Consider the following 144,179-nt stretch of genomic DNA (forward strand, 5'->3'; position numbering starts at 1 on the left):
GGTTCTTGCTGCTTTACTTTGCATGCTGAGTATTTTGTGAGTGTTTGCCAGCAAGACTTAACATCTTAGTGCCAGCATACTGCCTTACTTCCAGGAATAGGAAACCCTCCAAAAGGTAAGTGCACATTTAAGTCTTGAGCGGCATTGTCATATAACATGTTGTTCTGTCTTCATTTGCTTTGCTGTTTTGGTTCTGTTTTTAAAATACAGCAAAATGATTTGTCAGCTTAAGATCTAAATGCTGTAGATTGAAATCTCTTCACAGGATAATCAACTTCAGGAACATCTGAATGCTCAAAATAAAAACCTTGCAAAAATTCTGAATTATTATATCAAGTAGTTTTGTTTGGGCTGCAGGCTTCCCAGTCCTAGCTGTGAGACACAGAGGTTCTCAAACTCCTTAGAAGGTAGCCAGTACCTTATTACAGGAATTTGTTATTGGGATTGCTACCTATCTCTGCACAAATCTCCTTTGCTCTTTTTCATGATTGCCTTGCAGTCTTTGGCAACTACAGCAACTGCTTCTTTGGAAAGTTAATAGTTGGAAAGTATTTAATTTATCTTTAGCTGTCTTTTAATGCAATTTAGCAGCTGGAAGCAAAGAGGAGAGCCAGCATCATGAGACCAACCAGCTCTCCCCAGACCACCAGCAAGTGCTCCGTGGACCACCTGTGGTCCACAGAATACAGTTTGAGAACCTCTGTTATGGTATGTTCTCCGACAGAATTTACCCATAATACTGGAGAGTGAACATGTAGAAATTCATACAAATGATACTGCTTAAGCATTCATAATACATGAAACAGCAAAGCCATCTGAGGCTTTTTCTTACATGCAGCTACTAGAATAACTCTGAACTAATTTATTCCCTTCATATCCCTAATATCAAGTCTGTCTACACAAGGAAGCAGTCTGGAAGTGTTTCCTCCTAAACTGTTTTGGGAAGCAGAGGGAGCCCATTAATAACTGCTGTGAAAACAGCCACCCAAGAATCCTGTTCAATATTATGGCTGAACATGAAGTTGCTTGCCTAGCAATAGCTTCCCTGTGTAGACAAGCACTGATTCATAAGACATAACAGGGAGAACTGGGTATGGTGAACATAGCAGTTCTTCTGTGCTGCCATATGCATTCTCTTATGTACAGTGAAGGAGCTAGCAAACACTTGATGATACAAGCTGCTTTCAGCTCCTAAGCATCTTGACTGTAAGCACTGGAACCTACTGCTTTCCTTTTTCTTTAAAGGCAAGCTCCTATTAAGGGATTGACTCCTGCTTATAGCTGATTTAGGCCAGCACCTAGTCTTTAAGGAAACAAAGACTTGAACATTACCATAGAAATCTTGACAGCTTCCTTTATTCTCCAATAAATTGGAAGGAAAGATGGTGAGAAAACAACTTTTGCTTTGCACTCTGAGGTTCAAGGACACCTGCAGGCTGGTGGCAGGTGAGCTCTTGACTGTCACAGAACTGGAAGGTAACCTGGGCTTAAATGATAAGAAGTACACTTTGGAGTAGTCCACTTTGTGGAGGAGCATGGTTAGTAGCTCCACACTTAAGACTTGAACCTCAATACTATCCCCAGCACTTTCTGTAGCATTTTGAACAGACTGCTAGCTAGAGGGGCAGCAAGCATCACAGTGAAGGTCATGTTTTTGCTGGGAAACAGTAGCCTTTCAGATGAGAGATCAGACATGGGTATTTGGAAGGCCTCTTAGAATGCCAGCTTTGGTCTCCTTGTCTAGTCCAGTACTTGATGTCTGACTTTTCGTGTCATTAATAGTTGCATATACTGTAACTGTTTGTTCATCATCTTATTCTAAATTAAACTTGCTGTTCTTTCCAACTAGGAGTTGGTAAAGCGTTAAAGAAGATAAACAGGCTCATAGTCTCAAAAAAGAATAAAGACATTGTTACAATTGCTAATGCAGTGTTTGCAAAGAATGGCTTTAAAATGGAAGTGCCTTTTGTTACAAGGAACAAAGAGGTGTTTCAGTGCAGTGTCAACAGTGTGGACTTTGAGGACCCAAGTGCAGCATGTGATTCCATCAACCAATGGGTGAAAAATGAAACAAGGGGTGAGTATTGGTGAGTGCATTTTGTTCATGGCAGGATGGTGTCTGAGACCTATCAGATTTGGATGGAAATACTAGGAAAGAGAGGGGAGGTAGAAAAAGCTCTGCCTTGGAACTGAAAACTGTCTTTATGCTGGTATTAGTGTGATGTTCTAGAGCTCATGGGCCAAGAATCTGCAGTCTCACAGCCACAGCAGATGTACCTGTCTGGTGGACTTAAGGGATGTGTATAGTCTGTATGCCCATCTGCCTGTGGGATCGGGGAGCTTCTACTGTTCTCTGCCATTATATGACTATTGAGAAATCCAAGCTCAATTATCTTGGAGCTATGCATTCTCAAACATAAAAGATGCTTTCCAGAAACTCAACGTTTGACTCAGTAAATCAGACTGTTGGAAAGCTGTAGAGCAGTTCATCTTTTGTTCTTACTGGCCTAAACTCTTGCAAGGTATGACCATGTTCTTGGGAATCATGTTTAGTGGAGGATCTTTAGCCCTGCCTTGACAAAACTCCTCATGGTTCATGCCTCTTGGCATCTTGTTGTTAAGCTTACATGTGCTAAAGGCAGAAATCATGTATTGCAACATATTCATAGTCTAGGCAAACTACATGCTTGGTGTACCTTGGTTAAAACCAGCGCCTCCTGGATGTGAGGAATGTGGTAATGTTGGATGTGGTATTTGTGAAATATGGCTGTCAAATTCTTTCTTAACCATGTCAACCAGTTTTGCATAGCAATGTTGCTAGCAGTATGTGAATGGGAATGTGCTTCAGCTAAAACTGTTACCACTGTAACATAGTCTTAGATCTGTTCACATGCTTGAAAGGGTAAGGCCCTGTTAGTCATAGTGACAGTCTATCAACTAGCAAGATAGGTTGGCTAATTATCCCAAAGGTTTACTTTATGACAAAGAATACTGTTGGCTTTATGACCCTCAGGTGTATTTCCCCATGCAGAGTTGGCACACTCACAGATCAAGAGGCCTAAAGTAATACGTGCTTCAGGTTCTTAATGAACAGTTGAACAGTGTTATGACAGCAAATACTCAGGCTTCCTTCATTTCTTTATAGGTATGATCGATCAGGTTGTAGCTCCAGATGATATTGATGGCAGTTTGACCAGACTGGTTCTAGTAAACGCTGTGTATTTCAAAGGCTTATGGAAATCACGATTTCGACCTGAAAATACAAAGAAACGTCCATTTTATGGAGCTGATGGGAAGACCTACCAAGTTCCTATGCTGTCGCAACTATCTATTTTCCGCTGTGGTGAGCTCAGTAACTACCACTATTTGTAAAATTTGCTTTCTTTTCCTTGAAACTGAAACTAGAGTTTGCTGTATGTGTGGTGGTTAATAGTATTGCTTAATCTAGTTTATGTAGGAGGCTCTGGATTACAGAAGTATCTCATGCAGCTGAGGTATGAATGAGCTTGCTGTACAAGGTATTTAACAGTTGCTTAAGGTTCAGTACTCTGTCAAAGTGCTTGCCTTATCCTGTTTCCGTCAGAAAGGAAAACCTGAAGTACCCAAACTGAGAACTTTGCATGTTGCTTAAGCTTTGCAGTAAGGAGAAATCCTTATTTTTATAAGAACTGAGAATGAAGGAAAACTGCCAACAAAACCAGAACCCTGAGGTTTATCTGGTGATGGGCTGTGTATGAAAGAATAGAATCAATCTGTCTGGCATAGAATCAATCTATATTTTACTGTATAATAAAGAAATGGGACTTGCACAGTCCCCAGTCCTGTGGGACCTAGAGGAGCACAGAGTTAGTGTGTTGGCTATATCTCATCAAGGTGTGAAGCTGCTCCTCAAATTCAAATCGAGTCACAAGTGAAAAGAAGTTCAGCAGGTTCAGCCAGACTTTCATCAAAGACTCTCAGAGCTGACATAGGCAGCTTTGTGACTGGCAGTGTACTTCAGAGCTTCAGTGTTGCAGCCCTATGGGGATTTTATCAAAGTGAGATTGAAGCTCTTGATTAAAAACTTCTGGTTTGTCCTTCCAAGAACAGAGCAGTGCTGCCTGGAACTCTCTTCCATGTCTGTTAAATACAGTCTGAGAAAATAGGCCTGAGAATACAGTTTACTAAAAATCAAAAAACCAAGACCCACTATGCTTATAAATGTCTAGTTTTAGTGTCAGTAGTGCTCAACTAATATCAGTATTTGTGTTAAACAGCTGTAACTTTGTCCCAAATCCATGTATTTAGAGCAGGTGTGATGTAATACTTTCGGGTAACTGCTGAAAGTGTGAGTTGGGTGAGGTAGGGAAGTGCATTCTACTTATCTCTGGAGTTTGAAAGAAGTTCATAACTAAAGATGAGCTTTAGCAAGGCAGTCTTAAAGGCTTTTGATTCTGATGCTGGTGGAAAAAATCCCTTATGTTGGTTTATGTTAAGCTAGAAAATCTATTTAAGCTAGAAAGGTGCAAGAGAAATACCCAATCAAAAATGAGTCCTAACTTGGCAGTATCTCTGGATATCTGAACACAGGACTTCTGTCTTATCTATGCTTGCAAATGGATCTTTAGAAATTTAAATTTCTTAAGCATCTTAAATTCTATCAGTTGACTGTGAATAAGAACTCCCCTTCTGTTTTGATATGCCTCAGTAGTCATGATAGCAGCACATAGTAGGCAAGGAAAGTCGTACCTCACTGTTGCATAGTTTACCTTTTTGTCACTGTCCTGTAGATGACTTAGCCACTGTTTCGATCTGTAGGCCCCAGTCTGAGAGCCACTGTCAGGCCCTCAGGAAATAATCAGACTGCCAAGCTTGACACAATTCCTGCAAAATGAGTGCAGTATTGTCAGTTTTCTGGCAATATGAGCTCAGTCAAAGCAGGTTACATGGCCCTGGCAATGAGATTAAATTTCTAATGAAGATGTCAATTTTCAGCTTGGGCTGACAAGTGCAAACTTATATGAAGAAATGGGAAAGATAATAAGGTCTTATTGCTATCCAAAAACTTTCCCAGAAACCTGTGTGTAGTTAAACTGGCAAGTTGTCACTTGAAACTCCTATAAAAAGAAACTTTTGCTTCCCAGTCACATGCCAAAAATTTGACTGTAACCAAAGGGAACTTGGAAGAAGAGGGCTCCTCAAAGACAGTCTTACTGGCACTTGCTGTAACTCAGAGGCATTGCTACCTCACTCCTTCTCATCTAATTGGCCTTCTGCACGACCTCAAAGCGGCTGCTCTCCACTACCTTGAAGGACTTAAACATGCTTCCTAAAGAATCATAGAATAGTTAGGGTTGGAAAGGACCTTAAGATCATCTAGTTCCAACCCCCCTGCCATGGGCAGGGACACCCCACACTAAACCATGTCGCCCAAGGCCTCATCCAACCTGGCCTTGAACACCGCCAAGGATGGAGCATTCACAGCCTCCCTGGGCAACCCATTCCAGTGCCTCACCACCCTCACAGTAAAGAATTTCTTCCTTATATCCAATCTAAACTTCCTCTGTTTAAGTTTGAACCCGTTACCCCTTGTCCTGTCACTACAGTCCCTGATGAAGAGTCCATCCCCAGCATCCTTGTAGGCCCCCTTCAGATACTGGAAGACTGCTCTGAGGTCTCCACGCAGCCTTCTCTTCTCCAGGCTGAACAGCCCCAACTTTCTCAGCCTGTCTCCATACGGAAGGTGCTCCAGTCCCCTGATCATCCTCGTGGCCCTCCTCTGGACTTGTTCCAACAGTTCCATGTCCTTTTTATGTTGAGGACACCAGAACTGCACACAATATTCTAGATATCCTTATAAGAGATCCTTATTAAGCAAGAATATGAAGTAAATGCAACAGACTACTTCAAACAGAATCTCCTCCAATAACTCTTGGAGGACAAAGTTTGGAAACATAGTCTGCTGGGTTTTACTGTTTTTTGTTTCTCAGTGCTCAGTTGGTTCTGGTACAGCTAAAATCCAACTGATTCACAGACCTGCTTATTTCTAGCATGACTGGCTTGACATTTTGGGCTGATGAGGTTTGTCTGGCAAACAGTATGCCTATCAAACTCAAGTGAGTATTTGCTTCATGGTGTCATCCTGGGTTTTTTTGTCAAACTAGCATCTGTACAGAGCCCATGACCCCTTTTGAAGGACTGTCTAGCAGGAAAGCAGGCAGTCAGTGACTTTTTAGTCAGTTTCAAGATGCGGGCAAAACTTTCCAACAGACTCTCATAGCAGTAGGTGTCTAAAGTAAAGTAGAGATTTAAGGCTGGAAGAATTATGGCTTATTAGCTTTCCTTAATTTTTCAGGCACTACAAGTACTCCGAATGAGCTGTGGTACAATATCATTGAACTGCCGTATCATGGTGAAATGATAAGCATGTTGATTGCCTTGCCTACTGAAAGTACAACACCACTCTCTGCTATCATTCCCCACATCAGCACCAAAACAATAGGAAGCTGGATGACAACCATGGTAGCAAAAAGAGTGCAGGTTATTTTACCTAAGTGAGTACTCATATGATCCCTTTCTTCTTCATGAAGTGTTTTGGGGGTCATATATACATATATCTCTTCTGGTACAGGAGAAACAGTCTTTAAGACAACTTTCCTACATAATACTGATGCATTCTTTTTTGCTTGTTCCAACTAGATTTACAGCAGTAGCAGAAACAGACTTAAAGGACCCTCTGAAAGCACTTGGTATTACAGATATGTTTGACCAGTCAAAGGCAAACTTTGCAAAAATAACAAGTAAGTTTGGGTTGGTTGGGTTTTTTTGGGTGGTGGTGGGTGGGTTTCTTGTTTTGTTTGATGGGGTTTTTTTATCCATGGTGGTCCTTATTTATAGTTTCTGGCACTGAATAAGGGTCTGTTTTAACAATGCAGTTGTCTGGTTTGGATAAATGTTATCAGGACATTGGAGCAAGTTCTGTTTTGTAGCCAGCCAAGCATGGCTGCTTGCTCCTATTGAATGCTGCAATGGGTCTTTTCCCCTTGTCCTGCATTACAACAGTAAATCATGTTGGTCAGCTTCTTAAGATTTGGTATTACAACCTGAGGGTCTCAAGGACTGTCTAAAGTCTATGGCAGGACTTCTAACAATGCCATACCTTAGACTGTAACAAATATTTCAACTGCAGTATTTAGCTTTTCCCTGAATTTCAATGACTTGAGCTGTAGGAAAGCCCAGGGACTACATTCCTAGTTTAAGGGACTGGACCAACCTAGAGCTGTAAATGAAGTGTAGACATTTTTGAACTCATGACTCTTAAAATGTCATTTTATTTATGTTCTCTGCTCCCATTAAATTCCAAATTTAGCTTTTATAGAGAGATCTAACAGAAAAGCCTGCTTTGTGCTGATGTAATTTGAAAACAAAATCCTGTTTCATTGAAAGCAAGGTGTCTGAGTGCCTTTTTTTTCTTGTCCTGACACTGATATAAATGGGAGTGTAACTTAAATTCAGATAGCATATTTTTTTCAGTCACTTGCTTAATTAAAACTAAAAATGCAAGTGAACACTTCTAACTTAAACCATGATCTAAGAAAACCTAGTAAATGGGTTAGATTATTCCTTATTATTTGTAATTGCTTAGTAACTGTATCCAAAGATATTACCAGTACTGTTCTTTATTGCATCTTTGCAATTTCAGCAGGATTATAGCAGCTTTTATTATTCTGAGCTATGCCAGCATAGCTGATAGCTAGAAGTTACTTCAGGACTCTTACGGTTGGTTTTACTGAAAGTGCTGTTCTCCTTGGGATTTTCAGGAACAGAAGGTCTTCATGTATCTAATGTTCTGCAAAAGACAAAAATTGAAGTTAGTGAAGATGGAACCAAAGCTTCTGCAGCAACAAGTAAGCATCTGTATTGTTAGCTGTCAGACTCGAGGAAAACTGTATGAGAAGGCTATACCACTAAGCAAAGATAGCCCACTTTGAGACCACTGCAGGAATGTGCTCTGTCATCAGATCAGTTGATGTGTTTTATGTAATTTCTCAGAAAAATCCCAATTTGCCAGTATTGTTCAGACCACTGGTATCCTCCAAGAAATACAAACAGGCTTACTTCTAGAGAAGTGTCTCCTAATAGCTAATGCTTTGGCCACCAGTGTAATGTTCTGGTAATCCAGATGCTGAAGAGGACCAAGCTACTACACCCTTTGGGTGACAACCCAAGACTTCCAGCTTTCTGTGGGTCTTGTGATGTGTCTTTTTAGAATGGTTCCTGTGAGAATACCATGTGACCCCTGGTGGTTTACATGTCCATGTTGGTAGGTTTTAGGCATTTATCTTTACCTGTACAAGCTTATAGTATGCACTAGGAAACTTCAATTTGATAGAGTATATAATGTGTTATGGTACTTGCTTTGTCTAACTTTAAATCTTATCTTCCTTTCAAGCTGCGATTTTAATAGCCAGGTCATCCCCTCCCTGGTTCATAGTAGACAGGCCGTTTGTATTTTTCATCCGGCATAACCCTACAGGTAAGCACTATTTGTATGTACTATTTTGCTTAGAAGTTGAATATCAGCATGCAATAGAGACAAAAGACGTCTGAAGCTATTGAATTACTATTGCTTTAAAAAGCCCTACAAATGTATTTTTATGCCTTTAATATTAGATTATTTAGAATACAACTCAGAGTTGTCCCAGTTAGTTTGAATAACCCACCTACTTCTTGCAGTGATATTTGGATGATATGTGTGCAAGTTAGTAGGGAACAAGATGCAGCTGCCAGCAGCAGGGGAAGAGCAGGCTCCTGGCAGCAATCCTCATCCCAAGGCTCCACAGAGCATCAACAGAACTGTGTCTCTAGAAATACAAGCTGGTCACTTATCCAAACATATGCTTCCCTGGGCTCACAGTCTTGAGGGAGGCTAGACAAGACTGTGATGAGATGGGTTAGCTGTGCTCTGTGGGCTTTATGCTTTCATGGAAAAGTTTGTGTCTACAGACTGTGGTAATCCTTGTTTTCATTTCATCCCTCAGGTACAATCTTGTTTATGGGACAAATAAACAAACCTTGAATGTGAAGACTTTCTTCAAGAAGTAAACATTCATGTGACACACCCGTGTTCTGTTAAATATTTTGTACACTACTCTTTGACTTCACTCAAGAGCTAGTTTTAACCACTGACTAGGTTTTGAAACAGGAGTCGACGTAGTTGTGGCTTTGTGGGGGAAAAATACAGATTGAAAACTGCAGTATCTCTTCAAAATGTCTAAAAGATTCTCTAAACTACTGAATGGTTACCTATGCTAACAAACTTTTGAGCTTTTTCTGTATCTACTAAGAATTTTATGTATGGCTTTTGTGAGAGGATTTTAACAAAGAATGATAAACATTTCTATTAATGTTGGTTTCTTCTTGTGTGTGGAAAAGGTCTAATTTTGTAGATACTGCCTATCAAGATTACTTCTGGTTCTTGAGTGTCTTGGTACCTGGATATTCTTGGTAGAAATAGATTAAAAGTTCTAGCAATTTTTATATAGTGCATGTATCACTGAGAGTTTTAAAACTAATGTGGTGTTCAGTACACATCGCATTGTCCTGTCTTATTGTAATGTAAACTTGTCATTGCTAGTATACACTTTCTATTGGATTTAAATTTTATATTTGTTTTTTGTACAAAGGAAAAATAAAACTGCATTATGAACTGTCAATGTTGTGGATCATGGGTGTGCTGCTGGGCATTTAGGTCCAGAGCCCTGTGAAGTACTTGTTTGAGACTTTCTTCTAAAGAAGATGAAAGAAAGATGGGTTTGAGACTCTGTGTGTGTGTGTGTGTGTTGGGGCTGTGTGTGTGTGTGTTTGGGGGCTTGATTATTTTGTGGTATTTTTACTGCCTGGTGCTTATTGACTTCAGCAGAAAAGGTATTCTGCTGTGGGTGAGTTATCCATAGGTTCAGTATCTCAAGAGTAAGCCTTATTTGCTACGCCCAAGTTACTGCTAAAACTGCTGTGTGAGGAATCTCAGTACACTTCTGGGGTGTTTCTTCCTGCTTGCTGTATGTAAGTTGCATGCACATTTGCATGTCCTCAGCCCCTCATAGGACTCTCCTGAGTGCAAAACCCTTCAAAAGATAAGCAGTAAATCCCTTTGGCTTATCACAGATGATTCTCTGTTTGCAAGCATGTTGTATTGCTCCTGTGACAGCAGAGGGATGTGGATGGGGAAGGTAAATCTTTGCTAATAGCTGCTCTCTTAAGGGCACATTGACAGTGAGAGGAGGCTGGCTGATGTGGTCTGTGGTCCTGCTCTGTTTAGCAGACTTAGCCCTGCTGTAAATAGGTGACTACTGCATAAGCTGGAGGATGAATGAGCATTGAGCCTCCTCATCAGGTAAGAATGCAGGATGAAATGAAAATGCTTCCAGCAGAAAACATCTGATCTGTCATGGATGGCCAGTCATAACCCAGTACAAAACCCAAGATGCTATCTCACAATGTATTGCCACAGATAATACATGGATACTAACTTGGTAGGGGGAGGGGAGTAACAAAACAGCTCTACAGGAAGAATGTCTGGCTCTAACTGCTGGCCTTTCTTCCTGTTTCAGCTGATTACTGTTAACATCGAGAAGAATAAATCTGTCTAGCTGTCTTTTACGGGATGTATTAGCTGCCTGCCACCAAATCCTCATAAGCTGAGAGGGAAATGCTCCTGCTGCATGCTTTCCTGTGGAGCTGCATAAACAGGGCTAGGTCTTCTGCTCTGTGGAGAGGTGGATGGAGAAACCAGCATGATCTCTTCCTGTCTTGAAGAGAAATTGAGCAATGTTGGGGGGCAGGGGACCACAGAAAAATCCCCACACCTTTATGTATGTGACTGATGGTGCTGAGCAGGAAAGCACACCACCACAGATGCTGGTGCTGAGCAGGAATGCCTTGCTGGCTAGCCTCACCTAGCTAGGCTTGCCTTCAATTTGTTGCATCTCACAGAGGGAAAGAGTAAAAGGAATAACAGTATTGTCACTGAGTTTTGTACAATTACAGTGAAACTTCTGTTGGTTTCTCTTGTATCTAGCTTAGGTATGGTTTCTCCTGCAAAAATAGAGGAATGTTGCCTCACAGAAACTATATAGCTAGGACCTGAGCTGGACTTCAGAAGGCATAATGCATGTGAGAAGTGACTACTGAGGTGCAAGTTGCTTTCTTAGGGCTCTAGAGCAGCGTGGGATTGTATTTCAGAGAAACAGCATTGCTATTTTTATGTAAAAATGAACTTCAATATGAGAATTAATTTTCCAGTTGCTTCTACTTGATGGTTGTGGTAAGAATTCAAATATTAAGGGCTTGGCGTTCAAACTGAGCTCCCGAAGGGCTTGCACACAGCAGCAGTGTGTGCTCTGTGCAGTAAGCTGGCTTGGGATTAGAGTTAGGCAAGAAAAAAAACAATGACATAAGTTTTCAGACTGTCCTTTGCACAGTCTCTCTGTAAATAATTTGCAAAATAAGATGATTGTTTAGAGCACCGAGCAAAGAGTAACTGTGGCTGTTTCCTTTTCCCATCCAGGCCAAAGCTGGACAACGAAGAGCATGGCTTGGCAAATGTGAACAGGCTTATTCAGCCTGACTGGGGCTAGGACTAACTGCCCAAGCTGAGCTGTGAGCAGACTGATGGGGAATGTCACACGTAGCAGCTACTTCAAGGTTCTGCAGGACATGGGTGAAATATGTCACCACTCAGGAAAAGCTTTACAGCTCTGACATTCTTATGCAGTATTTTTCTCTTTTTCCAGTGCTGGGGAAGAAGAAGCTTAACAAAAGCAGATTTGAAGTAAAATGCTGATGGCTTGCTTATAAACTATGTAAAGGAGGTCAGCATGAAGGGAAGTGAAATAAGAGCCTGGGAAGGAGAGGGTTAGGTTAGCCGCTAAAATCTTCCTTTTTAGTAATGCTGTAAAAACACTGTCTGTGTTCTTCAGCCTGGGAGTTGATTCATATCAAATTTCCAGTCCTGCTTAACGGAGTAACTAGAGTTCAGTGTGATAGTAGTAGGTCTGTGCTTACTTTAGTCTTATTAACCCTTACGGTAGCAGTCTGTTAGCTGCTTTTGAAAGGCTTTGGGGAATCTGCCTGAAATCTGCAAAAGTTGTCTGGTTTGGGGTTTTCATTTTTTTTTGTTGTCTCTAGGAGTATCAAGCCTAAGGTGAATGCTCATGCTGCTTGGTTCTGCTTTGATCTATTCCTTCTTTACTCCCAGCTGCTTTGCAGTTCAACTTTTGTCTTCATGGAAAAGCCAATGTGGTTTCGGGCCTCTGAGCAATGTGACACAGACAGCCCTGCATGCTGCTTGAGGGCAGGAGGAGGGCTGGGGAGGAATTGTCCTCAAGGAGGAACAGAAATAGTGACGCTGAATGTGTGAAGCTTGTAACTTAATGATGGATTGATAATTTCAAGCAGGAACATAACTGCGCAGAACTGCAGCTCAAATGATCTCATTCTCTATCTGCTGTTGCTGGCTCCTTTCTGTAGGTATACCTCTGCTCCTCCATCTTATAAGTGGAGGTAACGCATCCTTTTGTATGCTTTTCTGAGGTGGAAAGCCCAGGGAGACTGTTAACTCTGAAGTAATATGAGACTGAAACCCTGGGCAGGGAATGATTATGGAAAATGCCTGTGGTTACAATTGCTTTAGCCTAGAGACTAAGCAGGGAGGCAGATCTTGGTAAAACTCACCCTATGTTTCCTGAGCCAGATTTGTAATGAAGTGGCTATTCACAGAGTAATTAACAGCAAAAATAGCAGGCTATTAATCTGGTAAACTGTGTCTCAACTTTGTTTTCGTAACTTCAGAGAGCTCTAAAAAGGCTGCTTTTCTGTCACAACTTCCACGTTTCATCAACACTTTGTAGTTTAAAAATGTTGTTTGCTGGACAGAATGGGGATAGTAGGGAGGGGACAGATCCTCAGCCTTTGTGAACGGATAACTGCTTTCATCCCTTGGCATCTCACTGAATTCCCTGCTGGCAGCTCTCTCCTGACAGCAGCCTCTCCTTTAAAAACATGACTGCATTGCCTCCCAGCAGCAGAGTGGGTTAATAAAGATGAAAAAGAGAAAGAAATTCAAATACCTCTTTGTAAGCAACGTTCTGAAGACTCCCTTGTGCTTCAAAGAGAAAGCCCTTTAGCTTAGCCCCATCAATTTCAGTTGCATGTATTAGTAATGCTACTACTACGTGTAGTGGTTGAAACCTGTCTAACACTAATGATTCCCATTATTACTGTGGTGCCAGGAGGCTGTGATAGTTTCATGTGCTGGATGTGACCCCCAGGAGGAGACAAGCCCCTACCTAAGTCAGTAGGGGAACATGAAGGTAGAAGCTGCAGAGGGTGATGCAGGAGGCTGATGCTGGCTTCAGACTGCAGCTGTCCTTGCTCTGTTTGCTAGGCTTGCTGCTGTGGCAAAGTAGGCACCGTTCACTTACCAGGTAACAATTTTCTGTGAGCTCTTGACTAACAATGCTTTGTGTGCTGCAAGGACATGAAGTCCTGTTGAGTGGATGCTGCTAACTCACAGTAACAAAGCCATCTCAGTGCTGCTCAGCTTTCAGTGCTCTCTGTCCTTTAGTGCATCCTGAAATTGACAGGGAAGCAATTTTTGCTTTCAAAGCTGTGGTGAGAATAACTTCTAGTCAGGAAGACTGGACTCTGTCTGGCTTGCATGTAATATGTGTGTATTAACATGTTGCTGACATTTCCATTCCAATGTACCTCCAACACGTTATTAGCCCTGAGCTTTTCCTGGACTAAGCCTATGGCACCTCTCTTGAGCACTGGATCTGCGCTCCTAATGCACCAAGTTCCCTGTAATTAAGTGAACCAGCTCCTGAAAGGTGTTTGTGGAATAGGGGGAGTGAATCAGATGCTTTTTCCTTTGGGGCAGTGAGCACCTGGAGCCTGTGGCTATCAGTTAATTATAATGGCTGTGAGCCACCCTGCCCTAGACCAAAGGGCTGGACATGTCTCCGTGGTTCACAGGCAGCATTTGTTTCACTTCCAGACTAATTTGTGCTGGCTGATTTGGGATCTGAACAGATGGTTGAGTGGGGAAGGCAGTGCTATATCTTTTGCTGTATCTCACCAACCTGGGCTCTTCTACCTTCTTGAAATGGTTGAGGTGAGGACACTGGACTTGTTCAACGTGGCTGATAGATTCATGCCCATGGGAAACACTGACCCATGGCCATTCTTGCAAAATGCCCCTTTCTTTGCCTGGCTGCTGTCCTCAGCAAGCATCATGAGGCTTCTGGTGGAGCAGGGGCAGCACATGTCCCTTTGGGAAAAGGTGCCACCCTCAATGCTCTTCTTTGTACTTAATATATATATATATGTATGTATGTATAAAATTGAAAGGATGGGATTTAGATAGCTTTGTTCTGGTTTATTTCTTGTGTTGGAGCTCTTAAAGGATGTCCTCTAAGAACAAGGGTCACGTACAGGGTGAAATACTGCTTTGCTGGCATCTCCACGTGGCAGTATTTCAGAAGGAGCTTCCATGTTTCCTGTCACTGTGTCTTATCAGGACTTCTGCAGAGTGACAGGAGTGGCCATCACTGTGGTCCTGAGTCACTTGGATCTGCAGCTCACACATATCTCGCCTTTTTGATAACAGGCTCTTTACTTAACCCACAGCAGCGGAGCCTGAGCAGCACCTCTGAGTTTCCCTGCAGAGCCTGCCTGCAGGAGGGGGAGGCGATGCTCTGAGCTGTTCCTGCAGCTCCCACTCTTCCCAGGCAAAGTGGCTGCTTTCCCAGCTATTTTGGGAGGGCCTCTTCCTCCTCCAGGGGTTCACCATCCCAAGGCAAAGAGCTTGAGCAAGAAGTCCTGCAGCAGGGTGTCAATGGCCAGGATTCTCCTCAAAAGCCTTTGCCTTCTTGCTGTCCCTGTTCCTGCACACTGAAACGCTGGGCAGCAGTGCCCTTCCCAGTGGCCCTTGTTGATATCTTGGCGCCCATGTTGGTCTCTGGTGTGATGGGGCATGTGGAGGAGAGGGGCAGTCAATTTTGGGGAGTTCGTTTACATTTCCATCTTGTTTTCAGGGATGCCTGATAGCTGACACTGTGCTAATTATGCGTGGTTTAAAGAGGAAGGCTGTGGAGCAGTAACCTGGCTGATGGCTCTTAACCTGTTAAAATGGGCTGCAAGGTAAAGTCCTCTCCTCTTCCCCACAACAGAGGCCAGTATGAAGGGTATGCTGGACAAGGTGTGTATCTGCTGAAGGCAAAGATGATGAAATGTGCTGCGTCTTTTTCCTCTGGAGGGGCAGAAGCAGCAGGAGAAGCAAGGGCCATCACTGGTAAAGAGCAATAGAAATGTGGTCTTCTCAGAGCATGACTTTAATTAACAAAAGAATAGCTTGTGCTGGATTTCTGCTGTAGAAGAGCAGACGTGATCCAGGTGTTGTGAACACAAATGGGAATCTTGCCACTTCAGTGCAAGGTGCCATGTGGCTATGGTCTTATTTACTTGGAACAATATGCCTTAGAGCTAGACTGATCATTGTGCCATGTCTATGGCATGAGTGATTAGTTGGGAGCACGGGTGGCGGGGGGGGGAGGGAGGGAATGCGAGTACTGTGTTTTGTGAGTGTACAAGAGGCAATAGGAGGCAAGCTGGAGAAAGGGGGGAGGAGGAGGAAGGGTTTAGCAAGGAGCATCCAGATTGTGATTCTGGAGGTGGAAAACAAGGCGTTTTCATAACCCTTGTTCCTACAGAGGAGCTCAGAAAGAGATAGAAGAGCTGGTAGAAGGATATGATATACCTCTGAGCCAGAATGCATTTCCACCATAAGCCCAAGTCAAGGCCAGCAGGATGACGAGTACCAGATGATGAGGCTGAAGGGAATATTTTACATGAGAAGAAAGGAAGGTTTAGAAAAAGAAGGCTACAAAAAAGCTCTTAACTACTAGTCATCAAATAAAGTCTTCAGATAGCTGCTGTTGAAAAGACTTCTGTGTGGATGTGCTGCATGTTCATACAGAGTCCCTGCTGTGAAGTCTCTGTACCGGGAGAGTGCTGCCTTCCCCTCTCTTCTTCAGGCGGAGAGCCAGAATCTCATTTCTGACAATTTGCGTGAGTTAAGCAGCTCAGTTTTATAAATCAGAGCAGTAGGCATGTATGAATCTGAGGGGGAGAAAAATCCAAACAAGCATTAGGCAACAAGGTGCCTTTTGGTGGCTGCTTGGATTAGGAGAGAATTATTAGTTCTGATCATAAGTATGTCAACTGGGCTGAGCACTGTGTTGCCCGGAAGCCTGGGGAAACCTTGCACAGCAAACGTGGTCCAGGCCTGAAACACTGTGCTTGAAGAATTTTTAGATTCAGCTGTGCCATCTATCTCACCTACATAGTTACTGCCTGTTGTCCGTACTGGGCCGATTTGTTGGACCAGACCCGGAGTAACAGTCATGTCCCTGGTGACTGAGCCTGGGTGACTGCCACACAGCGGGTCCCCCCTTGCCAATGGGGTTCAGGCCAGATTCTCACAGCGTCGTAGACCAGCCCGTTACCTAATAAACTGTTAGGCTTACCCGTGGAGCTTCTGGTAAAGGTGGCGCAAGGAGCTGGTAAATGATTGTAGGCGCTCCTGGTGCTCGTGTGCAGGCAGCATCCCCGGGTGCAGCGGGACGGACGAGCAGCTCTGCTGTCTGCTGGACCTCAGCTCTGGAGCAGGTAGAGCAGTAAAGCACTGAGAGAAACCCTAAAGCTCCCTCTAGCGTGCAGCAAGTGTAAGGGCTGTAGATCTGCAGACGAGAGCCTCGAAAAGGGATTGATGTTTAACCCCGCTAGATTCAAAGGGGATTCAGGCACCCGCATCCCACTGAGGCTCGGGGCTGGGCTCTGGGGGTAGCTCTGCGTAGAGATACTGTTTTTGGGAAGAGCTGTTTCCTTCATGCCTCCTCCTCTGACCTTTCCCTCTGAAACCCTGTGTGAACACTTGGACAACCCTGGAAGAAGGGAACATAGTCCCTTGTTACAGAGACTGTTATCTTGACACTTCACATATAGCTGCGCCTCTTCAGAACCATGGGAGATGCGAGGTAGTGCAGGGCTGGACTGACTTGCTGCTTGTTTTGATAGTGTGGTGGTGCAAACAGGGTGATGGGAAAAAAATGGGTTGAGGAAGGAAAAGAAATACAGAGAAAAAGCAGGTTATAAATTTAGGAACTGGATTAAAAGAGTGACCACCAGAGAAAGAAAAGCACTATGATACTGGCATGAGGAGAGATTGGGAAACAGGGAAAAGCTGAAAGCAAAGTGCATTTAACCACAAGTATTTTAAAAACTTCAAGCTGGACCCGTCCATCCTGAGTCTGTTTCATTTGGTATTTAGCAAGAAGATGGGAAACCCAGTAAGACAGATGAGATTCCTCTTTTTGGGCTAGTAAGGGGGAGATAATTGCTGTCTGCTTCCGCATCCAGGAGTCTAAGGAAGCCTCATTCAGCCTCCCTTGCTGCAGGCATGTGGCATGGTCTGTAATGGCTCATCAGATGATAGGATCCTCACCACTGGGTCAGGAAGGTTTGTCCTCACCTCTTCTTGTACCTCATCTCTTTGGGTATGGTCCTGTCTGGGATGTCTTGAGCATAAATAGCTTTGGATTTTCATGCAAGCTCATATGTGTTGGCTATATCCAGACACACCGCTGTTCAAATATTTATGTATTTGCTAGACCTGGGATCAGAAACTATATCCCTGCTCCTGGAGGAGGGTCCTGACCAATTCGAGTAACCTTTCCACCAGCCCCAGGCCCTTCCTGACAAGCAGAAGCTTTGGATCAGGACTGGACTCGAGGGTGTGAGCACCACCGCTGCCATTGTCACAGCGCTAGCACAGAGGGGAGGGATTTTGCTGTTGATTAACCAACTATGTGGACAATATTTGCATGCACTGGACACTAAGACGATAGCCAGCTGCCTAACAACTTAAACAGTGAAGGCTTACAGCTGCTTCTAGTTTAAAAGACATAAAGAAATGAGCTAATATACTTCCTGTGACTACACGTCCTTCCTCAGTCCATATCCCTCTGTTAATTAGTCCAGGGAGAATACCCTTTTCTTTGTGGCCTTATTGAGACTCCAGGTCACGCTGGGCAGTGAGATGGCTCCTTGGGTTCTAGAGTGGTGGCAATAACTGTATTTAACAGCAGTGTGGTTTGTGTACGGCACAGCACAGCCAGCCCCATGGATCAAGCCGTAGGAACAGTGTTAGAGCCCACGGCCACCTTCTCCTGCTTAGGAAGCCACAGCCCCACAGTGATCCAGTTTCCCCGCTCTTCTACGACATACGGCAGGTGGCTCTTCTACTACAGTGAATACGGCTGCCGCCGGCCCGCCCCGCGCCGGAGATGGCGTCAGCGCGCGGCTGTGCTGCGCCGCTATACGGGGCACCTCGGTGCGGCGGGCGGCGACGCTACACGCAACGTTACGGCGGCCGGCGGGCTTTCCCCGCGCCGTCAGCTGATGGGCGCCGGGCCGGTCCCGCGGCAACATGGCGGCAGAGATCCACTCGCGGCCGCAGAGCAGCCGGCCCGTCCTCCTCAGCAAGGTCGAGGGGCACCAGGACGTGGTGAGCGCTGCGCTCCTCATCCCCAAGGAGGACGGGGTTATCACGGCCAGCGAGGACAGGTGAGTGGGGGCCTCGGTCCGGCCTGCCGGAGCGCCTCACGGGGCAGTGAGGGCCCGATCCCCCGTGGGGGTCCGAGGGGGATAGGCCGGGGCGCTGGTGGCGGGACGGGCCGGCAGGGCGGGCGCGGTCCGGTCCTCTTCTCTCTCTCGGTGGTATCCACTCCGTACTAGGCTGGGGCCCCGATCCCGCAGCTCCGGAGCCGGGACGCAGCGGCGGTGCGGTCCCAGCGGGAGGCGGCAGCCGACGGGAGCCGGCTGAGCTGGGGAAGCGCAGTATTGGGTACGGGGTGAAATTCACTTTGTAGGCTCTAACTTTGTCAGGAGGCATGCAGCCATGACTCTATGCCTGGAGCCGTAAGGAAGTAACCGAGGCGGCAGTTCAAGGGAGGAAAATATCGTCAGCCGGCTTCCCGCTCTCGGAGGGAGTCTGCGGGCGGGAGCAGGGCTGGGAGCGTTCCCCTGCGGGTAGGAAAAAGCCGTCGTACTTCTCTTCCAGCCCTGCTAAGTAGATGGAAAAGTGCAATTCGTTTGTGTGTGTGAAAGGGGTCTGCAGTGGTAATGAGTAGAACCAAAAGTGTGGGGATATGTTTTCCTCTGCCTTCAGCTGTGGTGGCTGAGTCACTTGAAGGCCAGTTTGGAGCTCCCCAAGCTGCTTCGAAACAAGCCCATTCTGATGTCTCAGCCTGAAGGTCTCAAGCCTGGCTGAAACAGTTGAGAGAGTGAGTTGGCATATCTGAGGGGAGAGGTGGTGATGAGCTGCTGAGGACAGTGGTTTCTGGAAAGGAAGGGAAAAGGTGTTCGGGTTGTAATCCCCAATCTTGATACTGTCTCATACGGTATGTGAAACATCTGTCACGAAAGCTGGTAATGCTATTAAGCAGTTATTCAGATGAAATGAAAGTGGAAATGGGGAAGCAAGTAGCACAGGATTGTTGGCTAGGAGAGAAATGAGGGGTGTGCAGTGTAGTGAGAGGCTGGAATTTCTGCCATGCTATGTGGAAAGTGACTTTTAAATACGAAGAGCGGTAGGAGATTCTTCTTTAGAGCTCCTCTGCTACAACTGTGGCAGGGTTTGAAAGGAGTATGCAGTGGCTGGTGCTGATTATCAGCACTTCTGAGAAATCAGAACGCTCTAGTCTAGTCTAGCCTCGCTTTCTGTGGAGAGGTGGTAAGAATGTGTTTTTCACTTGCATGCTAAGGATTGTTTTCAGGTGCCAGTTGAGCTTTTTAGAAAGCAGGCAGTAAAAGTAGTTGAATTTGGAAGAGGAAGACTTAATAATTAGTTCTTTAAAGTGGCTAACTGGATCCCACTCCCTTTTTTATTTCCCCTGAAGATTAGCACACTTAATGCTTAGATGAGCTATTGGTTATCGGGACAGGAATAAAAGCTCATTACTGAAGTCTAAAAGTCTGAAGTGTAAATGCTGTAAGTTTGGAGTAACTGAAGGCACAGATTTCCTTCTGTTGTTTAAAAGTTATTTGAAAATATTTTTCTGAGGCACTTGGAGTCAGGCTCCTATTCCTCAAAAATATTTTTTTCAGCCATCACATTGGGTGCTTATCTTAATAGGCCATTAAAGAAGTGCTCTGAAGCGTGTTAATATTAGTGTTACAGTTGTACTTTCCCAGGCTTCCAGAATGATGGAGCTCTGGGTTCTGGAAGCATTCAGCATCTTGACCCTTTGAGCAGTAATACATACTGCTCCTTGTTGAACCATGGCAGTAATTGTACCTTGCTTACAGCAAGCATTTACACTTGGATGTGTTAGCAGTGTTTTCTGGCTTTGATTGAAAGGTGGACTTGGTTAGTCTCTTGCCTTCCTGTGGAAATTACTTTCTGTAGTACATGTTGGATAACAGGTTTTGAATGAGACTGAGCAGCTTCCTTTTCATTCTTCTCTTGCATGAGATTGTCCTGCTTAGTCATGTGCAGGATGAAGTTGGCTTTTTGGGTGCAAGTGTGGATTGAATCTTAACCTTGTTTTGATGTGCTTCCTGGAGGAGAGAAGAGGAAATAGCAGTTTTTAGGAGTGGGTATCTGAGTTAAACAGAATTTCATGGTACAGGTTTGCAGAGGCTTGCCTGTAGCAGACAATGTCAGCCTTCAGACTTAAAGGTCTAATGCTGAAGGTTAGCAGCCTGCATGCTTAGACTGTGTTGATAAGAGCCAGGGATGCAGCTGCATCATTATCTGGGCAAGTCAGATACAGACTTGTGCAAGGAGGGCAGAAGCCATTACCCACGTTTGGTGTGTATAAATTTCTAAGAGAAGATTTAGACTCAAGGCTAAATTCGTGTAGGCTGCCTTACTGTGGGAGTTTACTTAGACCTTTAAGCTTTCAGAAACCATTGCACTGTATTACCTCTAATATGGGATACCTCCTACAGTACATCAAAGCTTACTCACATGTACTTCACCTACAGTTTAGCATGTTATCAAGCTTACTGCTCTTCTGTTTGTTTACTATAAACAGGGTGTAGGTGTTAATACTGCATAAATGCTGATGCTGCTAGCAGCAAGCATAGATAGTACAGAGTTGAAGATGTGAAAGTACTGCTGTGTACAGTAAGAGAGTAGGGCAAAAGCATGTTCAATTGCATCTTAATACAGCTAAGGCTGTCAAGTATTGCATAATAGCCAGTCAGAGGAATGTGTTTACAAGTTAAGTAGTGAAGAAAATACTGGTGCACAAACACTTCCCAGCAGTGTTGTAGATTATCCTCTTGTTAGAGGAGTCATAGTTCTTTCTAGTTTAAATTGTATTTTCTAGAATGAAAAGTAACAGTTTTTTGGTGGTGGTGGTGGTGGTTTTGCTTGTTTTCTGTTTGGTTAGTTGGGGTTTTTTTGAGGATACAAAAGATGCCATTGTAGATTTGCTTATGCAAATAAAAACCTAGCTCTTCTTTTTAAAGTTTTGAAACCAAAAAAGGTAGCAAGAATATACTTGCAGGAGTTAAACTGCTAGTTTTCCAAATCTGATTTTTGGCAGGATACTTGCCATCAGTAAAGCTTTCTCAGAACTTACCCAGAAAGGGTAATTCACTCTCTGTCCCTCTGAGTATCTTGTCTGACCCAGGCTCCCAAACAATGTTTGGAATTCTTGCAGTGTGTACCTCAGCGTGGGCAGAGGCTCAGGTACCAGCTGTGAGTTGGATCTGTCTGCTCAAGGCTGGCTTGTGTTTTCTCAGAGCTGATACAGGCCAGTATGGGCTGCACAGATCTGTGATACCGCCAAATCTCTAGACTTGGTCTTATCATCCTTTTTCTCAGCAAACAAATACCTAAGGCAAGATTGGTGTTTCCTAGCTGTAGTTGGAGATACTGAGGGATTATAAACTAGTGTATAAGACCCTAAATGCAAGGTGAAGGTATTGTATATGCTGCAGGTTAACGGGATCTCTAGAGTCACTAGTACATCTACATGCTGGTGTTTGGTGACCATTAGCAGCTGCTATTGCATTGGAACTACTGCTTAAGTTATGGTGTTAAGTTTGTTTGGGTTTTTTCTGTTATGGAACTTAAATATTGGTCAAAACTAATGTTTTTGTGAGCAGAAATTAAATAAAAACTGTGAGTCCTTGAGATTGCATTGCATTGTGATTAAACCAGATTCCTAGCGCTGTTTTGGGAACATGGTCAATAGCAATGTAAGTACTTCTGGTTTATTTTGACTACCAGAAAAATGCAGTCTTCTGTTTTCTTGCTAGGAAAACAGTTGTGATTCCTTTCAGGTAGGAAAGCGATGGTTAATGGTTTGAAGGTGTTGGGAAGATGCAGTTCTTGGAGCAGGGCTAGTGTAGCTGTGCAGTACTTGCAACAGTGCTTGGTTGTAACAAGTCCGGATTTGCCTGCTAACCTTTCATCACTTCTTTCTCCCTGACATACGTGCATTTGGATTTTAGAGGGCAGCCTATGTGGCACAAGCACAAATGTTGGAACGCTAAAGGATTTTCTCAGTTCTCAAACCTCAGATTTTATCACCAGCACTGTTGGGTGCTTCCTCTGTACAAGAAACAGCTATTGAGAACAATGGGAATCTTTAGGAATTGCTAAGGCCACACTTATTGCTTAAAGATGTCTTTTTGTGCCTTTCTTTATATTACTTATAAAAAAACCCAAACAACTAAAAAAACCCCTTTGAATTACTCTTTGATAAACACACATGCTTTCCAGCTGTTTCAATACTCAAATGCTGGGGAAATTTGGAGGTCTTTTTCAATCTTGTTTTACTTCCTTCTGCCACTCTCAGATATCTGAGTCTACTGTAATTTTAAAAGTATGTTTCTATCTCTGGGTGCTCCTTAAGGAGTTTCGGCATTTTCACATCCTTACTGAGACTGCTGTCAAACCAACCTGTGTTTTTCCAGGCCCTTAATAGGAAAAGCTTAAGGAAAGGTAAGTGTGGTAGCCAGCTCTTCTCAGCTACTGAGCACAGGCCTCTTTGTTAAATAAAGTTTTGAGAGGAGTGCTGGAGTTTCTAGGATTGATGTATTAGTTCTCATAATAAAAACCAAAAATAATGGTAGATGGAGTCTGTGGAAGCAGTATTACTGGAGGACTTTTCTAGTCCTTGGGCCTAGAACTGGTACAAATTAATTTGTCATAACAAAAGGAGATACACCACAACTGATCTCTGAGAGAGAATTGAGAAGTGGTATTTTGGCACAGGTTATTTGCTGACTACTGTAAAAACAATCTCTTACAATTTTGCGCAGTCAGAGCTTTGTATAATTAGATATAAAGCTGTCTTGACAGCTTATCTTTGCAAACATGAGGCTGGTGAAGTCTAAATCTTGCTTAAACCAGAATAAGAAGCTTTCAGAAGTCAGTTTTGCTAACTCTTGCAGCTATTTGCTTAGGCTCTCAACTTCAGTGGGGGGCTGTGTTACTGATGATCAGTGCACAAATTATACTCCCAGGAAATAACTTGCTTAGAAAAACCAAATCCTTGCTTCCTTTATGTTAATTCCTAGTTTACTATAATCGGCCAGAATACTGAGAGGAGACAAAGTCTACCTCATGAAAATCAGCAATGCTGATTTTTAAAATTTAAAATCACTATGATAACACCTAGTCTTTTTATATAAAAAATAATTGCATGATTTTAGCTAGAAGTGAAAGAGTTGAGTTAGTAAGTTTGGAAACTATCTGAGATGTTCTGAAGAGTTTGGATACGATGGAGCTGATTTAAAAAGCGGATTAAAAAGCCATTAAAGTGCATAGGTGCTAAACCATGTCACTGTCATTTGCGTCGTAAAAATGTCTTCGAAGCATTGTTTTTTCTCATGTGCTCATGTTACCAAGATAATAGCAACTGCTCTCCTGAAGTGTTAACTTTCTGACAATGGGGCAGGGTCCAGATTACTGTAAAAAGGAAGTGATAGCTTTTAAGAGACTGTCTTAATGCAAAATATCTAATGGACTGGAGTGATGTGCATTTGCCACTGAACTGGTGAAACAGTGGCTTGATTCAAAAATTGAAAATCATTGTTTTGAGGCAGTGTGTACTCAGCTGTATTGTTTTCAACTTTTAGAAAAGTAAAGTAGTACATTAAGGGTGGCCATTGTTTGCTTTGTTTTTTAATGGTCTTTTAAAGAAAAGCCCTTAAATAGATTACAAAATTAGAATGCTACCTTTATATATTCAACCTCAAAAGTGCTAGTCCTGGTGCAGGATACCAGTTCCTTCCTGTGCTCTTTTTGTTAAACTCTTACTGGCAATCCCATATGATGTTTGGCAAATCTATCCCCTGGTTGGGTTGGTTCCTTTTTTTAGCCAAAAGTAAATAGAACAACTCATCTCAATGAACTCTTGGCAGTGTTTCCAGGTACACATATTTACAGATCATTTAGGTTTCCATTTAGGAATGAGGAAGTTGGATTTAAACAGTATCAAGAAGGCAAACAATAGTCTGGAGAGGAAATTTCAAGTAGACTTAAAATAACCTTAATACTGTATACATGTGTGCTCTTAACTTCTTGATGTAGATTCCCTTCAGATGTGCCTATTGTAGGAATGTTTTTAATTGACAATAACCTTCCACTTCCTTGCTGACTCTCTTATATCCCTCCTCCAAGGATTAGACAGTCGCGAGAGTGGTATAATGCTGATGAATGTTCTCAAAGCCGTTTTTCCTTTCTTTCCAAGTCTGATTCTAGAAAACTACAAACCTAAAACAATTTTATAAAGAACACTGGCATGCTTGTCATATCATTGCCAATTTCTTTCAGTTCCCATGTGACTGGCTAATCAATCCTGTTCATATTTAGGCCAGAGGAGCAGTGCAGCATAACGGTGCTGCTAATGTTGCTTGTCCTTCACATTCATATATGAGAGAGTAGAGGCATGTCTAAGAGGAAATAACACTGAACTAGATATGATGTCCCCTATGGATCCATAAGTCAATATTTGGGGCTGGAGATGTCAGTAATGTGCTGGTCTGGAGGATGAGGTGCTTCTCTATTAATATTCACTCTCTGGCTTGCTGAAGGATGAGTTGCACAGAGAAGCTGTAAAAATTCAAAAGTTCAGACTTCCATAATAGAATTATTTCCCTTTTTTTTTTTTTTTTTTAAACATATCAAACACTTCATCTGCTATAAAACAAGTTGTGATTTCTTCTGCGAAAGCTGGAAAGTTCCTTCAAATTGAATGTGGCTTAAGTCAGCCAGCGCTAAGGAGAAGGAATTAAAGGGATACAATATGTAACAGTTTCTGTGGTGAGATGAAATAGTATTTCCATTCCATACTTACTAAAAGTCCGTATATAAATAGTTTTGGAGAAGACTCTTCAGAATCCAAAGGTGGCTATTCTTAGTACTATTATTCTTGTTATGTTAAAGTACTATAGGAGTACTGTTATTCTGTTATATTGTTCTTCTAACTATTATGTTTGAGTTGCCCAAAAGCTGAGAGGATTTGAGCTGATATGTAAGTAAACTGGTTAACTGTTTCAGATGCAAGGATGATGCACTTAGTTAAAACTGTCTTTTCCCTGCTCTTTCCCAACAGAACAATACGAGTATGGCTGAAGAGAGACAGTGGACAATACTGGCCCAGTATCTATCACACCATGTCATGTAAGTACAATGCTGAAGATGGTAAGTGGTGGCCAAGTATGGCATGGGTTTTGTACCTGTGCTGTGTGGGGGAATACCTCCTTCCCATTTCTCCAAGTGTTGGATTTACTCAATGATCTTGAAATTGGGAACTTTGCTGCAACTCTGGTTCAGACTTTAGTTTGAAACTAGCTGCATAGGGGATGAGATCTAAAGCAGCATTCTGTCAGAACCGGATCCTTCACCACATGAGTCACTGTGTGGATCTGCAGCTGTAGATGTCTCAAATGCCGGCAAATAGCGTTTCTGCTGAATAAGTGACCTTTTCAAATGACTAACTTTAAAGTTCAGGCATAAGAATATTCTGTGCTTTCCAAGGCTGAAAGAACCAATCTTCTTTCTTCCCCCTCCCCCCCCATTTAGATTATTAAGAAAACAACGCTGAGCAGCAGCTTCAGTGTTGAGTAAATCTTGAATGTGTGCTTTTTTGGTTTTGGAACAATAGTCAGCCTGGGTGCTTTGCTGTAACTTCTTTAATGTTGAGTTGCTACCTGGACACATACCACATATAAAAAGAAGGAATACAATGGCAAAACAAAATGTCATAATACAAAAGATAGTCTTTGGAATGACAATTCCTGGAGTAATTTCTGTACAAATGTTCAATGAAACCCAAAGAATTGGACTTCATGCTGTTCTGTGCCGCCTTAGCTGCAGGCTCAGTAGCCTACCATCTAGGTTAAAAATATGATGTGTAATCTTTCTTTTTTTTTTTTTTTTTTTTTTCCAGTGGTTGGTCTCAATTACAGCAGTTGCTCCATTTATTAGTTTTCTAAATAAACTATTCAGATTGTATATATAAACCTACAAAGGTTTATGCAAAACAATGTGTGCCTGTAGGTAGTTCCAAGGGATGGACTTGTCTTTATGCAGTATGGCCACTGTAATATTCCAGACTGTGCTGTCTATCTTTAAATTTCTACAAACACCTTCAGGGCCACATTTTCTGAGGGTCCTGGGAGAAGAAGGTAATGGTTTAGAACACTGTATCTTTCTCATCCTTGTAATTTGCAAGTTAAATGAAGACATTCTTCAGTGAAATTTTTGTGCAAAATTTCATTAGGACTCTTTATTGTATTTTTGTTGTCATTGCTTTTCACATCTATTTTAGCTCTTAATTTCAAAAAGGGAAGTAGGTCTTTAGAGGCTTTCTGCTAAAAAAGATTGTGTGTAATCTCAAAAACATAAGCCTCCTTAAAGTTGCAGATGTTGAGACATGATTCCATATGAAGTTGACATGCAATTACCTATTTGTCTCTAGCACTTTATCTCTCTCTAGTGATACAGTCCTCAAATGTAAAGAACAGATTATTGTTGTATACAGTTTAGGGATCCTCTTGAGATAATTTTAGTGAGCTCAAGTTCTTAAGTGTAACCAGCTGCACATGCTGTGGTTGCTAAGCTTTCAGCCTGTGTAAAATTTCTCTTACTCGGTTGCATCCTGGGGCAGGAAATCATGTTTGTGTATGCTTCCTAGTGATATATCTGAGTTACTGTAATAGTGTTCCTTCCCTCAGCTTCACTATCTTACCAAGGGACGCTATGTATGTAGACTAATTTCAATCAAGCTACTTAATTTTAATCAGCTTTTGTCTTGAGTGAAAAAAAAGTCATAAGTCGTGTATCCTAATGCCTCTGTTTCAATAGCTGTTATGTCTGCCTTTTTTGACAGCACCATGTTCAGCCATGGCTTACCATCATGACAGCAGAAGAATATTTGTAGGCCAGGATAATGGGGCTATCATGGTAAGTTGCTGTGACTTTTCTTCAGTATGTAGATTAGAATTGCTTAGATTGTCTGTGAGCACCAAGTGTTGCTGGCAGCTGATAATTCTTTTTCTTTCCTTTGTTTTTGGAATGCAGCTACAACTAAATGGCTGAACTTCTTGACAGTTCACCTGAGATGTACATGGGAGGACTGCAGATTAGCATGGGTTCTTCTGGCTAGATATGAGCTAGCTACCCTCAAGAAGTCATTGAGCCATTAGTGTAGCAGTGGACCCAAACGATTGTACTTCATCAAGGAATTATTTTGAGGGGTACATTAAGCTGGGCAGAGTGCCATGGTGGTGCACCACAGAGTGCACAGAGTGCACTGGTGGTGCCATGGTTGTGAACTGTAGCTACCTTGCATCTGGCCAGAAGTATGGATCTGCTTGTAGCTCGCCTTGCACATTCCTCTGCATTCTCTTGCTGCAGATCTTTTTGTGATACGGAAATTTCAACACTACCTCTAAAATGACAAGAGGCGGGGCTGGTATCTTTCTGGGAATCCTTCTGTCTTTTATACCATCATTGTAACTGCTTTCACTCTCCTGGAGAGCAGATTACATATGGCAGAACAGACTGAGAGTCTGTATTCTTCCCCTTTCTTTGGCAAAGGAGGGGAATCTTGTGACTTTCAGATGCTTTAATGGTTTCCTTTCTCTGTGAAAATAAGATCAAAATCATAATTGTCTTATAAGGAAGGACCCAGGGTACTTGCATGAGTGTCATAAATAGTGATTCTGCTGATAAGTAGGTGTGAATTGCCTACACAGAACTACAGAGAATAGTGGTTCTAGTGACAACTACTTGAAATTGTAAGCTGAGACTTTTAAAATTTCAGTAATGGATCAAATAGAAAATACTCTCACTTAAATATGTCCTTTATGAAGTCTCAGATACTTAAATCAGAAATACTACTATGTACAATTTTGTTTGTTCCTGCTGGGGCCAAATGAGATCTTATGTCTTCTTGTATTCTTCCTTCAGCAAACTTGATACTGAAATATGCTTGATGCTGAAAGGATGCTCCCTTTGAAAATGAAGTTCACTAATTACTTCATCTCACAGTTGGTGTGTCAGTGTGCTACGGTCCAGCCTCAGAAACCGCTAGTTTTTACTGAGATATGTATGATATTTGCTATGCAAATTCTGGCCTTTGAGGTTACTCTTCTTTTTTGGGGTATCAATATTGCTTATGTTACTATGGTATCTGTTCTAATGGTTCCACTTTGCTTTTAGGAATTTCATATTTCAGAAGACTTTAATAAGATGAACTTTGTAAAGACTTATCCAGGTAAACTCTTAACCACTGTCTACACTCAGATTGGCGTGAAGAGAAGGCATCTAAAATGCTTGGGAAATAGGACACCATCACAGATTAATCAAGTCCAAATATGCTTTAAGTCTGACTGACGTTTTAGATGTCACTTAGTTGGGATAACCGCCATAAGAAAAATATTCTCTTATTGAGTAATCCTCTGTCAGTTGAGTCTGAGTTGCAGTCATTAAGTTCAGTACATCATTAGTCTGCAAGTGTAATGAGCCAGAACTAGTGAGTTCATCTTTGGCTCTTCAACCATAGTTCTATTGCATGAATGTTAGGGTAAGAGCTTTCTAAAGGTGCATATTGGTATTTGCAGTTTTCATCCTCACTTTCCATATTTGCTGAGCTTGGTTACTTGTAGGTGAAGATAAGAGTCCTTGCCTTCTCTGTCTTCTTAGGAGAGCAATAGGGATAAAAAAGATCTAATTTTTCTGGTACATGGGGAATAGGGATTGTTCTAGTATTCATGGGTATGCTAATTTCAGCATTTGTCTGCACATCCTTAAAAGAAATACAAAACTCAATTGCTGGTTAAAATTGGAATATTCATGTGAAAGGCTTGATGGAGACTCTTAAAGACTGCAGATTATGTAGCAAAACAAAGCGCAGTTTGTCTTATGACTCCCTGACACTGATAGAAGCAATGTTCTTGGTTAGGAGAAAAAGACCTTGTTCTTAAAGCAACAAAAACCCCCTTTATCCTAAGGAAGATGACTTGACAGCTCAGTTAAGGAAACTGCTTGCATCTTGGGGGCTGGGGGGCTTCTTTCTAATGCTTATAGCTTCTTGCTTAGTGGCAGCTTTCTTAACAGAGTTGGGTGGGATTTGGTTGCTATCACAAGTAGCAGTTTGAATGACATGGACTAGATACACTTTCAGGTGCTTAAAAGCATGAATCTGAGCATAACTCCCCTGGGGTCAGGAGAAAGAGGCACTTAAAGAGAGCAATTAAGGTTTTTAGATGTGTTACATTATTCCCGAGAAGTCCTGTCCTAACTAGAGGAAGCTGAAGATTTGCCTGCTCCTTAACCAGAGCACCTTGGGTATGTGGGCTGAACTTAGTTTCTGTCTTTGTGGGAGAAAGACTTAAATTAGCTGACTGACATGTTTTTTTCACTTAAGCTATTCAGAAGGCAACTACCAAACAGAACAATGCTAACCTTTTAATTTGTCTTAGAGGCAAGTATAACATAACTGCAAAACATAAGAACACATCGAGTTTTAGGAAAAACTAGCCAGAATCCTGTTTTTTCCACAGCTCATCAGAATCGAGTGTCTGCTATTACTTTTTGCCTGGCATCAGAGTGGGTTATCAGCACCGGTCATGACAAGTGTATCAGCTGGATGTGCACCAGGAGTGGGAGTATGTTGGGAAGGCATTACTTCACCTCTTGGGCTTCATGTCTACAGTATCCTTTGAAAAATGATTGTCACCCTGAAACTAGAGAATATTTTGTTTCTTTAGCTCAATTTGTTCCCTCCTTTTCATATAAAAAGCTAGACTGAAGTATCTTACATGTCTGCAAACCTGATTAGATGTTTAATACCTTTATTTCTGTTAGCTATTGTTAGTTAGTAGGAAGGGGATGTTGTGACCTTGAGTTAGAGAAATCACAGTATGTACTAGTTCCTAATTTTGAAATGTTTGTCTGTAGCATCTTGTGACAGTGACTTTTAGCTATCTGTAGTCTGGCCTGTATACTTCCTAGGCAAGTCGCTTTGTTCAACAGATGCTAGTTTGCATTTGAGTCCTTCAAGAGCATAAAACATCATGAAAACCCTTTGCTTTAATTTTTCTGTGTTTGCTGACATTAATCTTTTCCATCTTTAAGCTATGGGGTACTTTGAAACTTTATTCATTACTAGTAGCGATTTGTCTGTGTGCAGTTTCCTTTCCTGCAGATTGCTTTTAACTGAAACATTTGTAGTTTAAGAACTCTAGTTGTCTCTTCAGTTGCAAGTACTTCAAGCCATTCTTTATCCTGCATAAAAGACTTACAAACCCAGTAGCTTAAAATGTAGTTCATATGTCATGAGCGTGAGTTAAAAACTCATGAGCAAAACTCATAAGCATGAGTTAAATAAATTCTAAAACTATTTTTAGCACTTGTTAATGGTGGCAGTTTAGATGTGGCTGGATAGTAACTGGAGGGACTGGTTGATGTATGAAGATTAATGGCAGCAATGCAGAAGTGGCATGATTCAAAAGCTGAACTACATCTCTTGAAAAAATAAAGACCTCTCTAGAATTGTTATATACCTGTGTAGTGTGAAGAAACTAAAAGGAAAGCTAATTGCTTGGCTGGCAGCAGCAGGTCTAGCCTTCTGAGGTTTCACATCTGTACAGACCCTGCCATACTGACTGAAGAGCTAACTGACAGGTTTGTGTTGTTGCATTGTTCCTCTTTTTTGCTGTCCTTTGAGGTTGTGTCTCACAAAATATTTCATGTACACCTCACCTCAGCTGCATGCAGCACAGAGTGACGTTAATATTGGGGTGGGCGTGTGTGTGTGTGCGTGTGTGTTAGAAGAATAGCTCACAGAACAGTCTGGTGCCTCTGAGTCTCACTGTTAGAATTCATTGGGTTCTATAGCTGATACTATTGCAAATAATGGAACAGTGTATTATGAAAATGGAGGAAAGAATATGACCTTTTCTATTAAGATAAAAATAAATTTCCACTGAAGACTGTGACATTTGAAAATGCATTGTAATTTGTCCTGCCTTTGGACTTATGTTTGAAAGAACTAGGTTTCTGGTGTGTGTACTAGCTGCTGGCCTCCCTATCAGGAGTTTCCTTAGGAGTTGTTAATGATCCTACGTGTAAGCTTCTGAAAACCACAGCAGAGTGCTTATTCTTTACTGGATTAGTGGGGATAATGCTTGCCTGAACTTCCAAGATGAAGAAAGGATCACATGGTCACAGACTTAGTGGATTTGTTGAAAGTGAATTGTTATCTCAAGATTCTGAAGGCTTAAGAGATTTCAGAATCTCATCAGATGGCAAATTTCTGTTTTTTCACTTATGGTGATGAGCTTTTCGGTACATTGACTTTTTAAAGTTTAGTCTTTTCTGTTATGTAGAGTAGGCTACTTTGGTATCTGCTGCTTGTGTTTTTGTGTGGCTCCAGAAGGACAGGTGAGATAATACACAACTCTTGGGTTATGTGGTATCAGCTGTTTGGGTTTTTCCTAGCTCTTGCATATATCCTGAATATCAAAAGTCTTGTAAAGGCAGCAAATTACCTAATTCCATCCAGCTTGCTGGGCTTTAGTTCTGGAGACAGTAGTTTTATAGTTGCAAAACCTGAATATCAGAAAACTGTTACGATGTATAAGATAGCCCAGTATGCCACCTTTTTAATAGATTACATGTTAGAGTGTGGTGTTGCTTTTATGTCACTGTTAAGTAACAGAACTATTTCTGAAATTCATTTTAGTCTTTGATACTGTGCTCAAGGACCTGCATTAGTAAACTTGAAAGTGCAGAAAACAGAGCAAGAAGTTACATGGTCTCACCTTCTCAGTAGCTAGAACGTTTGGAGTATACTTCTACTGTAAGGTAAACTAGCTGTGGAGGGTCAATGTCATTGTATCTTAGTTTTCTAATCCTGAAGGCATCAACTAGTATAACGTGACAGAAAACTAAGAGTCTATAAGAGCAGATAGTAGCACTGGGTAAGACTGAGTGCCACCCAGTGTCCAGTGAGGTGCTCGGTGAGTAGCTCTGCACTACAAGAAGTAGCCTGGGGAATTCTGGCATTGCTCATAGACCATGAGTGTGTTCTGTAAATAGGTGCTAGAAATGGTCTAAATCTTCTTGCCCTGCTTTAAACAAGGGGATGAATTACCTCATGGCTTCTCCAGTGGCTTTCTAAAACTTTTACTCACTTATTTTCCATACTGTTTTACTTGCACATGTAGGGAAGTGTGAGGAGAAGAGAGGAATGAAAAGGGTTTAACTATTATGGTCTCCATTCCGTTTAGAAGTAGTGCCCCTCCTCACTGGCAGAACATAGGAGACTGAGATGTCCTTGATCAGGGTAAGCATTACTTAGCAACAACTAAAACATTGCTGTGTTCTCAAACTAAAGCTGAAAACACAGCACTGCACCAGCTACTTAAGAAGAAGAAAAATAACTGTTACAGCTGAACTGAGGACAAGTAGTTATGTAAATATTCATCTGGCACATTAAATTTTTTTTTTCCAATTTGTTTAAACTCTGTAGCGGACAACTGTGCTATCTGTTTCAGTTCCATAAAATACTCGTAAGATCAAATGAGTCTTCTCCTTGACTGGTTTCAGATATGATCATGAAACTCGGCATGCATTCGTTGGTGATTATTCTGGACAGATCACTCTCCTGAAGCTTGAGCAGAATACATGCTCAGTTATCACAACGCTCAAAGGGCATGAAGGTATAAAGTAACTCTTCCTCTTAATTCCATTTGACCCAGATTATAGTACCCCTTTGTAAATTGGGATTATGAAGTTTGATGTCTACCTTGTAAGGATAGACATTGGGTAAACAACTAGGGCAGGGCAGTAGTTATCAGAAGCTGTTTAGAGCTGTACATACAACTTCTTTAAGAACCGACACATTTTTGTGAGGGGAAATCTTAGCCTTGTAAATACTGTAAATAATGATGTATTTAAATATTTGCAAATATGTAAATACTGATGGGTATTTTTATTATAGATGAAAAATAAAGATATGTATTCAATTAAAAACAAGTTAACCACTAGATGGCCACCTTTAAAAACTTTAGTCTCCCTCCCATTGAAAAAAAGAGATGAGAATGTAGCGGTTTTTTGGTTGTTTTATTTTTTCCTGGAGACCTTCTAGTACTATATAATACCTAGCAACTCCCAATCTAGCTTCTAAAAAGCCACTTAATTCTGCTCAATACAGACTTTGCTGTTCTGATCACTCTTTATGAGACTCTAGTTTAGTTTCCTATGTTTAGCTGAAACTAAGCTATATGCAAGAAATCTAGGGAGCCTTTTAGAATCAGAACTGTCTAGTGAAAGACAGATGTCTCATCCCGTGTAGTATAGCTGAAGTCCTTATATCAAATGAAGAACTAAATAGTCTGTAATATGATGTGGAGCCACTGTCTGATGTAATGAGTAAGGCAAGAATGCAAATCACAGACAAATGTGCAATTTAATAATATACTGAGAGAAATAAACAAGACTTAATGCCTCTTCCCATGTGGTACTGCAACTTTCAAATCAGCTGACTAGTTTGCATTTGAGTAGGGGTGAATTACTCGGAATCATGAGTCTGATCCACTGGAAAAGGCTGCCTTGTTTAATAGCTGTAAGTATAGAGCAGACTTTGTTAAAGCCAAGTAGGCTCCTGACTTACAGATGACTGTAAAATTATCATGCTGGTTTTAAATGCAGGAGACAAGGCAAGATTTTCAAATGATAAATGCCTCTTATGCTTTCAGCTAGAATTTCAGATTACTTCAGTTAAGAGCAAAATAATTCACTTGGCCCTTTACCTCTGTATGGTCTTGCACTAATCTGTTCAAGTGCAACTCTTTAAGTCTGAAAGCAGTATGTCTTGGCACGGCACTGCATATAGTGCGTATTCTGTCAACTGCTTCTAAGCACCAGCTCCAGAGTGCTGTCCACATAGCAGACAACTTTGGCTTATATGTAAGTTCCCCATCTCTATGGGGATTGTGATCCTCAAAACAAGACTTGATTTAGTATAAAAGATGATTAAATCTGAGGGACAGAAACAGGTTTTTCTTCAATGGATGTAATAGTAGCTACTTTTTTTCCTCTGCAGTATTTGGGTAATACTCTTAAGGCCTGGTAACTCTAAACTTAAATGGCATCTATTTCTTCTCTGAGTGCAGCTTTGTTTGCCAGACCTCAAGTCTGGCTTCATTTTATTTCCTTTCTAGCTCTTGCCTTACTGTGACTTCATAATCAAGCAGTGTCTGCTTTGCAGTTTAAATGTTTTTAGTGCTTGTCCTTCAGTGGGCAGCTTCCAGAATTCTCCATATTTAAGCACCTACTCTGTGTAATGCTGAGATAATACTCGAACTACTGTTTATGCTGCAGATGCCCACTGTGCTCTAATACAGCTATTCTCAGATGGATCAGTCTGAAAAAGTCTAGTCCTAAAGGGGGCAAGAATAATATTTTGCTTCAGAGACCTGAAAGGGACTGATTTGGGCTGTAAACTACCATTCATCATGCTTTCAGACTAACAAGTTTTTTTATGAAAAAAAACAAAAAACCAAAACAAAAACAAACAAACAAACAAACAAAAAAAAAACAAAACCCAAACCAAAAACCCCAACCTGAGCAATGGAAGGATGCTTTAAAGGGAAGGATGTCTGAAAAGGAATAAAATGTTCTTGCAACTTCAAAACTGTAGGTGGCATGAGTAACAAAATTACTTCTTTAGTCTCCTGCCTACATTACAATATCCATGGGTTTAGTATAAGGCTGCCACTGTAAGATGACTCTCTGCATAATGAGCTGCACAGCCAGGTTGGGCCTTCTGAAATCTAATTTTGTAATATAGTACATTGTGGGCAGATTTGCTTACAGCAGTGAAACTGTCACTTAGTTTCTTATTCCAACTATTACAACTTTTAAGGTTGTAAATAGTTACGTAACGAGGTTGGTTTAGCTGTGAACACTGCATGCTGTTCTGAAACTGCTGACCCAGCACCTTATTGTGTAGTAGATACTAGTTTCTACTTGGCAAGTTTTAATTCTTTTCACCTTCCAAAGATCACATTAGCCTGCCAGCTCTTAAAACCGACTATCTAAATACAAGGGACAGAAAGACAGTAACTCAAACTTTTTGACTTATGATTTGAATCAAACTTTCTTCTTAGGAATGTTTTGTTCTGTTGTTAAATGCTCTTTGTCTCTCTAGGAGGATTGTATCTTGCTGTTGCCTGATGTTGTTTGCCTTAGGGCTTTCAATCTCTGTTGCTGTAGTAAAGGACTATTTCAGGTTTTACTTTAATGACCCAGAAGAGCATCACTGTGTTGGGGAGTGACCCCCTTAGATCTAACTGCAGAATGTTCTTTCCTAGGAAGTATTACTTCCCTGTGGTGGGATCCAGCTCAACGACTGCTCTTCTCAGGTGCCTCTGATCACAGCATTATCATGTGGGATATTGGTGGAAGGAAGGGACGAACACTGCTGCTTCAGGGCCATCAGTATGTAATGGGGTCTTATTTTTCCTACATGTTCCATAACGAACACAGCGTCCCAGGAAGAGTAAATAACACAGCAAAATACATGAATCTTCTTGCAGAACTCTGAGGGGGAAGAAAGATAGTCAGTACTAGGATGGTGTTACTGATAAATCTTTATTTTTGCTCATGTTAGATACTTTTAAACCATGGTTAACAAGAACATAACATAAAAGTAAGTTATAGAAAAAGATGGATAAAACTCCTAAATCATCTTGTTTGGACTTTATGTAGAAGTTGCATGCTTCTGTATTGTAAATACTTCACTGAGTTGCCTGTGAAGTTGGGGCTAGAAACTATGTATATGCGTGTTGATGTATCCATGTAGAATAAACTTCAGTATTTTGCTGTTCCTAGTCATCTTCTGTCAGTGAGATGATACAGTGACTGGCTAAATCATAAAGATGGTCTCTCAACTTCAGAAAACTATGTTACATCTCCACTATTCTATGGATAAAGTAATTAGTTGTCTGTATTTAATCAAGTCTTTATTTTTACAGAGACACAACACTAGCTGCCATTTTTTAAATCTAGGGCATTAATTCCGTCTGACAGGCAGTTCACCACTGAAGATCTATTTTACTTTAGAAATGCAGTGGTAGTAGAGATCTTGTTTATGTTTAAAGATGTATTTGTATAGTGCATTCTCCTCTTGTCTAATTCCATAGATGTCTCCATCCACCTTTGATCAAGACTGATAGCCTTAGCCCTAGAACTCTTGTTAAATCTTGAGGATTTAGTTTTATGGCTAAAGAACTAATTAATAATAGAGTACTGGTTACAAAAAAGTAACCGAAGTCAGTGACTGGAGGACTTTATACTGCTGTTACTGCTGCATCATGTGTCCTGGTGAAGACTTGTAACCCTGTTAGTTTCTCTTCAAACATCCCACTTAGCATCAGACTTCATACTGAATGGGAAAGTAAGTTCTTTTGAGTAGCAGAATGGCTTTTTTAATTCAACCTGGATGTTGCAAAGCAGTCTAATACTGCTGAGATCCTTTGTTTAGCATCTTAGGGTAGACTGTTATTTTGCTATGCCTTTATTTAGGATTAAATTGTCTTATTGGTGAATGCATGCTTTGCTTTGCAGCTACAGACTTACTGTGATTTGTTAGCAAAAGTGAAAGCTCCATCTGCTTCCTAGCTGTATCTTGAAACAAATATTTCTCATTATTTTTCCAGTTGTCTCTGTTTTGATAACTGGCTTTCCTTGCCAACACAGAAGAGTATTTGCACGCACACTCTGAGGCAGTTGACACTCAGCTCACTGTCAATGCTTACTGCCAGCAAATGTTAACATGGAACTGTTCCTCTGGTATTCTGGTCAAGCCTGTAAAAATGCTATTCTAGGCAATGTCTGGTGCTAGGGCAATGCTCAGGTGACAGCATCTGTTCACTCATCTTCATAGCTCTACTTAGTAGACTTACCAAAGTGTTTGGAAATAATTTTTGTCTTCCTAGGTAGCTTTAAAAGGATAAATCAGGGTTTACTGGGAAACTAAGCTTTGTTTAAATACCTATGGGTAAATAGTGTCTACTTTGTTTGTAGTGACAAGGTGCAGGCTATCTGTTACATACAGCTGACACGGCAGCTGGTGTCTTGTTCAGCTGATGGGGGAATTGCTGTTTGGAACATGGATATCAGCCGAGAAGAGGTAAGATCATAACCAAGGTCAAAGATTTCTTTCTACTTTCTTTTTACTTAATTTTCTTTTTGGCCTCCCCCTCTTTTTCAGAGGCTGATGTGGCTTTCCTTAGTCAGCCTGCAGGCTGATTTTCATACATTACCTGAAACTTTAAGGCTGAATCGTATCACTAAAAACTGCTGTTCTAGTGTCTGTCCATGAACTTCAGAATATAGAGATTCAGTCCCCACACAGCATTTTTTTTAAAGACCTTAGTACACAGCAGCTGAGCCTGGCATGCAGATTCTTTTTGCGTCAGTTCATATCCATCATAGAAGCTGAAAATATGTATGTTACTACTATTTTTGGTTAAACCGTAATTACAGGAGTTAGTTTTGGTTGCTCCCATAAAGCAGTATTTAAGGCTCAGCTCTATTGCTATTCCTTAAATGCAAGTGTCATGGCGAAAAACTATTTTCTTCTTCACCTGAAACACACTGGATGCTGTATGTGAAGCTCCTAACATTTTCAGCATGATCTCTCTTCAAAGCTTCTGTGATATTATGAAACTTTGTAATTGTAAAGAATTGACTTACTATACAACTGGGAAAACAAGATGTGCCTATATCTCTTTTGGATCTGCTCACAATAATTAAGGGATCTTGTAAATAATATACAGTTTTAATACAAGTAAAATAATACGGTTAGCTTAAAACAGCTAGAATATCTCAGAACTCTTTGGAAAAACATAATCAAGGCCAATCCAAAAGCAAAGAAACTAAATGTTTGAAGAATGATGAACATACTTCCTCTGAGCACTAGCTAGTGAGTTATGTTATAGGGCATCTTCAAATATGCACATGAGCCTAGAAGACAGACTTGTTTTGATTAGAAGGAATGGTGACTCTGTGACAGCGTTACTATGATCTTAATCAGTTCCAGCTGTATGTTGGTAATAATGTTGGTAATGTTGGCAGGTTTTTACCTCCTATTTTATGCTGAAATTAAGATGAAAAGATCAGGAAGATACCCTGTTTTTCTGTTAGAGGGAGCCAGAAAGTGGATTGTCTTCTCGAAAATGCTGTCAAGTGAAAACTCTTATTGTAAATAACTGAAAGAAGCAATATGGAACATCTCACCTTGGGGAAAGGTGACTCATTTCCTCTACTCTGCTCCCCACCCCCCATGCTAGACTTGTTACTACCATTTACAGTATTTTCCACTAGTGTGGAGGAAGGAAGAGGATGCAGTCAAGGTTGAAGATGTAGGAAACTGACATCTGGTATTAATAAATATTAATGGTGAGATGGTGGTGCATCTGACAATAGTATTGTTTTATTACTATCAACAATGGATTTAAGTGAATTCAGGAGAAAAGCTTTGTTGTTCCAGCTTTCCTCCTGTCAGGGGAGTCTCCCCGAAACCCATCAGATGTATAAGGATGTACAGAACATACATGTTCTAATTCAAGTCTGTGTACTAAAAGTATTGTGCCTCTCTTCCTATTCCTTACAGGGGTGCTCAGTTAAAGTATCTGAGAGCGTTAAAATGTGTGAAAGCTCTTAAGGATTTTTTTTTGCCTAGTCCATTTATGGCAGGAATAATATGTTGGTGAGAGAAGGGATGATTAATGAATGTGTGAGCAGGATGGAAAATGCAAATGAGTTCTTAATTATTTTAAACTACCATCCTAGGGAAACAAAATATGTTTACTTCCAGAATTTACTTCTGGACCCTGCCTCTTTGAGAGGATGACTGCCTCATATCTTCTACAGTTTGGATTACACTAGCCCTTAAAGATCATCTAGTCAACCAGAGCAGCAGTCTTTGAATGCTTGCAGCAATTTTAATAACTTTGATGTTTAAATTAGGTTTCTTACTAAGGCAGTAACATAACTCACTGCTGTAGGCTTAAAAAGTATAGGAGGTATGTAGGTAACAAATAACTGTACTCTTGGATTTGGAGTCTTGGCTTTTGTACTAAGCTTCCTATGTGCTATACCTTAGTCAATCTATTGTAATGTCCAGAGCTGAGACAGGGCATCTTTCCAAACAAAATTTTACTTTATGTTCTTAAAACAGACTTCTTTGACTGTTGTATGAGGAAAAATAATTCTGATTGCTTTTATCTCTTGCTCTTTTGTAGGCTCCTCAATGGCTAGAAAGTGATTCCTGCCAGAAATGTGAACAACCTTTCTTCTGGAATATAAAGCAAATGTGGGACACAAAGACATTAGGGTTGAGACAGGTGAGATTGCTGTTTTGAGTGCTTAGCTGGATTTCAGCACTTAAGCAAAATGCAAACAGAAAACTACTAAAGCTGTTAGATCTTTTAAACTGTTGGTATTTTTGCTGCTTTGAAGTGAGGGTTTATTGAGAAGTCACAGCTTCTAGGCAGTGCTAAGAAATTTCCAGATTCTATGGAAAGTATTACATCAAACTTCCATCACGGGGCAAAGCAAGTTGTGTTGTCAGCACTTTGTTGGATTTCTCTGAATACGTCTATGCACTGGAACTGTGGACAGCTAATCCTCAACTGTTGTGTAAAGCGGCACACAATGCCCCATAACTGAGCAAGTTGCAGCCTAACATTGTAGGGTTCTAAGTTCAGTGAAGCAGTGATGGCCCTGTTTTTACAGTCTAGAATGTAAAAGTTTTGCAGATCGCTTTCTTTTTGGAGGTACTGGACAGGCACCAAGGCACTTATCTGTTTCTGACTTCCTTAGACTATTATTCTTGGTTGCTTGTTCAGCCCTTTTTTCCCCTGCTCCCAGAAGGAGCTTGCAAAAAGAGGAGAGGATGGTCGGGCACAATATGGAGGTAAACCCATTAATAGCCAAGAAGATTGTACAGAACTCAAAAGTCCTTAATCTTTGACCTAACAGAAGACTTCCTAACAGGTTGCTTCCTAACAGGTTGCAAACCAGAAGCTGTGTTGGTTTTGTTCAGTGAGTGTTTCGTAAGCAACACAACAATAGTGATTTGTTTGTTTTCTTCTTCCTCCATGAAGCATCATTGCAGAAAATGTGGGCAAGCAGTGTGTGGCAAGTGCAGTAGCAAACGGTCAAGTTACCCAATCATGGGATTTGAGTTCCAGGTCCGTGTCTGTGATTCCTGTTTTGAGTCAATCAAGGATGAAGAGTGAGTATTAAGGAATAGTAAACTAAAGTAATACTGCTGAGGTATAGAAATGTTTGTGCTTGCTCCATATCCACACACAATGCTACACTGTGTGACTGTTGACCCTCTGCTGCTAGGCCACCTTTTCCTTGGGCACTCAAAGCACTACAATAGCAGAGATCCCTCAGCTGACACTGCAAACTGATTTTGATTAGATGTGGTATTACAACTTTTTTATCTACTCTATTTCTTATTTTCCATGAGCCCGGATCTAGAGCTGAAACATTTGTCTCAAGATTTCTGTTTAGCTAAACGCTATTGATGGCACATGGATTAGTTCATATATACTTACTGAAAATTGCTTCTATGGGGATATTCTTCACAGCCCAACATTATTTTTCCCATGCAAGCGAAGTGGGTTGAACAGTGTTTGCTGCCTCATTAAACTGTTTTTAGCGATGAAGGAACTCTGTTTTTTATCTTGATAAGAACAGCACTTCACTGTCTGGTTATCTCCCTGGACACATGGTGTGCTAGAGGACCAAAGTAACCAAATGCCAATTTTGGGGGTGTTTGGTTTTTTTGTTGCGGTGGTAGTTGTTGGGTTGGGGGTTCTTTTTGTGGTTGACTCACTATAGCCAAAGGAAAAATGTAGCTGAGCTTGACTTAATAACCAATAGTAGAATTATTTACTAATGCACTGTCCCACTTCTGCTCTGGTATTATTAACAGTCAGGTTGCAGAAGACTAGGAAATGTCACACCTGTATAACTACACACACAATGCCGTAGTATGACTTGCTAATTTAATTCTGTCCCTTTTAACATGGCACTGCAGTTCTCAGGACTGATTTGTTAGTTCTTGAGCAACTTTATTTTCTTCTAAGTTTATTTTGCACTGCTATAACGATGCCATCAAGCTTCATCTGACAGCTGGCTTTCATTTGAATTGTTCTCATGCAGCCGTACTTCCTTGGCAACCTTTCATGAAGGAAAACACAACATTTCACACATGTCCATGGACATCTCTAGAGGGCTAATGGTGACTTGTGGGAGCGACCGGATTGTGAAGGTATTCATGTACCTTTTTCCTGCATTTATTAGAGATACTTAATAGAGGACTAATGTTTGTATATACTTTTTTCTTTCTGACAACTGTTGCTACGAAGTTAAAACAAGATCAGCAAGAATCCTGTTTGTTGCAGGCTGTTCTTCTTGCAGCTGAGTGACAAAGTCACCTAAAGTGACTCCACTTTATGGAGTTTAGCTGTCAGAGCTGGAGTGTCCTCTGGACAAACAAAGCAGTAGGAGAATGGCCCAGTAGCCTTAAAGGCACAGATGGGATGAAGCAGACTTCCTTAACTCCAAGCTCCCTGGCTCCTTAGACCATTGCAACTAAAAGCCCTGGTCATGAGACAGGGCCATGGAAATCGGGCTGAATGTAGAATCTTGATGTGCTTCAGATATACATCCACCATGCATGTCAGAACTGGGATTGTTCCAGTCTACGCTGGTTTTGTGTAAGCCTGTTTGTAACAAACTGCATAGCACTTTTTAAAACACACCTACAGAGAACTGCTACAAGGCTCTCTTGAGCCCAGAGTTTGACTTTAGGTTTGTAAGGCTGTTGTAACTCTTTGGCATTTTTCTCAAGTATTTGTTACTTTGCCTCCAGGGAGGTATCTATGTTTGCTTTTGTGCCTCTTACAGAAATAGCTCTTGGGTCTTACGATAATGCTGTGTAATTCTCTACAATATTTTCTTCCAGATCTGGGACATGACGCCAGTAGTTGGTTGCAGCCTTGCAACTGGCTTCTCTTCACGCTGATCTCATACATGACAGGTTTATGCACCTTATGTACAGCAATATGCACCGAACGGATGGAATTCTCCTTACAATTATTACCGCAAACACTGGCCGCTTGATTCTTCTTCTGCTGCTGTTCCAGGATGGACAGTCACCTTTGTAGAGCACGGCTTTTCTGTTGGGCTCACCAGGAATCTCCTTGGTGTGGAAGTGCAGTTTTGCAGGCTCTTGGACTAACTTAAAATGGCTACTGGCAATATGACCCCTTGATGAAAGGACCTGTTGTTTCTCAGTTTACATATATAGTGTTAACAGTGTGCTATCTCTGCTGATATATCTTGTACAGATACCTTGTAGCTAAACCATTATCTGAGTAAAATGAGTGTAGTAAATGCAGTTTGTGCCAATAGTAAAATAACTTATTCTCTCTTCCAAAAAGCAGTTCTGTAGAAATACTTTTGAGCAGTCACTGTCTAAACTGCCTCGAAAAGGTATGATGGTTATTCCTATGGAAAGAGGAAAACTTCAAAGTGGCACGTAACTTCTTTCAGATGAGATAGTTGGAGAACCTTTGATCACACAAGATTTCCTTTATTGGCTTTCTTGTAGTGTTTGTCTTCAAGTTCATTCACTAGTGAAATCATTTTTGTGGGTCAAATGTTCTATTTAGGTAGCTGGTGAGGCTTTGAACAATTCTAGGCTCTTTAGGTAGTGTTTTAGCATAGCTAATAAACTTCTCTCATTCTTACGAAAATACGCAGCCCAGCTACTCTACTCTACTCTAAAGACAGGCCGTAGGTATGAGCCATATAATTTGGCAACTCTATAATGCTGTTAGAATGGGAAGCTAAGCAAATCTGCCTTGTCAAATATAATGGCTAAGAAAAATATGGCCAGCTAAATTTTAGAGACTTTTTTTCCCATGGAAAGGCTGATGTTTCTTTAATGGTAGGGAACCTGTATCTCGCAAAGTGTGGCATAAATTCAGATGCTACCTTGATGTTGCTTAAAATGGATAAATACAGAGCAATAATTACTGAGGTACAGAACAGCTGCTTTTTTGCCCCTGCACTTAAGTGTGCTGATTCCAAAATACTTGTTGATCGTTTTCTGTTTGAAAGCAGAGAAGTATAAAGAAGAACTGGGAGGGTTTTGTGACCGCAGTTGGCACATACAGAAAATAATTATTGAGATATTGTCAATAAATTGGTGTGTCAGCTGTGTGAATTTCCTACATTTGGATATTGCAAGGAGAATTTACTTCGAAGCTTCTGAAGCTGAGGTAATATGTCACAGTTTCAAGCTTGGATCTGTTTAGATTTTTCTGAAGACAGAAGCATATGTGTGAGGACAAAAATTGTGGGTAGGTCAGCTGGCCTGGAATACGTGGTGTTGCACAACTGTCAAAGATAATAGGCTCTTTCTGGCAGAGGACTTAAAGGTTAGATTGTGCTTATTTACAGCAACAATCAAGTGGTGCTATGAGTGTTGGTGAATTCAAGTCCTAGGTGTGTAACTTTATACTAATAACCTTCACTGGACCATGCTGTAGGCTGAAATAGATGAAGATCATGGTATTGTTAATATGTCATGATTCACTTGCATTTTAAGCCAAAAAGCTGATAGTCTCCAAAGGGCATTAGACTCTAGAATATGTTACTGTTATTTTGAATCTGGCTTTGTCTGCTTTCTGATGGGCCTTCTCTGGAAGTTTGGGGAAGAGTCTTTTAATTTGCTAGGCTTATTGGGCCACTGAAGAATAAATAAGTCCCTCTTTTGTGGGCATACCAAAACTTGCCGCCAGTTTGGGATTGGAAACTTGTCGTGCTGATTTGACTCATGCCTTGCTGCATGCTTAGTGTTTTTTGTGAAGGCTTATTTCTAAGCTGTTGAGAGAAAATCAGCTTATACCGGAAAAAAAGTTGCAGCTTTCTGCACTGAAGGCCTTCACCCTGTAAATTAGAGGGGAGGCTGGGTGAATAAGCCTTGACAATGCTCTGCATTCACTTTCAGACTTCTTCATATCTGGCTCTGGAAGAAAATAGAAGCCTTCCTCACAGTGTGTAAGACAGAACATGAATTATATTGCTAGAACTGCTTAAGATTCTACTGTGGTAGGTAAGGAGGATCTAGGATCAAGAGTTAAGTTGGGAGATTGATGTAGATATGGGAGGAATAGCAGATTTTTCAAACTAGATGTTCTGAAACTTACACCAATGATACTGAGGTGTAACTCCTTTGCAGCTAGCACTCCTGAGCTTCAGCATTTTTAGTTACGATTAGTCAACGTGCCCACTGCTTAGCCTGCAGCTCCCCTCTTCCCTGTGAATACTTCCTCTACTTCTTCACATTACAGTTTTGTCTCTAGATAATATATTCTCTACTACATATTGTTAAACCTAAGGAATCTATTTTCTATAATTGATATACTTAAAGATAGCGTCAGTTTAAATAGAACAAGACAATTATGGCTGCTAAATCATTAGTCATTTAAGTATACTCTTGGTGTTGAATGAGTAATGCTTACAAACCACTAAAGAGATAGTGTTTTGTTTATAAACAACTATTTTGAAGGGACACATATGCTCTCATGAATCTGAACATCAGCTGTAGTGTGCAATTACTGCAAAGGCTTGATCTGAAGCATTTCTAATCTTGCTTGTATAACCTCCTTCACTGGGGCAGGGAAAGGGAGCAAAGGGTACTAATATGTGCTAATTCTTTACTAGTTGTATTTCTGTACCCTGCGTAGTTAAGAGATGCTAGATAAATCTGCCCTTGCTCCTTCTTGTCTGTTTTTTAAACTTTGATTACACGTATAATAAAATATTTCTTGATATTCACTTAGTCTATTTGAATGATCCATCTTTTCTTCCATTCTGTGAATGCACAACCCCCATTGTATGCTCTGGCTCCTCCTTTACATAGCCTGTGTCCAAATTCTAGGTTGGAGGGAAAGCTTGTCGTATGTGTTGTATTTGGAGCTGAATGAGCTGCAGCAGTGGGGTTAAAGGCCCAGGATGAACCAGTGAGCTGAGAGACAAACAGCTGCTGTGTGGTCCCAGCTAGGGATGTATAACCCTATCCTGTATCCTACTTGCCGACTCATACAGACCTCTGGTTCATCTGGTTCCTCTTCAGAGGTCTGCAAAGGTTCTTACAACATAGAGTATCAGAGGATCAACCCCTTCCCTGAGATCCTTTGGACCTGAGGTATTACAGAAATACTAATTTATACTGGAAGGGATAATCAGACTATAGTATGATATATACAGAGGATATAAACCGCAGCCACAGGAGGTAGTTACACTTGTCTCATGATCCTTTCTCACAGAGCGAGGATGGGAACAAGCTGGGAAGCATCCTTATCCCTCAGTTACACACAGCTTTCACAGGCTCAAATACAGCACTGGCTGGCTTTGTAACACTTGGAATGTCTGCATGCTGGCCAGTTAATGTAGTATAGCTCACTGCTTCCTTGGGAATTCAGGAGCAATAGAAGGAATCTGAAGGGGTTTCACAAACTCTTTCCATGTCTGAAGGCTGGCTGAGTAGCCTGCATGCTATATAATGCTGTAATTTTACCTTTTTTAACAAGACACATGTCATTTTGTTCAGCTTACACTCCTCATCTTTTCTAAGGCAAAATACCTTGTTTTCTACTTCCCATGAAAACCTGACTGAAGTCAATGAAGCTGTTACTGATGTGTAGTCAGAAAAGCCTATTTAGATGTTCATGTAGACCATCTTACAGAATGTTTCAGATAAGGCATATGAACTCTAGATTTAGTTAAATTTAAAACGTTTGAGAACTGCAAATGGTGTCCTTGTAGTGAAAGCACTAAAATACGTGTGTTGGGTTTCTAAATGAGAATGCGTAATTGATCATTGCTCGCGTTCCTTATGTTGCAAACTTAGATTTCAGATAGCTGTGTGGCAGGTCTTAGCGATGTTTTGGTGTGGAGTTGACTTTTTGTCATGACCAACCATCTTTCAGGGAGTTGTAACATGGCCTTTGAAGCCTTTCTGTGCTTCTCTAGTGGGTATAAGGCAAGCATTCTCAACGATCTCTTCAGGGACTGCTACCAAATGATCCCACAAAGTTTTTGCCCCTTTGGAGGAAGTAAGGGCATGATCTCTAGGCAGCTATGTGTGATCTGCTAAATTCTTTTAATATGTACAAGCTAATAGTCGAACAGATTCAAAGACAGTGTTACTGGTTTTATCACTTTGCAATGGAAGAAAATATCAAAATATCAGTAATAAAATTTAGACAATTCATTTTCCATAAAATTAAATATTTTACCAAATAGTAAACTGAAATATATGGAGTAATTAGAAACTTTGCTTTCTGCTTGTATAGCATAAGCCTTTTTCACCCCGGCATACAGGCAGCTCAGACTTGCTGTTACTAATTGCCCTCCAACTCACTTGTATACCTAAGGTCTCTTACCAGTTTTACTATGTAATCTGTGCTCACACAGGGAAGTTGAACCATATTCTTTGACTTACTCTCCATGTGTTACACTAATTTAGTGGGATTGTCTTCAGGATATTTGATATCTTCATTTGCAAATTGTCTTTTGTCACAAAGATATGAATTGCCTTGTATCTAACTGTTATAACTAAATTCCTAAGTCCTGTCAATTTTGTATACAAAGACCCTGGTGCACTATGAATCATGCTTTCTGTGAGGCACCCAGAGGTTTAGGTATCTTAGCATTTATCCAGTTCAACCTAAGATAAATTTATGTGGAAATACAGGTTGACTGTAGGAATTCCCATCTGTATTTCTATATGTTTTACATATTTTTATATTTTTCTATTTTTCCTCTGAAATGCTTTATATTACACTGTTCTTCAGGAAACTGACTTGCAATAGCAAATGTTAGAGGTGCATGCTTTTCTCTCCTATACCTTGTTCAGAGGGAAAGACACAGAATAGGGTTTAACTTGCTCCTAGCTTTACCTTTATAGCTGTCAAATAAAGAAGATGCCATTACTCTCCATTTCCTATATTGTTTTTTTCTTTCTGAAGCCTGTTTTGCTTATGGTTTCAGCTGCTCTCAAAATCTATATGCATGTATCTGTCAACACTCTTTTAAGTTCTAATGAACTGAAGTGTACCCCTGTGTTGTTGATCAAGAATGAGCGCTGCTTGCTAATACTTCTTGATGTTGCTGTTGCTAAGCTGTAGCTGTTTTTCTGTTCTAGTACTGCACTATGTCTTTTCTCTGTTCTCATTCGTTTCTGCTTCTTTCTCTCTTAGTTTATGGCTCCTTCTTCAGGTTTCCTCTGCAGCATTATGTCCATGTTGGACTTCAGCTCCTTGAAACAGGTGATGGCAGCTCTTGAAGCACAACTGAAATGCTTGCCTGAGCCTCCTTTGTGGTCTGTAAGAGTGAGCTGAATTAAGGATGACTGAGACAGCAGGTGTGGAAGGTGAGTGCATTTTAGGCCATTACCTCATTTCACTTACAAGACTCCATCCATTTAAATACCCATAGCAATGCAGCCATAACTTGCTTTTCTGTTTAGTGTAGCCTTTTCAGGTTGGAAACTAATACTTGGAAAGCCACTACCTCTTACCACCCTGACTGTGCGGTGTTCCGGCTAAGTGGTGGACACCAGTGTTCTTAACCTTGGTGACTGGTAGGGAAGGACTGAGGATCAAAAGGACTGTCGATAGTACTTACAGGTTTTGAAGAATGTCAGGATGATCTCTGTAGGGGTAAAGAAACGTTGCACGTGTCTAAATGGTGTCTGTGGGGCACTCACTTTAAAACTTCATCTCATAGGCATCTAAAGGAGGAAAACAAGACTGTAAATTGTGTTCATGACAGTCCATCTATGGAGAAGAAATGCTAGGAGTGTAAGAATGCTTACAGGCAATGAGGGATGTTTCAGTCATACTCCAAAACAGCCGTTCTCTTGTTTTATGGTGTGAATATACCAACTGAGCACTCTGCTGTTTCAGAAGCATAGTCTTTGAATATGCTTAGATTTTACAGCCAGGATGGAAAGAGGAAAAGCGTGAAAGAAACTAAGGGAAGGTGTAGAGGGCAACAAACTGAATGGCAGTATGGTTAAAGTATGCAGAGCCTTTATTTAAAGGGTTCTAAGGAAGGACACTGAATTGAATAGTTGGTAAATCCAACTGAACACAAGAGGGCTACAGTAACACATTTTCTCTTGACAGAGAATTCTGGATGGAGCTTTGTTAATGTCTGTCTACCTTTTGGCCTGCTCTTAGTTCTATGTAGCTGGGAAATGAAATAAAATGCTACCCTTTACTTTTGTACACTTATCAGTTCAGGCTATAAGGGCTTGCAACTGCTATTTTTAACACTTTTCTAGTACTTTAAACTGCTGGGATTACTTCCTGAACATGCTGTTGCTGCTGATAAGGTACCAAAATCTGTGGCACAGATAGTTAATTAGCTATGTTCTCCAGTGATATGAATGCTTTTTTCTGCACTTAAATTATGGAGAATCCAGATTGTGTGAGCAAATAAGCAAAAGGGAACATTTGTAAAGCAAGGCAAAATTGTCTGGAAAAGTACAAACTCCTGCCTGGTAACCAAGAACAAACGTTAGATTGCTTCTCTATTGATCCGAAGTGCAATTAAAAGCTACCTCCTGCAGCTGAATTTAGATTGGGCGTTTAAAGTTTTCTCTTTCCCCTACGGATCTAATATCAAGTGGAAAAAAACCTGCACAGCAGACCTCCTGTAGAGTTACCAAGTACAGTGTGCATCAGTCTGAACTCCTGGTTCCTCACAGGGCTGCTTACTGCAGTAGTCTATGGCTCTGGGTGGCTGGTAGCGGTTCAGTTTAGGTGCTGAGAAAAGATGCTGAGACGTGTTGCTAGAATCAGTGTAAATGGCCAGTGATCTGCTTCATTTACTGTGGTAGAGTCAGTAAAAAGGCTTCTTTCTGCAGTAAAAAGGTCTTTTTCAGAAGGGATTTTTTGGCAGTTTTTTAAAAGGAGGTGAGAACTTTATATTCTGTTCTCTCCCTGCTGTTCTTTAGACAGTGGTTTGTGTCTTAATTGGAGCTGTCAGGATTTGTTTGTTTTCCTGGAAACATACATGAATATAACCTCCCAGTCAATTGCAAATCATTGGTGAATGTATAGCTTTACTTATATGCTCCAGTATTAGCTTTTGCAGTCCATAAAGCTTTCAGAGATTAGGAGGGCCTAAGACAAAGGTTGTTGCAGTTTTAGGCATCTGGCATTTCAACAATTACTTCCTTTCAAGTAAATCATGTCTGAGCTCACTGAAACGTACACCTAGGAGACAGAGAAGCTCTTACAGCAGCTTTAGGCACACAAGGCTCACTATAACTCTTGTGAACATTTTCTACTTCGGAATGCAACAGGCTGCTAGAAGAATGGAACATGAGCAAAGAGGATGTAATACATAGTAGCATGAAAAAGCTGCTTGCCTCACTTGAAAACCTTTTCAAAGGGCCCTCATGAAAGGAGTATGAGCATTTTCCTCCAGGCAGGGACAGAAGCCATATGAGAAGGGTCTTAAAGCCTTTTTGCAGCCCATTTGAGTTAGAGATATAAATTTGCCTTTCTTTGCAAGGTTTTGTGTTCAGATTAACTGGGCCTAAGGGAAGGACCCAATATTTTTCTGGCATAAGATCACCCCACCAGTTCACCTGGCACACCAACTGTGTGCCACAGCTGCCTCCCCCTGCTCCCATTGTTGTGTGACACTGATAACCATCAGTAGTTCCTACCTGGGGAGTTTGAGCTATCTTCTTTATCATAACATTATGCAGGCACTCAGTGCTAGTGATGGAGAGACAGGGAGGGGAGAATTCCAGCTCCTTACTGCTTCTAGTTGGCCAGTGATTAAGTATAGCCTGGCTTTCTATGCTGGAAAACATCTAATTTAGGCATGCTCCTGTATCTGTTTGTTTCTTGTTTCTGTTGGGCAGCAAAATCCTGTCTGCTAACCTGCAAGATTGGCCATAGTGAGTTGACATTGGCTACTGCTGCTAATGTGCACTGTATGCATGATGTGTTTGCTGCTGCTGCTTTTTTTTCTGATGTACTTGCCAAAAAACAAAAGCAGCAAGCTATTTCTCTTGGGTTCATGGGCTAATTACTTCACATAGAAAAGTAAGGTTACAGGGGGAGCGGTTGTTAAGCAAAAAGAAGTTACTGGCCATCACCAAAGTAAATTACATGGGTAAAATGTAGGCTGAACAGAGGTGTTTTCATGGAACTTAGGGTTGTTGGGTTTTTTTTGGGAAGGTGTGAGGAGAATGTTCATCCCTTAATTTTGTATTAATTTTGGAGATGAAAGTGTTGATGCCCCACATCTGTAGTACAACTGCACTATGGTGTCCGCATTCTTGCATGTTAGGCAAATCCAGTTCTAAGCATTCACAGAGACGTGGCTTCCCCAGTCGTGCAGTGGTATCTGTAGACTCTCCTCATTTACCAACAGCGAGGATCATTTGAGGCTTAAGTGCAAAGCCAGCTCTCTGTTCTGCACAGGCCACAATGGGCAGAGCAGGGGGCTGCAAGAGACAGGAGCATGGCCGTGGTCATGTGGAAGCTAGATGTTTACCTCCTGTGAAGGCATCATGGGTACTGTGGCACTTGGTGTGGCCTGTTGACTGGTTCAGCTATCTTTCAGAGAATCTAGGGGAAGGTTTTGTTCTGTTTTAACAGATGCTGATAGCAGTAAGCATGTATTTGACAGGTTTACTGAAGGCAAGATAGCGCACAGGAAAAACCAGCGAGGCCAGTGCTTTCTGGCAGCATAGTGCAGTGTGTGCTGCACCATCTTGATGTGGTCTGTAGATAGTGCTGCTTTATGGGCCCAGGACATGTACTCAGGAAGTGACGGGCCAGAGAGAAATGAGCAGATGAAGTATAGGTGAGATCTGTAGGCAGCTGGGACTTGTACTTCTTGTGTTGTGCACTTCAGAAGTGGAACCAGAGCACTTAGCAGCTGGCACATGTGTTGTGCTGCTTGGCAGGACGGAGCTGGAACTTACAGAAAACAGAGCAGAGCAAGCACTGTGAACTGCTAGCATGTCTATCTAGACCAAATTCTTCACGATGAGGGTGGTGAGACAGTGGCGCAGGTTGCCCAGAGAAGTTGTGGCTGCCCCATCCCTGACAGTGTCCAAGGCCAGGTTGGACGGGGCTTTGAACAGCCTGTTCTAGTGGAAGGTTGGAACTAGATTATCTTTGAGGTCCCTTCCAACCCAAACCATTCTGTGACTCTGTAAATCAAAGCTTATGGAGGGCAGAGAGGAACAGGGTCATGCATACTTATGGAAACATGTAAGTTACCTTCACACTGTTAAAGGAGCACACCCTGCACATGTTCTCTGCTCCTGTAAACAAGCATTTCTAACTGGGAGCCCAGCTCCCCTCTCAACTTTGCACGAACAACTGCTTTTGACCAAGGGACCTTTTCCACTTTGCTGAAGCCAGAGGCTGAAGAGGGGTTCTGCTGGTGCCAACCACTGGCACCACAGTGTGCCCTGGAGTCCCTGAGCTCCTTTGGATTTCCCTTTCTTACTGATGACTCAGGTGCATCACACAAGAGCAGGGCATCAATCTGCCCAGAGCAAATGGGAACCATATCCTGTATCCAGACACACCGTGCTTGGGGCTAGATGCATGCTATGCACTGCAGAACATATCTTCCTTCGACTACAAACATGGGACTTAAACATCCTAAGTCTTCTCATGTTATGCTCATGTGGTGGTTTGCATCTGAATCAGACTTCTGGTAAGAGCTTGAGAAGCCTTAGGCCTAGATTTAGAGCTTTTGATTCACGTGCTGAGTCTGTGGATGCTGCACATTTTTTGGCAAGAGCTGCTTATCAGCAAATCCCTGCCACAGGTTACAGGGGTTTGCTGAGCTACCGGCAGAGCTGCTCCTGTTTTGCTCCCTCCTCCAGCTCTGTCAAAAGACACAGGTTAGTGAAGCCCAGCCATTTCAGATATTTCAACTATCTGAGTTTCATTTTGATAGAGATGGGCTGCAGAGCAATCGTGCTGGTTGCTCTACCACAGTGTCTTTAGTGTGTGAATGCTTGGAAGGGGAGCAACTAGAGCCGATGGAGGACATGAACTGCGTTTTTGTTTCACTGTGGTGAGAAAGGCACCTTTTGAGTGGTTAACACCTGCACAGGGTCTGGGTCACCCCATGTGCGGGGATGGGCTCTCTGCAGCCCCTGCCTGTCATTGGCACCCTCGCTTCCCACAACGACCGGCCTGTGAGGAGCTGTCCCGGGGCCCACCCGACGCCGCCGGGGCCTCTGTCTCCCATCCGACGGCGGTGCCCGCGGGGAGCCCCTGCCGGCGGCGGGGGGAGGGCCCGCGGAGTGCCCTTTCGCGGCATTGTGGGAAGGCGCGATGCGGCCGGGGCCTCACCTGGCGCGGGGCGGGGAGGGAGGAGGGCAGGAGGGAGGCGGCCGGCAGCCAGCCCGGCCGGGCCGGCTCCGAGGCCGCCGCCGCCACGCCATGGTAAGTGGGCCGGGGCTGCCCCTGCCCTGCCGGTGCCGCGGCGGGGCCGGCGGCGCAGCCCCCCTCGACGGGCGCGTTCTCTGTGCTTCCTCGGCGGGGCGGGCTGGAGGCAGGGTGGAGGGGAGCTGCCCCCGAGCCTCTCAGACCCGCGGGGACCGGGTTGCTCCGCCCGCAGCCGAGACCGGGAGCTTGGCCGAGGGGAGACCCTCGGCGGGGCCGCCCTGGACGTTGCTTTCCAGAGAGCCGAAAGCAAACAGAAATGTTTGCTCGCTGCCCGAGAAAGCAAAGTCCCCGCGGAGGTGGGTTCGAACGTGGAGCCGCTCTGCCGCCCGGGTGCCCCGTCCGGGTGTACCTGCGGAGAGGAGCGGGTCCCGGAATGGTGCGGCAGCGGCTCCCTTGTGTCTGGGAGAAAGAAACTTGGGTTTTGTTCAATAGTCATTCTGCTGGAATGATCCGAGTTGACTCTAAGTAGAGGTAAAAGGTGTTCTTTGGAAGGTGCATGCCAGCTTGCTTGCGAGGGCTGTGCCGGCTGCTCCCAGCAGCAGAAATGCCATTTCCAAGCAGGCTTAAACAAGGTTTGCACCTGTTTTGAGGAAATGGAAGTTACATTCTTTTTCTTTTTGCCTTGTGACCGTTGGGGTGAGCTGGGGTCATGCTGACAGTCTTTCATAGCCAACCAGGAAAACAAGGCTGTTACAGAGAGAGGCTTTATAAAGTCTTCCTGTAACTTGAGGAGCTGAGGTTCAAGTCGGCTCCAGTGCCTGGAAAGGATCGAATGTGGTTTCATAGGGATCTGTGTCTGTTGGCTGGCTCTGGGGTCAAAGCGAAGCAGTGCTGGGCAGTGAGGTTTCTTGTAACGGGAGCATTGGGAAGAGCTTTTCCCCACGTGTATTCCCTGGTGCCGGGTAAGTGGAAAGCTTGGGCAGCAGCCTTGCGTCAAGCTCAGCTGCCTGGTCTCATGGAGGCCGTAGGAATTTAGTTCTGCTTTTCCATCAATTAATGCATCCATGAGAGAGCATATGGGTCTGGTTCTGTTCCTTATATGTTGTCTATTGGCAGCCAGTGTACGTGTGCAACCCAGCTCCATGGTGGGCCAGAGATGGCAGCAGCAGCTTGTTTCAGTTTGGAAGGCGGGGGGCAGCAGCCGTTCAGGTTGAAGGGCTGGCAAGCAGGACCTTGGGAAGAAGCCCCTTTTGCTCTCCAGTGCTGTACTTGGTGGTGGTTTGCTGGGATCAGTAAAGGTTGCCGTGGTTATTCTCTTTTGTTAAGCGTGTTGACCAATATCTTCAGAATAATGGCTAGATTTTCCCCAAGGAGGACTGCGGGCTCTCAAGCAGTGAGATGGTCAGCGATGCCTCTTAATTGAGAAACTATCTTGCTGCTTGATAATTTGGACTTGGGGCAGGTTCTGCAAGCATGCCCGGAGCTGCTGTCTTGTACAGTTTGTCTGTTGTGTGCATCTGAAACACTGTCAGAACATAAGTCTCTCAATTCCTTCATCGGAGGCCAAGTTTCGTTGTTTCTCTCTATCCTTAAAGACAGAATTAAGTTGTTTCTTTTCAGTGGTTTAGCCAGAATGCTAAATATGTGTTAGTTTAGTGTATTTAGAAAGGTGTACCTGTCATTACGTTTGCAAATATGTACACACAGTAATGAATTTACAGATGGCAATACAGACTCCACACACCCTAAGTCCCTATGTAGATATAAGCTTTGTGGTTACACCCTGAGACAGCCCTACATATCCACTTCCCTCAGGTAAAGCTTATGTAAACAACTGGAGCTCCTATTTTGCTCTTGAAGGTTGGTAAATATGGGAGCTGATTTCAGGGAAGCTGATCTCAGAACTCTCCCTGATGCATGCACTTTGCAAATGCCAGTTTTCAAAGCACTCACGGCGGTCCCAGGGGAGCGCTGCTTACAATACTGCTGCTTATTGACAATTTGGAGACTGTCTGCTGTATTGATTGTTATAATTTTATAAGGTGAGTGGGCATTCTTACAATTAATAATTATTTTTTTGTCCTTTTCTGAGGTCATAGTACAAACCCTTGCTGGTGTTATTCCATTAACTAGTGCTGCCAGCCTTACCCCTTTCTGTTGTAGAACTAGTGCTGATGAAAGGGTGCTTTTGTCAGGCCACTTTTTTGCTTAAAATTCTTCTGTCTGTCATCCAGTCTCCATGAAGAGCTTGTTACAGTGGGCTACGTGTCAAGAAATAAGGCGTTACTGGGTTACAAACCAAGAATAAGCCTTATTCAGGCTCACAAGTGAAGAACTTTCAACAGGTCATTTAAACTCTCCGTAGATCAGTTCCTCCAGTTTGGAATGACGTAGTTGTGCTTGCCACCTTTTTTCTGTGTTTTGAAGTCTGAGTGGAAGGTACTTGTGCAAATGGTATGGTGTCTTAGCAGGAAGGTTGTTTCAATTGTTTTCTCTGTTGCAGATTTCCAGGGAAATTTCAGGAAAGAGTCTGTTTAGCAAAGCTGACTTCACATCCTGCTGGAAAGTCAACTTTTCTGCCTGGCTGCTACTTTTGTAACATGCTTAAACAAAGACTTTATAGTAAAGAGACTAAATTCTGCTCCCTGACATATATGGGTGCAGTAGAGAAACGTGTCCTGAAGAGCTGCTGTCTCAACAGAGTTGAAGAGCAGGGAGAGAGCACAGAGGAGAAAATGATTAGTTTCTCCAAGGATACGTGTTATTATAGTCTTTTGTGCCTGTGAGTGTTGCAACACCTTGATCCTACTGCCATCTCAGTGTTATCAGTATTACTTTCAGGACAGTCCATGGCTCTGCTTGCATAGCTTTGAGTGCAGGACTGGTGCCTGCATAGTAAAGGGGCTCCTTCCCTCCATTCTGTGCTGCTCATCAGCACAATGAGAAAAATTAGTACTTGTGGGCACGATCTGAAATCCTGGACAAAGATCAAAAGAATCCCATGGAGCACAGGGGCTCTGAAAATGGACTTGGCCTGACTAGAAAAGGAGCTGGCAAGCACTGTTTCCGTTCAGCAAGGCATTTGATACCAGTCACTGATCTAGAAGTGGAAATATTATTGAAGCTGCTGACACCTGGCTGGTGTTCGGCAATGGACTTTCAGCTATTCTGAATGTTGACCTCACCAACAGTCTCAGTGACCTGAATTGTTAAAACCGACACAGGTCTGCAAAAGGTGTTTTCAGTGCTGCACAGAATTTACTGTACACAGTTTGAAGAATGACTGGTTTTTTTCCACTCTGTGATGTAGCTATGTATTGACCTAGCAAAGACGAACTTTGCTTCTAGGCATTTACCTCTGAAAGACAAGAAGGGCAACAGGTTAGAATAGATGAGGGAAGGAGAAAAAATTGCAAATAAATGATTCTTGTTGTTTGAGGCAGTGTTTTACATTGGGGAAAAAAAACTCCATGTGGTATTTCTTTGTTTATTTGTCTTGCGGTGAATTGTTAGTGTGTGAGTAGATAATGGTAATGAAATGGATCCTGAGTAGATAGACTTTTAAACTTGGAGAGAGATGACTACAGGGGAAGAGATATAAATGCATGAAGTCATGAACGCCAGAAAGAATGGTTGCTACAGGAAGTATTAGGGTACATCCTGTGAAATATTTAGGCACTAAATGTGAAGAAAACAAATGGGTGCTGGATGTGTCCTAATAGTTAAGGAAGTTCTTAGAGGCTGGGTCCACAAGTGCATTGTCTGGATCCAGTTTCTAGCCACGAATCCTTAAACCTGTGATTCCTGGAGATGGGACTACCAGAATGATTTTACACTTGCCATGTTACACATGCTGTCCCCTTCTGGAAGCTCCTCAGTTCAGAGTACTGCTCAGAGGGTGATCTATAATCCGATATTCAGTTACTCTGTCATTCAGTTGGGCTTTTGAATGGGATTTGCCAGGAAAAATGTTTTCTAGGGTTCTTTATCTCTGACTGTTGATGTGGTCCTCTTCCAGTTTTATATGTTCTCTCTCAAGTACTCACTCATTACAGACTGTCAGAGCACTCTGCACTGGCTGGCTATGCAGCAATTGTGATGCACGCTTCCCTGTCCCTGGGTAATAAGGTCATTTCCGGAGAGCAAAAGAAATGTTATGACAGATCATCTGCTGATTCTTTGCTGAGGTGATCTTTTAATTTATTTTCACTTGCAAATAAGGAAATTGTAGGCATGTCTCAGAGCCAGGAGTTATTACTAGGACGTGGAGTGCCTGAAGGGCTTTGGAGAAAGCGATGGTATGTGGGGTAAGCAAATGCAGGAAGAGGGCTGGAGTGTTAGTGGGCTGCTGTGGCTATGAGAAGACAAAAATAATGCTGCCAAGTCTGTGGACCATGTAAAATGGTTGCTGCTTTTCTGTATCTTTCATCATTTCAGAGTCCCATGCCTTATAAACCATCCCATAGACCTTCTGCCTTCTGAAAGCATCAGTTATGTGCAAGAGCAGCAAAGGGACAAAATGATGAAAGTAGTGAGGAAACTGATGGTTCAGGGAGGACAGGTAGAGCTGCTCCTCCCTGAAGTACAAGATTTATGCTTTGGCAGTACATCAAGCATTTATGTGAGCCAGTTGTAGTGTTTCCAGTGATGCCTAAATTAAAACCATGCTGCTTCTGTAAAAAGAATTCTTTCTGTATCGCATACACAGCTACTAATTACCATCCCTGCCCATTCATTTCCCTACTGACCTATTCCTGCGGGCTGTCGTCTGTGTTTGCTTGGCTGCTTTGAGTGTATGCTTTCTTGAGCATCCCTTTGTGTTTTTGCAGATGTTGCAGTTTAGAGTTGCAAGATCCAGTCATGTACAAATGGTGTTTCGTTTGTGAGTAGGAATATAGCATGCAGAGTCACTGGGGTAAGATGGGAAAGTAAACTTTACATTTGTGTGTTTGAAGGCAAGCTTGACATGCCTTTCTGGCCAGGCGTGTCTTTCTGGCCTAGTATGTCCTGGGTTTATGTTTCCTGATATCGCAGATGTAACCCCAGCTATTCTATGCACCAGTCTCTTTTTCTTCTCTGACTGGCTGAATTTTTGTAGGCTGTCCATCTGCTGTCCTCTATTCAGATAAGAAGAGAACATAGGGCATTAAAATCCCTCTTCACCAGCCAGTAAATGCCTGTCCTTGCCTTGCTGCTGCCTGACATTGGAGCTTGAAGGTATTTTTGCTCAGACACTTGAGTTCTGTAGGGCTCATTAACCAGTGCAGGAATTCCTGCGTGGTCATCACCCTCTGCTTAGTCTCCTGAGGTGTGTGATAGCCACAAACCACCAAGAAGAGAAACTGAATGATTTTTTTTGTTTGAAGAAAATGGAAAAATTTACTATGTTGTGAAGTATAAATATGCTGTGTCTCGGAATGCTGTAAGGAGAACATGTGAAGTGTTGGGTGAGTGTCTGTCTTCTCTGAGCTCTAGAAAAGCCATGGGGTGGTGAGACATGGGAACAGGTTTCCCAGAGAAGCTATGGCTGCCCCATCCCTGGCAGTGTTCAAGGCCAGGCTGGACAGGGCTTGGAGCAACCTGGTCTAGTGGAAGGTGTCCCTGCCCATGGCAGGGGATTGGAACCAGATGAGCTTTAAGGTCCCTTCCAACCCAACCCATTCTATGAAACTCTCCCAGCTCAACAGCCACCAAACTTGGGAAATGGGGATGGGGAAGGCGCAGTATCTCAGGCATTTCCTTTCCAAGTGTCATGAGAAGAGCTGGATGAATGAATGGTAGATTTTTTTTTTTTTTTTCTCTGCTTTTTCATCCTGGAGGCTGAATTTTAGGCCAGCATAAAGCATTTTGTGAGATAATGTGCTTTGGCCTTTCGTTCTGTAAACAATGGTTGCTTCTTTTATGATTAGATTATTAAATCTGTGATAGTTTTTTACCTTAATGAAAAAAAGACATTTTAAAAAGGAAAATGGAGAATTTCTCTATTGGAAATGACTAAATGAAATGCTTCAGCATTTCTAAAAAACTACTCTGTGCTCTTCAGAGTCATTCACAAATGCGATCCTAACTCACATGAATCTCCAGTCCTTCTAGAGCTCAGGTTTTCTGTGAGCATCTTTGCTGGCAACTGGAGGGATGAGTGTGAGGCTGCTGCAGACCTGCAGCATTCCTGCTGCACCAGGCACGGGCGTCCCCAGGCTGAAGCACTGTCTGTCAGCTGGCTGAGGCACCTGGAAACTCCTCACCTTCTGGTGTACCCACCCTGTCTCAGAGCAAGGCTTTTTAACTTTGCTCTTTGGAAGCTCAGAGGCACGGGAAGGGCACTGCAGGACCTTCACAGCGCAGGGCTTTGCTGATGAGATAAACTGGAAATGAAACTGCAAGAGGCTGCACCTTTAGTCAGAGTCCATTGGGCTAGATTTTAGCTGTTTCTTCATCAGGTGTTCAAGGAACAGACTGGGAAAATGGCTTCTTGTGACTGTAAAGTACACTGGGGCTATAGTGAATGAGGGGTAGCTCTCTGCAGGTTGTTCAGCCTCTCCCCTGGTCTCCTCCTGCTTATAGTAACATAATGAAGGTTTCCACTGCCTCCCCAAAATGTGTAAACAAATAAAAACAACTCTGAGAGCCCAGCCCAGAAGTCAGAAGGGATGTGACCACCTAGTTATAGTTGTACTGAGTGTCTTCATATTGTGCTGCTTTCTGTAAGGTTAGCCAGCTAGCACCCCTGCAACTGTCTGTTCCTGGAGCTGAGACTGAAGGTGTGAGTGCCATCTCTCTGGTTCCCACAGCTACGGTGTGGTCCCTGGCCTGCTCTTAAATTGCGGAGTTTGAGGCAGGTTTTATGCAAACTCTCTGCCTGGATCTGTTCTTGTTTATTGGCTAGAAACAAGAGTAACTCTGCATGCAGGAATAAAAAAGCAGTGATTTATGAAAACTGAGATAATTATCCTCTGTAAAACCAGCATGTCATTGCCTGCGTCTACATCTTAGGGGGTGTCTTGCAAAGCTGTGCTATCTCTCCTCTCTGGAGAGGTGCTGGAAACTAGGCTTTGTTGTTGGTGAGATGTCCGGCAGCCTGAGAGGAGAAAGCACAAGCATGCCTGTACTGTAAGGAGGATTTTGTTGAAGGAATTCTGCCTGTTTATGAGAAATGAGCCAAGGGTGGGAGGAGCAGACCTGCTGGAGGCAGCGATAAGCAGAAGCAGAGCTGGAGGGAGCTGTGCACTTAGAGCTTCCTTGAGCTTTGTTTTCTGATCCTTAGGTAGGAATCAGAAGTGAGGACCTTCAAGATGTTTTTGGCTCAGCTATACTGTTTTGATTGTAGTTTTATTTAGCCCAAGTGAGGCTATCAATGAGGGTGTTGTTTGGATCAATACTATATGGTGTAAATATCCTCTAAATGCTAGTATGCTGGTCAATTTAAAATCTTAAGCAAGAAGAAAAGGGTGATTTCTGCATCATGAAAAGCATGAAATCAATGTGTAACTGTAGTCATGTGTGCCTGTAATGATCTGGCACGGCTTTTATTGCATAGACTTTGGATGTATTGTTTAGGGGAAATTGTTCAGAAATTTTCCTAATGGAGATTAAGTGAGAAAGAATTCTCTGCCAGTTAGGCTGCAATATGCTACTATGGTATTTTTGTGTTGCTGTTTTTTCCTTACTTTCTTTTTTCTTATTTGCTTATGTTATGCTGACTAAATAAGTGTTTTAAAGCAGAGATTCTGCAGTATTTAGCAAACATCTGTCAGCTTCTGCACTGCTGTGAAAAAAAGTTTTTAGTAGCAGAGTAAACAAGTAAGGAAGTAGCCTGGTTTGAATTTTACATAATTACTTTTAAACCCTCGAGTGTGTGTATGAAAGGTCAGTAGCCAGATGGGGACTCGGTGCAGCAGCAGAATACTGAAATACCTATACTTCATACTTCAGTGTGCTCTTATTCTCTCTCTCTTCCTGATGTGGCTGGGTTGTTAATGCAGTAGCTGTCCGTTGAGTGTGTTTTTCTTATCCTAAGCGCCTGGCATTCCAAACCATCTGTGTGTTCACAGTGTAGCTATTTATATTTTCAGGGAAAAATTATAGTAGTTATTTCCCTAAAAAAAAAAAAAAAAAAAAAAAAAAAAGAAAATTTAAAAAAGAATTTTTTATTGAATGTTTCAGGGAAAAAAAAACAAAACAACAAAAAAACAAACAAACCCAAATCAGCAAATGGGTGGCTGGCATACTTCAGATGTTCATACTTTTTCAAAGAAACAGTTCCATGAAAGTAGGATTTATTCATTTTGAGATGTGATGTGAAAATAAAAACTAATAAAAAGAATCTGGACAGAAATATGTTGGGAAATATTTGTTCATATTGGAGGAAAAAATGAAAAATGATAAACAGAATATGAACTCAGGTAGGCTGAAACAGTGCCAGGAGGTCAAGCAGACTTCAAGAGTCAGAATAAGGTAAAAGAGAACTTGATGATTAAAAAGTTGCTTCCTCTCCACCAGGTACAGCCAGTCAGTCTGGTTTTCCCCAGGCCCCTGTCAGCAGCCGTTGCCATGTCAGCAGCCAAAGGTGTGGCTTTATTCATCCCACTTTCCTTTTTATGTGGTCTATGAGTTTTTCTTTATTAGCATGTCATATGTAGCCTGTTGCCCTACTGGCAGCAGCAGGCCTAAACTGGAAGTTTTTAAGGAATTGAAGAGTTTCCAAGTTCTGCCAAGCTGTCTGTTTTTGGAATAGTTATTCCTATTTTGCAGATCTTAGTTAATTAGTGAGTTTCAGGAATCTTTCTGTTTTATAAAGGTGGCTTTGTTTTGGGAGGGCTCTTAACTGAATTTGGAAAGGTTACAGCTGAGTCAGACTCTTAAGCCCAGCGTTGCTGAGCTGAGGGAGCTACCTAGCCGAACAAATCCTTGCCCAAACCAAGCACCCAGGGAAGAGAAGGATGTTTGCTTTTAGGTCTTCCAGCTGCCATCTCTTCTGCCTTCCCTCCCCTTAGGCTCCTTGGAGACTTCCTGTTTCCCTGTCCTCTCCCACAAAATGACCTGGAGCAGCCAGATGCCACAGAACAGGTTTGAAATCAGTCAGTAAATGTTAACGCAGGTTGAAGTATGGAGGAGGAAAAGCATTTCTAGCACAAGTTCTCAAAGTGGAGTGATTTAGAGCCTTGCTGCGTTCACCCCTGGAGTTCACCTTGCAAGAACAAACATGCCATCTTTTACCCGTTTATGTCCTGGACAGTAAACTGGAGAAACTGGGAGTCAGGAAAGCTGCTTTGTTTTACTGTGTAGTTGTCTTTATTTGATATCCCTACAGGTGGTTTGTTCTGTATGCAATAGAATATAGTCTGGAGCCCTTTAGACAGTTGTACTAAACATTGCAGTACAGATTACGTTAAGTTTTAAAACATCTGTAAAAGCAACAAATGGTCTGAAAACAGTGAACCAGCTGTGAAGTGTTTGATCAGTTTGAGTGTGAAATGGCCGAATACTGGGTAAGGCTGCGCTGAAGGGGATCTCCAGTCTTGGCAGGTTACAGTCCAGGAGACAAGCCTGGATGAGCTGCTTATTGGATCATGACAGCCCATTAGCAAAAGGAAGGAGAGGTCTCCCAAGGAGGGTGGGAGAAATAATCACAGTGTGTTAGTTTTGCATATTTCTCTTACATTTTCTGTTTGTGCACATGTAAACCTTCTCTATGTTGCATTTTCAATGTCTGTTCAATTTGCTGTTAAATTATTTCATGTCCAAGTCTACCATTGGATATTTTGTAGCCCTGAAACTGAAGGTATTGTTTGTTATCCTGGTACAGTTTTGTTTATCTGTATAAAGCAGAAGGCCCCATAACTTTCCAACCTGTTGTATACTTTACAGCTGTAGTTGATTTAGAGATGCATGATAAGGGGATAGAGTTCAGGTTTACAAATCTGGTTTAAATGCCTGGTTTTTAAAAATCCGTATTTTTCCAACTGGAAAATAGTGCCCCAAAAACATAAAATGCAGTCATTTAGGCTACTTACAGATGTTTATGGAGATCAGTGTGCACAGTGCTGTGGGTGGTTGGGTCTGATTTAGTAAAACAAGCTAATATGTAAAATCACACTCAGCTCCTAGACCAAAGCTTGTCTCCACAGACTCTGCATGTGAAGACAGCTGATGCTTTTCATAGGAACCGCACTTCTCATCCCGACCCACTCAGGCTTGGACCTAAAAATTCCCTCTGGCATCGGCCCTGGGTCTGGTGATTGTTAGTCACAGCTAGCACCCTAGAATGGTAGGAAAGGAAACCAAGCACCCTGCTTCAAAGCTATTTTGCTTAAGGCAAGTAATTTGCCTGTTTGCCTCTGGAATTAGAATTTTTAAAGATAAGTAAAATGTTTTGGGATAATCACCTCTATTTGTATTTTGGCTGCTGAAAACCAATCCAGAATTCCTTAGTCAACATCCATCTTGTCGTTAGCAATATAGGAAAGCAAATATGTTTTCACAGTCAAAGAGCAAGGAACAGATGAGCTGTTAGATTTTGTTTGTGTGACACTTCAGTGTTTCCAGGTTTATTGATGCATCAGAATTTTTCCAGTAAGCTGTAATGAACAGAGCTATGAGAGTGAGGATTGTGTTGTATCATGTCAGTGTGGCTGAACTGAATGAAACAACATATGTAGCAACTGGATGCTTACCACTCACAGGAATTAAGCCATTTAACCTCTTGAGAAGGTAATATTCTTTACTTTCTAGAGAGTTTCCCAGACTGAATGGACTTTAGAAATCAGAAAAAAGAAGAAAAGTCAAAAGAGGGAAAATGAACCCACAATATTTTTTAAGTATCTGTAATTTTCTAATATGTTGTTTTGTTACAGAAGCTCTCGACTGGGCAGTAATGCGTACCTAGGCTTAAGGGTACACTATTTTGCTGCAGGCTGTGAAATTAGAAATGAACTGTAGTAGAGGCTTTTATCTGTTTTCTAGCTGTATATATTTTGATAATAGTAAAATTGCCTTATGAGTTATGCAGTTGCATTCTGCATACGAAACAGTGTGGGATGGGAGATCCAAAAGATGGGATTTTTTTAAGCTTATATATGAATTTTGATGTTTAAGAGCATTAGTGGATATTTCTTGATTGCAAGGAATGTTGCCTCTGCTCATGAGACTGGTGGTGAAACATCAACTGCATCTTCATAAGAAACAGTGGAGTTTTCAAAGCAATTTCAAAAGGAAAGTGTTTCAGTTTCCTATGGGTGAAGCATAGCACCTTGAAGTAAGCTAATCAGCAGAAAATGGTGTTCATATTCACAGTGATTCCCTGGCTTGTGAGTATTTAACCTTTTAGAAGCATAAGGTTGTTCTCCTGGAGTTATGTGTACTACTTGCAGGCACTCAGATTTAAGGTGTTTTGGGTCCAAAAGCTGAACCTAAGCTAGAACACCCTTTTATCTTTTCTATAGAGGCACTGCAGGCAAATATATTTCTTCCTGAGGAGGTCTCAAACAGCACGATCTTCTTGTGCTGAACATGCTGTCAGCTTTTTATAGGGACTCATTGACTAATTCCCTGCATTTTCAATCGAATCTGATTATCCTCTCCTATCTGATTCACCAAATTTTTAGGAATTTGTTTATCAAATAGCTGTTACCTGTGCCTGCCTGATTGCTTTTCAATGGACACCTGCTGAGCTGCTGCTCTTATCTGCAGAACCTATGCTGCTTTTCAAAATGCACTTATCTTTACAAAGGCTTTGGAGATAATGAGCTGTGCAGCAAGAAAATAACTCTTCCATTCATCCTGCTTGTCTTAGTGGACAAGTGTATGTACAGTAAGTACTGTCCCTTCATCTGCTGGGATAGGGTATCTGACAGCTGGAACATTACCATGTCAAAACCCAGCTGGTTATATGAACAGAGAAAGGCAAGAACATGGTGCTTTGATCTTCACTGTAATCAGGCTACGTGTACTGTCAGCATCATAATTGTTTCTATTTAGCAAACTCATCTGGAGAGTATTACAGGACTCAAAATCCTTGTAATTTTATCAAGCACATTAGAATAATGATGGCAAGAGCGATCTTTCCAGCAGCAAATCCTGCCACAGACACATGAATAAAACAGTCCACTTTTCCCCAGAATGATCTAACTTTGAAGTCTTTCTCAATATAGTCAGAATTCTTATCTCTGGATTTCTCAATAACTCTGTGACTTAATAGCTAGAGAATTGTTCTGAATTATGAATTTAAGCTTTATTTAAAATCCAGTAGCTTCCCCCCCCCCCCCCCCCCCTTTCTTTCTATTACAAAAAAGCTTCTGTGATGTATTTCTCCGCTTGGGCTTCACCAGAGCATAGAATGATTCTGTCTTTACAGAAATCTGCGTTATGATCTTAATAGTAATTGTGAACATTAACTTTGATCCTCACTGGAGGGATTGAGTGATAGGGAAATGCAACTACAGGAATAAGATGGAATAGAAAACAAGAGGGAGAAGAGAGTAAGGTGTATATTGAAAAGCTATAGGGAAAGGTAAGGCTAGATTAATGGGAATGTGGCAAGGGACCTGCCAACTCTTCTGCTGGGCATGTGCAAGGATTGGGAGTGAGGAAAGCATCTCTCTTGCGCTTCTTTTTGGTCCTCCCAGCATCAGAGGAAGCCTTGTCTCTGCATGAGCAAGTGGCAGTGTGCCTGTTGTCACATGGCTGTGACTGCAGTTGGACATCCTCCAAGTCCATGGCCTCTCCAAACATTGCTACTGGTGAAAAAAGGATGGGGATGCCTGCCCAGAGCAGGGCAGTTCACAGTGTCTGCAGCCATTGGAAGCATCTCTATCCCTGCTAGGTTATGGGGTTTTTCCGTTTAACAGAGGGTGTTCCGTTGAGATGGATGTCACGATGTCATCCTCAAAGATTTCCTGCATTCTTAAAGCCCTTTTCATGCTGTGGGTAGATGATCTAACATACTGCTTAAAGACTTAGTATGGTCAGTTATTTTAATCTGCTAATAAAAGTATTTGTAGTACGGTAATTTCTTCAGTAAAACTAGTCAAGCTATCTTTCCAAAGTAGCTGGTTTCTTCTGCTTCTTATAAGCCTCTTCTATGAATGTGCTGCTTTGTTTGGGACCTGAAATAGTACAATACCAGAATTGTAAGTGATTGTGATTGCTATCTCTAGGTATTCATATTTCTAGTCTTGTGCCACACTGCATCCTTGATCTCCCTAGCCCTGGGGAATGTAAGTCTTTATTCCCTTCACTAAGGTATCTAATCTTTCTGGTGGAGGGGTGAGGATCCTCTTCTCACTACTGCAAAGTGGTGATGCTCCTCCTGTTCCTCAAGGAAGTGGCAGAATAGGAAGCAAAGCAGATGTTTGCACAAGGTAAGGGAGGACGGGTGGGAAAGAATCCAAAGGGGATGCTGAGGGGAGAGGTCCCACAGGGAGGGAAGAGCCGCCAGGGTAAGAAACAGGAGAGGGATCTCTGCCCCTGTGCCCAGCCTCCCGCAGACCACACTGATGGCACGTCCAAACTTCACGCCAGGGTTGGAGGTGCCTTCGCTGAGATCTCAGAGATTTCAGTGTCAGGCAGTGGAATGTTCTTCTCTGGCCATGGCCCCACCCCACCGTTAACCCTGTTGCTTTGTTTACTCTAGATACACTTTATACTGCTGTTCAGTCGGCAGGGGAAGTTAAGGCTTCAGAAATGGTACACGACGCTACCTGATAAAGAGAAGAAAAAGATCATTCGAGAAATTGTTCAGATTATTTTGTCTCGCAATCAAAAAACAAGTAGTTTTGTTGACTGGAAAGACCTCAAGCTTGTTTACAAAAGGTGTGAGTAATTTTATGAGGACATATAATTACTATTCATATAAATAACGTGCTAGAGCAGGAAAAATAAAGGCTCACTTTAAGAAAAAACAGCATACAAAACACTAAATGCTAAGCTAATAGGAGTCTGCCATCAGCAATGTAACTGTGTGTAACAGCACAGTGTCCCTGGATAAATTGGCAGTGTAAATTGTGGGTGCAGACTACTTACACAATCTGTCAAAAGAGAAAAAGCGGCATAACTTAGTATTGGTGATTGAAATTTTGTTAGGAGGCTTTAGGCTTCACTGCTCCTAATTCCCCAAGGCAGCCTGCTGAGACATGTGCTGGGCTTTTTCAGACTCTTTGGGTGGTTGCAGGAACTGTTCTGAGGAAATTTCAACGTTGTGTCATATTTTGTCTTTGAAATATTTGTTGCTCTGGAAGGTGTTAATTCCCATTTCCTTTTCCAAACAAATCACTGGTCCCCAGCTACAGGATGCTAAGTGTTCACTGACTGTTAATTCTTGTAAAGTTGTAGCAAACAACAGTAGCCTTAAGGTATAACGCACTACAAATTAAGCAGCATCTCCCATTTAGCAAAAATTAGAGTTCCCTGCTGTGAGGGATGTAAACATCTGACTAGATGATGTGACACATTGAGCCTCCAGCCACAGCACCAGAGAATTGTTGTAGATCACTACTCCCATCTTGGGTTGATTTAAACAGAAAGTTTTGCTGACAGTTAGTTATGAAGATTGTTTGGTTTAAGCAGTTTCATACCTTATGTAAAATACTGTCAGTCATTTGATGGCCAATAGCCTTCCACCTTTATTTTTGCTTTCATTTTTGTTAATAAAGACCAGTAACACATTCTACAGTTTAATTAACCCCACTTGCAGCAGGTGAGTAGTACTGATTTACTGTTTGGTTTATTAAGACCAGTGTTGGAGGCATCCCACTTTGCCAAGGGTGGAGTTTGTTTTTCTAACTAAATTAATAATTCCTTTAAATTGTCTTTTTAAGTGTTCTCTGAGACACCACAAGAATAAATGTGTATTATTTTAGAGACCATATAACTTCTAAGAGACAGAACAGAGCACTGAGGATCCAGCTGTTCACTCTCACACTTTTGCCTTTGTTTCCTTAGGTATGCTAGTTTGTACTTCTGTTGTGCAATAGAAGACCAGGACAATGAACTCCTGACACTAGAGGTCGTTCACCGATATGTAGAGCTTCTGGACAGATACTTTGGAAATGTAGGTTTCACTTTCCCGTATGAGCTGCATTCCTGACGGTCTGATAAACAAACAGTTGTCTGAAGCTCTTTTACATCTGCACTATTTGCCCTGTAGTCTCTTTCAATCCAGAGTGAACTCATTAGTAGAATATTTCATAAAATAGTGCTAAAACTATCAGAAGATTGTTTTTCCACCACCACCTCCCCCTAGTTAATCTTCATGCTTTGTAAGCTTGTCTTGGAATAGAGTTGGAGGGGAAACTTGAAAATTATTTCAGCCCTGTGTGACAGTGCTTTAGTCCTCTTTCCTGACATCTTCAGGTATGCTGGTTTTGTTTGTTTCGTAATATTGTGTAACAGTGAAGGATATAAAGAAGAAAAAGTGGGTGTTTTTCTTAAAGAAAAATCTGAAGAAGGTTAAATAAGTCTTTAAAGACTGCAAGAGACCCATCTTTTCTATGAATATTATTGAAATAGTTCCCACTACCTTAATTCATCTCTCATTTAAATCACTGTGCCATAACTCGTGCTTGTACCACCTCAAAACAAGAAAGCAGTTGGTGATGCAAGGTCACTAGGACAGGGAATTTGTCTTGTTCTATGAAACTGTGCATGAACATATGTAACCTGTATTGCAAGTGCTATATGAGACCTACTGTAAGGTTAGTAGGCTAGGAAGTCAGCTTTGTTCTCTGAAATCTGGTATGAATGTAGTGTATTATATAAAACATAAGTGGAATATCTTTGCTGTAAGTCTAGGCTATTTGTAGGAAGAGAATTATGGGCAGAAGCTGCGATATTACATAATAAGCAGTATTCTTCATCCTCCTAACTGCCACAAGAGTGTACATGTTGAACAAGTTTGATCATCTTAACAACTTTTGGCCCAGTAGTGCTTCTAATGCTGCAAAAGTGATTTAAATGTGGGGTGTTCTTTTGTTCTGGCAGGTGTGTGAGCTGGATATTATCTTTAATTTTGAGAAGGCTTATTTTATTCTTGATGAGTTTATAATTGGTGGAGAAGTACAAGAAACTTCAAAGAGGTCTGCAGTGAAGGCCATAGAAGACTCTGACATGTTGCAGGAGGTAAGGCAGAGGAAGACAAAAGACAAATACCTCATCTTCTTACATCTTCCGTGTTTGACAGGAGCTGAAAATACGGCTAAGCACCTCTGATAATTACCTAAATGTGACTTGTGTTCAGTTTCAATAGGTACAACAATGCAGTTAAGATAGCAGTTACATAAGCTTTCAATTCAACACTCTTGCATCTTGTGGAATCACCGGGAGGCTCTTTATATACTGCTGTTGCTCTCTTGCAGTTTAACTACTAAGGTTTCTTGGGTATTGTATTAAGAAATTATTCAAGACATATCTAGGATATTTATATAATATAAGAACATAATCTACGATTATATTGTATGTATACATATGTATATCTAAATACAGAAAAATATGTTTTGCTAATATATTGGAAACAGATGACCTACTATTAACATTTAAAACTGGAAAGAGTAAGTGCTGGCAAACTCCACTTTCATTCATAAACACCTGGGTAGATTTTCTGCAGGACACAGCTGTACGTAACTTTTCTTCAGACCCCTGCAGGATTCTCTTGTAATATACCACTGGGCCAGGAATGGCAAAAGCACTTGAATGTGATGGATTTGCTTCATTTCTTCCTAGGTAGTGAAGGATCCATTGTAATACTGAAGTGAACAGCATGCTGGTAGAACTAGCTAGGGACACACTATGTGAGTCAAAGAGTTTTTCACAGTGGTCTGGCCTTTGCATATGGAACTAAGCCAGCTAAGTAGAAGGGCCTATACATGATGAGTTTAGGCACAACTGTGGTATGTCATGATTTGAAGATCAGATTCTAAAATGCTGTAAAATGTTTTTAAAGCAGAATTATTTCCACATTTTAATTAATCTGATCTAATTCCACACAAAACTACACTGTCAGTAAAGAGGAGAAAAGGTTTGATTTGAGAGGTTACTGTACTGTTCCATAATGCTCCATCAATTGACTCTTCTTTTTTTTCTTTCCCCAGACAGTGGAAGAGTACATGAACAAGCCTGCATTTTAATGTTACTACTACCTGGAGAGAGAACTGCTGTATGCACCTGTAAACTGTACTTCCTAAAATTGCTTCCCAGTGTGCCAGAGCCTCAGAGAAATACCAAAAGCAATAACTAAAGGGGTTTGTTTGTATAATTGTGAAGATGAAGGTCAGCTAATATAGCACAGGGTTCAACAATTCTGTACTTGCCTTACTCTGAATATGAGTTTCTCAGAATTGTTATTACCCTTGATGTAGTTTCTCTTCTCCTTGCTGGACTAAACACTTGTTTTGTACCATGCCTTTTAGCTACTGGTTTTGTCATCATAAAATGTTACTTTGGTGGTACTTTGAAGAAGTATTTTTACTAGTTGTAGTCCACTGCTGACCGTATGACTCTACTTTTGTACAAATGTCCATTATTTTGAAAGTAATGATTATTCTGCTCTAATAATAATTTTTTTCCAAAAGCCAAATTGTTGTGGGCCTTGATTTCACAAGTGTGTTTTGAAAAGATTAAACCATCTAGTTTAGGAAGAAATGTGCTTCTCTTTGGACCAAGCCCCTTTCTTTCACTGTCTTCCTTCTATTTTCTGCTCTAGTCTGCTAATAAGACTGCTCCAACTGCTACTAGCATGCACTCCACACCTCCAATCTGGAAGTCTGTTCGGACTCAAGGTGGGCTTCTCCCAGGTTTAATAAATCCTTTTTTGCTGCTGCATGCGGATGGCCTCTTTCTGTCTTTCCCCTCATTTTCCTGTCACCTTCCTAGGTTCCCTGAACCTGAACAAAGGCGGTAATCTTGGAAGCGTGCAACTTGAGAGCAGGAGATATCCAGAAGAGAAGAAATTAGTCTTTGGGATTCATTGATTGCATAGGTTTGCATTTCCCTTCAACATAGATTTTTTTTTTTGATTTCTGGGATGTACAGTTGGTACTTTCCTTCAGGGATTTTTCTGATCTTTAAACGTACTTCATTCTTACTCCTGCTCTTTCATTGCTCCTTCCTTACCAGTCTGTCTGTATCTTCTTGTAGAGAGGTTTGGGGTTTTTTTTGGAGGGTGGGAGCACTTTGACACAACATGACAACTTTGTTAATTGTCAACCCGCTTTTCTGCCTGTTACCTAGTCTGTTAGCAAAACTGTTAACAAGCTGGTTCATAGCATCATGCTGCTCTTATTATAATTACTTTATCCATCTGTTTTCTCTGTATTGATGTCAAAGGCATACTTTCAGCATCGAAAAAATGATGAAATTGCTGAAGGACTTTCAATAGCTCCGAAGACCTTCAATTTAATAGTAAATTAATGAAATTGTATGATTTATATATTATTTTCTCATGGCTTGAAATGAAGGGTTTTTTTAAGTAGCATTTAATTGATTAAGGAGCCACTTTAGAACATGCAGAGACTCTTTCCGCTCCTTACTTTTATAAGTGTCTTTTATTCAGTGAAATCATTAGTAGTTTCATTTGCTTTTACGCCTTCTTTTTGGAACCACGCTGTGATTTTCTGACTGTTACAATTCTTGCTTGAATTCTGGAGTATATAAAAATAGGAGTTCCAAAAAGATTTCTTGGTATGAATAAAGATATCTTAAGCTTTTTTGTTCAGTCATTCAAAGAAGAGCTGTAGGACTTCTTTCTCTCTCATTTTAAACGAAGAATTCCTTATGGGGGAAAAAAAAATACATAAGCTAGGGGTACTTATGCCAGCCATGTCAATATAGCATCTAAAATACATTGCATTGCCAAACTGATGTATCCAATGTCAACTTGAGAAGTGTGAAGGAATTAGTATGCTTCCTTGCCCTTATGCAAAAGGTCATTGGAGTATGCTGCACCTGTTGTGCCAACGGCTTTTGTGCGACAAAGTTGGATGGAAGTACGTGTTAGGTACATGAAAGAACTGCTTGATTATATTTATGGTCTAAAAAACATCTACAGATTCCTGTTGCTTTTGTCTGCAGATGGGCTACACAAAGTAGGTAGGTGGTGTTGAATGTGACTTTTGCGAGTGTCAGTGTGTATGTATAGTATACATATATATATAGTATACCTATGATATACAACAGATTGGTTTGAAACGGAAAACTTGTATTTATACTTCTTACAACCTTCAGTGAGAAAGGGGTCGCTCACTTAAGTGGCGTTACAATGGCATTCAGCTCAACCCAACTCTTCTCCAAAGGGTCAAAGCCCAGATGAAACCCACTTATTGTCAGGTTGCCTTTAGGTCACTGTGTCAAAATGCCTGTGCCTCCATCTTTGCGGAATTCCGTCGCCATCAACAGGACTCTGCATAGAGTGTAACTCATCAGAAGACTTACGTCTGATATCGTAATTCTTTGATATCCTGATGTCTTAATTCTTTGATTTTTCTTAAAGCAGGTGATGCATATAATCTTTGTGTATATTTACAAATCTCTCTGAAGCATTGTCCATTTCAGTTGTGCTTGCTGTTGATGTTTCTGTTTCCAACTTGCCTGACTCTTCTAGGCAATGTTCAATGTAAAGTTTTGTGAGACTACTTTATGAAATTATTATCAAAAGTTTTAGAAAGCAGGTTCCTTAATGGTTTTCCCAATCTCACTAACCTTTTCTGCAGTTATCTAAATTCTCACCTTGTTGATGAGCTTCCAGCACATACCATCCTAGTTTGCAAAATTGCATTTACTAAAATAATCGTTAATTATGGTTGCTAACCTAGATTCCTTTCCTTGCTTTTGCAAGCTGTATCTAACAAAAAACTGCTTGGTTTTCTTATTAGCATCTCTGCCTGAAGGATTCTTACTGTGATGTTGCTGCTTACCTGTTGCGACAGGGCTGGTTCTCTGTCATGCAACTATTTGCAACTCGTGAGTTTTGACATCTTTGAACATATCATGACAATTAAAAAGGGGGAGACAGACACTGACAGGGATAAAAGTAAGTGTAATAATGTCAAAAGGAATATTAGAACTATGACAAATTATTATGAGTGAGAGACAGGAGTGACGGGATCTCAGAGGATGCATGAATTCTTAACATTTGTTTCTTTTTTCATAATGCATTTCTGACTGTGATGTCAACTCTTACGAATAACTATATGAAAATTGACATTTAGGTTACCTCCTATAAGCCTTTGTTTAACAAACAGCCATTGCAAGTGAATCTTTGACACCTCCTTCTAGCTGCTCCTACATAAAACCTGTGTTTTATAAAGTTCTGTGCTTTCAGAAACCCAGATGGGAAACTTAGTGTAAACTACAGGTATGGTTCTGTGTCTGAATGTAATGCTGAAATAATATTGTACTGATGGAAGGATGAATTACTTTTTTTTTTCCCCCCATTAATTTACAGTGCTTTCAATGGGTAACACCTTTTTTATCCTCTGCTTAGCACTGTGTATGTTGGAGTAATACAGCATGCAGTAACCGTACATTAGGGGTCAGGAGGGATTAATTTTATAAGGAAGGTTCAGAGGAGTTCAACAGTGTGAGTGAGAATTTCAAAGACACCCAGAGATGTTCAATCAACAAAATAAAAAGGCTCAGTACAGTTCACAGAGAGAAAAACCTTTCTGTGCCTCTCCATGACATTCTGCTGCGCTGAAAATGTGTTGGAAAACATTTCTGTTAGCACAGCTCCTCTCTGAGACGCTGCTCTCGCCCTGCATAAAATGACTAAACCCAAAGGTCTCAGTTCTGCAGTTAAGCCACATGGTGGGATTTTCATTAACTTTATTTGATGCCTCCATGAGCGTGGAGTCTGCATCGTCGTCTTACATCACTGTATTTTTGCTTTAGATGGCTGCCAAGAACTTGTGAGCTCAGATCAGGTAAAAGCATCCTTCTGGGGAATTTGACGACATTTCCACTGAATGCAATAGCGTGCGTGTTCCTTAGCGAGATCCATAGTACAGGTAAGATATAGCTATTGATTTTAATGTCTATTAGGATTTTTCAGGGACTTCATGAGGTGAGTGGGTCTAGGTTGAAGCACAGTAGTGAAAGCTTAGTGCTTACGACAGAAATAACTGCTGCAAGAGACTTAATGTTTGCTGTCATGGAAACCTGTAGCCTTGGAACATGACTAATGAGACCCAGGCTAAGGGAAAGGAAGAAGCTATTCTCGAAATTAGTGTTCAGCAAACCCTAAGGAAGACCAATAATATACATTATCGTAAATTACAGTTGTTTCAAGTTCTATTGTCTAGTCCACTTAACCTTGTCTTTTTATTTACTTATTTTACAGCTCTTGTTACTACATGTTTTCATACAGAGAACGTTATAAGATAGTTCAAAGCTAATCCTTTGCCCATATAGAAATAAATAGCATCTTTTTTGCATTCCACTTTCCCAGAACACCACAATATTTGGCTGACTTTTGTGGAAAGGACACACTGGAACCAAACTTGTGGCTGGTCTGGAGAGCCCCAGTAAGCTGAGGAATGGTTAGCAGTTTAGCTGGGGTTTTTACCTTTGGTTGTAGTTGTATGTTTTAAAGGCAGTCCACATACATGAGGTAGGGAACATTTCTGTGTATATATCCATATGGAAAAATCCCATTACCCCTGTGTTTTAGTGCAGTAAGATTCCTGCTTTCCTAAGCTGAAAGGAAACTTGGTTGGGGGAACGTATAGAAGGTGTCTAAAAGTTTACTTTACCCTTCTGCCATCTCCTTTTAAAATTCCCACTGAGAATTCTCCTCTCTTTTGAACCTTCCTGATCCAAACCCAACATGTACCATTACACACCACATTCTGCAATGGAGAATAGAATGCTGGTGGGTTTTTCCTGCAAAGGTGAGCTTTCTGTGTCTGTTGTAAAAAAACAATGCTGAATGTTGAATCCCTAGTGGCACAGGGTGACAAATTCATTACGTCCACTTGCTGTGGATCTCCGCTGATCTCTGGATCAGGATCTTGCATGAATAAATTGCCAGCAGCTGTGTAAGTCTCCCTGCTGTGTGGTGATCACAATTCAGGGTCCTCCTGGAAGCTAACAGTGAGGAGTCAGCCTCAGCTGAGCCAAGCCAACAATGACACGTCACAGAGGAGCATCTTCACTGAAGTTTCAGGTGAAAGAATATGTTCTATTTTATTTCTCGAGAGGGCGTGGGGCATGGTTCTAGGTATTACACTGGGTTACACCTCTGAAAGGACAATCTGACAATGTAGCAAGAAAGGAGTGTTCTGGGGAAAAGAGTGAAGAGCTGGCTGGGTTTGGAAGCTGACAGCTGCAATTGGGGCGAATGAGGGTTTTTTCTGGTGTGTTGTCAGTGACAAGGTGGTCCTTGTTCTCAGAGGAAAAACTGGCTTGGGTAATCAGTTCGCGTTTGGCAAGGACTGACACAGCGTTGTGTTGGCAATGATAGGAATGTTCTGAGGAAAAAAAGGTACTGCAGAGGGCAATGAAATATCATAAATTATTTTTAAATACAGTAATAAAACATTGATTCATTTTTGGCTGGGTTAATATGAGGAAACAGCAACATTTAACATGACAGTTCTGTCTGAGTGATGATGAAAATAATTAGTACGTCAAAAATGTTATGTCATAATGTATACTCTTGCATGTGTGTTTGAGCCTGGCATAAGAGTGGAAGGACTAGAACATCAAGAAATCTTGTGCATCCTTCGGTCCCAGGCAGGATCTGAGTGATGTTTTTCTAACTTCTTTAAATCAGCCTGTGGTGGAGACCCCAAAATGTTCTTGGACAGTCTGCCCTGACAGTTTCCCTCAGTTGAAATTCTCTTCCTGATGCTAGCTCCTTTACTGTGACACAAGCCCAGAACTACTTGTGATATCAAGCATAGATATAGAAATACCTTGATTACATTTTTCTTTGCAGCAGCCTTTTAAGGGATTCTCTGTTTTGCTGTCTAACTCCCAGGTAGTGTGTAGGGAGTGATGAAGTACAAGGACAGTTTTGCCTTCAGTGGGGGGGGGGGGGGTACTGGTTGGTTTTATCCTTTATTCTGTTATGTGAACCATATTCTGTTGTGACTCACTGGTAGTTGATCAGAAAATTTAAATGGCAGCTAAACCTATGAAAACCAGAAGCACAATCATTTTCTTTTTCTCCTATTTTCTTACACTGTGTAACTGTTCGTAACAACTGTGCATGAGACCTGGATTCCAAAAGTACTCTGGGGTGTCCTTTATTGCAAGCATGCAAGAAAGCTCAGACTGCTTTAACAGGGCTACCTGCGTTTTTTGAGGTTTAAATTGCTCCTGCTGCGTTGCTTGCTCACCACTGGGAAAACAGCTATTTCTGTTTAGGTGTAGAAAAGGGGAGCTCTCTTCACTGTTGCATGCTTTAATATAAAATTAATGAGAAATAAAGTTTGCTTTAATTTGAACAAGTGATGGCTGTTGTGGGAAGTTCCTGCACATCATTTTCCATGGGGAAAGAAGCAGTTTGCTTTCCAGATGGAAATCTGGCCTCTGTCGGGCAGGGCTCTTCTGAGGGGAGGGGAAACTTAAAAGATGGGCATGTTTTGAAGCCAAGGCAAACAGGGAAGGGAGGCATTACAAAAGGGATGACTTGAGCCTTGCCTGGCTTCTCTGCTAAGGTGCTGCATCAGCAGGGCTGGAGCAGTCAGTGATGTGCTTCAGCTGTGCTGAAGTGGGCACAGCTGGACACAGCTGTACCTGCGGAAGGGGCCAGGGCTCAGCACAATGCCTGCGGAGGGGAAGGAGAGGTTCTGTGCTCACATTACTGTGCCTTTTCTGACCTCACAACACAGTGCAGGTTGGGTTGCTGCCTGGCAGGCTGGGGCAGAAGTCGTCTGTGCTTGTCCTTTGTCCCTGTGCTGCCTTTCCCACAGGGTCCCACAGAGCTTCCTGCTGGGGAGAGCTACGAAGTGCAAAAGCCTTTTGTCTAACTTGCTTTTGCGGGGGCAGTGAGGCTTGGGCTGGAGCTCAGACCTGGTTCAATGCAACATGGCTGGGCTCCACCTAGGACTCGGCCTCGAAAAAATGTATCAACTAAAAATGCTTCTTCTCTACATGGTTAGCGTTTCACTGCAGGGGAAGAGCACCGAGCACACACAGACAGCAGGTCTCTCAGGCTCCATGGTGGTCGGGTTAGTCCGTTCAGCAAGTAAGCACCTGATCAGTGTTCCAAGCCTCTACGTTGGTTTCCAGAAGAAACGGGAGATTAAATCCTTTGGGACATCAGGAGTAGTGGACTGGTACACACAAGGGTTTGCTGTTGGTTGACTTTTCCTGCTGTACACTAACAAACAAAGCATCCTGTGCTAGTAAGGTTTCCTAAATACAGCCACGTTGAAGCATCCAGTTCTTTCCTAAGGAATGGTAAAAATCCGAGACCCTAAATATTTGGAAATTACTCCAGTAAAAGGAAAAAAAAGTAATAGAAAAGCAAAGGGGTGCTTAGTGAGAGAGTAGAGCCTCTGATTTCCTTCTGTTCCTTAATGAGATGCATGGACCTTATTTGCTTGTGAGAAGGTACTGGTGGCAGATATGTGGTTGTTGAGAGTATTTTTGTCATTGTTTTAAACTTATAACTTTCTGCAGCTGCAGAAGGCTGTATATGTGAGGCCAAGCAGTAATAGTGCGACACATGTAAACAGGAGTGAAAGTGCTCCCTTTCTGCTCCAAGGTGATGCTGGCCAGGAGAAGGAGGGAGGTCCTCCAGGGTTCTGACATGATGCTTCCCCTTTGCACGGGTCGGGGCAGCAAGACATCTCTTAGCCAGGGATGGCTGCCAAGAGCATTACAGAGGTTCTCAGTGCCAGCTAGTGGCGGGAGTGAGAGCAGCCTCTCCTGCCTCCAGCTCTTCCATTAACTCCTCTTCATTTCATATCTCTTCCTTTCTCTACTCACTTTTAATTGACTTTCCCCAGGGGGAATGAAAGGGGTTTTATCACCAGGGAAGCCAGAGCAGTGGAGCCCAGGGGCTGTGTTCTGCTCAGTCCTCAGCTCCTTCTGCCAGCACTTCTGCAACCCTTCCCTTTCTTCTTCTTTCTGTGTCTGTTTCTGCCAAGAGTCTTTTAGAAAGCCTTGTTTGGGGAATGACCACATTTCTGGTATTGCATTCCTCATTTCTCCTTCTTAAGTAATTACAGTGCTCAACCTATCTCAGATGGATTCTGCAATAGTCATGTTTTACATAGTGCATTACTACCACTAGGTAAGACAGTAGCTAGGCGCTTTTTCAAACTGAAATGTTATTTAAGATCTAAACTTGAGATTATGAGGCATGTGCAAAATTCAAGTCTATTGGTGCTGCAGTGCCAAGTAATTCTAGAAAAATAAGCAGTAAGAGTATTTTCAGTGCTGTTTTAGAGTGCTCTGTTGTCCGGAGCTAACTCAGACACCCAGGGGCTATTTTTGCTGGGAACTTTCCATTTGCTGTATATCTGCTGCATATCTGAGGAAACAACTTCTGATTTGGCCTGACAGGGACCCCACTGAAAATCAAGCAGTCAAACAGAGTCAAGGCTGAGAATACTGAGAGAGCCAAAAGGTCAGACAATAAACTAATTTCAGCAAAATGACATCAAGATTATGTTGATTTATAAAATCTATTTTTGTTTGAAAAATATGTCAGGCAGAGGCTTGTGTGTTACACTGTTTTTTCTGCACCTTTTCTGTCACATGTTTGATCAGACATTTCAGTCATCCTTGGGCTTTCATAGCATATCTGTGGCCTGAATAAGTACCAGGGGAAGCAGTGCAGGTGAGAGTGCAGCCGTACGCAAGCAGCATTTTCCAGCTCTGGCACTAAGCCCGTGTGTATGGATGTGCCCCACGTTGCCATGCTCTCGTTCCCAACCTCCACTTTACTCCTTAATTGACTGCCTTTGCTGAAGAGATTGAGCTAACAGCACTATTTCTGCTTCCAGCACGGTGCTGGGGGAAGTCAGTCGCAGGCTGTAAGCGATGCTGCCCTCCAGGCAGCCGGGAACATGGAGCTGAATATACCTCCTGTCCCCTGCTGTGGCCCTTTGCAGCTCAAGAACAAGTGGCTGCAGCCTGGGATGCGCTGCTACGGGAGCTGGGCTCCGAGGAGGCTGAGGCTTGGCTTTGCAGCCTAAAGCTAGCAGAGAGAGTAAAACATCACAGATGCTAGTAATTAATCCCATGTAAGAGAGGAACTCAAATTACTCGGCTTGCTCTCCTCTCCATTGCTTTGCACAGTTTCTGGGTAAAATGCCTCTATCCATGCGACAGAAGGACTTGCCGTCTGGACTAAAAATCTGAATTTTAACTACACAGAAACAGCCCCTTTCTAGATTACTTCTTCTGTTTCTATCTTTCATGGCACTGGGCCCACGCTTCTGACAAAGACAGGGAATCATGGCTGTGTTCACATATTTCTTTCATGTCTGCACATTTCAGCTTGACCTTAGCAAGGCACAGAAGCACGGGAAGGGTCTTGAATTTGGCAGCACTGGACTTGATGCTGCTTCTTTGCATGTCTGTTTGGGCACCCTTATCTGGTGTTACTGGGAAGTATTGTTTGAGCAGTTTCAAGGACTGCTTAAACAACTACTTTGTGTTGTGTAAACACCTTGTGAAAGTACTCCTACCCCACTCCGAGCATAGAAGGATGGGTGCTCACTGCCCTGCCAAGTGGAGCAGCACTCCTGTGAGATGCACAGGAAGGGCTTCCAAAAAGGCCTGATGCTGGGGGTTTGTTTTGATTTTGAGTCGGTATCTAATAAACCAACTTGCCTGAGGTGGTACCTGGTTTTATGTTTCCAGTATTCACTGGAAATTTACCCTTTGAAGGAGCTGTCAGTGCAATGTGCATGGTGTAACTCTTGAGGCAGAGATGACCCCTGACCAAACCCCATGTGTTTGGGAGGAAGTTCAGGCTGTTATGTTGATACCTTTTTTTATCTTTTTAATGAAACCTCCTTCCTGCCATTTCAGAGGAGAGGAGGGTTTGACGTCATGTGCTGATGAGTCACTGCTTTTAACAGGCCAGCAAGCGAGGATTGAGAGTGCTGTCTGGAGCAGCTGCTCTGTTAATCATTCACAAAAAGCCCAGAGAAGGCTCAAGGGGAATGCTTGTGAATAATTAAATTTCTGTTTTCATTATGGAGACACAGTTGACTTACCTGGATCTGCTAGGATCCAGGTATTGGGAAGGGAAGGAGCAGGACAATGATCTCACTGATTTATTGATACCACTGTAAATAGCTTTTGGATAGTCATCAGTGTCAGCCAAGCATATACATGATTTAACAGTTTCATGCAAAGCTTATGTAATATAGCTCTGACCGTCAGCTACATCTCACTTGCTGCAACTACTTCAGCCATTGGGTATGTTTTCTAGAAGAGAGTTCTTTGAGAAGCAAGTGCCCTTGATAGGGCAAGACACAGATTTTACTGGAAGGCTGGAGATCTGGCATATCTCATAACCTGAAGTCATAGAATCATAAAATAGTTAGGGTTGGAAAGGACCTTAAGATCATCTAGTTCCATCCCCCCTGCCATAGGCAGAGACGCCTCACCCTAGGCCATGTTACCCAAAGCTGTGTCCAACCTCACCTTGAACACTGCCAGTGATGGAGCATTTATCACTTCTTTGGGCAGCCTGTTCCAGTCATATATTCTTAAAGGAAGCAGATTTGCCCAGGTTTGTTCACTGATGGTTCTCCTGCCCATAAACGGCTCCTGGGGATGATTCCATCATTTTGAGCTAGTGCTGAATCAGTATCTTGACAGGATAAATTGCACTCATCCTTGTTGTGATGAGCTTCAAACGTCAGTTGCCAATACACAATGACCAGAGAGTTCATCAAATTCTTCTTTGGATGAGTACGACTGTTATTTCAGACAAGGTCCAAACTGGATAAATTCCTACATGGTGAATTATTCACCTCTCAAATCTTCCTTTTGTAGGTTGTTTAAGTGTCCTAGGCAAGAGCTGCTGCTTTTTACCCCGTGGTAGAATAAGATGGGCAGTTTTATTCCCAGAGCAATCCCACCACCTAAGTGGTGAGTTGAAGCTGCCTTAGAACAGAAGCATGTCACTCGGCTTTGACAAAATGTCAGATTCAGCTTCACCTACACAGCTGTAGTACTGGGACCATTAGGGGAGTGGGATTGCCTGCAAACGTTTAATTACCTATGCTATGTGAGTAGGGAGTTGTTATTCTGGCTGACAGAGGAATAATGAGGAAAAAAAAACCCATTATGAAAACATTTGAATCTGAAGAACCTTTCTGTCTTTGGGCATTGTTTTCATGGATTTACGTACCCCACTGATGTGTGGGCAGAACCCAATTAGTTGCAGACATTGAAAGAGTAAACTTTTAAAAAGTTGTTGAGAATGGAACATGTTTTTCTTCCTTCAGCACTAGTGGCCAATTTACTGCATATTTATCATCTTTGATTAGTAGAAAAGCTTAACTGATTGTATCAACTTCTCCATATGCACATTAGCCCCAAATTCTAAAGCTTCTTACCACAGTAAAATTCACTTATTCAGTGGGCTGTGCTATTCTTGATAGATAGAAATAAATACTGGTAGATGAAACCAGATAGTATCACTATGGAAGAAAGAGTTGTCCTAGAAATGCAATAGCTGATGATCTGCCATTTCTGTAATGAGACAATTTCCAGAGCCCATTTCTCAGTCTGCAGCTGTGATGTCCAGTCTGGACCCTTTCAGAAGAGTTGGCCTTGCTCCCTGAGCAGCAGGTACATGGCTCCTGGTGGGGTAGGAGAGGGGGGTGGCTATTTAGATGTTTAGGGGAGACAGCAAAGGATCAGCAGAGAAGATATGTGAAATCTTATGGGGTTTCATTGGAATGGGTTGAAATCTGTGATGCCAGCAACATATTGGCTGACTGTCCCGAGCCGGGAAACCAGAACCAGAAGGATGGGGAGAGAGGTGGGCTAACAAAGCAGCTGAGCTGTAGCTCTTCTTATGAGCAGCAGAAAGTTGTAGGTGCTGGGACTGGGATAGCTGATGTGTCAGTGTGGTGAGTTTGGGGTTTTTAAGGTTTCTGTGCTGTCTGTAAGTAAATGAGAGATGATGGGTGAACCTGGGTCATCACACAGCACAGGAGACTAGCTGTGGAGAGACTGGAAACAAACCAGGACTGAAGCATCAGAACAGTATGGGAAAACCAGTAATGCTGTGCCCTTTTCACCAGGGTGACCTGGTATCTATCAGGGGACATGGGAGGGAAAAATTTGATCTTAGAATTTGAATTTAGAGCAGAAGCAGTGAAGAAATTGTCAGTGAATGGGTTATATCCAGTTTCTCAGATCATTGCCATGCTGTAGTGAATAGTGTTGTCTTTGCAAACCCATGAAAGGTATGATCCGAAGAACTCAATTTACAGATGGTGACAATGGGATGTTCTGCATATACCCTGTCCCAGGCAATCAGAGATCACGAACCAAGTGTTTGTCCTCCCCGTCGAATCACAGCCTGAGAAAAAAGATGCCCCAGGATGCCTGGTTTGTAACTTTGGTCTTTTGGTGCATCCTTCCTGGAGCTCTTCTTTTTTGACTTCTGCCTTCTGAGCCTTGGAGATTCCTATGTTCAAAAATAATTCCTATTAATTTTAAGGCTTGGAGAAACTTGTATATTGAAAGCTGTGATTCTAGTAAATTGAGAACATTATAGGTATACCTAGTTTTACTAATTACTCCAGATATTGTAGGATTCAGTGTCATGAGCCACTGAGTCTGGGACATGGATAGAACCCAGTTTGAATACCAGTTTAGGGTGGTTATTTATACTAGCAGTAGAAAAGGTATTAGGAAAGGTATTGTGTTGTTTGCAGATGGAGTATATTTTGTATAGCATGCAACAGTAAAGGTCATCTTTCAGAGCAAAGTTGCTATTGAAAAGTTGAGAAATATGAAAAATGGAGGAAATCAAGCAGGAGCTTACAATGTATGAGCCAAATCAAAAGGAGGAAAGCATTTAAAAAAACACACTGTTTCTGAGTCCTCATGTCAAATATTGACTCTACAAAAGATGTTTTTTTCAGTTGCTCATTAAATAGGATCCTACTGAAGAGTTATTGTTCCCTGAGAAATCAGACATGATGTGTAGGCAAACATATTAAAAAGAAAAGGATTTCCAGAAAGATGTGAATGCAAGAAAGCAATAAAGCCTGAAGAGGTTATTAAAAGCCAGAGAAATTGGCCACATGAGGTGTATTAAAAAAGACTGAGAAGCAATCAGCAACAAGAAATCTTCTGGGACACCAAAGCCTAAGTCTGGATGTAATCCTGATCACCTGAGAGCCTCTGATCTTCCTCTCCTGGAGTCCTCGCTATGTAGATGGAGACAGCTGATGGCCTTTGCTCTGATGTTTCTGCAGCTGGAGGCATTCTTAGTGGGAAGGGCTGGCAGATTTCAAAACAAGTTTTCCCTATTCTCCAGCCGCATTTTTTCTCCTAATTGCAAAGCCAGCATAGTTTGTTTTGTTGCTTTTTTAAATAACTGATTCAGCCAGCCATTAAATCTCTTGCTCTCTGTACACAGCAAAAAAATGTGAGCTTGTCTGGAAAAATAATAATTGGAGAAAGATTAACACAAGGGACCAAAACCATCTGCAATTGAATGATGGGCTCTGGAAGCATTCACCAGCCCAGGTCAACAGTAACAAGAAACTGTCCAGTGGGTACAGATATAAATTGTGATCTCAGGTCAGTGTTGCAGGATAAGTATAAGCCCTGTGACACTGAAGGGTGGGTATCCCTCCCACAGGCTCTCTCATCATAGCACAAGCCTGTCTGCTTGCCTGCCTTGGTGCTCATTAGCGATCACAGAGTTGTGGGGTAGGAAAAGCACAACTAGCTGCTGGCCAAACCATCAGATTTCTTCCCTCACTTCTGACCTCTTGATTTCTGCTCAGGAGAGCTCATTCAGACTTCTCAAACCTGCTGGGTCTTGAGGGCTGCAGTCCATGTCTTATATGGCATAAGCATGACAGCATTTGTGTAATGCCGTAGCCTATTACATTAAATGTGTCATTATTAATTATTGACAGAGCACTCACATATTGAATTGTGATATTTCTGCTCTTTGATTCTTCTATAAGAAATATAATAGTTTCCAAATTTAAATTTATAAAGCTTAAAGTTTTAAAGAGATGCCTGTTCTCCCATGCCTGTTTTCTTCTAAGGTCAGGAATAAGTTTCTCTTCCAGCTTCCATCCTTCATCTGGCACCACATGATTTACAAAGGGCTCTATGTCCAGTGTAAGCCAACAAACCAGATGACTCCAATGCATCAGCTACAAGCTGTTCTCACATGTACAGTACCAAAGGCAGAAGTAGTTCTGACTTTGGTGCAGTTACTCACTAGTGCCTGCTTCTCCAAACTGGGTAGTAAGCATCCTCAGAATGAGTCACGGCTTGAGTCAATGCTCATACCTGTTGCACCCGCTTCCCTGGCAGTCTGATCTTCCTGTCATGAGCATCATCCTTCTGTGCATTGCAGCAGGGATTCTGAGTGTCCCTGTGAAGCTGTTCTGCATTTCGAGAGCATGGCACTTTGTCTCCTCAGAGAGACAGAGATGTGCCTTTCTTTTAGATCCCAGCCTACGGGAAAACAAGGTCAACCTGATTGTTTCAGAACAGATGGCTTCCTTCCATGTAGTGGCATTTCCCTGGCTAAATGGAGCCTGACTATACTCAAATATCAAACGCAGCTATATGTAGATTTATAAGTATGGTATCAAATTACAAGGTTAGGAGAATTTAGAACTGCTGAAAAACGAGCAATTTTTAAAAACAAAAGATCACTTTAAGTTACCAATTTTCTTTATGTATAAGAGTCATCCTTTAAACTAAGCTAAGCTGGCAGGTGACAAGTTATTCCAGTCCCTCCTGGGGAAGGTTTTCAGTGAAAGTTGACTGGAAGCAACAACACAAGAAGACCTTGCTGTATTCTGAGCCATCTCCCCCAGCGATGCGAGGTTTTGTTGGGTTCTGTGGAAATGTGAGCTAAGCCACATCTGAGCTGGATGCTAAAACACAGGATTAACTGTGAAGCATAGGTAATGAGGCTAGAAGGAATCCAGGTAGGTTAACTGGACACAGAAAGACGAAGTTACTGTTCTGAGTACATGCATGCTGTTGTCAGCTTTGCATACTTTTCCAGGTCCCAAAGAAATAATTTAGATTATATTAATTAATCATTTAAAATAATACTGTGCCGGAGGGAGAGGCTCATTCCAGCTCTGTTTTCTATAGTTGCAAGAAAGCAGGTGTCTGATTCAAACTATTTACCCCTGTGCTAAAGAGTAGTCCTGACAGCATGTGGGAGCCCTGCCTTTCCAAAGGTGGCATGCAGAGCTCCCCATTCCAGCTTTACCTTATTACCTACTTTCAGAAAATACAGCAGAAATATAATCCAATCACTTTGGCGTTCAGAGGCCCTGGCTCAGTGTAGGATATTCCAGCTCACTGAGATGCTGCTTCGTGACTCATTTCCTCTCATAAGCCACTGAGTCACTCACTGTCCATTCCTATTGCTAAAATCTCGTTGAAAGAGTCTGAATGGATTCCTGGGCACTTGATGTTTTAGCTACCTTTAGACGTGGAAGGAGGCACTTGAAGACATGAGAGTTTGTTGCTCCCTCCAAAACACCATGAACTACTTTGAAATAGAGATATACGAAGTGTATTTGAAAGCCTGGCTGAACAACTTACAGGTTTTCTTTGACCAGTAGGTCATCACTAGAAAAGGACTGAACCACAAATACAAGGATTTCACAGGGGTTCACAAATGAGCTAGAACTGTATTTCTGTTTTGTCACTTGGGCTTGCTTCCAGAGGAGAACTCAGGTCTGGATCTTAAATACTGCCAGTCTTCTAAGTCAAATACCAAGTTCAAGTGTACAGTCAAGCAAGGTCCTTGACCTAGGTATCTCCACTGTGCTTAGCTGTAGTTTCCATGCCTTTGTGCTTGTGCATCTGTGCAGAAGGCTATCAGCCACCTGGAATGCCTCCACCCTGCCTGCTTGGCAGCCTGTCAGCTTCCCTGCCCAGGTTTTGTTCTGACTGTATCTTTTCATTCTTCCTTTTTAGCTGCTGGTTCTGCTTCCAGAAGTGCTGCCAGCTCCCTATGAGATTGTCTTATCTGTCAGATTTCCTAGCGTTCATGTTGACCGCATTCCACAAGTCTCCCTGGTCCAGCTGTGAGTCTAGAAACTGATGTGGTTTTAGGATTGAGCCTGCTCAGCCTCTCCTCACATAAATCAATCCACATGGCAGGAGATCCAAGGTCTTTTGCAAGCAAACCCAGTTCATTACAAAACAGAATCTTCTGAAACAAGCACTTGTATTTAAGGATTTTTTTTTCTTTTTTCACTCAAAGGTTTTTTGGTGTTTGGTTTGGTTGTGGGTTTGTTTTTCTTTGTTTTGGAGGGGATGTGGTTTTGGGCTTTTGCTTTTGTGGTGGTGTTATTTTTATTTTTTTTTTTATCTTTATCAATATTAAAGTCATCCTTTTTTAAGAAATCTAGGTTTTTCTCTTCTGAGATGAAAACTAATTTAACACAGTAAGTCCCAGTATTCTGATAAAAATTGTTCACTTATTAAATCTCTCTACAAATCCCAGGCAACAAATACCAGCATAAGCATTATCAGACTGAAAGGAAGCTCATTTATTTTTCATTAAATTTAGGCTGGCCAACTCCCCAAATTCATAAGTTTTCATCCTTTTTCTTGTGATTTGCTTACCTAAGGTAATAATAATGTAGTGACATAATATGTAATATTCCTTCATGCTGACCTTGTACTTTGCTCCAGTAGCTCCAAAGGAGACTTCCCAACCTTCTTGGAGTAACCTGCCAGAAGGCAAACTCATTATGCATAGACCTGCTTTATGTAGATGTCCTCTCTGCTCCCAGGTAAAAGCTGTCCTAGCGAGAGAGCTGTTGACCCCCTCCATTTACCTGGCAGCTTTCACCAGCCCAAAAGTTAGTCCAGAATACTTGGTTTTAGTTTTCCTTTTGTTAAGTTCTGGTGACATTCAAAGTGACCAAAAGGAGGCTGGAGCCACTGTTAAGCTGTAGAGCTCCTTCCTGGTCCTGTACTCCTGGCCTTATGTCTAACCCACTGCTCTGCTACAGTGGCAGCAACCAGGAGCTTGGGCTGAGACCTTCATTTGCCCGAGTAAGCTTATACATCTCCCCTGTAATGAACATGCAGACCAGACTATTACTATAAGTAGACCCATTACGTGAGACAGCTAGCAAAACAGGGGAAACAAAACAAAAACCAGCTCCATAAAATCTGATTAGTAGTTTTTGCTCAAAATTGCTGGCAACACAATGATTTTGTGTTGTTTCATAAAAATCGGCTGAAATCAAATGACTGAAGCTGAGCAAGGATTGATGTGTATGCTTAATTTACATGTGCTCTGTCCAAAACAATCTTGATAATCACGTGCAAGTTTAAATGTTCCCAAAGTCTTTGCAGAAGTAAGTCTCTGAAAATTAACTGTGAAAGCTCAGAAATGTATTCCCCCAGAGCTCATGGATATTTTAATCCCTGTTGTTTGGCTTTGCTCATTATAGGATGCATCCCTCTCTCCTCATTAAGATGTTTATGAGATACGTGCTGTCAGATAACCACAAATAACTGACATTGATCTGTGAGTTACCAGCCCTAATGATCGATGCAGTCTTGGTGTGGTTGGGTTGTATCTCCAGTGCAGCCTTTTGGAGTTGACTGTACCCTCCTTGCAGCTCTCCTTCCTCTTTGGGAGGGAGAAAGGACCATCCCTGAAGTCTGAACCTGGTTTATGAATTTCTGCACTCTTTTAAGTTTGCTTTCACTCGTTGTATTTCAAACACCTCATGAACGGACTTATTAGTGGGCATTTAATATTGCTTAATATTAGGGCTTCTTTTTTCGGTTTTAGTTTTATAGCTGCATTTTAGCTAGTCCTCTTATCCATAATTTCATTCATATTAAAATACTTTGTATGTTTTGGAACAGGAAATTAAATGTACCAAAGCAATTTGGAAACTAATAGCTATCAGGAGCTAAATGTAAGTCTGTGAGCAGCCTAGGGGCTTGCTGTTCTTGCAAAGTTTTCAGAAAGCTCGTTTTCAGAGGCAGAAAAGTTGCATCATTGCCACAGCTCTGGCTGGTAAAACAAGAATGCTGTTGCTTAGCAACTTGTGAAAGATCATTAACCCTTTCCCAGCACCGCCCTCCTGAGGCATCTTTGTGGACAATAATTGAATATGAAACGACTCTAATATCTTTAGCTACTAGATGTATTGATTTATTAATCATTAATGTTAAATGAAGGACCATGTTAATCTTATCATTAGTTACTGAAGGAGATCTCTTAATCTGAAGTCATTCTTCCGTAACGTGACATGCAATTCTTGGAAAGGATCATGCAATTTCAGTAAAGATGGAGTAAGAAGTGATCAAAAATAATTTGAGGTGATGGTGATTCATGCTACTGCTGCTATTTCTTCATATGAACTCAAGTATTTCTAAAACTTCTACTAGGTTTGAAGACTGTGTCCATGTATTGATACTGCTCTTGCACAGGGTGCCTTAGAGCAGAGTTTGGTAGCAACGGTAGATAGGGAAGTTCCGCACCTCTAATCTCTTGCCAGTCTAAGAGGGAAATTTTAAAGACCATTTCAATTTAAAAATGCTCTTTTAATTAAAAACGGAGTTAATCTCTGAGGTTGATGGGCTGCAAAATTTAAATCTTCTTCTTTGAAAGGTGCCTGAAATTCAGCAAGAGTTAATGAGCAGGAATGTGGGGTGTGGTGGGTGTGTTTGGGTTTACCTGGTGTCAGCCTTTTGCAGATACTGTGGTGCAGAAATCTTCCATACGGTGTTACTAGTATGTTCCAGCACTTGGGTTGATATGATTTCCAAATGTGATCATTTTGGATGCTGTTTACCTCACTACAGTTAGAGCAAGAGGAGCAATTCTGATGGGTCATTCATTTAATCTCTTTTAAACATACCCTTGGGTGGGCTCAACCACCCTGTTTTGCCATCTGTTGAAAGCATCCTGGAAAGACCATTACACTCCAGCCTACATCGAGTTCTGGGGGAGATGAGCCCAGCCCCTGGTTTTAGTGGTGTCTTGTTTCCATCTTGTTTCCAGCATGTTTCCACAAGGACGGCTTTCTAGTGTTCAATGTGCTGCTCAATAACAGTGACAGAGCAGAGATTTTCAATTACAGCCGTGGAAAAAGCCTCACATGGGAACAGAGGTTAAGGCATAGATAGAGGATTTTAAATTGCAATAGCCTCTCTTCGTGAAATTAGCTGGTAATAAAGGCAAGAATTCCCCTGGAGCAAGAAACACAATGGGTTTCACCTCTCCCCCTCACAGTGTTCCAGCAGCAGCAATTAGTTTCTGTAACTATTGGCCCTCAATTGTGGTAGCTTGAGAGGAGGTTGGGGCTGTTGACTTCAGAGAACAGCTGCTGCCTACACGACTGTGTGCAGCAGCATCCCAAGCATTGCTGTATCTCTGCTATCACCAACTGAGAAAACTATCTGAGCTAGAAGTATTTTGTATTTGGTAGTGTTGAGATGGTGTTCTCTTGTTTGCAAGTGGGTTAATTCCATGACCTTAATGGAGACTTGCAAGGCTTTAGAATCAACCCAGATGACAACTTGTCGTGAACACAACCTTTCCTACTACGTACCCAAATGCAGTCCCTGCATTTGTTACTTTGTCTTTACTCAGTAATACTACGTGTGCTCCTATAAGGCAAATACAGAAACTGTTGGAGATCTTGTTTCCCAGATGTTTTCTCCTGATGTATTTAAGATTTTTGGCTCCAGATAGCAGCCCCTGTGATAAATGAGCTGACTGTTTGCCGTGTGGTGTTTTGCACTACTGCTTTTCATATGAGTCTTCATGTCACTGAGAGATCTCAAGGGAGAGTAATACTGTAACAGAGGCACAAACCAAGGCAGATACTTCTGCATTGTTAGGCAGATTATTTACTGCTGTTTTGAACATGCTTTCTTAATCCACCAGCAGCAAAAAAAAGAAACGTGTGCCATCGATATCTGAGCTGTTTCACTGCTGTGAGTAAGGAGATGGAGCGTGCAAATCGGGCTGTTTTGGCATCTAACTAGAATGAATGGATTCAACTTGTCTGATACATGATTTCTGTTGGCACCTATCGAAGGAAATACCCATTTATCTTGTGCTGTGATAGTTGGCATGTCACACAATGGGGACAGTGTGTATTATTTGCCCAGCTTTGTACCTCTCCTGGCATGTGTTAATCATGCGAGTTGTGGTGGTTGTGATACAAGGGGGCTTGATATAAGAAACGCTAGCGCCTGGAAGGCTGTGGAATTTAGGGGCCCCACTAAACATAAATTGCCTTCTGCATACCATTCTTCTGCCCATCCTCCTTATCAGTTGACCCATCCTCCTTACCATTCTTCTCCTTCTCCTCACCACATCTACATATCAGTTGGCCCATTCTACTGTTCCTTCTCATTCTTCTCTACTTATCAGTTAATCCAAAGACAGACAGATATGGCTGGTTTCAGCTACTTGTGTAATCACTGGGGCATCCAGATGTGACAAAGGTGAAAAGTTTAAGAAGAGGAAGACTCGTTTACTTCATCTTGAAGACCCCTGCCCACAAGAGGAAGACTCATTTACTTCATCCTGAGACCCTCACCCATGACCTCGGGGAGGCACTGCGCATGTGCAAAGGACCTTTTAGCTCATTATAATACGAAGCGGGGATAGATCATGAATACGTATAGGCGTGTAACTTTGGAGGATAAATGTAGCGGGAAAACGACACTGAGGTGTGCATACTTTGAAGGAGCGATCCCGATGCACCTCAGCGCTGAATAAAAGCATACCTACTTTACAACTTTTACGAGTTGTGGAGTCTCTCCGCGTATCAGTTGCTTATGAGTAAGTAAACCTGTGCCTGTGCTTCCAGTCTCATTTCTGGGCAGAGACCAGCCTAGGAAACCCTAACATAAGTGCTCATGTACAAAACTGTCCAGCAGTCCACTGTGTGCTCCAGAGGAGGAACAAGGCGTTCAGTGCTGCTCCTGGGGCTGAGGAGGAGCAGGGCTGAAGCACCAATGCCCCAAGCTCTCTGCTGAGCCACGGTGATAGAGGGCAATGTGTAACCTCTGCTCCTTTCTCCTTGCCCACTCTCTGAGGTTGGAAATCAGACCACTGTCATTGCTCGGCACTGATGGATGCACACACACCGGGAGGCAGCACATATTCACACCAGGGGCTCTGCGTTGGCTAGAGTCTGAATTCCTGTGTTCTCTTATGTGTGTTTTTAGGGGGAGTTTTCATAGAATTAAGATGCTGGAACATGACAATACACTTTTAAGAGAAACAAGCCAGGATTTTTATGGGCCATAGCAAAGTAATATGTGTGGATGAATGTGGTTGCCATCAGGGAAATGCTTGGGATTTTTTGTACCTTTCTGTTTATCTCAGTAGGAGAATCTGCACATTGGAAAGGTTGCAATTTATTTTGATACTGAACTAGAACAGCACAAGGCACATCCTGAGAGGTATGTGGGTTTCAGCATGAAAGGTGGTCCAGGGGGTAAGATGCTTCTGTGGGCTAGGGCAGATTGGGATCAGTTCTGGGCCCCTGCAGCCATCCCATGAGAGCACATCAGGGACATCGGGCTTAGACCCCCTGTGAAGCCACTGCTATATGTAAAGTACTGTCCTATCTTCTCCCTCCCTTCCCTGCTGCACCAGGGAAGGAGTACCATGAAGGAGAGAAAGTTCACATACCCTGATGATGACTGAGGGGAATATTAGCACCTGAAAGCATGCTGGGACCTGCCCCGACCTGTCTCTGTGCTCAGGTGGTGTGGATGTAAGTCAGATGTGATCCAGCATTCACAGAGCTGCGTTAGCACCAGGCTGGATCTGCTGCTTGGCAGATACACGACTATACCTGCCCACAGGGATCAAGTTCTCAATTTCCCATGAATTCTTTTATTTAGGGGGAAAATCTGGAAATGCAGATATTCACTGGGTCCAGGGATGCTTCACCTGTGTGAGCTGTGAATAAAAACATGGCACATGAAATCCCAGTCACTAGAATGGGGAAATAAGAGACAACTAATCTAGAGATTATTGATTTTTTTTTTTACTTGTTCTAGGTTAATATTTAGCCACCCCTGGCTGTGCTTGAACACAACTGCAAACACAAACTGTCAGGTGATAAGGAGTGGCTGGTCTCATTTTAACATCCCTTAATTAGTGCATAAAGTAGCCCGTTGACCACATCTGAAATGGAAGCATTCACCAGGATTAATTAATACATGATTCAAGGGGAAGCTGTTTCTTCCAGTGCTGTCAACAGACAGCCCTGGGGAGTTTCTTTCTTTCCAGCTGGATGACAGCTAGTGACAGATTTCTTAATATTCGTTACAGTGTTGGTGCCTTTAACTGTGTGACACATCAGGAGAAGAAGATCCACTGCTCTGAATAGCTGAACCTGGCCATTTTGTTCTCACCATTTGAGTTTAATGGTATCGCTTAAGGCCTGTGAGAGAAGATGATCAGAACTTCTTCAGTTAGACTATAAACTGCCATATTTTATATTGCTTTAAATTCATCATGCTTCAGAGGTAGAATGAACTTTAATGCCACAATGCTATAGAACACAGAGATTTTTGTGGCTAACTTCTGTACAAAACCATAAGAAACTGTTTTCAAGCACGGTACAGGGTACCTGTCACATTTTTCATGGTTTATTTTGAGCAGGTTTTTATCCTATGAGTTTTCTACCTTATGAGTTTTCTACCAACCTCAAACCCCATTGAAACTTTTATGACATTTTTCATACTAAAGAGGCCTCCCAGTCTTGGATGCTTACTGCTGTGATGGGCAGGTAAACTTCTCTGTTCTGCAAAGGAGAAACTGGGAACAGAGAGGCTAAGTGAGCTGCTGAACTTCCTGCAGGAAACCCAGGACAGATCAGAGAAGATATGCTCATGGTTGCCCTGTTAACCCCCATGGCCAAACTAACCCACATGCTCTCAGACTTGCTATTTGGACCTGTGTGGCAAACATCCCTTATGCTGAAAGCATGGCTGTCTCTTACGAGGAGCAGGCTCCATGCCAAGGAAAATGCAACAAATTCTGGAAAGAGAAACCCCACGACTCTGGGTGGATGTGCCTTCAGATACAGTGCAATAGTGACAGAGGGCCCTCTTTTCCACCCTCTTAGAGATATCTCTGGGCGCCCATGCAACCTCTGCGGCCAGCATGGTAACATGGCAAACTGCTGCTGCACCCCCACAGACAGCAAAAACAGGAGCAGAACCTGGAGCCCTGTCATCATCTCACTTTGGAAACAGCAGAAATGGTCATTGTGTGTGGAAAACTTCATCGTTTGTTTTATTTTTAGTGACTGGGTAAGCATATTGCTATAGTTAGAAGGAGAACCTGCTTTCTGTCTAGGCTCTTCCTCTTGTAGACTGTCAAGTGTTAGCAGAGACCTAGCAACTGTAACTCTTCCCAGTGTTTCTTTCCGCAACCACGGAGACAACTGGGGAAGGATGGTTGTAGGTATTCAAGACTGTTGGACCTTACACTCACTGTGCACAGGCAGAAAGGCTACAATCACTGCTTAGTTTCTTCAAAGACTCCATCCAGTCTGAATCCCTTGGCTGGGACATGGGTGGGTGCTGATGGGGAGCAACTCTGTGCTTTTCATTCAAACATTAGACAGCAACTGCTAGTTGTCCTAGCCGAATTCGAAGGTTTTCCAGCCCAATAAACTTAGGTGGTATTGCAATGCAATGGCTGAATTGCACTGTTCATGGTTGTGTTTTACAACCATTACTCAAACTGAAAGTTAGGTACCTTTTCATTAAAGCCAGCTCTAGTGAAAAGGCTTCCTCCTCTGACTCGAAGTTACTGGTGATGGTAACAGAGATAATAACTGAATGTTTTTGTTCTGTCTAAAAACTAATTTCTGTAGTATCAAGAGGGAGAAAATGCTATGGAATTACATAGTTCCAGGAAAGTATATATACAACAAATGTTATATTGTGAGAAGGGGCTCTGTTCGCAGATAAAAGATATTTATTGGCAAAGATATAAAAGATGTTTATTGACAAAGAGATAAAAGGTGTTTATTGACAAAGATCAGAGGAAGTCCAAGAAATATATGACTGAAAGTTATTTGATTAGTAGGCAGTCACTGAAACCAAAAGTGTCCCAGTTACAGACATTCAGGGCACTTCTTGTGATCTGGATCACCTCATTCTGTCTGATAAACATTACCTTTAGTTTGGGAGTGCTTTTTCCCTTCTGTCCCATATGAACGGTTTGATATTCCTGGCCCATTTGCAGCAGCATGTAATAGCAAAGCTTGTATCTTAAGATGTCACACGGGTTTTATGTCCTGGGATTCTGGCAATAGGTCACAGCTTGAAGCACTGACAATATCCGGTAATGAAGCAATGCTATGTCAGATACAAGTGGATGAGTTATTTCTAGTAAACAACTGATTAAATTTCTTTCCTTCAGTCCCTGAATGATCTACTGTGAGGTTTTGACTGCCAGAGATTTGCGTGTGTGAAATAACAATGATTGTTTTATGCAAATAAGTTTCATGCTCTGGTTTGTCTATCAGCTATTCCGAGAAATTATTTCCCATTATTTGCTGTTTCAGCTGAATGACAGCCCTTGCAAGTCATGGGGCATTGAGTCTGATTCCTAAATGAAATAGCTTCCAAACTCACATGGAGCTTTCAAGATGATCTCTCAATAGGGCTGTGTGCATGCTCCGAGCATAAACCCTCATGCAGACATATTTGCTGCGCTTTCCTCTTCTCTACTGCATTCTTGACAATGTTTGTTTATTGCCAGCAAGGAATGGGAGTGTTGCCTAGTCTGTAGGGCTTGTATTTAGACAAAGCTTTGCGAGTACTGTTTGTCAGCATTTTCTTGATTGTAAGCATGGGCCACACTGATGCAGGAAGACGGGGTTGAATTGACAAGCAGTATGGTAGTGGTTAATGGGTGAGCTGCTGTGGGTTTGCTGGTGCCACCACAGGTGGGTTGAGCTGACCCATGCTTGTGGTGTTCAGGCACTGTCCCTGCTCCTGCAGGCAGCCATGGCCAGGCCACCATGCTTGTACAGCCCAAGCTTTGTCTCTGCCCAGGAAGCAGCCAACGTTCACTGTATTATTTATGCAATTTTTCAGCAAGAGGTAGTACATGAAAGAGCTGCATCATTTGTGACAGTTGTAGCTCTAAATAGGAAGTGATTAATATTTCATGATTATTTTTCTGTAGGGCATGATTCTTGGGAGAATGCATCAGTCTGACTTGCTGGAGAGAATGAGCCTGCCTTGCTTAGCTTCAAATCAAAGTGTAGTCAGGCACTGCATGCTAATATGCCTATATTAGATGAAAACTCTCTGGCTGGCTGACTAATGCTCTGCTGCTAATATGTCAGTATAAAAGTGAACACTTCAGTTTTAGAAACTTCTGCTTCACTCTCCAGTATTGCAGGTTAGCTGTCTTTCTGCCTTTGTCTTGTGCACCTTTGATCTAGGTTTTAAAATAATGCAGGAGGTCACGAATATCAGCTGGCTGCATCAACTGCGAAATCTTTGATTCTGATCTTTTCTTTTTTCTTATTTACTTATTTTTCCCTTTCCTGAGTCATAAGTAAGCCTCCTTAAAATATTTCAGAATTGCACTGGAGAGAATATCAAACAATCAAGCAAAGAAATGTTCCTTGTATCTGTGATATAATTTTTCTGTGAAGGTAGCTATTCAGAATGTCTCAAGGTAAAATATACTGGCAAATATCTTACAGAACTTTGGTTCTCATAATATTAATAGGATGGTCCCTGAGTTATTGTTAATCAGCAGCTAGGCCACTAAGACTTTGACTTATGTCCTGTACTGCTCACAAAAAAGTCTATGGGAAAGGCATGGGGAGGTTGGTAAGAAAAATGTGATGGAAGCTGCTCTTCTTTCTTCTCTGCGAGTCGTCCTGTAGGAAGACTTATGTTGCAGCAGGATGTTGTAAAGTGTTGCAAATCAGGGTGAAAGAAACAATGGGATGCATTCCTATTTACACATATAGGGTTTATTCTTTAATCTGAACCATATCAGACCAGAAGAAAATGAGACTAAAAGATGCTGTATGTTCCCACAGGCTAGTATAATGGCTTAATCCATGTGCAATACTGGAATATAAATAATTCACAGTAGATTTTGCTGGTCCCAACCAATGTTTCAGTCTGTTAGACACAGTAAAGAATAGTACAAAAATATGATGGAGAGTTATATTGCAGACAAAACACACGTTAGGAAGCATCTGTCATCTGTGAAATGTTAATTCAAACCCCCTCTCCCCATGTAAGTGCTACACTTGTTCTTAATTACAGTCACGTCTACCTGGTCTGTCTGTACAATAGAGTGGATAGACTTGCTATAACTGAGCAAAACAAGGACTCCTGATTCTTTCTAGGATGCTATTTTAGAGCTGGATCTGTTTTTATGTCACAGCTGTTCCATATTTTTTAAGGGTTGTTGGTAGTCTCTAAATAAAGCAGAAAGCAATGTGTAGGAATGACAACTACTTTCAAAGACAACTCTACATTGACAAGACACTTGAAAATAAGTTTTGGAGAGGCATGATATGCAACACTAGAAGTATTTTGAGACCTCATTGAGAGACAGGGTCATCTCAGAACTTTTGGCTGCAGTGTCCAAGGATTCAAGGACTTGGAAAACAACATAGCTGACTTGCATTTCAGTCTGAAAAAACCCTGATAAAACAACCCCTTTGGGATGTGTATATTTCTTTGCACATGTGGATATATTCTCTCTTTCACGGACACCCCCTTGTCGTGGGGAAAGAGCTTGTGTGCCCTTGTGAGGTTGGGAGCTATGCTGGTGGTGGCACATGCCTCCGGTAGGGTTTTCCATGCCAGACAGGTCTCAACTGAAGGGTCAGACAGTGTGTCCATGGGCAGGATGGGCTCACTAGCCTTCAGGCAACCATCCTAGGAGAAGGACAACTCTAACGTCAAACCCGGGCAGATGGAGCTTGTTTAGCCCTGTAAGGCCATCCGTCTAAGAGAAGGATACCCTAAACAAACCTACAACCTGAGATCTTTGCTGTCACCGTCCAAGCTCGCTAGGCCCTGGCAGATAAACCTCAGGTGTAAAGGGTGGGACCAGTTCTGCACATGCTGCGCCTCACCTAAAAAATCTACTGCCCAGGCCCGAAGGGTTTACCCACACTTGCAAACCCCTGTAGCAACAGGTGAGGGATGAAAAGGCAGGTGATAAGGTACACTGGAAGTCACAGACCCAACCCTGCATGCGGGCGGTTCAGGACATTGGTTGCTCGAGACTGACCCAGGAGATGACAGTCTTGTTCGGCAGCATCCTGAATGACCAAGCAGCCTTTTTTCAAGGAGACCACTGCTTGCTCCATATGGAAAGAGGCCTAGAAAAGGTGGCCTAACCAAAGCTCATCTCCCACTCCACCTGGTTGGCTAGCCGTGGCCAATGGGCATCTTCTGTTGTGGTTGATTAAAGACAGAGACAAAGGCATACACCTGCCTCCAAAGATGTGTCCAGATTGACGTTCGCATGTTGGAACATCAGAACCATGCTTGATACAGCAGACAGGGGGTGTCCTGAGCGCCATTCTGCGCTAATTGCCCATGAACTGTCACGACTCAACATCGATATTGCTGCTCTCAGTGAAGTCCGCCTTCATGAAGAAGGTAGCCTTAAAGAACATGGTGCCAACTGTACACTCTACTGGTCAGGCAAATCCAAAACTGAAAGTCATCTTTCTGGAGTTGGCTTCATGATTAAAAACTCCATCATCTCTAAACTTGAAAATTTGCCAATAGGTTATTGCGATTGTATTATCTCCTTACGTCTTCCACTACACAATAAGCAACATGTTGTTCTTTTCAGCATATACGCTCCAACTCTGCAAGCTGACCCTGCAGAAAAAGACAAATTCTACTCCGACCTGTGTCGCCTCACTCAAAAGGTTCCTATAGATGATAAGATTATAATTCTTGGTGGATTCAATGCCCGAGTAGGTAAGAACTTTGAAGCCTGGAAAGGAGTACTAGGCAAGCACGGTGTTGGTAGCTGCAATGATAATGGTCGCCTCTTGCTAGAGTTTTGTGCAGAGCAGCAGCTTACCATCACCAACATTATTTTCCAGCAGAAAGACAGCCTGAAGACAACCTGGATGCATCCTCAATCTAAACATTGGCACCTTATTGATTATGTCTTAGTACGCCAGAGAAATGTTCGCAATGTCTGTCACACCTGAGTGATGCCTAGTGCAGAATGTCAAACAGATCCCTGCCTTGTGCGTTGCAAACTTAGCCCAGACCTAAGAGGGGTGGCATTCTGAGGAGGAGGCTCAATGTTAATAGTCTTCAAATAGCTGCAGTGAGGGACAGCTTTCAGGCTAACCTTCAAACTAGGCTTGAAGACCATCTTACAGATTCTCCTCCTGAAGCGCTTTGGCAACATATTAAAAATAGCATTCTGCAGTCCTCTGTAGAATCTTTTGGGTTTTCCTTAAAGAAAAACAAAGACTGTTTTGACTATAACAATCAGGAGGTCCAGGAATTGCTGACAAAGAAGAGATCTGCCCATCAAGCACACCTTGCTCAGCCATTTTGCCATGTAAGAAAAGCAGCCTTTTGTCTTGCATGTAGTAAACTCCAACAGAAACTTCGAGACATCCAGAACAAGTGGTGGCTCAACCTAGCAGAAAAGACTCAATTATGTGCCGATTTTGGTGACCAAAGAGGATTCTATGAGGCCCTGAAAGCAGTGTATGGACCCACATTTCAGGTTCAAAGCCCCTTACTTAGTGCAGATGGCCATATGCTTCTTACAGATAAAATCTCCATCCTGGATCGTTGGTCTGAAAATTTTCAAACACTCTTTAGTGCTAACCATGTAGTCCAAGGCGAAGGAACCCAACACATTTTACAACATCCAGTGAAAAACGAATTGGATATAGCCCCTACCATGGGAGAGACTCTAAAGGCTATACAGCAGGTGAAAATAGGCAAGGCATCTGGGGTCGACGGAATCCCACCAGAAATCTGGAAGCATGGAGGCCAAGCACTTCATGCTAAATTTCACGAGCTAGTTGTGTGCTGTTGGGAACAAGGTAAACTACCATCAGATTTTCGTGATGGAATCTTCATCACTCTGTATAAGAAAAAAGGTGTAAAGTCAGACTGCTCAAGCTACCGAGGTATAACTCTGCTCTCCATTGCTGGAAAAATTCTTGCAAGAGTATTTTTGAACAGATTAGTAACCGCTGTCGTGGTTTAAGCCCAGGCCGTAAATCAGAACCACGCAGTCCACTTCCCTCCCCAACCTTTCTTCCCCCCGCTCCTGGAGGGACGGGGAGGAGAATCGAAAGAATGCAACTCCCACGGGTTGAGATAAGAACAGTTTAATAACTAAGGTATAACACAAATCACTACTGCTACCACTAATAGTAATAATGATAAAGGAAATAACAAGGAAGAGAATACAACCGCTCACCAACCGGTACCTCACCCCCACCCCGCAGTGATCCAGCCCTTCTGGGGACTCTCAGTTCTACGTCTTGGGCATGACGTGCTGTGGTATGGAATACCTCTTTGGCTAGTTTGGGTCAGGTGTCCTGTGCCTGCTTCCTCCCGGCCCCTCCTCCTCCCTGGCAGAGCATGAGGCTCACAAAGTCCTTGGTCAAACCAAACATCTGTGTTATCAGCTCTGTTCCCAGGCCAAAATTCAAAAACACAGTGCTGCAACAGCTACTAAGAAGGGGAAAAAATGACTGCTACTGCTGAACCCAGGACACCTGCTATTGCAGAAGAACTTCTACCTGAAAGTCAGTGTGGATTTAGAGCTAATAGAAGTACCACAGACATGTATTTGTTCTCAGACAACTGCAAGAAAAGTGTAGAGAACAGAATAAGGGGCTCTATGGAACTTTTGTTGACCTCACCAAAGCTTTTGACACTGTGAACAGAAAAGGCCTGTGGCTGATCTTGGAACGATTAGGTTGTCCCCCCAAGTTCCTCAAAATGATTATTCTGTTACATGAGGATCAGCAAGGCCAAGTCAGATATGGCAATGCACTCTCTAAGCCCTTCCCAATAACCAATGGTGTGAAACAAGGTTGCGTTCTCGCACCAAATTTATTCACAATCTTCTTCAGCATGATGCTCCAAAGGGCTACTGTAGACCTCGATGAACAAAACGGCATTTATATTCGATATCATACCAATGGGAGCCTATTCAATCTAAGGCGACTGAAGGCACACACTAAGACCCTAAATCATCTTGTCCGTGAACTGCTTTTTGCTGATGATGCCGTCCTTGTTGCCCACACAGAAGCAGCTCTGCAGCGCTTAACATCTTGCTTTGTGGAGGTGGCTGAACTTTTTGGCCTGGAAGTCAGCTTGAAGAAGACAGAAGTTCTCTACCAACCAGCACCACAAGAAGGTTATCATCATCCCCACATTACCATTGGCAAGTCAGAGCTTAAGTCAGTTCAGCAGTTCAGCTATCTGGGAAGCATCATTTCCTCAGATGCCACAATCGACAAAGAGATAGACAACAGAATAGCAAAGGCATATAGAGCCTTCAGAAAACTCCATAAAAGAGTCTGGTGCAATAAACACCTGAAGAAAAGTACAAAGATTAATGTCTATAGAGCCATTGTACTGTCTACTCTTTTATATGGGTCTGAATCATGGGTTATCTACCGCCATCACCTTCGACTCCTCAAACGCTTCCATCAGCTCTGCCTCCGTACAATTCTAAACATCCATTGGACTGACTATGTGTCAAATGTTACTGTCCTTGAACAGGCAGGGGTCACCAGTATCGAGGCCTTATTGCTGCAATCACAGCTGCGCTGGGCAGGGCACATCTCTAGGATGAAGGATCACTGCCTCCCTAAGATTGTGTTTTATGGTGAACTTGCCACCGGTTACTGCAAGAGAAGCGCCCCAAAGAAGAGATATAAGGACTCCCTGAAACAATACGTGAGCCTTGGCCATATTGATTACCACCAGTGGTCCACCTTGGCCTCCAGTCGGGAGACTTGAAGACACCCCGTACTTAACGCCGTTGTCTCCTTTGAGAGCACACGCAGAATTAGTCTCGAGGAGAAAAGACAATGTAGAAAGAATCGTGCCCCACCTATACCACGCAAGGAGACCTTTCGCTGTGCTTTTTGCAGCCAGATTTGTCTATCCCACGTTGGCCTTTTTTAGTCATCAGCGCGCTTGTAGTAAGCGTGGGTAAAGCCCTTCCCAAATCTTCGTTCACAAAGTCAAGCTATGATGGTGATGATGATGGTTATATTCTATGGTATTTGAGGATCCATCTTTTTTGAGCTAATGCAGCTGATATGTCAGGCAAGACTTGCTCAGCGTTATTGAAATTCATGTGGCTTTATGAATATAGGACTTACATCAGCACTATGAAAAGTATAAATTCAACAGGTACTCTGTAGGTCAGAGTAGTCTTTAGATAAAAGGTGATGTAGCCAAGGGAAGATACCGTATTTATCACTGGATTGTGGGAATCTTTGTAGATGTCACTTTTGATGGTCAGTATAGCAATCAAATTTGTAGCCTTGGTTTATGATCTGTTTGACTGAAAATCATTGTTTGATTGTTAGTTTCTTGGGATCTTTTCTCTTAAAGTGTTGTTATTTAGTAAAACGAGTGGTTGGATTTGGTTGTAATGATTATAAAAGAAAGGTTTAGGTTTTTTTTGTCTGATGCCCCTGGCACAGAAAAGCCTCTGCAGTTCTTTTTAGTTTCCAACACTCTCTGGGTGATGCTGACTGCCAGTAGATGCGTGGCTATCTGAGCAGCTGTGGGAAAGAACAACAAAAACTTAGAACTAAGAATTGTAAACAGTAAATAAAAATCGTGGTTAAGGGCTTTCATTCAGCAGACACTGACTGCTGCTCAAAGCACTTAGGTATGCTTTTAATTTCTGCATATTACAGATTTATTTGATCTTATTACAACTGAAGCATACACTTGGAATTTAGTGGGTTTTTTTAAAGCAAATAAATGGCTGTAATTCATGTATGCAGTTGGTGGGTAAAAATCAGGGACCATAACTGCAGCTATATGTACAGTTTTACTTTTGGGAGCAGGTTCTGCTTTATTTTTGCTTCCCTGCAGGTTAATTGTGCTGGAATTTGCTCTGTTGTGCTTCTCACTTCACCTTATTCTCTCTAAGATTTCTCTTATATTGTAAGCCCTATTTCATACATTTAGTATCACTGTTCAGCAGCCTATTTACCCTTTGGTCCCACCTCCTTGGCACAGACCCTGAAAGAGAGACTAAATATTCCTGCCTCAGCTCCCACACCATCTGGCCTTTCCAGTTCGGAGTCTCTGGCCGTGATCTCCAGAGGAGCATACATCTTCTCAGCTGGGCTGGCTCACGTATTGCAGCTACGTCACTGACAACTGAACTGTTTCTTTTGCTTAACAGTTTCTGCTGTGTCTCCTCACAACTTACAGTTCTTCCTTCCCATTTCTTCTTGTTCTGTGCAGAATACCTCCGTTCTACAAAAAAATATGGTAAGATGGGAATTAACATCCTTCAGAAAGCATAGCAGTGAGAAAGGAAATCCTTCTGCAGGACCTCAGGGAGGACTGCTACACAGGACCAAGTCTGTACCTACCAGCCACTGCCAGGTCCTTGCAGAAGGAAGGATAAGGAATTAGGAAAGGAGCTTTGTGCCCCAGCCAGTGCAGGCTCGTACAGCCACTGAGTTGGGACAGCTTCTGCAGCTGCCATCTGAGAGAGACACCAAGCAGCAGTGTGATGTCTGGAGCAAGATGTACATCTGCTGCTACAGGCAACAGCACCTCAGGAGAAGCTGAGAAGATACCACTTCAGCAAACATATATGGTCATGACTTCCTGATTAAAAGCAAGCAACATCAAAACAGAAGGGTTGTGTTTGGTTTTGATTGTTCGTTTTGTATACAATATCATGAAATGGTCATGTAAAATTGAGTACCTCATCAACATTACATGTGCAACAGATGGTGAAAACCTCTCTGAATGGACAAGTAATCCATTTAGTTCCTCAGACAAGATCTCCAGTGCCAGATGTAGTATCTGGCCTTTTGAATCAGGTTTCAGATACACTAGTGAAAAACCGCAACCAGCCAAACAACTCCCTGTTGACCCCACATCTATGCAGGAGCATATATGCAAGCCACGCTCTAGGTAAGGCTGGCAGTAACTCATTGCAGTGCTTTGTGACCTGATTTTAAACAGCTGCAATGAATTGCTTTTGTCATGTATTTCAAACAATTTATTTTGGGTGAACTGGAACACTTCCATGGGATCCAGCATCACATCAAATGCAGTATATATTGATGACAGGATACCTGTCATTCTTTTGGAAGATGGCCACTGATTCCTTGGGGGAATGCAGCCTGCATTGTGAGCAGTTCCTGGGCTGTGCTATTTTCCTGTGTGTACAAGACCTGCTGCTGGTGGGATGGACCCGAGGTGATGATTTGCAGCACAGTGGCAGTGCAGCAGCAGGACTGCTTCAAACTAGTTAAGAGCTACAAGTCTGGAGAAAAACATCATGCCAAGCAGGAGCCTCAGGGCTGGGAAGGGCACACAGCCCTTGTCAGGTGCTTACCAGTAAGGTGTATCAGACAAAAAGTATCTACTGTAGGGGAAAATCACAGCATTTTCCCCTGATTGTAAGGGTTTTACTTGCCAGTCAAGGCTCTGATAGCTGAGAGAGATGCAAGACTGCTATCTAAAACAGTTTGGAGGTTCAAATACATGTTCTTCCCAGCTTATAGAAGTGTTACTAGGTGTCATGTAGATTGTAACCTGATTGGGAAATAATGTCACCAGTCATGTTTTAACTTTTGCTAGAGAAGGAAGCAGCCTGCCTAGCACTTTTTTCCTATCCCAAGAGACCTTTACAGGATTGAGTGACAAGGAAATGATAGGTGTTAAGAGAGCTCTTAATCTTTTCAGTGGATGGATGTGCTGTGCCATGTCCCCAGCTGTACCCACCCTGTGGTTCCCACCCCATCGCATATTGGATGGAGCATGGTGTCTTGTCCATGTGCATTTATGCATGGTGGCGGCTCACTGCTCCCAGACCGCACTGCTTGATTTCTCTGTCCCTTGCTGTTAGGAATATGCCTCCTGCACAGCTGGGTGATGGCATTTAATCCTCACTGTCCAGGGGATGCCTCTGCCAGTTGATAAATGGGCTGTGCTGGAGATCTTGCTGTTTGAGCCATGGGGCATGCCTGACTGCAGCCCAGCTACTTGAAGCAGCGAGGCTGGCCAGGCAGGAGACTGGTGCAAAGCTGGTGTGAAGATCACCCCTGTGTCTCTTCTGCTTTTTTCACTGAGGTTGTGGACTTGCTTTGATCCTATAATCACTAAACTAGTGAAGCTACCGCTGGAGCCAGCCAACTCTCCCTGTCTGTGTATCCTGAAATTCAAAGTTAGTACAGTTCAGCCCTAAAAATACAAGCTCTCATGGGATGATATGAATTTGTGCTCTCGATTTGATGAAATCACTCATGTCTGTGTTGAATTAAGTTTAAAATTGTTATGGATTTTTTAAAAAGAGCATGACGTGAAGTGGTTCTGCTTGTGCATATGAGCTACCAAATCGAGCTGTTTGCCCTCTTCATGGGAGAAGTTGTCTCCAGGAAGAAATTCTATAACATTGTCTCTGTGCTGTGCCTTGCACTGAGTCTCTTTTTTCTACTTTTGTCACATTCCTGGCCAAATGCTAAATTTGGTTTTGACCCAGATCTATATAAATTGCTGTAGCAACAGGATTGGAACCTATGTGGGCATATACCTACTAAGCAAATAAGGACAAACCTATGACCACAAAAAGGCTGTAATGGCACTGGTGAAACTAATGGCACTATCAAAGACAATAGAAAAGAAAAATATGATAATGTTTTAGTCCAAGAAACAGAACATGGTTTCTTGCCCTCCTAGCTTCATCAGATACATAGATAGATTCTTGCATGCTGAAGCAGCAGTTGCCATTATGACTTGGGAATAGAAGGACATTTTTCCCATGTGAAGTAAGGCAAGCACATAGTTCATGCTTTGAAAATGGATTCTCAAAAACAAACAAACAAACAAACAAAAAACCCGATGCCCCCCCCAAAAAAAACAAAACAAAAAAACCCCAAACAAACAAACAAACAAAAACCAAAACAAACAAACAAACAAACAAACCAAAAAAGGAAGAGTCAGAACGGGAGTGTTAATTTGTTAATTTTGGAGTGGCAGGTCTTATACTCTGTAGCCTGTTCGGTGTTGCAAGAGAAGGCAGCAGATAAAAACCAGCAGGTTTTCTGCCAGACACAGGGAGATCAAAAATTACTGAGCTTTTTCATGTTTATGAGTGATTAATGTGAAAATTAATGAGTCCTTAGTGTAAGTAAGGGATAGAAATGGGTTAGCCCCAAGATCATGAAGTTTCTGCAAAGCAGATTTGCTGAAATTATTTAGCAGAGATCTAAATAATGCAACTAATCCTATGCACAGCTGTGAAATCACTTCTGTTAATTTTAAATGAAAAATTACATCAATGTGTGCACAAATCACTTCTGTGACACCTTTTTTCACCCCATGTAAAACCTTTGTGTTCTCTCATGAAGAAACATCACTGAAGGTCAACCTTGGCTGACCCAAGTACCGCTTGGTAGGATCCTCACACCAGCAAAGGAGATTGCCATGGGCAGACAGCACTCACTCAGAAAAGCAGAGCCAAAATGGGTTTGCTGTCTGCTACTGCTGGTTGTTGCCACAGCTGCTCTAAAGGGCAGCTCTGGAGGTTATGGTTAAGTAATCTCCAATGCTTTCAGGTGAGCCTGTGCAGGTTCTCCAGCTGCCTAGGTGTGGTTCCTTTGTTTCCTTCCCCCATGAGCCAGCAGTGGGGAGCAGTGCAGCTCCTCAAAAACAAATTATCTGGTTATAAGCAACCATCAGGGTTTTTTTGACTCAGCTGTGGCAAAGGGGATTCGGCTGGGGCAGGAGCGCGGGCTGCATCTTTTGTGTCTGAATGATGCTAAAAGTTGCCAGGTTGTGCAAAGGCTTGTGGGTGGCACACGCTTAAAGCTGCTTGTGAGCAGCAAAACTTCCCTGATCACTTCCCACTGCTGAGATCCTCTGCGTGTCAAGGAAAGGGGAGCCTGCCTCATGCTAATTAAAACTCTTTTTCTCAACTTCTCCTTGGCAAGGTGCAAACAAAACCCTCTTTTCATGCTCAACAACTAAAAATAAATCTATTTTGGGTTTCAGAAGCAGCCGCATGACTAAAATGAGCTGTTCAGTTTCATTCATGTTTGCTGTCTATTAATCTGTTCTCCTCACCCTCAGCAGGGTATGACTCAGGGCTTCACATTGTCTTCCTCTTTAAACTATCTGTGTTTTGACTTTAAATTCTGCTGTCTGACGCAAAGCAGTGCTGAAATCATGACAGTTTGATCCAGCCAGCTCCCAGGAGGCTCTTGATCTTTACTGGCTGATAAATGTAGCACTCAGAACAGCTACGCAGAGCAGATATTGATATTTTTACACCAAATGTTGGTAAGCAGATGCCACGGGCTTGTAAAGAGCCTTGAAACTCCACGAAAGAAAATATGTGAGTACATATGTGGGGGAGGCCTGGAGATAAAAATACTTGGTGGTTATATGAGAAGACGTACATTCCTTATTCTGCTGGTATTTTGCTATTCCTGGTCATAGTACTCAAACTGGAGGCTGCACTGGAACAAATATAACTATAAACTCCATCTTGGTTGATTCATCCTCTGCTTTTACATTGTCCTTCCAGCAGAGGCTTCTTTTCTCCTCTAGTCCCGGGTGAGCTGTTATGTCCCGCAATGAGCAGAGTCTCTGCTATGTGGTAGGACACAAGTATCCCAAGCCTGAGGCATCCTATGGTAAGTGCTGGTCATTGGGCAGGGAGGAGGAACAGTGAGGCACCAGGTCTGGGCTCCCCCATCAGTCATGAGAGGAACTTTTAGGGGTGTCATAGTCCTGGGATAGGACTCACAAGCAGGCAGGGCAAAGCTGAGCCTTGGGTGGCCCTAACCCTGGTACATGAAGGCCGAGCTGCTGTATGCGCAGAGCACTGTTTTCCATTACAAACCACAACTAGGTTTAGTTTGCCATAAGCAGTTGTGCTGCAGGGTGAGGAGCTGGGCCAAGATGGCTTCTGTGGGCAGGCTGTTGGGCATGCATGGAGGGAGAGACTCTGAGGTGCCCTCAGCAACACGGTTGCCCGTCACCCCCTTGAGACGGGCACCTGCACAGGCTCCTGCCGAGGGACTATTCATTCTGGCATCAAGGAAGCCTCACGCATACGGAGTGCCTGGATCTCAGACAGCACAGGGTGGATAAGGCAAAACCTCCCACCTGGGGCATGGGAGGCTTCTGCTGAAAAAGCAACACCAATAAATAGTTGTTAGTGTGTCCACAATGCAAAGCCATGTCTCAGAGGCAGCAGTCAAGTCTTGCCCTAAGGTTCCTCTTCCTAGTTAATTTTTTTTTGCGTGCAGGCAGCCTGAAACCTGACCAGGTAAATGCTGGGTAAAAGTCAGGATCTATTCTGAGTTATTTTCTGTTGATAGCAAAATCTGTTCTTGAAATGTCCCTATGGAGTGAGGAGCAAGCCTTAAGGGAGGCAAGTGGGTTAGGCTACTTAATCCCATTGCAGCATGGAATAAAACCCAGTGATCTACAGCCACCAGGCACTTGCCTTGACATCCACGCTTTTAAAGGACTGTGGCTACAAGCTGCAAAGCTCTTGCTTTTCCTTACAACGTTGTATTTTTCCCTCCCCTTACAGCTTTGGTAATGAAATTTGAGCCATTTATTATGTGCTAAATTTAGGGAGGCCAAAAATATTTGCATACAAATATGTTTGATCCTTCAAGCATACAGAATGAGCACAAAATAACAAGTCTGATGTTGGACACAAGCAGAGTTCAAGTGTTTTAAAATTAAAATAATTTAAAAGCATCTATATCTGTGATGGCAGATGAGCTTTTTCTGAGAAAAGAAAACCTCCCCCTTCTCACTATATACCGAATAAATGCAGATATTCCAGTCAGATATGGACTGAATTTCAATGTGACAATGGCACTTACTCTGCAAGAAATGCCACGTCTGCAATGAATTGTAAATTATTTTTAGTTGCCACTGGAAACAGAGGGAGAGGAGGGTGAAATAATCAATATTGACACAACCCCGCTTTATTTTTAAGCAGTACTTGTCTTTGGTGACACCAATTAGAGGAGGAGAGAGCTAGAGCTGAAGTGAACTGCACAAACTGAACACTATTGTGGTGTTTAGAAAAGAGCCACAAGTGTGTTGCCTGCTGCTGTGCATTACTGCTGGGATGGTCATATCATAGAGATCATCGTTTCCCCCTCTCATGTGAGCTGGGCATGTGTGGTGGGAGGCAGGTCTCACTGGGAGACTGTGGTCCATGAACAGTGGTGGCTTTTGCCACTGTCCCCACCAGTGCTGGTGCTGTCCAGTGAACGGGCACAAGGGCAACAACACCAAGCCCTATGTCAGACCTTGCTATCTCCTGAGGTCCAGTTGTCCTGACTTTTCCTTTGCCATTAACTTTAAGGATGATGATCTTCTAGCTGGGTATGACACAACACAGTGGGCTAAAGTCCTCTTGCCCCTATTTGCTGCAGCAAAACACACCCTCACACCCCATGACCTCCGTTTTAAATGAAATGAAACAAAATGTCTTTGAAACTTTAGTTACTTTTCAGTTAGCATGCAAGACGCAGGGTTGATTGCTTAACTTTTAGCTCCTCATGATGCATAGCTATATAAGGTAGAGCGTGTGACAGGGCAAGCTGTTCACAAAACCCACTGTGCTTATTGCTGGTCTGTTCCCAGGATCCACAAAAGGATGCAGCATGGTCAAAATGCGCTCAGAAAAACAAGATTACCAAGCTCCTCTGGTTAAACAGTTGATATTGAGGTACTTCTAATGCAATTTTCTAACATTCAGAGATGCTGTGATGCGATCTTACTCTTGCATAAAATGCCATGGAACTTCTAATGACAGAACAGATCAAATTTTCTGTTGCATGACTCATTCTGAGGAAAAGAATGCCATACACTCAATACGGCAAAAGTACATTCACTAAGTACTTCTTTATAGGACTTTGTGGACACAATCAATCACAAGCACAAAGTCCACGCAACACTTCTTGACATGGACTAAAATTGACAGCTGAATTGTGTATACCCTTCGGTAAATCTTATCCGCTGAACCCAAAATAGCCATGGCAGACCTAAGCCAAGCGTCTGCCTGACTTCACACACTGTAAATCTCAAGTGAGTGGTTAAAGAGCAGAGGAAGGAATCGTGCTGATGTGCCAATTAATTGGGGTTGCCTGAAATGCTCACTGGTCCTGACGATCAGGGGTAAATGGATGGGGGGCAGCAGGGTGATTTCACTGAAATTTGCTAGATAAATGTTAGGACTTTGGTGGCAGAATGCACAAAACTGAGTCTATTGGAAATACCTGCAGGGGCACAAGAAAATTCCCGAAAATCTGAATTGAGCATTTTATTTCTTGGGTTTATTTTGTTGTATTTTTTCATTTTGTTTTGTTCACAATGACTGTCTTCTCCATGGACTAAGGTGCATTAGTGATAACAACGTCTGTAGTTCTATGTCTTGTGGGCATTCAGAGCCTTGCTGAAGGGGAATGTGGTGTTCAGCAATACCGCTACCAGCTGCTGAGAGGGAATTTGGTCCTTGCTTTCTGCTTACTGCAGCAGATGCCTTTCTGTTTCCCTTTTTCAGAGATGCTATCACAGGTCCTAACGTAACCTTTCTTTTGTCTCTTTTCTTCCTGGGCCCACTGATGAAAGGGAGCATTTTGGATAGTATCTGTGGCCTGAATAATGCTGCTGCTGAAGAGTTTCAGCACAAAAACTGGCCCTATATTTCACTAACAAACATCTCTATGTAAGGTGAAACAAGAGGCTTCCAGATCTCCATTTCAACAATGGAGAGCATTCAAGTTACAACAAATGCAGCAAGGGTAGTCCTTCTGTCTGTGTTCATGGCTGCAATTATTTCTACCTTGCTGTTCTTACAACAATTTAATTTTGTAACATTTATTGGTTTGGAAGGTACATTCATCCTAGGTTTTTTGCATTTTGTGCTGTAAAAGGTCAAAATTGTCAGAAAAGATTTATTTTGTGGGAAAAGGAGCCCTTATTTAAAAGCTGAAGTAAAACAACCCTTCTGGAATAGAAAGGAAGCAGAAGGAATGAGCTAAAACCCAGAGCAGCAGCTGAAGCAATGTGTTACATTTCATGCTTTCTGATTTATGGCAGGGTGGTATTTACTCATCCTAGTGATCACTGCAAGTCTGGCCTTTCTGCACAGGGAATGCTGAAGAAGGAGTTAAAACCACAAGCGCATTGCATGCAGTGCCATGGGTGGGTAATCCCTCTCCGGCCACTTCTGCACTGGAGCTACTGGGGAGGGGGGACCATTTTGCCTTATTTTTCCTTGTTGACCTTCAGTTTTTCCATCTATGTCAGGCATACAATGAAGGTGTGTCATTGTATGTCATTGAGCACCTAGCTCAATATCATGTATGTCATGTGTGTCATGTATGTCATTAAGCACCTAGCCCTCATCAGAATGCTGTAGTTGGTCCAGAGCTCCTGAGCCTCCCATGCTTGATGAAGAGGCCATGGATGCTGTGGATTGTCCCCACCCTGTCAGGAAGCCAAAACTGTGCTACAATGGCTCATTCAGTGGATTAGAAAGATCGCAGCCCCCCATGCTGACTGTAGCTGTTGGAAGACCAGCTGCGTGAGGCATGCACACGGGTACACACATGTGCACACATGCACTGTGCTGCCACAGCACATGGGCTTCCTCATGGTTTGCCTCACCGTCACCTCCAGCCTCTGCATGCACCTGGCCTTGTTCCTGCCCCACAGCACCAGCGCGTCACCCTGCCCCTGGCTTGGCCATCACCTAAAACCCAAGACGTTGCTCAGCTTAATAAACTTCCCTCCCAGTGCTCCTCAACACCCCTGGGCTACAGGAGCTGAAAAGCAGAAGGCCCTGACTGTGCTCTGCCTGCCTGCTTGCTTTTCTTTTCATCCCTTCTTTTTTCTTTTCTACTCTTTACCATCCATTTATTTTTTAATCTTTCCCTTCCCCTCTCCTCTTTTTTCTTTTTTCTTTTTTTTCTTCTTTTCTCTTTTCTTTTACCTTTTCTTTTTTCTTTTCCTCCTTTTCTTTTCTTTTCTTTTCTTTTCTTTTCTTTTCTTTTCTTTTCTTTTCTTTTCTTTTCTTTTCTTTTCTTTTCTTTTCTTTTCTTTTCTTTTCTTTTTCTTTTTTCTTTTCTTTTTCTTTTCTTTTCTTTTCTTTTTTCTTTTTTTTTTCTTCTCTTCTCTTCTCTTCTCTTCTCTTCTCTTCTCTTCTCTTCTCTTCTCTTCTCTTCTCTTTTCCTTTCTTTTCTTTTTTCTTTTCTCTTTTTTCTCTTCTCTTTTTTTTTCTTTTCTTTTCTTTTCTTTTCTTTTCTTTTCTTTTCTTTTCTTTTCTTTTCTTTTCTATTTTATTTTATTTACTCTTCTCTCTCCTTTTTTCTCTCCCCCTATTCTTCCTTTCCCTCTTTTCTCTTTTTTCCTTCCTTCCTTTTTCTTTTTTTTCCTTTTTTTCCTTTTTTCTTTTTTCTTTTCTTTTTACCTTTAATCTTTTTTCCTTCTCCCCTCTTTCTCCCCCTTTTCTTTTTTTCCTTTTTATTTTCTTTTATTTCTTTTTCCTCCGTTTTTTTCTTTCTCTGTTTTCCTCTTTTTTTCCTTTCTTCTTTTGTCTTTTTCCTTCCCCATCCCCCCCCCCTTAATCTCCCCTTTATTTCCCTTTTATCTCTTCTTTATCTCCCTCCCCTCCCCGTGTTCTCTCTACCCTTGACGGCAGTGGGGGGCTCTGGGGGGGGCTCCCGCTGGCCACGACCCGCTCCCCACGGGCGCGGCGCGGCCCTGCCGAGGCTCCACCGCCCGGGCGGGGCGTGAGCGCACGGCTGACGTCACGGGCGGCTAGGGCAGTATAAGCGGGCGCTGTCCGGTGCTGAAACCGACGGCGGCGGCAGCGGGAGCGGCGGGAGCGGCGCTATCAGGTAGGGGCTGCGCCGGGGGGCGGCCGGGAACCGCGGAACCGGCTGCCACCCGGGAGGGACCCACGGCAAAGGGAGAGCCTCAGCCAAAACGCGAGCTACAGCAGAGAGGTGATGGGCTGTAGCTGGCGTTGGTGATGAAACATATGTCTGCAAAATATAGACCTGTAGTGGTAGATATATTCTGCATCTATACCTATTTCTGTCTATATCTATATCATCTATATCTATATCTATATATCTTTATCTATCTATCTACATCTCTGTCTTTATCTCTATCTATTTCTATCTCTATCTCTGTCTACATCTACATCTATATCTATATATCATCTTTCTATAGTGGCCAAAGCCAGGAAGTATTGTGTTTCTGTTTGAGATTGTGTTCAGGAGTGCCAGCTTGCCAACATGGCATTTCACCCACGTCAAAATACAGGCTGAGAGGTTCCTCTGGATGCAAACGCATCTGACCAACTTTCCAGATGTATGCATACACAGACAGGCGGTATATTCATTCAGAACTGCTTGGGGGTTGGGTTTTTTCCCCTTCTCCTCACCATATTGTTATTTTTGTTCATGTTTTGAGTCCCTTGCAGACAGTAAAGGGTTGGATAGCATTAAAAACAAGGGAAATTTACTGCAGTTTTGATTGTTATTTATTGCAAAAGTGAGCGGAAGGGTTTGTGAGTTTGTGATGTATTTCTTAATTTTCCTTATGGAAAACTGCTATCAGATTCCCCCTTAGACTCTCAGGGCAGGGACTCATTCATAGGAAAAGTTATGAGTTTTCATCCCAATTTTTCACTGGAAATGTATTTACATCAGAGACAACTGCTGAGAGAGATCATGAGAACAAATTAGTGCTACCATGGAAACATCCCAGAAAGAAGATTTATTTTTTAGTCTGTTTTGAGGGAACTTCTGCCAGTCTGCATTGCCTTTGTATGTTAGATTGTGAACCCGATTGCCTAATTTGTAAATAGAAACTTCTATGTTTGTTGTCCAAAACATGATTTTCCTGTTTGTTAGGTGCTAATAGAACAGCTATTAGCTGTTAGGCTCCCCGTCTAGGCTAGCTCCATGATCATCCATCTGCAGACAAAACAGCCATTTTAATATATTGTCCTTTGAGAGGCACAGAAGAAAATGTTTAAATAGATCCTAAGGATAGTAAAAATTATTATCTATCTGTTTTGTTTTGTTTTGTTTAAATGGAATTAAAGTCTGAATGACTGGGGAGGAGTCCTCCGGACCCTAGATAACGCGGTATATTTAATGACACGGTTTTATGACATGAACTCAAAGCTTTTAAAAGAAACCATTCCCACATCCATTTGACAAGGCTTTCAAGTATCATCTACCAATAAAATAGAAGTAAAAATTGATTTAGAGACAAATGCACCAACAGGGAGCCAATTCCCTGTTATTCCTACCACGGAAATATCCCATTGAGCAACATTAGTTTAGTGTGGAATACTGAAACTGAACTTTGCCTGGCTATGCGCATTTTGATTCTAATGGGATGCTGAGACTCTTACAAAGGCTGCAACAATACATGATTGTGTGCAGGGAAGCAGGTTGAGTCTGTAAGTGTCTGTAAGTGGGAGGTGCCTGGCAGATAATTATGGAACAACTCTCTCTTCCCCCACCCCTTGGAAAGGACAGTTTCTCATACACTAATCAAACTAACTCTGTTCATAAGCAGTCTCTCTGACAGAAAAGAAAGTCTTAATTTCATTTACTTGCTGCAAGAAGTAGTGAAGTGTTTTCTTTCTTCAGAGAGATATAAATTTATGTATAGGACTAGTGCCTTTTCTGTGACAGAAAATGAAGCTATGTCTTGGCTTTGTTTCAGGGAAAACTCAGATCTGGAGGGTGGGACCTTCTAATCAGTTGTTTGGAACTAAGCCTTTGTAAAATCAATGCTCAAATGTACCCAGGCTTGAAGTCAGAAATGTTCAGGGAAATTGCTTGCTATTACAGCTGTTAGCTTGCCCAGGAAAAAAAAAAAAAACACAGCCAAAAAGCAGCTGTCTGAACTGGTACTGCTTTAACTATTTAGTTTAGTCATATTTAGTTTAGTCATATTTAGTTAGGATATTTAGTTAACTTTAGTGAAGTCATATTATGTTAGGTACAAAAATTGAGTAGAAAAATCTACAAGTGAGCTGAAATAAGTGTATTCACACTCACTTTCTACTTGCAGCAGGGAGTAAATAGTGGTACATGTAGCTCTGTCATGATAAACTGAATCACCAACATCTCAGCAGGATGCTTTTACCAAGCCAAAACCCAAAGAAACCGAAATAGGTCAATTAATCAAAGTGGTTTCTATCTTTATCATTTCTTTCTCATCATTCTACCTTATTAATGTAACTGGATCAGAAAAGTATCTAATCATCAGTCTCACAGCCCTGGTGTATCAGTGTCTGAGCATCTCCTAGGGAATGGGTGATGGCAGTGTTTTGCTACACTGAGTGACAGGTGCTCAGATCCCTGCAAGACTGGGCTTGTGCAGCTCTATCCTCATATGCAGCAGTGCTGTAATCTTCTTAGTCAAAAGCATATTTTTCCCACTTCTGTTTCAGACTTTACTGTTGGCTGACTTAAGCTGGACAGACTGACTAAACTTGGGCTTCTACTGATCTATTCTAACTGAATTTAGCCCACTTTTGCCAATGGTGATGTTTCTGCCTGTCCTGGGACCTGATTCAATTTCTGCTGAAATCAATGAATGAATGAAATCATTACTCAGAACCTACCTACTCGAGCTCATTTCCAAGATGGGTTTTAAAGGATTCAGTAAAATTATATTGTACCTTTAGGATAAATTATAGTGTGTCCTTCATATAAGGGATCATTGCCCGTAGGAAAATGGTTCACCCATACAGCCTCATAACTAAAATTCAACTGTAATCCAAATAATGTTTTTTTATGATCTATAAAAAAAGAAAGTAATAACACAGACAGTAATGAGAGAAATAAACTTGCAATTCATTTTATATGCCATGTTCTCCACTCTATTACATTAATTTTATTGGAGTATAGCATCATTCAGCTGTATTACCCTGGCATGAAATTACACGCCCTATGGAATAATCTCACGTAGTATTTCTACATACAGTTTTAATATTTTAAATATTAGAAATGGCATTTAAATATATGGATATACTGGTTTTACCATTTGATGTCTTCATTTTGATAATCAAAATGACATCTAGATTCCTCTATTGGGGTTTCATGAGCTATATAGGATTTATATTTTATTCTCTGGTGCTGCTACTGGGAAATCAATGTTCATAAAGCACATTGAGTATAGAGATAAGAAATTTCTAGCATAGGAAACTAATAGATTCCAGTAAACTCAGGAATCATAGAAAAGATTCAGAAAACCTCAAATTTTCACCAAAATATACAGCTTCCATGTACAAGTTATATTAGGTTTCAATAATTAATAAAAACGTGTAGTACTGGTGGTATTCTTCATGACAAGTTTAAAATATCAATTTCTATTTTACTTCTCAGATTCCTAAGACTGTCTCCATATGTTAACTGCTTCTTTTTTCTTTCTTTTTTTTTTTCTTTTTTCTTCTTCTTCTTCTTCTTTATTTCAAGGAAACATTTTAAACATGGCAGAAACTAAAGCCTTCCAGCTTGGAGAAGCTCTCACGTTTTTCTTTGTCCTGATCTGCTGGGTTGATGCAGCTTCCTTCCAGCAGCATCAGCTGCTTCAGAAAGATCCAGACTATGTAATGAAAAACTTACAAAGGTTTCCAAATCCTGATATGATCAAGGCTTTGGAATACATAGAAGATCTTCGCAAGCAAACTAACAAGGGAGAAAGCAGCCCTGATTACAACTCTTATCAGAGCATTCCATACCTCCTGCAACAGAAAGAAAGCAAAGATCAGGTTCACCTATCAGATAATTTAAGGGATTCTTTGACTGAAGATGAGTCCCAATGGGTTAAGGTGATGTTGGAAGCCTTGAGGCAAGCTGAGAAAGAGCCAAAAGTTGGCTCAAAGGAGAATAAACTTTTTGGTCTGAGTTCTGATGGCAATCTTCCAGCTGGAGGAACTGATGATTATGAGGCTTACAAGTGGCCTGAGAGATGGCAAAAATATCTCAAAATGCCACTTGGTCACTATGAAGACAGTTCAAGAGACAGTCCTTTCAAGCGTACCAATGAAATAGTGGAAGAGCAATACACACCCCAAAGCCTTGCTACGTTGGAGTCTGTGTTTCAGGAGTTGGGGAAGATGGCAGGACCTAGTAACCATAAGAAAGAAAGGTTGGATGAGGACCAGAAATTGTATACAGATGATGAAGATGATGTATATAAAGTGAATAACATTGCCTATGAAGATGTGGTTGGAGGAGAAGATTGGAATCCCATAGAAGAAAAAGTGGAAAGTCAAACTCAGGAAGAGATAAAAGATAGCAAAGAGGAAATTGATAAACATGAAGAGGAGATTGATGATGAAATGAAAAGATCAGGGAAACTCAACTTCCTTGAGGATGAAATAAGAAAAGACAATAAAGATCAAATGTCAGAGGATGTTTCAAAGATAATGAATTATTACCTGAAGAGGCTGATGGGTGGTGCTGGGAATAGGAAATTAAGGACTGGAGGAGAACTTGAGGAAAAAAGAGCACCCACATTTCTGGATAAGCAACTCGATCCTCAGTCTATAGCTCAGCTGATAGAAATCTCAAGGAATTTACAAATTCCTCCCGAGGATTTAATAGACATGTTGAAATCTGGAGAAAAAAAGCAGCTTCAGAGTGAAAGGTTGGAAGCTGAGCAGGAAGCAGAATTCCCAGAAGACCTCGACGAGATCACTGAAACCAATCTAGGACAGAGAGATATATTTAAACATAATGTAAACTCTAAAAATGGGTACATGAAGCAGCCTCTTAATCTTATTCCAGAAAATCTACCTGAAGACCTCAATGTTGAAGATATAGTCAGTCTTCTGGGAACTGACAATTTAGCTAATCAGAATCCCTCCTACTTCCTAAATCATCTTAATCAAGAAAATGATTTGCCAAGACTGTCTTACATTCCCAGAAGATCGAAAGGACACCCATTTCCTAAGGCTGCCTGGTTGAACGATTTGGAAAGGCAACAACTGGAGTACGAGAAACTGAATGAAAAGGATGAAGAGCTGGCCGATTACTTGGCAAAGGTGTTGGCAAAATATCCTGAAGTTATCAATATGAACCAGATGAAACGAGTCCCAGTTCCAGCTTCTGAGAGCAACCTGCAGAAAGACGACCAGCTGGACCAGGCCATCAGGGAGCACCTAAGTCAGCTGGGACCACAGGAGGCTGCAAAGTTGGCTTCACTCAGCAAAAGGCTTTCCATGGCCGGAGAAACTGATGACACCCAAAACAGGCAGTATCTTGATGAGGATATGCTAGCAAAGGTGTTAGAGTATTTAAACCAGGAGAAATCAGAGCTTGAAAGTGATCACATTACTAAACGGGCAATGGAAAACATGTAATTGTTCCCCAAACATTATTTCTCTTCAATGTGTTGACTTCTATCCCAATTCAGTTGTGATTTATTCCCGCTCTCCCACTAAACAACCTATGGTAGACAACTTACCATTGAACAGTCTGCATATCTTTCTCAGAGCTGTTATATTGTTTATTGATATACTTATATATGTTATAAATTATGGGGCAACCAACAAATTGCTTGAAAGTAAACCTATAATATGTAAACAAATGACCTTTACATTGTTAATAAAACATGATAAATGAAGAATGACAATTATAATTTGAAATTTTTAAGATTAATTGGATTATTTTGTTACTGTCTGTAGTGTTTTTTGTGGAGTATCAAATAAAAAAATAAAGCATTATATATATAGTTTTATTTACAAGGCTTTTTCTATTCAGTGTTTTATTGTTGATGAATAAATTATTTCTGGACAATAGACTGTGTTTTCTTTGTGGCAGTTGATAAAGTCATACTAATTTAAACCAGAAACATATCTTTTTACTTCTACAGAGAGCTTTTCTGGAGTTTGGTATTTTATTATAGAATAAGTTGGTAGCACACATCTGGTTTTCTGGGCTGTGAGAACACTGACTGGCATTATCTTTAAGGGCAGTGTGTACCTGAAAAGCTTGCTGAAGTCAATCAGATCAGTAACTGCATTACCTTTCCAGAAAATTGGACCCACATAATTGATAATATCTCTTGGCAGTAGGAGGAAGATGATCTGTCCAGCTGAGACAGACTTTATGAGGAAGCTCTAAATAAATGCAAAATTGAACCTTTGTATGTGTGTAGCAGCAGCTCTGGGAAGCTCTGCAGGCAGGTTCCTCACTATCCCTCATTATAGCTACCACAAAGAAAGAGACAGGCTCTAATGCAAGGCAAGCAGAGAACTCATCCTGTAGGTAACATGTTTTTTGTCTAATGAAACTATTATTTCCTATGAAATGAAATATTATTCCCAATGAAATATAATTTCCATGAAATTAATGTTACACCTATAAATAAGTATACAAAGAACCATTATTATTCACTACATTACCTGGACACTTGAAATGTCTCTTGAGATGCTGTTAAAACCTGCAGTGGATGTTCTGGAAAAGCTCTGGCTCTTTTACAGAAGGAAATGTGCTTGTGTAACTCTGTGAGTCAGACATGGTTTTCACTAGGACAGCTCAGGCATAAGCATTTCCAGGATTATAGTTTAAAAGTGGTTTTCCCTATGGTATTCTTCAGCAGCTCATCTCTGCTAAGTGGGGTGGGAATGATTTTTGGTGAAGCAATGTCTGATGAAACGAAGTACAAAGGCTACAGAAATAAGATTTCATCTTCAGTGTCACCATAACCCTGAGCAATTGCAGATGATAAGAGTTCAGTCAGAGCTTCAGTTTCCTGTTATTTGGATGAGTCAAAACATTTAACACGACACTGAAAAGATACCATAGTGAAATTCACTCCTGTACTCTAACGGAGGACAAATCTGTTGCCATTCGAGATGTGCTTGCCTGTGACGCTGCAAACTTGGAATCAATGCATTTTATTCAAAACCAAACTGTGCTTTAAACAAATAACACTTTTTAGCACCTTGATTCCTAATACTGTTATTCTCCTTGATCTTAATGCTGCTCTTTCAATCCTCATAGTCCAGAACATTTTCTTTTGGTCAAAACAGTAACATTTAATAGTTAATTATGTAATACATAAAACTATGGAAAAGTAAAAAAAAAAAAAGAATATTGAGACATAAATGAATGTTTTCAGTTCTCAGTGAACAGCTTTGCAGTTCCATACTTGCTTTCCAAGGTCATAATTTACAGGAGACTTTCCTTCTGCCCTTATTCACATACACACCCCCAGAGTTTCAATGGATGCAAACAGTGGTTACAAACATGCTGTGCAAAACACTTAATAAACAATAACATGATACCAGACTAAATAATTTAAAGTATCTTTAGCAGGACTAAAGCAGGACTGCAGACAACAATCTCTCCCTGATTCTTGTGCAGACCCTGAAACAGCACATTTCTTCTGCCTCAGACAGCTCAAAGCATGAGCAGGATACCAACGTGGTTCTCAATGTGCTTTCTTGCATTTCCTTTTTGTAGCAGCATCCTTAAAGCACATGTATGTATGTGTGCTCTCTGCCCCCAAGTCTGGGTGGATAGTCAAGTCACACACCAAAGGTCCTGCCTCATGGCTAAAACAGATACAAATTTGTCTATTGTTTTTTTTACAGTGAAAATTAAAATTGTATTTTTTTTCCCTTTTACTGCCCTCTTTTCTTTCAACGGTGACATACCGTGGTGCTTTAAAAAGGAGCTTTTCCATATCCCCCCCAGCAGTTGCTGAGCTGCAGGCTCAGAGGAGCATCACCCTCTCCTCAGTGATGCAGGGCTGAGCAACACGTTGCTATGGCAGCTGGGAGGCAGCCATACCTCCTCCCAGCAGCGCACCACAGCGCTGAGGAAATGGAGATGAAAATGCTTTGAAGTGCCACCCTTCAATTCTGCTTTGTCCTAAAACTGTGCTCAGATGGCTCCCAGCACAACCCAGCCAGCCCCGGGATGGGTCTTCGCACTGCTCTGTGGTGCTCCTCTTTCCCCTGAGCTGATACTGGTGGCAACGTCATTCCCGTAACGCCACCAAAAGTCCCCAGACATGAGGGCCTTCCTAAGGGACTTGGCTCTGAGTGTATTTGATGTCCTCTTCAAGTGGAAAATAAAACTAACAGGCAGCGGAATTTATGGTTTAAAGGGTCTTGTTTCTTTCAAAAGTTAATGCGAAATGTTGCCTATTTCAAAGCAAAGTTTTACAGCAAGTATGTGAATGTAGCTTGCTATTATTATCCCTTGTTCTCACCAACAAGCAGGGGCTGATGGGGAATGTAAAGCTCAAGGGCAGCCTTGGCTGCAGTGACCATGATGTGGAGGAATTCAAGATCCTTAGGGCAGTGAGGAGGGCATGCAGCAAGCTCGCTACCCTGGACTTCAGGAGAGCAGACTTTGGCCTCTTGAGGGATCTTCTTGGTAAAGTTCCATGGGATAAAGCCCTGGAAGGAAGAAGGGCCTGAGAAAGCTGGTTAATATTCAAGGATCTCCTCCTCCAAGCTCAGGAGGGATGCATCCCAGCAAAGATGAAGTCAGTCAAAAACATCAGGAGGTCTGCATCGATAGACAAGAAGCTCCTGGAAAAACTCAAACACAAAAAGGAAGCTTACAGAGAGTGGAAGCAAGAACGGGTAGCCTGGGAGGAATACAGAGAAATTATCCGAGCAGCCAAGGATCAGGTTAGAAAAGCTAAAGTTCTCCTAGATAATAGAATTAAATCCAACCAGAGACATCAAGACCAAAAAGAAAAGCTTCTATAGGTACATTGGGAAAATATGGGCCCTCTCCAGAAGGAAATGGGAGACCTGGTTACCTGGGACATGGAGAAGGCTAAGGTGTTAAATAGCTTTTTTGCCTCAGTCTTCACCAGCAAGAGCTCCAGCCACACTGCCCACACAGAAGGCAAAGGCAGGGACTGGAAGAATGAAGAACCACTTGCTGTAGGAGAAGATTAGGTTTGGGCTCATCTAAGGAACCTGGAGGTGCACAAATCCATGGGACCTGACAAGATGCATCTACAGGTCCTGAGGGAACTAGCAGACAAAGTAGCTAAGCCACTGTCCGTTGTATCTGAGAAGTCATGGCAGTCTGGTGACATTCCCACTGACTGGAAAAGGGGAAACATAGCCCTCATTTTTAAAAAGGGAGAAAAGGAAGGCCTGGGGAACTACAGGACAGTCTTACCTCTGTGCCCACCACATTGTATAACAGAACAACATGGAAGTTTCAGGCTGATTTCAAGCTAAAAAGTGACATCAATACCTTTTCCTCTTCTAGCTAGAGAAAGTGGGCAGCAAATCACCCTGTGAAGTTCTTTATTTCTAATAAATGAATCTCAAACTCAATTTCAAAATTAAATTAAACCAGCACATATTAAATAGGCAGCACCCTCTTGGTGGCTATAGCTGCCTCTTGCTATGTAATCAAAGCTGCTGCAGTAGAGCAGATAGTTATACCTGAATATGCAAGACAGCATTATCAAAATGTACTCTATAACATGAGATCTGCTCCATTAAACCACACCACAGCGGCTCCCTGCAGAGAGGCTGTGTAATGCTTAATTGTTCTTAATAGCCACAGGCGCTTCTGCTATCATTTGTCTGTGTTTTATGTTTTCCTTATGAGTATAGTGGGACAAACAGTCATGTTGTTAATAATGCACACAGAATACATAATCCATAACAGATACACTATCAAGCTTATTATTATAATTATATACAAAGTGACTACCCTCCAATTTTTACTCAAAGTAAGGAGCAGATTTTAAATTCTTCTATTGTGCCACCATTTGACAGCATCCCAGATGCAGCTGGTTTGTACTCTCTGTTTATCAGTGGTTTTTTTCCAGCAAAGGAAAATGTTTCTGCTCGCATCTTCCTCTTAAAACCTGCAGTAAGCTTCATTGTGTCCTCTTACTTTAGGTCTTCCCTAACAAGCAGATTGAACACAAATTAGGTCTGAATGTAGCAGACTGCTGAACACCTTCCCCAAGACCCAAGGGAGTTCTTCTTTCTACACACACCAGAATTCATTGTATTGGTATTCATAAGAGCTAATAACATTTTTGGGCTGCTATTTTTTCATTAATTCACATGCTACAGTGAGTGTTTTCTTTGCATCTTCATCTTGATGGCTCCATCATTTTGTCAGCTGGGGCTCATAAATGAGAACATTTATTGATTCAAAAATTAATGTCACCACATTACCTCACCTGAAGAAATTAGATTGCTGCAATTTTTTTTCTAAAGGGTCATTTCCAAATTGCAATAGAAGGGGTCTCTATTGCATATAATGTGACAGTCATTAGCATTTCTCAAAACACTTTACAAGATAACATGTTTTTCAGTGTAAGCCATCTATGATTTTTCGAACATGGCAAAGGGCAAGCTGAGGCTGGAACCTGGGCATCCTGAATCATGCTCTGCTTCACAGCTTTATCTTGCCATTCTTGCTGTTGCTAAGATGACTCATGACTCAAACTTGCTTCTCAAAGCCAAAACTTACCCATACCAGCCTTCCACAGCTTTATGTCAAAAGTAGCATTATGAGAGTGGAGGACCTCAGTGGATAATGGTTGCATGCAGTGATGACTGCCGCATGGGGACTGTGTTCCTTGGAGCATCCTTCACCTCCCTCCAAGATGCACACCAATCAGTGGCTATTTACTACATGATGTATAAATTTACACAGACACAGCTGGATGCCACCTGCACTTTACATTTGTTCAGCTACCTAAGCACGTCCAGAGAGGTTTATCCAAGCTGCAAGGAACTCCAGCCAGTAGCAGCAGGCAGGTGCAGAGCCTCTAGTACATAAAGTGAAAGGCAGAAGGCCTGAATCAGAGCTGATTATCTGAAGAACCATGCTATTCCTGACTTTTGGATCATTCAACAACATTTGGGATTGTTAATAATTCATTTGCAGATGTTGTAGAACTCTAAATGTGGCTGATTAAATGCATTTGACATTTCTCTTGAGAGAGGAACCACTCAGGAAACCACTCAGTATCTGCAAATGTCTTGGAATTAGCGTACTCAAAATTAAGGGTTCACTTACAATGTTTTCCCCTTGTAAAGAAAGAAAAAGCGACCTCTGATTCCAAATGTAATGTACACTGGTGGATAACTACAGTACAATGATTTTAAATTCACTGCAGCCATTCAGCAGCTCTGCTATGTAATGACTAGCGGTCCAACTCAGAGCTCTGCCTTCCTCTGCTAAGGCAAAATCCTGCAGACAATGAGCCCATGCAGGTCCTATACGCCTAGGGGAGGAGAGCTAGAAAATGGTTGTTTGGCAGCTCCCCAGCTCCTACAATTGCTGCTCTGTGATATGCTTCCCAAAAACCCTTCTGGTAGCTGCCTAAAAATAGAGCCCTGCCTTTACCCAGGCAGAAAAGCCTGCCTCTCGTAGGGTGACTTGGTGGGAGTGCCACAATGCAGCCAAGTCCTTTGGATCAGATGGGCAGGATCCAGGACAGGCTTTAAAGGGAATAATGAGTTTCATACCACCTTTGTGGCTCCCTGATTATGTCACCAAACTTGAGTCTGTTGAGATTTCCAGGTGAAACGTGGTTGTTCTTTACTGTCCATTAAAACTCTTTCCAAAACCACACTTCCTTTAATTGGATCTTTTTTCAGCTCCAATTTTAAATCCCATTTAGATTCACATTGTAAATCTGTTGCTTCTAAATGCAAAAACCCCCTCCAACATCCACTTTTCTCTCTCCTCTTTAACCTAAGAGAACCTGTCAGATCGGATGAGATACAACATACAATTTCTTCAAGGAATACATTTTCTACCATGGCTAGATATATGTTTTGCCACTAATAAATGTTATAGCAGAGCAACAAACCACTTAGACACAAACAATACTCGTACTCCCATATTAACAATGCAAGAGCCAGGCAAAAACACTATGTACAGACACAGAAAAGATAAAAATAAAGATAAATCATTAAAGGGGATAAACTCAGCATTCGTTGCTTTTCATTCATGTGGCATAACCAGGGGAAAGGTGTTGAATCCTGCAAGTAAGTTTTGGGATGCAAATGTAACTTTGTAGGAAAACTGTTTTCTGCAAAGTTAAATTTACTCAGATCCAGTATATGTTCAACTGATTTTCTTACAAATATCACAGTATCACAGTATGTTAGAGATTGGAAGGGACCTCAAAAGATCATCTAGTCCAATCCCCCTGCCAGAGCAGGAACACCTAGATAAGGTTACACAGGAATGTGTCCAGGCGGGTTTTGAATGTCTCCAGAGAAGGAGACTCCACAACCCCCCTGGGCAGCCTGTTCCAGTGTTCTGTCACCCTCACTGAGAAGAAGTTTCTTCTCAAGTTTAAGTGGAACCTCTTGTGTTCCAGTTTGTACCCATTACCCCTTGTCCTATCATTGTTTGCCACTGAGAAGAGCCTGGCTCCATCCTCGTGACACTCCCCCTTTATATATTTATATACACTAATAAGGTCCCCCCTCAGTCTCCTCTTCTCCAAACTATAGAGACCCAGCTCCCTCAGCCTTTCCTCATAAGGGAGATGCTCCACTCCCTTAATCATCTTAGTTGCCCTGCGCTGGACTCTCTCCAGCAGGTCCCTGTCCTTCTTGAACTGAGGGGCCCAGAACTGGACACAATATTCCAGATGCGGTCTCACCAGGGCAGAGTAGAGGGGAAGGAGGACCTCTCTCGACCTACTGACCACCCCCTTCTAATACACCCCAGGATGCCATTGGCCTTCTTGGCCACAAGGGCACAGTGTTGGCTCATGGTCATCCTGCCATTCACTAGGACCCCCAGGTCCCTCTCCCCTACACTACTCTCTAACAGGTCGTTCCCCAACCTATACTGGAACCTGGGGTTGTTCCTGCCCAGATGCAGGACTCTACACTTTCCCTTGTTATATTTCATCAAGTTTCTCCCTGCCCAACTCTCCAGCCTGTCCAGGTCCTGCTGGATGGCAGCACAGCCTTCTGGCGTGTCAGCCACTCCTCCCAGCTTAGTGTCATCAGCAAACTTGCTGACAGTACACTCAATTCCCTCATCTAAATCATTGATGAATATATTAAATAATACTGGTCCCAGTACTGACCCTTGAGGCACTCCACTAGATACAGGCCTCCAACTGGACTCCGCCCCATAGACTAAAACTCTCTGGCTTCTCTCCTTCAGCCAGTTCGCAGTCCACCTCACTACCTGATCATCCAGACCACACTTCCTCAACTTAGCTGTGAGGATGCTGTGGGAGACTGTGTCAAATGCTTTGCTGAAGTCAAGGTAGACCACATCCACCACTCTGCCATCATCCATCCACAATGTTATTTCCTCATAAAAGGCTAGGAGGTTGGTCAAGCATGACTTCCCCTTGGTAAAGCCATGTTGACTGCCCCTCATAACCCTCTTATCCTTGATATGCCTTAAGATGGCATCAAGGATAAGGTGTTCCATCACTTTCCCAGGGATGGAGGTGAGGCTGACCGGTCTATAGTTACCCGGGTCCTCCTTCTTGCCCTTTTTGAAGACTGGAGTGACATTTGTTTTCCTCCAGTCCTCAGGCACCTCTCCCGTTTCCCAAGACTTGGTAAAGATGATGGAGAGTGGTCTAGCAATGACTATTATGTGTGTAATGTGACTAATATGAGTGTAACAAGGTGGAAACTTTGCATTGGTGACTAGCACGCTAAGGGAGACTCAGAAAAAATAAATCTTATCCTGTATGAAAGTCTGCAGCTCCCATCATATTCCAACAGCTAATTTAGACAACAGGAATGTTTTTACTCTACAAACTCACAAGTCCTTTAGTCTCACCCACAGCCCTGGACTTTCCTTTACTAAAGCAATGGTCAGGTTGAACTTTGTGTACACATATTTTTAGCTTTCTAATTTCTATTTAAAGACTGTCAGCCCCTCCGGCCATTTCCTCCCCAGAATGCATGGTCTGAAACCACCACAGTCATGCAAACCTCTAGGGGTGGCTGGGGCACAGTGGCCGCTTTAATAAGGTTCTGTCTTCTCCATTCCTGAGCCTCCCCTTCACAACAAAGGAGTTGTTCTATCTAAGGGATCTTTAACTGCTGGGAAGAGCTCATGGATATTTTATTCTAGAAAAAAAACCCCAAACCCTGTTGAAAATACCACAACTATGAACAATCAAAAATAATTATGAAATCCTCAAATTTAATGTCTTTCTTACCTGTTACAAAAACACTGCTTTTGGCTTAATTTCATGCTGTTTCTCTTCTGCTCCTTTTAGAGTCAGCATATTGCGCAATGCTAATCCTAAACAAGAGTTCAAAGATGTGGGCAGCTTCCCAATTTGGCAACACCTTTTACATCAGTCTTGTTTATATCTGACACAATACAGGTGAATGTAATAACTTCACATAGTTCTGTACGATATAGCACTATTTGTTTCCATGCCAGTAAACTTCGTGATATCCCACATAATGAGGCCATATTTAAGCTGAAACTCATCTTCAGCCCAGGGAAGATGCAGGGGCAGGAACTGGAAATGCAGCGTCTACCATGGACCAATGTTCAATTGCTGCCATAATTTAATATGTAGCTAAAAAGAACACTTTGCATGGAGAGCTGCAGAGCAAGTCTGATTTTCTTCAGTATTGCTTTGGCCATGAAGTTCCTTTAAGGTTAGTGTAATATAGTCTCTGTGGAGCTGATCACTGCTTCACGCATAGCTGGCCATGTCAGACTCCAAATCTCTTGGCTCCAAACTAAGATGCTATTTATAGACCCTCCTTAGCCCTCCCCACCTGCCTTCCAAACAGGCTGAAATATCAACTCCAAAAATACAAAACTCTGTTCAAGCATAAGGAAGACAACAGAGGGGATTCTAAGTAGTCCAGATGTTAAAAATATGCAAAGATAAATTGTGGCAGGCAGATCGAGCCCCCAAGGAACAAAGTTTTGACAACAAACTTTCAAGAAAATTCTGAAGTGCAATCAATATAATCAATACTATGCTCAAACACCTTTTCCTATCTATCTGATCTACAGGTAGACTGCCAGAAAAGCATATTAGCTTTATTTCATTGTCTCTGCTAAAGGCAACATTTACATTTATAACTTAATACGGGATGCTCACTGAAGTGCTCTCCAAAACCAGGTGATGAATGAGGCTGGGGAGGCCTCCCATTCGTATCACTTGGCTACCACTGCCTGCCACAGAGAAGATAAATGGTATCTAGCAGTCTGGCCATGCCACAGATTGGGTTGTCTAGGGGGAAACTGTACTGGTGACCACCTGCAGATTAGCAGTAATACTGAGGAGCCCAGTTCGCCTGGTCAACCTTAGGTTTTGGGGAGCCTTCTATCTTTGAGCTGACACCTCTGTGGTTACTTTCTGGGCTAACTCATTTATTAATCTGGTTGTGTGATTTCTTTTCCTTCCAGTTACCATCCTCCTGGCACAGCTCAGTGCATGACTCAGTAAGCCTGGCTTAATCGTCTTCATTATAAATTCTGAGCCTATTTCATTGCAGATAAAGCTCTTGGTGACCAGCTCCTACAACTAAAATTTCCAGAATGGAAATAAAAAAGTGGGACTTCACCTTTGCATTGCAGGTATTTAAATCAACTCCTGTGCTACAGTACCTTTCCAAAGAAGCAGGCAAAAGAAGCAGCAGACTGTTTACAAATATATTAATAATGTGACCTTTAAAAAATACATGCTTTACATATCAAACTGCAAAGATAATGTAGAATTTAGTTATCCTACAGCAAGACTGCTGGGACATTTGCATTTTCCTAAGGAAATTACTTTGCCTTGTAGCTCACATTTTACATTGCACATTTTTCTGCCTGTGCATTTCATTATCCAGTGCTCAATCTTCTCAATAGTCTAATGCTGACGTTCTTAAGAAATTAAATTTTTAATGGTCTTCTTGATGAACATGTATTTTGTGGTATCTGAAAATAGGTGTACTTTATTTCTAGACTAGATTTTACCTATTGAGCTGTACATCTCGGTAGTTGTGGCTTCCTATCTGTTGGGATGGAAAAATAATTTAAACAGTCATTTGCCTGACAAGATGTGATTATTTGTGCTCCTACATATCCTACGTTGGATTTACGGTTTGCCCTTTTACTTTACATCTTTCAAAACCCAAAGAATAAGGAGTGCATTGCTTTACCAATTCTTGGTGGGTAAGCACATTGCACATATATATGTGTATATATATATATATATACACACACACCTTATAGCAGAGGCAATTGGAATATACAAAACAGCAGGTGCTTCAGTTAAGCTGTTGCTACAGATAGGGAAAGAAAAAAGGGAAAGGGAGCAAGCAAGCCCCTGCTTGACATTCCTAGGTTAGGAATGAGGTGTGAGGAGACCTGTTCTGCCACCAGATCTGACTTGGGCAGCAGGTGATGGGTTTGCAGCTTGACTGTCTCACAAGGAAGGCACTAGCCCTGGCTAATCAGGGCTTCCACTACTTATACGGGTTTCTGGTAAAAGAAACTACAGCTGGGGATGCTATTCACCTAAAAATACTTTGGCTGTCTAAAACTGGGCATCTATGAAAACAGCACATCTTTCAAGGCTGCTATGCCTTTGCTAATCTAACAAAATGTTGAAAACATTGGGCCTTGCTTTTCCTTATAAATAGATGCCTTGCGTGCTGGGGCAACTTGCTGCAGCTCTGTTGCCTTCATTGCGCACAGATGGTTTTGCCATCTTGCCAAATATTTACCTAAAGCCAAATTATCCCACAGGTCTATTCATGTTTCACGGTGTGACAAATGCACGTGCACCCAGCATCTAAGGGAAGCATCAGTCCCTGCTCAGGACAGCTCGCTTCCTCCCTGTGCCCTAGTGAGCAGCAGGCAGTAGATGACTGACATGGCACAGGGACACAGCTGTGACAGAACCACCTCCCCTGACCCCAGAAAGAGGAGCGCTGAAGGGGAAAACGTCTGAAGTATCTTCAGATGCAGCACTGTTCCTCCTCTAAACCCACTAGTGTAGTCCACTGTTTATACACCTTGCCTAAACAGGTACGGCCCAACTCCTCAGTCTCCTGTGGGCCCTGTGCCATTCTCATTGAACTCCTTGGGAGCTACCTCAGGACACACCTGGGATCTTACCTGTCCAACCGAAAAAACCCAAACCCTTCATTTCACACAACACAGATGTTTACACAGATCTTGTACAAAAATTAAATACAAGGTGAAGATAAGAACCAGCTCAAGATGAAATGAAGTATATTCTCTTCTGAAAATTCCATTTCAGTTCAGCTTCTGAGGGTTTTTTCCCTTTCCAGGAATCTGCAGACTGCTTTACTTAATGCAGACTTCCATTTATTAGGAAAAAAAAGTATATTGTTTCAAGAAAAGAAAAGATCACGCGCCACTTTTAACCTAGGAAGCAGAAAATAAAGTCTTCTTCCTAGGTGCTTCTGTTGCCGACAGCATCTGTAACAGGGTTTCTGCAATCCTTCTTGTAAGGGAATTACTGAAGATTTACATATCATACAAATGTATTGAGACAGCACTAAAGCCCAATGAAACATATTCCACACCAGAAATAAAGTGTCCTTCCCTCCAGGAAAGTATTGTGATTACAGAAAAGCCTGACAGGGATCATCAGTGATTACAGCATATAGCAGCTTTAGTTCTGTTCCCCAGAACAAACTAGTTTGCTTTCTTTGCCTGTGATTTAAAATTTGATATAATTTTCAATTTTGCAAGGCTGACAGCATAGTTCAGCTGCCTTTTAAAGTTAATTTCCAGAGTAGACTTCAATTTTGCAAGTAATTTGCAGAGACTATCTCTCTGATTGAAGCATGTTTTTCTGCCCATTGCAGAAAGCACAAAGAGAGAGACAGACAGTGGCATTAGCGACCCCACATAATCTGCTCTAACACAAAATGCAATTCTAAGTGAATATATCAAAGTGTTGCGATGCCAATTAACTACTTTCATGCCAATAATTTTTCATTTATGGGGTGGTCCTTCCTTAGACCTGAAATTGCAGTAGCTCTGATGCTAGCACCGAGTCATAGCATAAATGAATCACAGAGCCAGATTATTGAGTCTGCAAAGGATGTTATGTTCTTGAGCCCAACCTGATGCAGGATACCTATGTGTGTGCATATCTCTCTGTCAGATGAAGCAATTCCCAACATGTTTTTTGGTGAAACATTCTCCCTGCTCACAGGGCAGGAGGGCTGCTTACATGGGCAGCTAGAGCTTTGGATCCACCAAAGGGGTACACATTCCTGCCTTTCTCTGCTCTTCTTTGTGAGTGCCGGAGAGCCCTTTTGGTGAGTTCACCCATTCCTAGGCACTTCAGCAGCTCCTCCAAGCCCAGAGGGGAATCCCATCTCACTGAGGCAGGCAACACAACAGTTTAGTGAGGCAAATGTCAAGTGTACCAACATTGCCAGAGGGGCCCTGATCTGGGAATGTACTCCAATTATCATTATCCATCTGTTACTACTCTATCACACTCGTCCAGTTAATGGTCGCTATGTTCCTGCCTGCCTTTAGAAAGCCAAGTCTATTAAACACAAATCTGTGTTATCTTTAAAGAGAGAAGGCTGTAGGCTTTCCAGAAAAATCTGAAGGGTTCTGTTCCATTATTTTCCTGGTGACACCTGAGCTGAAACCAAACCCACTGGGTCGGCTTCTTGCAACAACACAGGAGCTTTCCTGGCCATGCTCCCTGTGTCCCTAGGTACACAAGGTCTTCTTACCTGCAACTCGGCACCCCCAAGTGCTGCTGCCCCCTTTCTGCATGGGCTTCCAGTGTATCCCACCTGCATTAGCTGCTCCACAACCCGTCTGGCCCTGCTGGCAATTAGAAAATAGCATCTGGGAGTCTGTGGGCTACTGCAAAGGATCCACAGCAGGCCAGGATGGAAACAGGTCCATTGCTGGTCAGCTTGAACAGACAGTGCTGCCATCCATGCTAACCTTAGAAAATGGCTAAGAGACCACAGACAAAGCAAGAGATGCTGCTTGGTGTATGCAGCATACACACAGGCAGAAATAGGCTGAGCAGATCTTGGCTGTGTCATATAACACAACAAATACAAAAAATGGGATTATAACTGTATCAGTTCAGTTTCTAGGAGCTGAAATACAAAAAATTACTCACAAGTAGTCTGGCCAATCAGTTACCAAATGTTTCTGCAATGTCTAAAGCAACTTCACAAGTCCATAAGACAACTCACAAGTCCTTTTCTAGATGAGGTTCAGAGTATTTGTTTTTATTGGGAAAGTATTTTGAGTTTATTATGTTCTGTTTTCATCCTTTGTAGAGGGGTAGCACAGTCCATTTTCACTTGCTTAGCTGTGCTCTGCTAATAAACACCTACAGAGAAATTTATGGTGAAAATCTGGTTGCACTGAGCTCAGCAGGAGTCCACCACCACCGTTAGTCTCTCACACTTTGTCCTGATCCTTAGAGACCACATCTGTGAAATAGGTTCTGTCCCTAAGGCAAAGCTCTAAAGCTCCCTCCTGTTTCTAAGCTTTTAAATCTTGTGTTAATAACTGGGCATTAGGTTCCAAACCCCTTCCACAGATCTAGAAAAGATTTCATATGTTCTTACAGTCTAAATAGTAAAATTGCTCAAGACTCTGATAAAAACAAAGCTGTAACAGGATGCTTATAGCTGCCAAGTGCAAGTTTATGTGATGACACAGTCCCAGGACTGTCTCCTGGGAAGCTCTCTGCATGTAGGTAGGGACATACAGCTAAAGAAGAATCACTAAAGCAACAGAATTAAAAGCACCCAGCTTACGTTGTCATCTCCAGAGACTCCAGGCAGCCATTTCCATCTCCTGATGTTGTCCAGTGTGTGCAGAGGCAGGCTGATGCTGTACCACTCCTGATGAGATACTGGCTCCTGTTAGCAGCAGCAGTTGCCTCTGTACCATCAGTCATTCATGCAGGATGACCCGGGGAACTCAGGAGAGATGGCAGCATAGACTGTTCTTCAATTTCCCATTTTGTTATCATGGTTTGCTTGCCTGCCTGGAATCTCTCAGGCCTGCCTTTGAGAGCATTTTTCCTGTTGGGGTGATTTCTTTCTGCAGGACTATCTGCCTTTCTCAGGCTGATGGTGCAAGTGGAAATGAAATTCTGTTCAAACAGATTCATTAAAAGAAGATTAGTAAGATTCATTGAAGCAAAACTGTTTTGTGCCTTCCTTGTTGAATGCAAAGAATTGTGCTACAAACAACAGAGCCAAAGGCCAGTCGTTTCTAGAGAAGACATTCCTCCATCTATTCTGTCCTTACCAGCAGCTATCTGCTAGTAAATGGATGATGGCTTCTAGAAGTGTCTGTTGCTATACATTCACACATAAGGGAAAAAAGGACTTTTGTGGCAAGCAAGACCTTTCAAACATGTACAGTGCAGCGCTGCTTTGTTTCAGGAAGGTGGGCTCTCAGTGACTGCTCTCGTCAGCACAGCACAGCAGAAGGGCAACTTCATTTTTAATGCACCAAAGCTGTGCAATGGCCAGGGATTGTTTCATGGTCTTAAGGGAAAACCAGAAGTATTTCTGGCTTCTCTTCCCTAAGACTTTCAGAACTGGTTTCCAGGAGTGCCTTCTACTCACAGCCACCCTCTGAATTGCTCTGGTGATGGGTTTCCTGCCCCAGGACTCTGAGAGCTTTTGTGACTGCCTGTGGTACTTGGCCATGCATGATCGCTGTGATCGGTGTCTTCTTGTCCACACACCAACCTATTAGCAGGAGCACTGAGTATGCTAACAGGAACCAAGCTGGGTAAAGGGAGGGCTAGCACTGCTTTGAAACAAGGGCAGGAAAGAGAGCTTATTACACCTGTGCTGCCTCATGCATCCCTGCCTCTCCAGCTTATCTAGTGGGCTGCTCCTGCTGTGCTCTCAGTGACAGAAGGGAACAGAGGGTGTTTGGGGACTGGAAGAGGCCAGGCCTAACCAAGAGCTATGGAAAAAGATCCTCCCAACTGAACTGTGTTTACCTCAGCTGCACTGGAAACCACTACCACGCAGCTGATGCTAGACAGGGTTTAGCTCTTTTTAGAAACAACTGTGATTTTCTCCCCTTCCATTTTCTGCTCCTTGCTTTTGTTTCCAGCTCAGGGGAAATAAAAACAACCCAAGAACCAAAACCCACAACCAAACAAAACAACAGCAAAGAAAGACCAAAACCAAAGTGCAGCAGATCAGGAGAGCAGAGAGAAGGCAGATCAAGAGCTCCTGTTCTTCCCCTCTCAGAACACATGGGCAATCAATGACATTAAAAGCAGCAAACAAGGAGCTTATGTAAGGAAGGGCTGTTTCAAGGAACACATAATTAGACCAAGGAACACAGTGCTGAGAATGGACATCCAGGGCAAGGACACAGTGAAATTTGAACAATTATCTGTATAAAAAGAATAATGGATTTTTAAGAGTTAATGACCTTGTGTGTGTGGAAATGATGTAACATGGCATATTCCCCATTTTAAACTACTTAGGATTAGGTGGAGCCCTCTTGGAAATGCAGACTAGCCATAACAGCTTAAAGCAAGGCTCCCCAGGCCTTCCTGGGAGCTCCTTGGAGACCCCTATTTGCTGAAGACTCATTGGACCAGATGGACTACGGGGCTGCCTTGCTGCCCTTTCCCCTGTTACTTTCCCTGGTACTTGGTCAAGACTAACACAAGAGCAGCCACAAACCCCTCCTGTTCCACAGCTCACCTGCTTGCTCCACACACCAGCGTCTCTGGCTGCCTCCAGTGCCTGGATGCACCTGCCTTTGAGAAGGGGAAAAAACCATCTATGTTCAACACTTAGGAGAGCATTTAGGAAATAAATTTCATTACAGTATATGCAAACTCCATTTGCAGCTTGAGCACACAGGTCTATTTATGAGAGGAATTTGCTGCTGGAGATAATGAGCCAGTTTTCACCAAAGTGTAAATCTGCCTTCTGCTTGTAGAGGCTCAGCACTGTCAGAGCACAGATCATTGCTACTGAGTGCTCTGCTAATAGTGTAAACAGTGATGACATTTAGAGTATTGTTTAACCGAGGGAGGAGATTTAAGTTACTTCTACAATAATATCTAATGGGAAGCAAAGCTCTGCAGATTGTACATCACAGCTCTGGCAGCAGTCTGTAATATCTTTAAGCTGCATCTTTAAATTATGAATAATGCCAATTAAAAAATCATAACTCTTAGTTGTGGTAGGCAGCTCTGGGTAAGACACTCTCAGAATGATTAGAGCTCAGATCATGAATGCAGCATCTGTCCTTATCCTGTGGAACAGTTCGTAGGATCAGCACACCTATTATAATAGTTTATTGCACCTCTTAAAACCAACACACTGCAAAGTGCTTCCCACCAATGATCTTTCCACTTAGGAATTAAGTCCCTTCTAATTCTATAGCTGAGCATCTGAGAGCGTGAGGAATGAGAAGGATACACATTTTAAGGAAGTTAGCTGTAAATCTACTCTTTTTGTAATTTTCTCCAGGCGATGATTTCCTTATTCTGTAGCAAGATAACTTTTAGAGTGTGTGAGATGCGAGTAACATCTTTTCTGCCCCTATAGCCCAAAGGAAGCCCTCGGTCTGTGATCCCAAAACCCTGCTCATGTCTGTGTGTTTATTTATGCAGTACCACAAGACTAAGAAAACCTCTGAGCAGTGCCGGGTTATGTGAAAATTTAGTTAGCTTTGAAATTAAAGTTAATTTAGCTTTCAAATTTAAGTGCAAACAACTCACATTGCTAAAGGCAATATCAGAGTTGTGACATATGTATCTCTAAATTTCAGTGACAGTGGGAACACAGCGCATCCTTCTTTACAAACTTGTGCTGGTCCAGCACCCCTCCATGCGGAGGCTCCCAGGAACAGGCAGAGACAACCTCTTCCTGCTGCTCACTCGCAGAGCCTGTGCCAACAGCGCAGAAGGGAGCAAGCTGAAGGCTGGTTAGATGGAGAGGCTTCTAGAGAAACAAAGCAGTACTACCGAAGAGCGGGTGAGGGCTGAGCTGGGTCCACAGTAGGGTGGTGAGACACTGGAGGGATTCAGGCTTCTAAACCCAAATGTGCAATCTGGCACCATAGGGCAGGGACACTGGCACAGTGCGGCAGGACCAAGGGCTCGACTATGGGCGCATTTCTTCTCACAGTGAGTGTGTGGGACCTGCAGGCTCTGGTGGCGGGTGGGAGAAGCACTGTGGCTCTGCTTGTCCCTGCCTCCCTCCACCCCCTAGTAGGGTGGGCTGAAGGGCAGGCCAGTTGTGGCACCAGTATTTCCTTCATCACAGAGTGAAAATAGCATCTGGCCTTAATGCAAGCTTTCCCCCTAACCAGCTTTTTTCTAATCAGCTGCATAAAAGCAACCACCATCCATGCACAACAAAGCAAGATAGAAATGCTGAACAGAACTGTTAGGTCACTTATTTAACCTCAGGAGTTTCATCTTCTGACTCTGCCTCCATGAGGGAGAAGTGGGACAGCCTCTGGCTAGGTTAAGGCCATAAATGAATTAGCAGCAGCATCCATAAGCTTGAGAGGTAAAGAAAATCACCAGAGCAGCACCACATAAGGAGAGGAACTTCTGGCAGCTTAGCTCAAGCTTTCTGTAAGAGCAGGCAGGCTGCAGGCAAGTACAGCAGCCACAGAAAGTGGCAGATATCATTTCCTAATGCATTTTTTTCTGCTAGCAAATGTAAAACTCGTTAAAGCTGGGAGACCAACAGCACTGAGAAAAAAAAGGAAGAAAGGATACTGGTAGCAGTAGCATGAGATTTCACGTACCCTCTGTCAAGAAGCTCACCTCAATCTTGGAACTCTCACTCCAGTGAGAAGCTGTGATAGTCCTATTTATACAAGGTGCAAGGGCTGTCCAGCAGCATAAAAGACTGTTTCTAAAGCTGTACCCAGATCTGCCAATTTTCTGTACATAACAGCATGTCTGACAAACAGACATTCTGCTGGGCCTTGGTCAAGCATACTAATGCTGATCAGGCACACCATGCTTGCTGGGGCCTGAGGTCACATGCAACACTGGTTGTAGCACTGGAGCATCCCTCCTGCACTGAGCCTGGTCCTCTGCTGTCCCAGGCAGCCACTTCATATAACCCTATTCATCAACCAACCAACCAACCAACCAACCAACTTGCAGTGAATTACAAATGCAGTACGCAGGTCCATTGTCAGATGGACCATAACAGTCCTTCAAAGTGGGCAGAACCCCAGGTGAACATCACGCGTCCTTGGGCCAAGTGCCCTTTAATTCTCTATTACCTTATCCCAGCGACTGGACACTGTCGACAGAACATGGTCCTACGTGCAGGATCTCTGTGCCTCCCAGACAGCATTGATCTGGAACGAAGGTGAAATTCTTTGTTGAGAGAGGTACTGGGTGTTCAGCCCTGTGCAGGTGTGGGAGAGTCAGTCTCCTGTGGAGTGCTCCAAACACCAAAGGCAGCATTGATGGTACTACCCATAGCTCAGAGCACAGAGGATGAGACAGAAGGCCCACTGGGTTTCTGCAGCACAGAGAAAGTAGGCTGGCGCCACTGTGAGACCATTCCAGGCTGCCTAGGGAGTGCTCCAGAGGTCTTAGCTATTGCTAGACCTCAGTGTGTAGTTGGTGTCTCAGTTTAACCAGTGCATTTTTGCTCAGGGGATCTAAGTCATGTTTGCCTCCCCACTCTCTGTTCCAACTGATGTTCCAACTGTCTACAGGACAGCAAGAACTTTTGGGGTGTCACTGAAGTTTGCAGCTCATCATCCTAGGAGAACACATCCATAATGAGAATATCTCTCAATCAGCATTTAATTTAATAGGTTGCAATTACCACAAACTACGAACATTAAAAGGAGACAAACCAGCAAACACACCAGCTGCACCTCCCACTTTGCACAGCATCCAAGATAGCCAGTCTTCCTTTCCAGCAGCTTATTTCCCCTGACAAGCCAGCTGCCAACACTGTCAAGCTCATCTGCTTTGAACATTAACTCTCCCCAGTTCTCACTTTCTTGGTGGGCCTTTGCCATAGAAACCTTCCTTAGCAACAGGAAGGCAGAGCAGCAACGGCTCCAGCCAGAGACATTAACGAGGCAGCCCTGGTCTCCCTGAGTGGCACATCACCTCGTGCCCTGCCTCCCCAGCTTACCTTCTCCAGCAGAGTGTAACTAATAGGTGAGCATTTCCAGCAGAACCAGGGTGTGTGGCAGGAAGGAAACACTGCATTGGAAAACTGTTTTGGACCGCTTTGAAATCACACTTTGATGAAGTGCTCATGGCCTGATTTATGACCCAGCTTGTCCGAGGAAGTTTCTTGCACCTGTATAGCCCTGGCATGCAGAGGATGATTTCTGGTTGTGGCCATGGGCACAGGGGGTGAGGAGCTGACATATGGAGCATCTCAATGCACACTCAGGAGTCACTCTGCCTAAGTGAGAGAGAAAAGAGTAGAATGGCTCAGGACACTGAAAACATCCCTACAAGCTTTCTGGGATAAGAATATCCTGACCAGCCCCATCCTGAGCCGTTATCTGTGATGCTCACTGACCAGTGGGCAATGGTCTCTTCTGTATCTAAGTCTAGGGGTAGTACTGGTGCCAGTGATGCTCAGATGTACTAGCTTTATCCCTACCACCAGTTTCTGCTGTATCTCCACTTAACTGCTATTTCTTTTACTGGTTAGGAAATTGGTATTTGCCTCTCTGATGGGAGGGATGGTGTAGAGAGAAAATCAGTACTATTTGTGAAGTACTGTGTGAGTAAAGGGGCAATCCCTCATCCCTGTACCAGCACTGGGAGATCACACACAGAAATGCAGGCAAGAAAAGCTGGCACTACAAATTCCTAACCAAGTGGTGTCCAGGCTGTAAAAGAATAGGTGAAGGATCAGAGACAGCATTTTTATTGCTTCTGCATCATCATCCTCTGCCCAGGTCTGTGCCTTTCCGTTCCCAATAGCTTTATTTTGTCAGATAAAGCAGGATGTGTGTTACTCTGAACTTTCCAGGTTTTTTTCAGGGAAATACCTGACTGCTACTCTGCAGACAGGGGTGAGTTTGCTCTGCCTGTACTGTGAGGCAGGTCTGAAGCAGAAGCAACTCACCAAGTGTGGTCAGCCTGGGTCCAGAGCCAAGCTAAAGCCAGTGATACCCAGCTTCCCTTGCAGAGCACACTTGTGTCCAGTTACCTCTGAGGCCAAGTGTCATAACAAAAAGCTTCCCCAGGCGCATCCTCTCTGAAGCAGCAGCACGAGGACATGCACTGACAAGTATTAAGATGGGCACTAACAACCACTGCCAGCTTGAGGAACCCATAACTTTATCTTTCCATTCTCTGACTCATCCTGTCACAAACACACCACAGAAGCTCCCTGCTGCTACCAGCATTACACTGTGACTCACTGGTAAACCTGCACTGCTCTCACTTCTAATCCTCCCTGCCAGGCTTTTTATTATCTGCTGTGCTGCCTGTGGGATAATCATCTCAAGGAAGAGCCCTGATGGCCTGCATCTCCAGACACCTCTCTTCTGCATACCTGTGAGCACCAGGACATAATTAACTGCAGCAGCTGACCCGAGTTCACAAACCTGGCTTGTAGGGAATCGGAAATGATCAATTCACCCTGCTTGTCCTATTCTGTGGGATCAAATATTTTTATCCTTATGGTCACAGAATCTGCAGGCTTTTTATTACATATTAAAATCACAGTTAAGCAGGATAACATATTTCTGTTCTTTTGCTAGTTTGGTTTCACATTTTAGTGCTTTCTAACTTCTGCGTAGTGACAAACATTTTTGTTTTAAGATAAGGAAGCATTTGTTTATGCCTCTGACCAAAACTCTGGCCCTGAAAGGGTTTAGATTAAAGCACATTCATTCAACACCCAACTGGAAAACAACAGGCTTGACTAAATGATTTATTGGGTATGTCTGATCTCGAAGACATTTGGAAACTTGATTATATCAAAGGCTGCAATTTATGAAGTCCATTTTTCCCTAATCTAAAGACATGAATCTATATTTTAGATGAATACTTCCCGAATTAAATAAAGGAATCCAACAATAAATCCTATTTATTACACATGCAGGTACTCTCACCTAAAGCTATGAATAATGACATGTAAAAAGTTCATAGAAAAATGAAACATGCTAAAGGTTAACTGCAATGTATCTTTCACCATCAAGAAATTTTCAAGACTTAGAATATTCTTGACATAAGGTCAAAAGCAAGTATTTGTTCCTAAGAAACAGGCCACCACCTAAGCAGTAATATATACAAGACCAGGCAGTGCCCAATTCCCAGGAATCTGAGCACATTACCTAACACATGCTCAGGTAGCTCCATTCTTGGTGCAAGTAATTCAAGAAAATGGAACTGCCTTCAACTCTGGTTTACCCCCAGGTAACTCTAGCAGACCTTTGTTTCTGCAGAGCCACATGTGTCAAAGACAGTACTTAATCTTGCAGGGAGCCAGGCAAAGGAGGCACAGGGCAGGGACAGGCAAAAGCTTTGTCTTCTGCAGGCAGGAAAATTCAAAAGATCTGTTTTATGTACAGAATAAGAAAAAAAAAACCAACCTGGAAATGTGATCCAACATAATGTCTGTCCTTAGTGCTTCATCCTGCTCACAACCTCCTGAAAATGTGTTCCCTTTTTTCCAAGAAACGTTTTTAAAAAAGTATCACTTTCCTTGAGGTATTTGGAAATACTTTCTACCATTTTAATTCTGGTAAAAGAAAAACACATTACTACTTTAGTCCTTACAGTTTTGGCTCAGGAAGGGAATAATTCCTGGTTTATATGTAAATTGGTAGGACAAAATCATCTCTCTCACTATGAGTTCTAGCTTTTCCTTTTATCTTCTTACTGTTTCCTTCTTCATCTCTACTGAATTCTCTGAGCTTGCAGGCACTTAAGGCATCAGCAATGGCATTTTCTCCTTTGGCATGCCAGCCAGGAAGAGCTGTATCTTCATGGGGGAAAGAGAACAAGGTGAGTTTTCCTGCATTCCCATTTATGTTGCAGGTGCCCTGTTGGAGCTCTCACAAGCAGATGGCTGAAAGTTTCCACATATGACATGAGGGATCCCTCACTGCCTCTTCAGATGTCCCACTTTTCTTAATCACAAAGTAAGGTGACCTTGGCTCTTTTAACACATTATTTCCTGCTACCGAATTAGGTTTCATGACTGGGTTCAAACACTCCGATTTCCAGCAGGAGGGTTGGGAATATTCACAGCAACCTCCAGCTTCCATGCACATGGCTCATACTTTCTCTACGGGCCGAGTACCAAATAAACAATTTAAATAGGATTCCAATGCAAACCCGAGTAACGGAAGAAAAGATGAAGGAAAATGGGATTCATAGATGCAACCGTTCATCCCTATTTATGTCTCAATTCTGACCCTTTGAAACAGAGAGGCAGAAATCGCAGCTCAATTCATGGCAGCACTGATGGGGCGACACAGTGACTGGAGCACATCTCATGCTGGATGGTGCTTACAGTGTCCCTTGTATGCATTAAGCCTCATATTAATGGGAAATCTCACTCCTTGGAAATTTTGATAACTAGGCATTCACACTACGTATTCACATGTACTAAACAAAAAATGCACAGTGATGTCTGCCTGACTTCTTACTGTCCTTTGCATATCTATCTATCTTGCTCAGGTACCGTTTTATTTAGACAGCTACAGTTGCTCTTGCATGCACGAAGCAGAGTAGCAAAGCAACCAGAGCCTGCGTGATATAGTGATGGCAAGAGTAGAAAGGCCTGGAAAGTAGTCTGTCCTCTCAGCAAGAATTCCTTGCTCCATAACAGCTCAAATCAGCCTGCTGCTGTTCAGCATATTTGGCAAAGTCCATCAGCTTCTGCAACATGCTGAAGGGACACAGGTTTGCAGACGTACCCATGAGCTTCTGCATTGTAACCAGTGGTTAATCAGGCAGCTAAACTGAGCAGTTTGCTTTGGAAACTTCAAACAAAACCCAAAAATTCCCTACAATGAAGTTGATCTATTAAGTGTGTTGGGGGAGAACTGATTTTTATCTATTATATTGGTTTTTAGAAGCTGTATCAAAGACAGGAAAAACTTCAACAGCCACGCTACTCCAAAGTGCTCTGGAGCTCCTCTAAAGAGCTGAGATGCCAGCACACTCCTCCTGCAGCCTTCCTGGGGCACTAAAGAAGAGCAGATCCCCTTACTACCCACCTGCCAGCCATTAACCAGTCTATAGACAGCTCTGAAATAGATAATTTTCCTTGCTAGCCAGGAGGCTTGCTGGAAGGTGAAAGTAAAACCTAAAGAGCACTTCAAAGTTGAGTCTGACTTCAAAAAGCCCTGCTGAGGGACCTGCACCTGCAGCTTTTCATGTTTTTATGCAGTGTTTGACTGTTTATCACTAAACCATTCACTCAGCCAGCTCTGCACAATAAGCCCTTTAATGGATCTTAGGCTGAAAGAGTTCAGCCTGCAGACATAAAAAGTAAAAATGTAATCTGTCTTTCTAAAAGAAAGGTTTGATATACCTTAAACCACTACAGTTTTAGAGGTCGCTACATATTCAACCTTTCTTCCTTCCTGTGGGCTTTTCAAGACTTAATAAATCTATGAGTTCCTATTGACCAAGCACAGCAGATGCTTGTGCTGGAACATCTCATTGGAGTCTAGGATGAGAAAATCAGTTCTGAAAATCTACTGCTGGAGCACCATGTGCAGAATCACACAGGAAATTCTGCTTCTCACACATCTGTAAATGTAAGAAGCTCTGACTGTAGAAATATCTGAAAAATTTTCAACCAGCCTGATCCTCAATGAATCGGTGAAACTTCTGATTTATACACCACGGACTTGACTCAATCTCATTAGATTCCAAAAACTAGATGGAAATACTTAAAAGGCTTTCTTGGCTCTCTGCCCATACTTATTATAAAGCCTCCATTACTATAGTATTGGAGTACTTCATAATTTTTATCATATTTATACTCACAGTACCCTAGGGGTGGAGAAATGCTGGTTTCTTCTTTTTATAGGCTGGAAACTGCAGCGTTGAGAGACAAGAGTCTGATCCATTAAAGAATACAGGACCTGTAAGGAGTAGGCTCCAAAACTGAGACACTCAAACTAACACCTTTAACTGTTCCTGAAAACCCACTGAGCCCTTACCCAAAAGTTTGTTTCAAATGTTTGGTGCCATCATAGAATCATAGAATGGTTTGGGTTGGAAGGGACCTTCAAAGATCATGTAGTTCAACCCTCCTGCAATGAGCTGGGACATATTCAACTAGACCAGGTTGCCCAGAGCCACATCCAGCCTGGCCTTGAATGTCTCCAGTGGCATTCACCACATCTCTGGGCAACTTGTGCCAGGATTTTAACACCCTCATTGTAAAAAAAGTCTTCCTCATGTCTAGCCTGAATCTCCCTTCTTGGTTTAAAACCATCACCTCTCCTCTTGTCATCATACCTTCTGCGTACCAGAGTGCTGTAAAAATCACCCATCAGAAGGTCAATGCTGAGGATAGAAATCAGATGCTCTGAAATTATGAAAGCAACTCAAGTCAGAGGATCCTCTTTAGGGCAATGGGGTACATCCGCATTATTTATCTTAACAAATAGGCCTCTCTGGACCATGTAGAAATCTCCTGACTTTCTCCCTTGGCATCAGCAGCACCCAAGGCCAGCATGAGTCTACTGGAATATTTTAAACTTGCCTTACCTTCTCAGACATTTAGTGGGCAAAAGTAACAGAAAGTTATAGATGAAAGGGATATTATGTGGTTGTGTGACTGTCACATAATGGAACACTCTCTCTGAGTAATTGCACAAAAAGCAATTTTGTGGTTTTTATGGAATAACTCAAGATAATTTAAACCTCCATAAAAGGATAGTGAAAATAAAAAATAATTCTTTTACAGGAAAACACGTCCTCACACAAGGAGCGCTAGAGGCACAACATTTATGAATCATAAAATAGTTAGGGTTGGAAAGGACCTTAAGATCATCTAGTTCCAACCCCCCTGCCATGGGCAGGGACACCCCACACTAAACTATGACACCCAAGGCCTCATCCAACCTGGCCTTGAACACCGCCAAGGATGGAGCATTCACAACCTCCCTGGGCAACCCATTCCAGTGCCTCACCACCCTCTCACTAAAGAATTTCTTCTTTATATCCAATCTAAACTTCCCCTGTTTAAGTTTGAACCCGTTACCCCTTGTCCTGTCACTACAGTCCCCGATGAAGAGTCCCTCCCCAGCATCCTTGTAGGCCCCCTTCAGATACTGGAAGGCTGCTATGAGGTCTCCACGCAGCCTTCTCTTCTCCAGGCTGAACAGCCCCAACTTTCTCAGCCTGTCTTCATACAGGAGGTGCTGCAGTCCCCTGATCACCTTCGTGGCCCTCCTCTGGACTTGTTCCAAGAGTTCCATGTCCTTTTTATGTTGAGGACACCAGAACTGCACACAATACTCCAAGTGAGGTCTCATACATATGAAGTCTCAAGTCTCATATGAGGTCTCAAGTGAATGTGTATTCATTTTAACATTTTTGGAAAACATTGAGACGTTTTAAAAGGAGAAGCTTTTGTTCAGACAACCCAATTATTTATATCATAGCACACACGTTTTGAATGTTGTGCATATACGATACGTAGC

At 42.3% G+C, this 144,179-nt stretch overlaps 3 protein-coding genes across 9 annotated transcripts in view; all 3 read left to right on the forward strand.

Moving 5' to 3' along the window:
* SERPINE2 (serpin family E member 2) overlaps positions 1-9,695 on the forward strand; it is a 24,310-nt gene extending 14,615 nt beyond the window's left edge. For 2 of the 4 annotated variants that reach the window (XM_080622392.1, XM_080622393.1), the window contains exons 3-10: positions 589-708; positions 1,850-2,077; positions 3,146-3,343; positions 6,335-6,533; positions 6,679-6,779; positions 7,800-7,886; positions 8,432-8,515; positions 9,021-9,695. In XM_080622392.1, the coding sequence (XP_080478518.1) occupies positions 589-708; positions 1,850-2,077; positions 3,146-3,343; positions 6,335-6,533; positions 6,679-6,779; positions 7,800-7,886; positions 8,432-8,515; positions 9,021-9,058 (1,055 nt within the window). In that variant the 3' untranslated portion in view covers positions 9,059-9,695. The remainder of the gene's footprint in view (positions 1-588; positions 709-1,849; positions 2,078-3,145; positions 3,344-6,334; positions 6,534-6,678; positions 6,780-7,799; positions 7,887-8,431; positions 8,516-9,020) is intronic. The other 2 variants (XM_080622394.1, XM_080622395.1) reach the window with 2 other exon arrangements.
* An 8,753-nt stretch (positions 9,696-18,448) lies between these two features.
* On the forward strand, positions 18,449-66,875 carry WDFY1 (WD repeat and FYVE domain containing 1). Of its 4 annotated transcripts, none has more exons than XM_080622689.1 (13): positions 18,449-18,666; positions 25,680-25,747; positions 27,459-27,532; positions 28,793-28,847; positions 30,136-30,286; positions 33,185-33,297; positions 35,953-36,079; positions 37,667-37,772; positions 39,889-39,990; positions 40,753-40,883; positions 41,825-41,933; positions 47,938-48,110; positions 66,752-66,875. In XM_080622689.1, the coding sequence occupies exons 1-12, from the start codon at positions 18,530-18,532 to the stop codon at positions 48,076-48,078; spliced, it is 1,314 nt and encodes a 437-aa protein (XP_080478815.1). In that variant the 5' UTR covers positions 18,449-18,529; the 3' UTR covers positions 48,079-48,110; positions 66,752-66,875. The 4 variants fall into 4 exon arrangements, 3 of the variants coding, with proteins under 3 accessions (XP_080478815.1, XP_080478817.1, XP_080478816.1); XM_080622691.1 differs by lacking the exon at positions 66,752-66,875 and adding an exon at positions 42,630-42,704 and having other exon boundaries at positions 47,938-48,035; XR_013957347.1 differs by lacking the exon at positions 66,752-66,875 and adding an exon at positions 42,630-44,786 and having other exon boundaries at positions 18,450-18,666; positions 47,938-48,057.
* Positions 66,876-115,867: 48,992 nt separating this feature from the next.
* On the forward strand, positions 115,868-117,925 carry SCG2 (secretogranin II; the record flags this gene model as incomplete). The annotated part of the gene is made up of 1 exon (XM_080623310.1): positions 115,868-117,925. Exon 1 carries the CDS (start codon positions 115,964-115,966, stop codon positions 117,923-117,925), a length of 1,962 nt encoding a protein of 653 aa, XP_080479436.1. The 5' UTR covers positions 115,868-115,963.
* Positions 117,926-144,179: the final 26,254 nt, after the last annotated feature.

Source organism: Psittacula echo (assembly GCF_963264785.1).
Source record: "Psittacula echo genome assembly, chromosome: 7".
NCBI lineage: Eukaryota > Metazoa > Chordata > Aves > Psittaciformes > Psittacidae > Psittacula > Psittacula echo.

Bases quoted from the DNA above. Each gene is read 5' to 3' on its own strand.
- WDFY1 (XM_080622689.1), top strand. From the start codon at position 18,530: ATGGCGGCAGAGATCCACTCGCGGCCGCAGAGCAGCCGGCCCGTCCTC. The intron at 28,848-30,135 runs GTAAACTCTTAA...TTTTTTCCACAG, and splicing joins CTTTGTAAAGACTTATCCAG to CTCATCAGAATCGAGTGTCT. The intron at 39,991-40,752 runs GTGAGATTGCTG...TCCTCCATGAAG, and splicing joins AGACATTAGGGTTGAGACAG to CATCATTGCAGAAAATGTGG.